The sequence below is a fragment of the Eumetopias jubatus genome, unplaced genomic scaffold, assembly GCF_037043125.1.
Source record: "Eumetopias jubatus isolate StellerSeaLion01/CBP00866 unplaced genomic scaffold, mEumJub1_p1.0 scaffold_11, whole genome shotgun sequence".
Lineage (NCBI taxonomy): Eukaryota > Metazoa > Chordata > Mammalia > Carnivora > Otariidae > Eumetopias > Eumetopias jubatus.
In genome coordinates, this window is record NW_028274817.1 from 107,209,695 (window position 1) to 107,319,332 (window position 109,638).

At 39.0% G+C, this 109,638-nt stretch overlaps 1 protein-coding gene, 2 non-coding genes and 1 pseudogene across 6 annotated transcripts; 3 read left to right on the top strand and 1 right to left on the bottom strand.

The window, feature by feature from the left end:
- Window positions 1–18,585: 18,585 nt before the first annotated feature.
- ZFX (zinc finger protein X-linked) lies at window positions 18,586–71,405 on the bottom strand. Of its 4 annotated transcripts, none has more exons than XM_028122562.2 (8): window positions 71,343–71,405; window positions 48,337–48,425; window positions 44,807–45,376; window positions 22,319–22,468; window positions 21,956–22,099; window positions 21,428–21,580; window positions 20,753–20,893; window positions 18,586–19,901 (listed from the first exon to the last, which is right to left on the bottom strand). In XM_028122562.2, the coding sequence occupies exons 2-8, from the start codon at window positions 48,395–48,397 to the stop codon at window positions 18,718–18,720; spliced, it is 2,403 nt and encodes an 800-aa protein (XP_027978363.1). In that variant the 5' UTR covers window positions 48,398–48,425; window positions 71,343–71,405; the 3' UTR covers window positions 18,586–18,717. The 4 variants fall into 4 exon arrangements, with proteins under 4 accessions (XP_027978363.1, XP_027978362.1, XP_027978364.1 ...); XM_028122561.2 differs by lacking the exon at window positions 71,343–71,405 and adding an exon at window positions 70,784–70,888; XM_028122563.2 differs by lacking the exon at window positions 71,343–71,405 and adding an exon at window positions 70,411–70,489.
- Window positions 69,889–70,689, top strand: LOC148163130 (uncharacterized; annotated as a pseudogene).
- An 11,623-nt stretch (window positions 71,406–83,028) lies between the features above and the next one.
- Window positions 83,029–83,133, top strand: LOC114223643 (U6 spliceosomal RNA). The gene has a single exon (XR_015769529.1). It is a non-coding gene; the product is annotated as a U6 spliceosomal RNA (small nuclear RNA).
- Window positions 83,134–88,733: 5,600 nt separating this feature from the next.
- LOC114223641 (U6 spliceosomal RNA) lies at window positions 88,734–88,838 on the top strand. Its single transcript, XR_003612205.2, has one exon. It is a non-coding gene; the product is annotated as a U6 spliceosomal RNA (small nuclear RNA).
- The last annotated feature ends 20,800 nt before the right edge of the window (window positions 88,839–109,638 follow it).

A 109,638-nucleotide genomic window follows, 5' to 3' on the forward strand; every position in this document is an offset into this window, starting at 1 on the left:
ACACACACAAAAAAGGTTACTATGTGAGGCAATGGATATGTTAATTAGCCTGATTGTGATAATCATTTCACAATGGAGATGTAGATCAAAACATTACATTTTACACCTTAAATATGTACAATTTTTATCTGTCAGTTATACCTCAATAAGGCTGGGAGGGAACAACCAATGGATAGGATGAACAGAAAACTAGCAAAAGATGATAGACTTAAACCTAATCACGTCAATATTCACATTAAATGTAAGTGGTCTAACCATCCCATTAAAGAGGAAGAGATTGTCAATTTAGATTACCAATAAGGAAGACCTAACTATATGTTGCCTATAAGAAAGTGACCTTAAATATAAAGATACTTGGTTAAAAATAAAAGGATGAAAAAGATATACCATTCTAATACTAATAAGAAACCTGGAATGGCTATATTAATTTCAGACAAAGCCCATTTCACAGCAAAGACATAGCAATAAAGAAGAGCATTTCATAATGATAAAGGGGTGAGTTAATCAAAATGGCATAAAGGTCCTAAACATTTATGCATCTAGTAACAGAACTCCAAAATACATGAAACAAAAACTAAAAGAACTGCATGGAGAAAAAGACAAATCCACAACTGTGGTCAGAGATTTCAATTTTCCTCTCAAAAATTTATAGAAGTGGGCAGAAAATCAGGAAGGATATGGAAAATTTGAACAAAACTACCAACCACGTGGACCTAATTGACACTTACAGAACACTCCCCCAACAAAAGCAGAATACACGTTCTTTTCAAATATTTGGTAACTAAATCACACACTTCTATATAACTCAGGGTCAAAAAGGAAATTAGAAAGTAAACTGAATTAAATGAAAAAGAAAACAGCATTTCAAAATTTGTAAGATGACACTAGAGTAGTACTGAAAGAAGTACTACTTTAGGACTAAATTAGAAAAGAAGAAGGACTCAAATCAATGACTTCAGCTTCCACCTTAAGAAACTAGAAAAAGAAGAAAAAATTAAACCCAAATTAATCAGAAGAAAGGTGATACAAAGATCAGAGCAGAAATCAATGAAACAAACAAACAAAAAAACCCAAGAAAATAAATGAAACCACACGCTGCCCCTTGGAGAATTTTAATAAATCTGATAAGCCTCTAACCAGACTGATTAGGGAAAAGAAAAAGAAAAGAAATCATCACAAGATATGAAAACCACAAACCAGCATCCATCATGAGCAAAGATACACAAATTCTCACCATCCCTCAAACCAGCTTCTCCTCCCCATATCTCTGCCAATATTCGTGCATCACCATTCGAGTCATCCTCAAAACCCACTTTCTACTTCTCTTTTTCTCTGCTCCCACATGCGACCAATCAGCCTGTCTTCAATTGTCTTTCCCCACTCACTGGTTTCAAGGCTGCCCCTGCTTTCCCTTCCTGTCATCCCTGCTGTAGCTCAGGTCCTTCCTATCTCACAACAGGGCTCTTGCAGTAGCCCTCAAATGGCATCCTCCTCTGGATCCAGCCTATCCATACACTGGGACAAACCGTTTCGACCTCCCAGCAACACCATTTTTGTTACCACCTTGAACTAAGTGCCTTATGTCAACAAGCACTAACCACAGTGTGTTATACATAATCAGCATTCAAACATTATTTGCTGAATGAAATGAACAGTGAGTTCCTCAGGGCAGGGATCATGTTGTGTACCAATGGATACTCATGATCCAGCACAGTGTACATGGTAGCACTCAATAAATGTTTGACTGACTGAATAAACAAAAGGATGCCACTTGTTGACTCAAACATTTTCAAGGGCTCCCCCTCCCTATTGAGTATTGATTCAAACTGCTTAGTCTGGCATTCAATACACTTTATAAAATATTTCTGTGTTCATCAGGGCTCTTTATGTTTTGAGAGATTAAAAGTCCAATTCCGAAGAATTTATGCATAAAAGAGGACATTTATTGGCTTGTGTAACTAGAAAGTCTAAATATCAAGAACAGGATCAATTGAGCCAATGGGTTCGCAGTGGGCTGTGGCATCCCAAGGTGTCTGAGGCAAGATCTCAGGGGGAAGTATGCACAAAGTTAAGTAGAAGCTGAGGAATCAGAGATGATGGGGAGCAGTGGGGGAGTAAGTGATAGGTGCTTGAGGCAAACCCTGGAGTCTGCAATCCTCGGCCATGCATGTGACCAGAGCAGCTGCATTAAAAGCAGCTTCAGCGGGTAATTCCCCTGGTGGGTGTTAAGGACTAAAGGCCAGGACCGCTCCACCTGGGGTGCGGGTGGAGGGAGGAGCTCAATAATGCCACACATTCTACCGAGTAGGAAAGACATTTTCACCTGATAATACCTCCCTTCCCACCCAAGGGAAAATTCTATCCTTCCTGTCAAAGAAGAACATCAGGGTTGCTGATGGCCCTGAATAACTTACACATTCATATGCCTAATATCAGGGCCCTGCACCAGAGGACTGCTTCCTGTGCCTGTCACTGCTATGATTTCCTAGTTGTTTCCCTTTGTCAATAACATGGGCTTTCCCCAAATTTCAGAAAAGAGTAGTGATCTAGCGTTGATGAAAACAAGTCAGATTTTTGGGAAATGTGTGTGCCCCCAGGACCCAAAGCTAGAACCTGGGGTTACAAAGCCAAGGCAATAGAAGCACCACAAGATTGACGTTAACTGTAAATACTCCAGGAGTTTCTTTATGCATATGAAGGGGTACAGTAGTTCAAAAGAAAATTCTAAACAAAAATTTGGTAAATTGAATCCAACAATATATAAAAAGGAAAGGGTGTCTACAAAAAACTCCACATCTAAAATAATACTTATTACTGAAAGACTGAATGCTTTACCCCAAAGAGCAGAAAAAGGCAAGGATTTCCAATAAGGCCAGAAAAAGAAATTTCACAGGATGGGAATGTAACAAGTAAAAACATGTCACAGATGACATGATTGTCTATGTAGAAACTCCCAATGACTCAACAACAAAAGCTCCTAGAACTAATAAGCAAATTTATAAAGGTAGCAAGTTTCAAGGGTCAAGATACAAAAGTCAATTGTATTTCTATATGGTAATAATGAACAATTACTGGGAGCAGAAATTAAAAACACAATATCACCACAATAACTCCCAAATTAAGTACTTAGGTATAAATCTAACAAAACATGTATAGGATATGGGTGCTAAAAATTACAAAATGCTAATAAAAAAAATTTTAAATAAGTGGTGAGACATGCCATGTTCTTGGATCAGAAGACTTAATAAAACTAAGATGGCGATTCTTATCACATAGATCTACAGATCTAATGCAAACTCCACTCAAAATCCAGGGGGAAGTTTTTGAAGATAGATACAAGCTTTTTCTAAAATTTATAAGGAAATACAAAGGAACCGGAATAGTTAGAACAATTTTGAAATAAAGTTGGAGGACTAAGACTACCCAATTGTAGGACTTACTATAAAGCTACAGTAATCAAGACAATGTGGTATTGGAGAGGGATAGACACATAGATCAATGGAAGAGAAGTTGACAGTCCAGAAAGAGAACTATATTATATAAATATGGCAAATTGATTTTTGACAAAAGTACAAAATCAATTCAATGAAGAAAAGATAGTGTTTTCAACCAATGGTGTTGGAACAAATGGATATCCATATGCCAAAAAAAAAATTAAAAAAGCACCTCAACTTAAACATCACACCTTGTACAAAAATTAACTCAAAATATATCATAAATCTAAATCTAAACTGTAAAACTATACATAAAATAGGAGAAAAATCTTCTTGACCTAGGGTTAGACAGAATTCTTGGGTATGATATCAAAAGCATAATCTGTAAAAAGAAAAAAAATGAAATATTGGACTTTGTAAAAAATTTAAAACTTCTGATCTGCAAAATATGATGTTAATACAGCAAATAAAAAGATAAGCTACAGACCAGAAGAAAATACTTGAAAGTCACATGCCCAACAAAGGCCTATATCCAGAATATATAAAGAAACTCAGAACTCAACAGAAAAAAAATAACAACTCCATTAAAAATGGGCAAAATGCATTAACTGACACTAAAACAAAAAGGATATATGGATAGTAGACATATTGTAAAATTCCATTTCTTTGAAATGACAAGAATAGCAAACTAAGGGAGAATGAAAGGAGATTACTGGTTGCCAGAGGCTGGGAGGAGAGCAGGGACTATGGAGTGACTGCTAATAAGTATGGGATTTCTTTTGAAGTGATGAAATACTCTAAACTTAGATCTTGGTAATGGTTGCACAACTCTTTGATGATACTGAATGTATTGACTTGTATACTTTAAATGGGTAGATCTTATAGTATGTGAATTATATCTCCATAAAGATGTTTTTAAAAAAAAACAGTCAAACAGTGTGGTATATTTACAGAAAAAGACAAATGACAAATGGAACAAAACAGAGAAACAGGCCCACATCTGTAGGAATATTATACATATTACAGAGCTGGCTCCGCAAATCAGTGGAGAGAGTATTGGTTTTTTGATGGAATTCAAACTGTACCAGTTTGAAATTGAAAAAACCTAAATTGGATGCCTAACTCATTTATTTCCTAAAACCAACTGTGGATTAAAGACTTCAGTAAGGAAAGTCAAACTATAGAGCTTTTAGAAGATGATCTTAGAGAATATCTTCTTTATTGTAGGGAAGGGAAGCCTTTCCTAGGACACATAAAGCACTAATCATAATGAAAATACTTCAATTTTACTGCTTTATTTTTCAAAAAGATTTTATTTAAAAAAATTTTTTAAGATTTTATTTATTTATTTGACAGAGAGAGACATCAAGAGAGGGAACACAAGCAAGGGGAGTGTGAGAGGGAGAAGTAGGCTTCCCCCTGAGCAGGGAGCCCGACGCGGGGCTCGATCCCAGGACCCTGGGACCATGACCTGAGCCGAAGGCAGATGCTTAAGGACTGAGCCACCCAGGTGCCCCTGTGAACCCTCTTTTTTTAAAAAAGATTTTATTTATTTATTTATTTTAGAGATAGAGAGAGCAAGAGAGTGCAAGCGGGGGGAAGAGCAGAGGGAGAGAGACAAGCAGACTCCTTGCTGAGTGTGGAGCCGGACACAGGGTTCAATTCCATGACCCTGAGATCATGACCTGAGCTGAAATCCAATGTCAGCCACTTAACCGACTGAGCCACCCTGATGCCCCTGTGAACCCTCCTACAACAAAGTGTATATAGTACGACTTGAAGTTTTCTTTTTAAAAATTTTTTTTAACAATTTTATTTATTCATTTAACACACACACATACAATGAGCATGAGCAAGGGGAATGGAAAGCAGAGGGAGAGAGAGAAGCAGGCTCTGCACTGAGCAGGGAGCCCGATGCGGGACTCAATCCCAGGACCCTGAGACCATGACCTGAGCTGAAGGCAGATGCTTAATGACCTAAAAAGATTTTATTTTTAAGTAATCTCTACACCCAACGTGGGGCTCAAACTCAACCCCGAGATCAAGAGTCACATGCCCCACCGACTGAGCCAGCCAGGTGCCCCTCAAGTTTACTACTTTAAAATGAAGAACTGGGGGCGATTTTGCTGGTGGGAGTGTCAATCGGTCAGGTTTGAAACAGAGCTTGTCATTGCATGTGCAATTTGAATAAGGTGAGATAAAATAACGGGGGACAATGGCGCTATAATAGTGCTCGAATTCTTGCCAGCTCAACAAGACTTACAGCATTCTGGAAGAGAAAGATGGGGCAACTCTGACCCAGCACTACCTATATACTAAGCATTAAGTTAAGACTTTTTCACATGCTTCTTTAAAGTTGAGGCAAAAGGGGTGCCCGGAATGCTGTTATTCTTTGACAGGAAACTTCCAGCTAAAGTTCCTTCTACTAAAGAAAAGTATCTCCAGAACACTCTTACCCCATCAGGACAAGCTACACATTTATAAATATTACCATCCTCTGGCTTCTTTCTTCAAGAGACATTGGTTTCAAACATTTCAATTTTTCGAACAATAGCAATCACACACTGGGGTGTGGGAATAAAGGGATTTTTCTCGTCGGTGCCATTTTATGATGATGAGACAAATCCAGGAGATCTTATACGTGAATTATAGGAATGCCCAAAGAAGCAAAATCCCGATCAGAGAAGTAATAAATACAAACAGAAAATTTCCTTCAGCTGAATGAATAGAGATTTGACTCATCAGGAAGAAAGGGCTCAACAAACAAATCCCAGACATGATTAGAACATACACACATACAGGATACATCCTGGTGAACTTTCTGAATTCCAAAGATAAAGAAAAAAAATATAACCTTCAGGCAACAAATGAACAGGCAACATATACAAAAACAAACAAAACCCCCCAAAAACCAAAACACCACACTAGCATCAGACTTCTCAGAACATTGACGTTGGAAAACAGTGAAACATCTATGAACTGTCAAAGAAAAGGGACTGTGACCTGAAGTTGTGACCTCCCCACAAAGATATCGTTTGTCAAAGCAAAGGAGATATTTTGGGGTAGTCAAGGCCTCAGGAAGAATATACACTCACACAGCAGACATGAGGGAACAAACATGAGGTATACATCAATCAAACCACAATTTCTTCAGCACACAGATGTCAAATGGGGAAAGATAAAATGACTAAGAAACAGCAATAACAATAAATCCTGCAGGGCACACTTACATCTAAATAGATTATGATAACATGACTGAGATTTGTAATATAAGAGATAAGAAAAGATTATTGAAATAGAAAACATATCAGACAAAGCAGAATTCAAGATCCAATATGTTGAAAAGGACAGAAATGATGCCCTGTAAAAGGCACAATCATGAAGAAGTCACACATCTATGTAACAAAAATCTATATAGACACCAAATACATAAAGCAAAACTTGAAATACAAGGAAACTGCATAAAATACCCCTATGGGGGAAGATTTTCATATTTTTTCAAAAATTAAGTAGTCAAAAATTAGCAAGGACATAGAGGATTTGAAAATATAATCAACAAGCTCAATTGTATTTATAAATTTATACCAGATATGGAAAAGTAAACACTATACCAATATGTCTGTGTTATATTTCCAAAAAAACCTTATTGTGCCTCTCCCAAAAAGAGAACTTTAAACATTCCCCCAAAATGTAGAGGTTATACAGGCCATACTTTGAACCCAAACCAATAAAACTAGAGATCACTAGAGAAATTAATAAAAATTTCCACTATTTAGAAGTTAAACACCATTGTAAAGAAGAAATCAAAACTGACACGTAGAGCTATCTAGAAAATTATGAAAAAGAACAATTAATATGCAATGGGGCACAGCTAAAGTCATATACCAAATAAAGTGCATAGTTTTCAAGGAGTTCATTTAATAAGAAATGAAAATAAATGAAATATGAAACATTAGACATTTCAACTAGATAACAAAATAAACCAGAAGAAAATAGGAAAAGAAAACTAATAATAATGCAAGAGGAAATTAAATAGAAAACCAAAACATATAAAAAATAAACAAAATTAAGAGCCATTTCTTTGATAATATCTATAAATAGCTAAACCTCTGAAAGCCTGCTTAAAGAAAAACAGATGGACGCCTGGGTGGCTCAGTCAGTTAAGCATCTGCCTTTGGCTCAGGTCATGATCCCAGGGTCCTGGGATCCAGTCCCGCATCGGGCTCCCTGCTCAGTGGGGAGTCTGCTTCTCCCTCTGCCTGGCACTCTGCCTGCCATTACTCCCTGCTTATGCTCTCTCTCTGACAAATAAATAAAATCTTAAAAAAAAGAAAAACAGAGAAGGGTCGCCTGGCTGGCTCAGTCAATGGAGCTTGTGACTCTTGATCTCGAGGTTGTGGGTTCAAGCCCCAAGTTGGGTGTAAAAATTACTTAAAAATAAAATCTTTTAAAAAATAGAGAAAACAAAATATACAACATTCAGGATGCAAAAGGAGATAAAACCTTTAGTGCAATAGAATAAAATAATCATAAGAATACTGTGTACATTGGGCGCCTGGGTGGCTCAGTCGGTTAAGCATCTGCCTTTGGCTCAGGTCATGATCCCAGGGTCCTGGGATTGAGCCTCACGTTGGGTTCCCTGCTCAGCAGGGAGCCTACTTCTCCCTTTACCCCTCCCCACTGCTCTCTATCAAATAAATAAATAAAATCTTTAAAAAAAGAATACTGTGTATAACTTTAGGGCAATAAATTGAAAATCTAGAAGACTAGCTTTTTATTTAATTTTATTATGTTATGTTAGTCACCATACATCATTAGTTTTTGATGTAGTGTTCCATGATTCATTGTTTGCGTATAACACCCAGTACTCCATGCAGTACGTGCCCTCCTTAATACCCATCACCAGGCTAACCCATGTCCCCAACCCCCTCCCCTCTAAAACCTTCAGTTTGTTTCTCAGAGTCCATAGTCTCTCATGGTTCGTCTCCCCCTCCGATTCCACCCCCTTCATTTTTCCCTTCCTACTATCTTTTTTTTTTGTTCTTAACATATAATGTATTATTTGTTTCAGAAGTACAGGTCTGTGATTCATCAGTCTTAGACAATTCACAGCGCTCACCATGACTAGCTCTCAATCTTAGCTACACATTATAATCACCTGACAAGCTTGCAAAATTACTGATGCCTGAGCCCCATTCCCAGAGGTTCTAATTTAATTGGTCTGGGCATGAGGAAGACAAAGCCTGGGCCACATGATTCTCATGTTCAACCAAAATCTAGAACCATTAAATCCTTACAATGGGCTTGAGCCATGCGGCCCATGAACCAGCAGCATCAGCATCTCCAGGGAGCTTGTAAGAAATGCAGAATCTCCAGCCCCAGACCTACACAACCAGGATGAGCATTTTCATGGCGTCCCCCAGGTGATGTGTGTGCACATTAACATATGAGATGTACTGATCAAGAAAATGGACAATTTCTAAGGGAAATGTAGACACGAAAATTTATTTAAGAAGAAAACCTGATGGATTAATTAATTAATGTAGAAGAGATCGGAAAGTAAAGACTTACCATTTATAAAGAGGCATCAGACCCAGGGCACCTGGGTGGCTCAGTCGGTTGAGCGTCCAACTCTTGATTTCGGCTCAGGTCCTGATCCCAGCATTGTGAGGTTGAGAGCCCCGTGTCAGGCTCCATGCTCAGTGGGGAGTCTACTTGAGATTCTCTCTCCCTCTCCCTCCCCCTCTGCCCCTCCACCTGCTCTCTCTCTCTCTCTCTCTCAAATAAATAAAATCTTTTTTTTAAAATGATGAACATTAAAAAAAAAAAGAGGCATCAGACCCAAAGGCTTTTACAATTGAGTTCTACCTAATCCTTAAAAATCAGATAATGCCTCCGTTTTTAAACCATTCCTGACCATAGAAAAGTTTCCAAGTTTATCTTATGCAGCTAGTGTTACATTAACATTCAAACCTGATGACAATAGTACAAAAGAAGAAAATACCACAATTATGAACACAGATACAAAAATTCTAAATAAAATACTAGCCAATTTAATCAACAGTATAAAGAACAATAAAAATTGCCTAAGCAGGGTACTTTTACCCTAGAAATTTGAGTACAGCTTAATTTTAAAAAATCTCTTAATGTATTTCAGTATACTTCATGACATTGACAAATAAAAAGACAAAAATCAAGTGATTATATCAATAGTTGGCTAAAAGGTATGTGATACTAGCCTTTCCTAATAAAATCTCTAAGTCAAATAATAATGGAAAGAAACTATCTAACCTTGGTAAATGCTACTTTCCAAAACAAACATTATACTAAGTGGTTAAATATGGAAGTATGGCCATCCAAAGAAGTAACACAGAAATGCCTGTTGTAATCTATATTCTTCAGCATTGTTTTAGAAGTTCTAGCTAAGATAAGATGCAAAAAGGAAATAATTGACATCTTTTTGTGGCGACTACACACACAGAAATTCAAGAGATGACTAAAGCACAACTGGAATTGGGAAGATAATGTGGTAAATTAGCTGGGTACATAAAAATATATATAAAAACCAATAGCTTTTCTCTTTACTGTTCCTATGGAAGAATAAATGTCGAGAAAACAGTGAAAAAGAAAAGGACTTGCCTTTTGATATTAAAGTTCAGCACAGCGTACTGTGAGGAAAACAATATGGCTTTGGCACAAGAATAGCAAATAGATCACTAAAACAGAAAGCACTTCATAAACGAATCCAAGGTTAAGTTATGAACTTAGCACATAAAGTATACTTTCAGTTCATCGGGGTCAAGGATGACTTACTATAATAACTGGCTATCTATCCAAGAGAAAAGGGAAACTAGGCCCTTTAGCCAAATAACATATACCAAAATAACTTGAACTGTATACAAATCCAAACAAAATGAAAACATCACAAGAAAATCTACGTGTGTACTTGTAGAGCCTTGGGGTAGAAAAGGCCTTTGTAAGTAGGACAAGAAACCCTAGGAATCACAAAGCGGGAAAATAAACATATCTGATTACACAAATATTACAGATTTTTATGTATCTAAAGATAACATAAACAATAACAAGATAAACCATAGACTGAAAAACTGTGCAGCAAGTGTATTAAAAAGCTACTAGGCCAGATGGCCAAAGGACTAAATAGGAAATGGGGCACAGCATTTGAACAGGTGATTCATAAAAGCAAACTCAAAGGGGTATTAGCTGTGTGAAAGTATTACTTAATCCCATCAGCAGGCAGGTCAAGGCAGACTGGAACAATGATGGCATACAGACAGAAATATATATAATTTTATCTGTGATAAGGGCCCAAACAGCCACTGTTTATAAGACTGAGGGGAGTGGCTACCACTCTGAAAACCTCAACATCCAACAAATATTTCTTTAGTATCCGATACACACCATATGTTCTAGGTGAACTGCAATGAGCAAAACAGACAAAAATCCCTGCGCTCCTGGAATTTACATTCTAACAAAAAATACTTTGCTAATATCGAGTGACATTTAAAAAAATAACACATATCCTCTCACTTAGCAATCACATCGTAGGGGAATCCATCCTACAGAAATCGAAGCACAAGTATGTAAGGATTATAGGCACAAGGACAATTATTTCAGCAGTCTTGCAGTGGCAGAAAACTGGAAACAACCTAAATGTCCATTAAAAGGGGAATGGTTGACCATATTACGGTGGGGTCATTCTCTGGAAAGTTATTCGGCTATTAGAGAGAATAAAACAGAGCTCGGTCTCCTGTCCCAGAGAGATGGACATGATATATTAAATGACTTGCAAAGATACCTAATCAGACTTTGGTCAAAAAATGTGAAATCTCTGCCTCCCCTGTTTTCCCAGCTTCCTCATACTCTCTTTCCATTATCTATCTTTATACAGGTTTGTATGAGTACAGAGGGAAGCAGGGAGGTGAGCTCAAGCTTGTCTTTGTATTTACTTTGTATTGTACAACACTTGTTACAATAACATGGATTTTGCAACTAAAAAATCTAATAAAATTAAAACTCAGCAAAGATTTTCTTTAAAAAGACAGTATGTTCATCTAGATATGTCTCCTGAGGAAAGGGAAACAAAGCAAAAATGAACTCTTGGGACTTCATCAAAATAAAAAGCTTCTGCACAGCGAAGGAAACAGTCTACAAAGCTAAAAGGTAGCCTACGGAATGGGAGAAGATATTTGCAAATCACATATCTGATAAAGGGGTAGTATCCAAAATCTATAAAGACTTATCAAACTCACACGAAAAACAAATAATCCAATTAAAAAATGGGCAGAAGACATGAACATTTTTCCAAAGAAGACATCCTGATGGCCAACAGACACATAAGAAGATGCTCACTATCAGTTATCATCAGGGAAATATAAATCAATACTACAATGAGCTATCACCTCACACCTGTCAGAATGGCTAAAATCCACAACACAAGAAACCAAAGGTGTTGGTGAGGATGTAGAGGAAGGGGAACCCTCTGGCACTGTTGGTGGGAATGCAAACTGGTACAGCCACTCTGGAAGAGTATGGAGAGTCCTCAGAAAGTTAGAAATAGAACTACCCTACTATCCAGCAATTGCACCACTAGGTATTTACTCAAAGAACACAAAAACACTAATTCAAAGGGATACATGCACTCCTATGTTTATAGCAGCATTTTTTACAATAGCCAAGGTATGGAAGTAACCCAAGTGTCCATCAATTGATGGATGGATGAAGATGTGGTGTGTGTGTGTGTATATAAAATGGAATATTATTCAGCCATAAAAGGATGAAATCTTGCCATTTGCAATGACAGGGATGGAGCTAGAGAGTATTACGCTGAGTGAAAGAAGCCAGTCAGAGAAAGACAAATACCATATCATTTCACCCATATGTGGAATTTAAGAAACAAGCAAATGAGCAAAGGGGGAAAAAGAGAGACAAACCAAGAAATACAGTGTTAACTCTAGAGAGCACACTGCTGGCTACCAGACGGGAGGTGGGTGGGGGATGGGGGAAACAGGTGATGGGGATTAAGGATGGCACCTTGTCATGTGATGAGCACGCGGTGAGGTATGGAAGTGTGGAATTACTGTATTGTACACCTGAAACTAGTATTACACTGTATGTTAACTAACTGGAATTTAAAAACTTTTTAAAAGAAAAGATAGTATGTTCTAGGTAATGGGATTGAAAAAAGAAAGCATTTTACTTTCTTCTCAGTACCATTCTTAATTTTCCATATTCTCTCCAAACCGAATGTGCATTAAAAAAGTCTTCAAGACAACCAATAGATATGGAAACAGTTGATGCTTGAAATGAAAATTCCTGAACATAGAATCAATTCTATGGTAACAAGACAGATAAAAGATTTACATGTACGGACTAAGACCGGAAGATGAACAAAGATGAACTCCTTGAATAAAGCAAGTAGCATTGTGGGTGATCATTTTTCTATATTTTGTTACAAAAATATGTAATAAAAAGGACTTGCAAAGTTATCAGGTTTAAATATAAATAAATTTGCCCTTGAAAAGTTATTTTTCTGAAAAAAACTAAAGCATACTGTACTAGAAGAAACAGGAACAAAACCTTTATTTTTTATTGTTTTTTAGAGATTTGAGAGAGAGAGCGGGGGGAGGGGGGAGGCGCAGAGGGAGAGGGAGAGTCTTAAGCAGACTCTGCACTTAACACAAAGCCTGACGCGGGGCTCAATATCATGACCTGGAGATCACGACCTGAGCCGAAACCAAAAGTCAGACGCTTTAACCGACTGCACCACCCTGGCACCCCAAGAACTAAACACTTAAAAGTCTGTCACAACAACCACCTCAAGAGGGGACAAACAGAAGTTATTTAGGGGAACACAGCAAATATTTAAGGGTAAAGGTAAAAACCTCACATTTTGCTAGTGAGCTAATGTCAGGCGGCTGCCTGGAATTGGACTAAGCCTTATTATTTTACGAAGATGGCAGGAGGGAAGTCTTCTCTGCCTTCCCTGAGTTCCCAGCCTGGGAGGCCTGGCGAGGATACTGCAGCCATTCTCTCCCACTTGCTCCATTTCTCTGGTGGGAGACCACGCGGTCTCAATAGCTCGGGGTGACTTTGAGTGACTGGCTGCATGAGTCAAGGCCTCGACTGGGGGGCAAGAGATTTGGCCTCTGGGCTTCCCAATTCAACTTTACTAGAAGTCTCACATTCAACTGGTGGTTTGTGTCTATTTCCCATGTGGTTAGAACCCAAAGAGGAGAATGGGTGTAATTAGAACCTCCAAAACCCCAACAGATGGCTCTGCAATACCTCTCCTTATCTCAAAGCAGCTCAGGCAAAAAGAAATGGCTTCTGAATTTAAAACCAAACACAGCCATTAAGGAAAAGCAGAAACTTGCCTCTCTTGGAAGGCAAAATAACATATTCTATTTTCATCAATGCATTTGGAATATTTCTGTGGTAATTCACATCATGAAAGAGGAAATGCCATCTTAATTTCCTTAGCAGGTTTTCTGTAGCAAAGTTATCATAGTGCCTTTACCGTAGCAGCAGATCACAACGCCAAATCCTTTGTGTTCACCAACACCAGCAATAGAAGTAACACGAGCCCAAAGTAACAGGAAAAACCAAGTAAAAGAAAGTAATTCTTGACGTTGACCTCAAACTTGGCAAACTAAGAATTTCCCTCAGAAGTCACAAAAATGATTTTAAAGTCAGAGTTAGGTGCAGATGCTAGTGATATTTTCATTGATGCTAGAAATGCTGAACGGAAGGGGTCACATCACTTCCAGTTTATACTTTGTTGGGGATTTAAACCTCTTCATTTCCATGTGTGTGTTTATGTGTGTTTGTATGTGTATGCCTTTTCTATAGCCAACACTCCACTAGGATAACTTAAAATAGGAATTTATTTACAATAGCAAAGATGTCCAAAATAACGGAAACAATATATAACAAATCCAAGAATTATTTTATGAAAAAGGCAAACAATATATACACGAAAGATAAAACAAAATCCAAAAGGGCAAACTTAATTTTGACTTGATCTAAACAGCTGCAGAATGTGGCAAAATGGTTTTTCAGATATGAATTAGTAAGTAATGATGGGCCAATTAAACACTCTTTCCAGCTTCTCTCTTTTACTTGCTGAATCTTCCTCTGAATTCTATTAACCTTTGAGGAGTCTCACTTCGGGGAGGCCATACGAGATTTATGAAATAAATGTGTACTAAAAAGGATACACTGTCTGGAGGGCTCACACTTTGAAAAAGGTAAACCAAAGGTGTCAACTAAGTCCCATTTCACTCTCACTGCTTATTGCTGGGGTGGTGTGAGAGAGAGAGAGATTTTCTTGTCTACTACACAAAATGTTGCACCAGTGATCTTTTCGGTTCCTCAGGTGCTCTGAAAGGGTTTCCCAAACTTGAGCATGCATCAGAATCACCTGGAGGACAGGTCAAGACACAGATCACCGGGTCTCGTGCTGTTTCCCGATTCGGTGGGTGTGACGTGCAACCATGAGATTTGATCTTTAACAAAGTTCCAGGTGGTTATGATGCTGCCACTGTTGCCAGACCACACTTTGAAAACCACTGCTCTAAAATATCACCCCTTTTAGATTTTGACCGGTCCTGCTTTTCCTTTATGAATCCTAGAACTGGTGGGCAACAAAATTCTTAATGCGGAGATTCCCAGAGAACAGAGCAGTACATTACCTGACTGCCTGGTCTCTGACCGGTAAGATGCTGTCTACCAGGCATTCTGGTACGACGAAGTGTTTCACACGCTACGGTTTTGTGCGGTTCGTGGCTCTGGACAGTGACACTCACCGTGTTCTCTTGACCACTGACCCCAAATTTTGATCCCTATTTACTGTTTCAACTATTAGGCAAACACTTGTTCCAACGCAGTTGAAGAGCTTGAAGGATCTCATCTTTAAAACTCAAAGATGGCTCAAATCAATCTGTTACTCTCTTGACTCCTGGTCACTTTCACCTAACTTCTGATTTTTCTAACGGTGGCCACTCTCCAGCATGTTAGCGTCTACGAATGAAAGCCTGGCACAAAGATGTCACTCTAGGGCAGGGCTTCTGCTGTGGAGGCGGGGACAACACCCAGTAATTAAGTGTGCTGTGCAGGGATACTGAAATGACCTTTAAGTGCTCTCATAAACCATTTATGCAGGGCAAATTCGTCTCAGGGGAACTGGAGAGGCTAATGAAACAAATCCCTTGTGAAGATAAAAGGAAAAAAAACGAACTTCAAGGACATGTTCATCAAAGGACTCACCAATCATCTCTTAAGTTCCCTGATATATTACTAGCAAGTTCGAGGGGCTGAACTATGAGGAGTATTTGCATCAAGTCACAAAATTCAAAGCAATCAAGCATTTTGCAATCCACTGCTGCATAAAAGGAATTAAGAAATGGGGAAATGAAAATAATCCACTGCTTTTGATGTTTATTAGGTTTACAAAAACTGTACATTTTTTTCCTTAAGAAAAAGCATTAACTTAGTACTGGTATCAAATAGACTAAACATCCATTAACAGGAAAATATTCTGATTTTTATTTTTGCACGTTATTCTCAAGTACACAATTACAATAATGTCACACATCCCTATATGATTTTCTTTTTATGTATTTTACTTTTTTTTTTACAAAGTGTACAGAGGGAGGGACATACAATATTTAATAGGATATTTCTACAGAACAATAACTTATATTATGTCCTTGTAAAAATCTGTACCTCTTTAAAACATTTAACTGAAACATCCATTTTTTTTAGCTTTGCTAATCAAAATTGTTTTAAGAATTAAAACTAGGTTGTAACTAATGTCAGTACATAACAGTGACTACAATTTCATTTTCTCTTTATACAGACAAATACATTTTATCATATTCACTTGACCAAACCCTTAAATACCTTTTAAAGGTTTCAATATTGTGCTTTAAAAAGAAAATAACTGTGTATGATTCCAGACTATGTAAGAGAAATATAAAGTGTGTAGAGTGTTGTGTTCTTTATCTTTCAGTTTATTTAAAAAAATATAGTTAAATGACCAATTATTTATATTTTCTGTACTAATTTTACAGCATGTTTTAAGGTTAATAAATTTCCACTTTCATTTAAGTGTCTTCTTTTACATGATTTCTGGGGAAAAAAATGGAGATTTTTAAAGGTTCTCACAAAAAAACAGACAGAGCTTTCAAGGATAGTACTGCGGGGCAATGAATCACACAATTGTAAGTTACTTTAAAAAAAAAAGCATGTATGTGAGCCAAGAGGGCACAGGAGCTCCCACTGGGATAGGCCCATGCCTTGGCTTTAACTGGCATTCAGGTTGGAGTTCATACCAGCCTAAAGCACTTGATTTACAACTGGACGAAATCAATCTAGCATTTCAGAGGCTTGCCAACCACCAAATATTTAGATTTCTAACCCTATAAATATAATTCTTGAATACAAATATCAATGGCAAAGGGAAAGATGAAAGGTCAAAACCTAACAGCACAAAGGGGATGGAGCACCATAATGAAGTGGCAAGGCAGCTATCCAGTGGGAAGAAAATTCCTAAATCTCCTACGACGTGCCAGATACTCATATGCTGACAGCCAATTTAAAGGACCCCAAAAACTGTTTTCCATTTTCCAAGATCCCTCTTAACATAATCAAATTCTAATTAACCGAGTTCATTTTATGCATTTCTGACTCTGATTCAGAACTGTTTGTTTAAAAAATGTCGGCTCTCAAAGACAGACAAAACTGTGAAAGACTTGGTGATGTTCCAAATAAGGCCTCAGATTTTCCTCATGCACTTAAACACACCTTTATCTTCTAACCAAAGCCAAGCTGAGCGTTCAGTTTTTTAATGTTTGCTAACTGTAACTAAGAAATAAAAGAGCAGGCTGGACCCGCCCAGTGTAAGTCATAATTAGCACCCAATCTCTGGGACATGGAGCTGTGGTTTCCTTAAGCCCCCTCACTGGGTGACGCAGAGTTCCCTCATGGGCTTCTCAGAGAGAACTGAAGGAGTTATGTCCGGATACTCATTAGCTTTTCAGAAAAATATAAAGGCATGGAGCTGAAGTTGTATGAAAACATTCTATCTAGAAACATCTTAACGTCTATTTTTTCAATTACCAAAGATATTTAAAAGAAAATACCTTTACTCTTTAAAAATACTAGTGTCCTTATTTTCCTTCTAATTCTTCACCTGAGTAGTCTCTCTGAAGAGCATGATTTACAAAATGCTCTCTCATGCATCCCTGCATCTTTCATGTTATTGTAAATTTAATACTTTTCATTATAGATCTTAACTACTACTGGGGTTGTGTGTATAAATATGTAAAATAAGCAATACACACAGATACATGTTCTCTATATATGTGCATATATATAATTCAGGGTACATTTACATATATAAAGTCGCAAAAGATCCTACGAGCCACGAATTACCTCTAGGAGATTCCAAAATGCAGTCCTCAATAATCGCATTTGTAGCACACAACCATTCCAAGACAAAGCAGCACAGACGGAATAATCAAAATACAACAGCATCAAGCAAAATTTGTCAAGGAAGTTTTCTAAAAGTTTGCTATGCTGACAAAAGATGTAAATACGCCAAAGAAAGCCCACAAAGAAGTATAGTTTGTCTGCTGAACAAAACGAAAAGTAAACACGAACCCAGCCACTGTTCTTTCCTCAGCGATGCCAGGGACGCAAAAGCTCAAATGGAAACCTTCATTGTCATGTGGTCTGAAAATAGTAAGCGAGACAAGTAAATGACTTCCATGTTAGGATAATTAGACCTGACTGTAAAATCTCCCATTTATGTTAGTAGATGTCTCTGACAATTTTATTGTGAGAATTTTATGGGAAAAAAAAAATGAGTCAACATGAATCTTTTCAGAGTTATCAATCTAAAGTTACCTTAACTTTAAGTTAAATGGTCTTAGAAGAGTACCATCAAGGTAAGCAAGGTAAATATTTAAATAAATATAAAACTTCTAAGATAGAAAAATTCAGTATAGAATCAGGGATTACTTTATTAAAAGCAACTTACTTGTTGCTGCTTTCCCCCATTTATTAAACAAACTGAATAGAATTCAGAACACACTATTAAACAAAATGTAAAAAAAAAACCCAACTCAACTAGAAGCAATAATTCTATTTGTACACAGCATAAATCAATATACAGTATTGTTATGTGAACGAGATGGATTGGCTTTAAAATGAAATTTCCGCTTCAAGGCCAACATCTCCACAAATGTCTGTAGCAGTATCGTCAGGGCAGGCCCACTTCTTTATGGTGTCGCATTATGTGCTGGTTCTTTTCGGAAGGTCTCCGGAAGCCTTTCTTGCAGTACTCGCACCGGTGAGGGTAGTCTTTCGTATGAATGGAGATAACGTGCCGTTTAAAGCCGGACGCATCTGTAGTGCTATACTCACAGTACTCACACTGATACACCTTCCTGCCACTGTGGGTCTTCATATGCTTTTTAAGCTCATTCTGTTGCCTAAATCCCTTTCTACATCTCTTACACCTAAACGGAAGATCTTTTGTGTGAACGGAGAGGATATGGCGACTCAGAACAAATGGATCTGCGATCTTAAAGTCACAATGTCGACACTGGTGCATTTTTTTACCCTTGTGGGCAGCCACGTGTTTCTTGAGTTCGGAAGGCCTGTGAAAGCCCTTCTCACACATGTCACACTTATGAGGGTAGTCCTTCGTGTGAACCGAAATTATGTGTCGTTTCAAATCGCTTGAGTTCGAGCTCTTGTGGTCGCAGTGCAAACACTGGTGTGTTTTGCTTTCTTGGTGGATAAGAGCATGTTGCTGCACCTCTTTGGTATCTGAGAAAGTCAGAAGACAGATGTCACACTTGAATGGCATCTCTTTACTATGCTTAGTTTTTACATGTGTTTTCAAGTTAGAAGAGTCTGCAGACCTATATTCGCAGTACTGGCACTGGTACGGCTTCTCCCCGGTATGGATGCGCATGTGCTTTTTGAGCTCTGACGGGTGACGAAAACCTTTCCCGCACTCCACACAAATGTGAGGAAAGTTCTTGCTGTGGACCGCCAAAAGGTGGCGATTCAATAACCCTTGTTCAGCTGTCTCGTATTCACAGAATTTACACTTGTGCATTTTGTTGGCTCCTTTTTCCTTATGCACCATTTTGTGAGTAAACAAAGCCCCAGCATGAGAGAAATGCTTCCCACACTCGTCGCATTCGATGGCCTTCTCTGCCTTGCTGGTCAGCTTGTGGCTCTCCAGGTGGTTGTGTAAACTTATCTTCTTGTTGGTAGTGTAATCACAGTCTGTACAGCGGTACTTCTTCTTGGTAAGGTGTTCAGGATGGTTTTTCATGTGCCTTTTCAAAAAACCTCTCGACTTAAATTTTTTCCCACAAATCATGCAAGGATAGACAGTCAAGGGATGTCCATCAGGGCCAATAATTATTGCTAGGAAAGGAAAAGAAAGGAGCATGAGTGATCAAACCAAGTTCCATTTTGGTTTCTGCAAGCATTTGAAGTGTGTGTTCTGAACATTATTAGGCAAGTATTCCCACGTTAAGCTATTTGCTACGTGACATTCCTTTTACCACTTTTCAGTATAAGAGATAGAGCAACCCTGTCATAAAAAGAACCCTGGTCTGAAAACTTCATTCAGTCTGATTGTACCAACCTCAGTCCCTCCAGTTTAAAAAATCAATCAATATGTAACTTCCACCAACTAGTGATCAAAGGTCTATCAGTTTAGAAATCGGTAGAAAATTCTTCATAAAAACAAAGTTTTGTAATCACAATTCCTGCTTTGGTTATTCTGAAAAACCTAATTTTGTGTCACTTTACAGTAAAGCTTAAATCCACCTACAAAAATTTTAGTATGCAAATCACCATCCACAAATAGACAGGAACAGGGTCACGTAAACTGAAGTACTTGTCCTGCTGCTCTGGAAATTATGCCTGCCTTAAGGTAACATAATCTGATTCTTTGCATTAATTTAGTTTTTAAAACAGTTAATGCTTGTAATGTGTCTGAGGGATTTCTTTTCATTTCCACCTAAAAACCACCTGAGTTTTGAAATTTTTTTCCCCATCCACGTTTGATCCATTCCCTGTTTCTTTTTATCCCAGGAAATCATTCATGAATATCACTGAATTCTTAAAATTATATTTTCAAATTCCATACACAAAAGCTTACATGTGGTCTAGCAGCTAAAATGCCATCACAACACCTCCGTGGATACATACTAGAGTTCCATCTGAGAGCTTGCCAAGCACGCTGCGCTGTGGGACTCATGTGCCCTCACCTGTTTGGTACTGCCTGGAATCAGGTCTTCTCCTTTTCTTTGGTTTTTGTTTAGCCAGTCTGCCGAGCCCAGCAGACTCATCTATGTGCAAGAGGGCACTTGCAGTGCCATTCCGGGTTTCAATTCCATCAGAATTATTACCTAACAATGCGCATTAAAAAACAAAATTATACAGTATTATAAATTATAAAAAATTAGGGATTCTTTATTAACTATAACAACGAAAAGTAAGCCATGATACTCATGAATGACAGAAAGTCCCCATTCTAGGTAATGGGTTTTAGGACCACATTTATTATAGTGAGACGGTAGGAAATGCCTCGCTTCCAAATCTAAAAAACACATGTCAGCATTTTGCCCCTTGAACTCCCATGCTGTCTCCCCAAATTGTAAAGTCATGGGCCAGATACAATCAAGATGAAAAGTTTCAGCTTGAAAGCCTGCATACTTCTTGCGGTACTTCTTTCTACGTAATATACACATGAAGGAAATTCCTGTTATAAATAAAGACAAAAGGTAGACTTTATCATCTTCCTCTCTTCTTGTTCAAATCAAGTAACCCTTACAGGGTAGTGGTGTTTCCTATTTCGGAAACCTAAGGCCACAGACACCGTTTCCAGTCATGAATTCACGTGCGCGAGCCAACTCCGTTCGAAGAGCCGCCACGTGACTTACCGTAAGCTGCTGCCCATGCGATTGGCATGAAGGTTTTGATTTCATTGTCGTCAATCTGCTGATCGTGCGCCGCGGCGGCAGCCGCCGCCGCCGCCGCATCCTCCTCCCCTACGATCACCTCCATATAAACTTCATCAGCAATTTCCGCGACATCTAAGTAGGAAATTATGTCAAATTTTGTGACCAGGTTTACAGAGATCACAGGAAAGACGTTTTTATTTGAATTCAGTTAGCAGACAAGTAGAAGGAAGGTTCAAGTGTTACACACCTAGAACACAGCTTTCACAGAGTCCTAAGCAGGCAACGAATATTTGTTGAATGAATCATTCATTTCTTGGCTTTCATCTCAACTTGTTTTTAAAGCAACATTCTGTGCATCCATAACAGGTTACCGAGACTGCCCTTGGAACATGGCAGCATAATAATCTCTACAATAATGCTACTTGTTTTCCTTCAAATACTGACCATAGTTAAAAAGAGAGCTACAGAAACACAAAACTTTCTCCCACAAAAAGGCCACCTACTTACTTAAATCTTCATCTTCTTGCTGAGAGTCGTTGACAGTCATATAAACCATCTTTTCCCTTGGCACACGAATACTGCTATTCTGATCAAGTAATTCAACTCCATGGTCATTCTCAGGCTCACTCTCCACAATGTCTACGGTGCCACCTATCAGGGAAGATGACAGCTCCGAGAATTTATCTGAAAACTTCATTTCCACCCAACTGACTTAACACATGTCATATATTTTTCTACTGCTACATGGAAATCCTTGTTTAAAAGTTATCTTCAGAAAAGATTTCAAAGGTCCGCAATCTAAACCACCCAAAAGAAATCAGGTTGAAGTGTCTCATCAGGATGCATGCTATGCCGAAGCTTTCCTCTTACCTAAGTCATCCTCTCCAGGGTCAGCTTTAAAAATGTACACCTTGATGACTTCAGGGCAAGTGCCATCCACCTTACAAGGATCGATTTCCGACTCTGCATCCATGGTCATTCCAGAGGAACCATCGTGTTCTATTTTGCCAGCATCATCCACTGAAAAGGCAGGAAATACATTACAAATAACACTAGCAGATACTTAAATAAAATGTTACTGTTTTGCAAAGTCCTTTGTACAAATATCATCCCTAACAGGATTCGAACAAAATAGGATGATTTTACCTAGACCCGTGGACACGCAGAGCATGGTGGGAAATGTGGCTGACTGCTAGGCCAAAGCAGGGGTCATGGAGGGCCTTGTGCAACCAGGCAGAGGGGTTCAGACTTGAAAATGGTAGGTCAGAGGTTTCTCAATCTGGTCAGGTGTCAATAGCTCTTAGGGAACTAAAGAACACAGGCCCCAGCCCAGCGGCACTACAGAATTAGAATCTGTAGGGGTGAAGCCAGATATGTGGAGCGATTTAGAGATTCCAGAGCAGTGAGAATGGCAGATCACTGTGTTCGCTAACACCAGGCCTAAGAGTCAAAACTGAACATGACAAAGGAGCCAGGGATAACTATGGGGTTTCTGATTTAGGTGACCGAGTGACTGGGGGAAGAAATATTAATCAAGAGAAATGAGGAAAAGGCTCTCTCTTCCTGCATGGTCAATTAATTTAAGGTCTGAGAGGTAACATCCCTAAAAGCTCTCAGACTGGTGCCTGTCCCCATTCTTTTATATTCACAGCACCCTTTGCTTGTTTCTCTCCGAGTATACAATTCATTGTATTGTCACTATCAGGGACTTTCCCCCATCTTTCCCACTGATAGAGCAGAACCCGTCATTTTATTAGTCTTTTAAGACAAGAGTCTGGTGATGGTAGATGCTCAGAATATTGATGAGCCAATGACTCAATGAATGAGATGTAAGGACAGGTGCTGGATATTTGAGTCTAAAAGCTGAAGGCTGACACACAGATTTGGGAGCCAACAGCTCTGTGCTAACTAGCCCTGAGATCACACAGTGAGGACCTGCAGTGTGAGGTAAGAGTGTGCTATGGATATCTTGGGGAACATCACAGTTTAAGGGAGGGACAAGAAGAGTTCACAAAGGAACCCAAGAAGGGAAAGCTGGAGAGGCTGGTGGAGGATTGTGAAGGAAGCGAGGGAGTTATAAACTCTAAGAAGCCTGGTAAGGTCCACAGCAATAATTCAGCACACACCCTAGTCACGGGGGAATGTGTGTACGGACTATAATAACCTGGAAGTCACTGATGCTCCTGGTGAAAAGCAGTGTAGTAAAGGCTATATGGGGTCAGATTTAAGTGGGTTGAGGATTCAATGGAAGGTGTGCGTTTCTTCAAGAAGTCTAATTTTAAAATGGAGAACAAAGGGTCAGTAACTAGAATGGGATACAGGGTCAAAGACTTTTCTGTTTAACTGATAAGAACACTCAAGCATATTCAGTCTGTGGGAGCAAATACAACAGACGGGAAGAAGCTGAAGCCAGAGGACACGGGAAAACTTCTGGATCAAGATCTCAGAGGAAAAGGGGAAGATGAAATTTAGAGGCAAAGATGAAGAAATTCTCCTTAGACAGCGGGAGCAATATGCGATCCTTCTGAGACTTGAAGTGGTAAACATGGATGCAAACAGAGCTACATTGTATTAAGGAGGAAGGCTGTAATGCTGGGAGCTGGAGAAGTTCGTGGCTGGTGGCTTCAACCGTGGGTATGAAACCAGAGGCAAGGGCTTTGGTTACCAGGGAGAAAATGGCAAACTGGGTGAAGAGCTTAAGAAGCTGGAGAAAATGAGCTGATCCAGGACAAGCTTCATGAGGGTCCAAAGAGACCAGGTGGTTAAACTCTTTGCGGTCTGAGAAAACAGAGAGGTTCCCTGAACTCCGCACATAACTACCTAAATTCAAGGATCTTGACTATGCTTTTTATAAAAATGATTTGTAAGGGGAAAGAATTGGCATTAGGTCCTTATTTCTGGCCTGATGTGTACTTAACCCTTTTCAAAGCTAATATTTTTATGACATACAAAGCTGACTGAGCCAAGGCTATATTCTTAAAAATAGCTCTGCAATTTCCAAGTGAGGTAGTGATAACAAGAATGAAGAGCCCCCCAAACTAGCTGGAGAGACCTGACTAAACCTGCTACGTCTTCAGAACACTCATCTCTGAGCAGTTAGATCTTGTTGATGAAGCTTGCCCTTTTTTGGCAATGTTTGGCAAAACTGATTCTAACAGGTACTGGAAAATCAAATGTCCTCATGTTTACAAAGAACAAGGTCAGGCTAGCTGTTTTGGCATATTTTAGCTTGTTGGTACTCATAAGATAAAGCCTTTGATGACTGAAAAATCTAATCATTTTGGAGCTTGCAAAATGGCATGTATTTATCTATAATTTGGAGGAAAAGACCTTTCTGTTTGCTTTCATAAGTGTGTGGGGAAAACACATTTCAAATATACAGGCTCACCTGAGCCAAGCAAAGCTATTCTATTATTAGACAAAAGTAGAATTCACCTTGAGAATTTGCCCCACTAACTCAACTTATGAAATTACTCTGAATATGAAAAATTACAGAAGTGATTTAAAAAAAAAAAACCACTTTGATGGTCCTGTTAAGGACTCAAAATTTCTCTGTGATTTTAAAGCTACCATAAAAATGAATTTCTAAAAACAAAGAAGGCTTGGATAAAACTGAGTAATCATACGTATGATTTCCGCCTAAATGCCTTCTTCTAATGTAGTGATGAAGAGCTAGAGCTCTGGAACAAGGCCTCTCCAAAATAGAAGAGCATAATTTCTGGAAATTAAGACTACTTCTAATAATAACTACCATTTGCATGGCATTTTGCTATTTCCTTATCATTTCTATGTACTTTAAATTTTATTTGATCCTTACCTTTTCCAGATAAAGAAATAAAGGCTCTGAGATGGTATGTGCCTTGCCCAAAGTCAGTGAACTAATGAGTGAGGGATGGGAGAGAGAAGAGGTACCTGTCTTTAGAACCCAGACCTTTATTTTCATCTTCTGATTTTTTAAGAAATGTATGTTTACTGTATAAAATTTAGAATTAAAAAAAAAATCACCAATAGTCCCACCAACCAGAGATTCCATCATGTTAGGAAATTTTCTTCCCAGTTTTTTCTATTTGTGTTAAAGTAAAATTGGCATCACAGTTTCCTCAAGCCTTACGTAATAATAATCTTTGCAATTCATCCAGTATTTTATTTTTTTTTCAAAGATATTATTTATTTATTTAACAGTGAGAGAGAGAGAGAGTACAAACAGGGGGAGGAGAGGGAGAAGCAGGCTTCCCGCTGAGCAGAGAGCCCGGCATGGGGCTCGATCCCTGGGATCATGACCTGAGCTGAAGGCAGACGCTTTACCGAATGAGCCACCCAGGCGCCCCTCATCCAGTATTTTAAACTTCAAAACTGAGAAACATTTGACTTATATCGATGATCTCATTAGTAACAGCAAAACTATAGCAAAATATAGGCAATACTTTATACTGCTTGAAGGGAGCTTCAGTAAACTCTCCTAAAGACTAAAAATTGAGGGATACTTATTTGCAATGTTATAGATACCACGGTGTCTAAAAATATAGTTAAGATCTCAAAAAAAACCCAGTAGTTTCTGGAAAAGAAAAATTACTGGGGTGTGGGTGGGAAATACACCACTTCAAGTAAATTGGTTTTGGGTTTTTTTTTTTAAGAGAGAGAGGGAGAGCGTGCAAGCTCCTGCAGGGAGGGGCAGAGGGAGAGGGAAAGAGAGAATCTTAAATAGGCTCCACACCCAGCGTGGAGCCCAACGCAATGCCCAACACAGGGCTCCATCTCACAACCCTGAGAGCAGGAACTGAGCCAAAATCAAGAGTCAGTCGCCTGGGTGGCTCAGTTGGTTAAGCAACTGCCTTCGGCTCAGGTCATGATCCTGGAGTCCCGGGATCGAGTCCTGCATCGGGCTCCCTGCTCGGCAGCGAGTCTGCTTCTCCCTCTGACCCTCCCCCCTCTCATGTGCTCTCTATCTCTCATTCTCTCTCTCTCAAATAAATAAAGTCTTTAAAAAAAAAAAGAAAAAAAAAGAAAAAAAAAAGAGTCAGTCGCCTAAATGACTGACCACCCAGGCACCCGTTTTTTTCTTTACGTAGGCTCCACACACAGCGTGGAGCCCAACGCAGGGCTTGAACTCACAACCCTGACATCAAGACCTGAGCTGAAATCAAGCGTTGGATGCTTAACTGAGCCACCCAGGTGCCCCTCAAGTAAACTGTTAAACGAATGCTGATCTAATTAAAAGATCAGTAAAACTAAGTTGATGGAGAATCTATATAACAAGGATGGTGGTCATGATGGATAATGGTAACATTTACTGACCACATACCTCATGCCAAGCATGATAAGCCCTTAAAATGTAACCTCACAAAAACCTTAAGACATAGGTAATATTGTTTTGTTATTCTCAATTAAGTTTCTAGAAAAATTTTTATAATTTTTACCAAGACAAAAAAATATGATATTGGATTGCAGTGGAATCGCATTTTGTACAAATTCACATCATAGGGGCACCTGGGTGGTTCAGTCGTTAGGCGTCTGCCTTCGGCTCAGGTCATGATCCCAGGGTCCTGGGATCAAGCCCCACATCAGGCTCCCTGCTCCGCAGGAACCCTGCTTCTCCCTCTCACACTCTCCCCCTGCTTGTGTTCCTTCTCTCGCTGTGTCTCTGTCTGCGTCTCTCGCTGTGTCTCTGTCAAATAAATAAATAAAATCTTTAAAAAAAAACAAAAACAAAAACAAATTAACATCATAGAAAGAAAAGATCTGTACCATTTGATCTCTCTCTTCCTACGTTTCCTACCAAATACCCCTAGACGTCAGCTTTCCTAAAACAAAGATCCAGTTGCCTTACTCTCTGGCTCAGAATGGTACCCCATTTCCTATCAAATAAAATACAAACTGCACAGTCTAGCAACCGACCTCTGACCAAAGTGCCTTCTGCCTTCAATCTTCTCTCCCCCATCAGGCCCTAGACTACCCTGTGTGCCCTGAACTTAAACAATACATTTTTATTTCTATTCCCTTATACTTCTTGTACTTGTATATAATTTGTTGTAGAAATTATACAGTTTACTGTTTAAGAAAAGTATTTTTTTAAGATTTTTATTTATTTGAGGGTGCCTTGGTGGCTCAGTTGGTTAAGCGACTGCCTTCGGCTCAGGTCATGATCCCGGAGTCCCGGGGTCGAGTCCCATATTGGGCTCCCTGCTCGGCGAGGAGCCTGTTTCTCCCTCTGACCCTCCCCCCCGCCATGTACTCTCTCTCTCTCATTCTCGCTCTCTCAAATAAATAAATAAATCTTTAAAAAAAAAAAAGATTTTTATTTATTTGAGAGAGTGTGAGCAAGAGAGCACAAGCAGGTGGAGCAGCCCCTGACATGGGGGCTCAATCTCAGGACCCTGGGATCATGCCCTGAGCTGAAGGTAGCTGCTTAACTGAATGAGCCACCCAGGTCCCCCCAAAAAAAGTATTTAAAAAAAATTAAAATGTGATCAAAATTCTACCACCTAGAACTATCAATTTACAGATCATTTTTCAGACATTTCCCTATGCATATTTATAAATAAAAGGACGAATGAACATATTTTAATGAAAACTGGATATTGTAATATGCCATTTTTAAACAAAAATTATTACATCATAATTTACTTGACCTCAAACAACTTGAATTCCACAGTCAATCTCATTCCCTTGCTCTCCAATCTCTTGCCTTCCCCCTCCTTTCATTCCATCATACTGGCTTGAGAGAACCACAGACTTGCCAGATTTCAATTTTCCTCCCTGCCTCTACACCAGGGCCTATGTCGCTAAATTTGACGGCAAACACACACACACAAGCACAGACACATGCACACACACTGATGGCTTCACTTTAAATCCATGACCCTGAACCTGAAACAAACCTTTTCTGCTACTTTCCCTCTCTCTTATTTTCTAGTATCCTCTCTCCTCAAATCTATAATTTCACCTCCCCATCCTCATTCTCAGTTGATGATCTTCTTTCTTATTTTACTGAGAACAAGTGAAACAATCGGAAGATTCACTATCAGATCTACTCACCTACCAGCAACTAAATCCAGCCTGTAAGCAAGACAAATCACCTCCATTCCTAGCTAAAGCCTGCCCCCTTCTTTACTGCTCTAGCATCTGCCGCCTCTACTGGATCACCTTCATCAGCACATAAACAATTCTTTTTCCCCCTTTAAAACAAAAACTCTTGATCCCATTTCTCCAATTCTTGTCATCCCATATCCTCTAAACTCACGTCAACTGGGCCCATGACTTCACCAAAACTGTTCTTCAAGGTCACCCGTTCTCAGCATTCATTTGACTCTGATTCACTTTCCTCACTTGGCTTCCAGGATGTAAGCTCTTGGTTTCCTCCTCCCTCACCTGCCATGCCTCCTCAGTCCTTTGCAGGAGCCGCCTCTTAGCCTCTTAATGTTGCAAACCTCAGGGCTTGTTTTTGGTCTTGGTTTATTTACAATCACTCCTTTGGCAATGTCATTCTGTTTTATTGCTTAAATTTCATCTATATGCCAATAACTCCCAGTTTTGCATCTCCATTCTAGTCCTATTTCCCCGAACTCAGATTTGTACATGTCTTTGATGTCTATCAGATATCTCAAAATTAAGCCTCTGCTCAAATGTCATCTCAGCAAACCCTGACCACATCTGCAACCCAAAATCTTTCTCATACCCCTGTTTTCTTCCCAAGGTTATCACTTATACTACATCACTTATTTATGTCTGTGTACCTCTGCTAGAACATAAGGGAGGGAAAAGCACTGGCATCTGTTTTGTTCAATGATGTATCCCAAGTGTCTACAGTACATTCTGATATACAGAAAAGATTTAACATTCATTTCTTAAATATATGAATGCTGATCTTCAAGTAAATGTTTAGACATTACGTTACTAGTTCTTAACCCTCTAAAGATGAAAAAATATATTACAAAAACATTTAGAGTCATACTTTGCTTATAATACATGAATCAATTTTTTTAAGGAGAGTGAAAATGCATGCACAAGAGTGAGGGGGGAGGGGGCAGAGGGAGAGGGACAGAGAGAATCTCAAGCAGGCTCCATGCACAGCGCGGTGCCTGATGTGGGGCTTGAACTCACGACCCCGAGACCATGACCTGAGCTGAATCTAAGAGTCAGACCCTTAACAAACTGAGTCACCCAGGTGCACCATGAATCAATTTTAAAGCCAGTATCTACTGTCATCCTACTATGAAAGATATGGAAATGAACACATCAATATACTCCCCGAGCCTCCTTTCATTTTTTTTTGAGAGAAAGAGAGAATGCACCTGCAGGGGATGGGGTTCAGCAGAGGGAGAGGGAGAATCTTAGACAGGCTCCACGCTTAGCATGAAGCCCAATGCTGGGCTCAGTCTCACGACCATGAGATCATGACCTGAGCCAAAATCAAGAGTGGGGCTCTCCCAGGTGCCCCTCCCTGTCCCAAATATTTTATAGTTACTTAAATATTAAAGGAATGCCAATGCTCACTACCAATTCTTTTATCACAGTTTCTCCATTCTAGAGTTCTTTATACTGAATGATCCTTTGGTTTGCTAGATTCATTACCAAACAGGGCTGACATGAAAATGTCAGTCTGTGGCCTTCACTTGAAGAATAAATTGGCTGGGTATAAAATTCTCAAGTTCCATTTTCTCAGAACTTTGAAGAGTTGTTCCACTGTCTTCAAACACTGAGTATTTCTGTGCAGATGTCCTCATAACTCTTTATCCTTAAATTTCACTAAACATCACTATGATTATGACTTGCTGGTTTTATCATGCTGTCAATTTCTTGAAACAAGAAAGATTTGATCTTTATTTCAGGAAAATTCACTGGAAGATTCCAATCTTTATTTTAGGAAAAATTTCTTCCACTATAAATATTTTTGTAGTTCATTGGTTGTTCCCTTCTTTGAGAATTCTCCTTACATGTTTGCCTCCTCTGTCTCCTGTGTCTAGCCATCTCCTCCATATTCATTTCTGTACCTTTTTTAAACCATTTCTGTGATTTCCTAAAGCTGGATCCTCTGCCCATGCTTATTTACTCAGGCAGATTTATTCTTATAGTTGCTTCTATGGTAGCTTTTATCTTGATCATATTTTTATTTTTCTCTTCAGCTTCTTTCTGAATTTTGTTAAGTTTACTTTCTATCTGCCTCTATTGTCTTGTAATATATTCTTTGAACTTCTGCATCTCCTCTTTGCCTTTTAAAAAAGATCACATTGGAAATGTTCCATAGCCATATCTGCAGTTACATGTGGTTATTCAGCACTTGAAATGTGGTTGGTGCAACTTAGACACTATATACCTAATTTCATTTAATTTTCATTTAATTAAACTTAACTTTAATTAGCCACATGTGGTTAATGACTACCATATTGGAACACAGAGGTTCAGACAATTGTTGGGATACACTTACTCTGTTTCTTTCAGAGATTCTTCTTGCAATTAATATATTGTATTAATAAATAAAAATATTTCAGAGTTGAAGATTCTTTAGATTCAAAGAGCTCATCATGCATGAAAACACAATGCAAGAAAAAGACCTACACCTAACTAAGCACCACTGTATGATATTTCAGACCAGGAGGGATAAAAAGATCTTTAAAGCTTTCAGAATAAAATGAAACAACTACAAAGGAATGAGAGTCAAGATGACATCAGGCTCCTAAACTGTTAACACTAGATGCTAGGTGACAGTGAAACATGGCATCACAAGTTCTCAGGGAAAATTCTCTTTAACCTAGAATTCTGTACCTAACCAAATTATCAATCACATTTAAGGGTAGAATAAAAATATTTTTAGTACACAATCTATACTCCTTAGGAAGTTATTTCATATGTGGTCCAGTACAATAAGGGAGTAAATCAAGAAAGAGGGTGGCATGGGAATCCATAAAACAGTGGATTAATCTCAGGAAACGAGAGAAGGAAAATTTCAGAAAAATGTCTGTATTGCATTAAGCCTAGAAAGCAACTACTTCAGAAAGGAGCAGAAACATAAAAAGCTTCAAAAGGGGGCGCCTGGGTGGCTCAGTCGTTAAGCGTCTGCCTTCGGCTCAGCTCATGATCCCAGGGTCCTGGGATCCAGTCCCACATTGGACTCCCCGCTCAGCGGGGAGTCTGCTTCTCCCTCTGCCTGCCGTTCCCCCATGCTCGTTCGCGCGTGTGTGCTCTCTCTCTCTCTCACAAATAAATAAAATCTTTTAAAAAAGAAAAAAGCTTCAGGAGGGGAGTCACTGGGAAAAGGAGGACTCAAAGAAAAACCTAAGTGGACAGAGAAGTAAGTCAAACTTAAGGATAGATTTCTCAGAAAGCACAATTAAGAAGGAAAACCCATGCTACGAGGATGGAATCAGTTTCAAACACAAAGTTTAATTAAGCTTCAAGTCTATAAACTGTGACCAGTACCCACAAGGAGGACATAGATTAAGTCACTAAATCCCTGCCTTCCAGAACCAGAAGCTATCTACCTGATAGATCTTAAAACAGGTTAATTTTGAAAGAAAAATAAAGATGATTTTACATCCTAAATAATTTATTTCAAGGGACAGTCTGAATACACAAATCTTTTCTAAAGTTTTAACAAGATCCCTAGGTGTGAATGTTAGGATTAACATCAAGGAGGGAAATCAGGCTTTTCAGAAGACCCTACAGTAGGTACTGCTATCGAAGAAAGAATTTGGTTCTCTGAACCAAGAGCCTGTTCTAACTTACTCTCTGGTAAGTCCAATAGTCTTACTACTTAAATCACTTCAATTTTTAAACTTCTAAACCCAAAACCCAATCAAAAGAAAAAAACTACACAGTAAAAACTTGGTATTATTCAGTGTCTTATTAGATTTCCTGTGTGGGCAGGTGGCTACTTAATAGTAAAAATACCTAGGGACGCCTGGGTGGCTCAGTGGGTTAAGCGTCTGCCTTCAGTTCAGATCACGGTCCCAGGGTCCTGGGATCAAGCCCTGCATTGGGCTCCCTGCTCGGTGGGGAGTCTGCTTCTCCCTCTGCCTGCTGTTGCCCCTGCTTGTGTGCTCTCTGACAAGTAAATAAAATCTTAAAAAAAAAAAAAAACACAGATGGGCAGGTCCCCTTAAAAGGATACCTGAGCTCATGAGCAACTGTTATGTCCTAGACACTGTGGTCAGTGGTGTCCCTCTATTTTATCATGAAATCAATGACAACAGCTCCATGACTTAAGGTGTTTTATCTCCACTTTACAGATGTGAAACCAGAGCACCTAAGACTAAGTTAACTTGCAGGAAGCATTCTGCTGAGTAAGCAGATGTTCTAGTAGATAAATAAACTTATAAATTCACTTTTGGGCCTCCCTTTCTTAGCTTCCTCCTTAGGAACCCTCTTTCTGTGGTTAAAATTCCATCTTATTTTTATTATATAGCCTATAAAAGATTTCAGAGAATTAGTGATAACCTGATCTCCTTTACTTCTTGAAACTTTCCTGGAGACATTCAAAGATTTAATGAAATTAGCCTATTCTACAGAAGGGGAATTAAAGGATCAGAGCCATTGAAGTGTCTGTCCTAAGTTATAGTGATCTCTAACATGATGTCAGAGAGAACTTACGAAAAATATTTGCCAAATTGTACTGAACTGGTCTAAAATATAGCTAACTAAATCTAGTTAACCAAGAACTGATTTCTTAATACTATAAATTCAGGGGGAAAAGAAAGGAATGACTACTATAATTCCACCTTGTGCCTGCCTTCAGCCAAGGATTCCCTGATCAGACAACAGGAAGGTCTTAAGTGAAGCCAGTCCAGAGTTAGTCCTGCTTGCCCAGTTGATGCCATCAACAGAGAGGCTCTGTGTGGACAACAATGATCAGCCATTACTGACAGGCAGGCTCTGTGCTGGGTGCCTGCTCCGTATGATCTCTAATTCTCCCAACCAGCCCACAGGTCAGGTGGTAGGACTGCCATCTTACAAATAAAAAAACAAAGGCCAAAGAGAAGTCAGTAATTTGCTCAAAATCATACAGCTAATGAGCAGCTGGGCTGGCATCCAAATGGAAAGCTGGCTGACTCTAAACTGCAGGCACTGATACACTTAAGAATTTCTCGAAGATCTCTTAGAGATCTTTGCATGTTCTTTCTTTCCCTCTCTCCTCCTCTCTCCCCTGCCCAACGCCCATTATCCCACAAAGTAATCATAGATCTGTTCAAAGGGCAAGCTGTTGGACAATTCTGTCTAGGTCACAAGCAGATAAACAGTAAATATGAGTCACAAGGCTAATCTGAAGCTCCAATTGCTTCTAAGGCTTTCAAGATACAGACTTTTTACCCAATCTTATTTTTGGTGGGGAGAGGGGAGGACAACAATAAATGTGCCTTACCTGAGTGCTTCCAAATAAGTTTCAGAGTGCCCACAGTAAAGACAATAATTTTAGATGGATTAACAGACATCTTTGTGAATTTTATCAGAACAAGCTTAAAGCTTATTCAATATGTCTTCTCTAAGACTTTTCTCACATTTCAGAAACATTCCCATGAGGATATGTATTTTTAAAACTCTAAAATTTCATTCTGTGGTTTACCAAATGGTTAAGAAACAAAACTGATAGAGTGCATATATAAAAATAATGGTAAGATATAGAAACATCCAACAATCTGCCCACAGAACAAAGGAATAAACAAATATTTTACCATGTCTCCTGTGCTAATAGCCCTGAGAATCAATAAATTGTAAGACTGTATTAACCCTCCGAGTTTATGCATTAAACATAGAAGTTTGGACTTATTTCTTCATTCCCAGAACCATATTTTTTTGGGGGGGAGGTACAGAGGGAGAGGGAAAGGGAGAATCTTAAGCCCCAACATGTGGCTCAATCTCACAACCGTGAGATCATGCCCAGGGCCAGAACTGAGTCGGACACTTAACTGACTGAGCCACCGAGGCATCCTCCTCCCCCAGAACCATTTTTTTATTAGATATCTACTATGACCAAAAATTGTGCTTAACTAGGAGACCAACTGGGCAGAACACCTCAACCAGAAGGCCAGGGCACCACGTGGACAGCCGCAGGCAGCAACCCTGTGGACAGATCTTCAGTGTATCCCAACATGCTCCTCCTCTGGTAATGGTTTCGCCATCTGCCCAGCTCCACAAGCCAGAAACCAGGAAGGGAGCTTTGAACTCTCCCTCTTCCTCAAACCTAAATTTAATCCAAATTCTACTTCCTAAATATGTCATGAAGCAGTTCTCTGCCAAACTCTACCGATAGAACCTTATTTCAAACTATCATCATGTTTCTTACCTGAACTACTATAATCTCCCATAGCACACTTTTTGTTTCTGATTTTACTCTTACCTTGTATGCTCTCAACATTGCCATGAGGATGATCTTTTCAAACTACCAGCCTAACCGTGTTATTATTATCTGCATACAACCCTTTAACAGCTCCCCACATCGACAAGGTAAAATGCGCTTCTTAGTGCATTCAAGGGCCTTTATGATTTGGGCCCTGCCTATCTTGTCAATCTTATTTCTCACCATTTCTTCCATTTTCTTCACCAAAGATATTATTTGCACTACAAAGAGTAAGTCTCCGAACACTCCAAGATCTTTCACATCTCCTTGCCTTTAAATTAGGCCCTCCTCCCTCCTCTCTGCCATTCCTCCTGCCTTACCCACCCACTCATCCTTCAAACTGAGTTCACCCCAAATTATTTTTTTAAATATGTGACCATGATATTGTTTCTTTTTTTTTAAAAATCCTTGTCCTTCACATATATATATATACTGAAATACCTACGAATGAAATGTGTGGAATTTGCTTCAAAACAATATGAGAGAGAGGGAAATGGTTAAGAGTAGAGATGAAATACAGAGACTCAGGTCTTCAACCAAGTTTCCACAGAACTCTGGTTTATAGTGCTTTCATAGCATGTAGCTCATAGAAGTATACCAACCCCCCCATTTCCTCCCTTAGTGCTTCCAAAACACTTTGTATTTTCAGTTATGTATCTTTTCACAATCAACTGTAATGATCTGTTTCTGTTTGTCTTCCCTCCAGGACTGTGGACTCTAAAAAGCCAGAGACTTGCACTGTTTATCTCTAACAGCTAACAAGGTTCCTAGCTTATCGTGGCTGGTCAAGAAATGTTTTTGAATGAATGAAGACACAAGGAAAGTAAACATCGGCAAAAGTAAAAATAACAGTTTATGTACGATTTCCTTTTCTCATTTAAACCTAAGTTTGAAAAAAAATCTATTTTTTAGGTAGAAAAACAATGGAATAGGGTTTGGAGGCTGTCTGGGTGGCTTCTGCTATGAGTTAACTAAGAAAATGTTTAAGCCCCTTAAATTATTTCCTAACACTGCTGAAACTGGGTATTCAATAATATTGTAAATTTTTTAAATAATATATTATAAGTTTTAAGAATCACTGAATTCTAGTTGCCTCCTCCATCCACCAATAAGCAGTATTTAAGCCAAACTCTACTGCTTTGTAGTATGAGCTTTATACACATATGTATATAAATACACACACACGAAGAAAGGCAGTATGAGAGTGGAGGGTAGATACTTTGGAATAAAACACACTTGATTTCACATCCTCAACCTAATGCTAGCTGGATGTGTAACTTTGGTCAAGTTACTTAAACTGATTCTGTTACCCAATATGTAAAGAAGAGTGATAACACCAACATTATAAGGTGTTAAGAAAATAATGTATAATAAGTTCTGGCACACAGATACTATTTATTGAAGGTTTACTATTACCTATTTTTATTGTTACCAACTTGTTACAAATCTACAATCTTTCCTGAGATAAAAAAGCTTAAGTCAAAAAATTTTTTCTTAAAGTTGTCCATTTTGACTTGGTAACAGTCAAACCACAAATATAGTCATAAACATTTTCCCCCTGAAAAGTGAGCTTTATTAACAACAAACCTCACTACACAAACTTAATTCCATCTCCTGACGGAAATGCAAATTGACTCAAAGGTCATTTAGAAAATAGGTCTGATGAGTCTGAAAGCATTTTCCACACATGAGCACCAAGCTCTTCTTGAAATACTAATTCAAATGGACTTAAATCATATAAATGCCACCAGACCAAAAGAGCTTTAATAAGCATTAGTTAAGAACTAACCAATCTAATAATTTATTAACATTCAGCTTTTATACAAGCAGTTGCATACTGTAGAAAATAGTATTTTGAAATCAACTTTATCTTAGTGAAAACGTCTTTAGCCTTAGTATATAAAAACAACTAAATGGAGAGAAGACAGCTATATTATTACTCCACACTCACTGTCATAAAATACTTTTATTAAACTTATGGTCTGCACAAAGTAAAATTTCCAATTTTATAATCAACATGTTAAAAATTATGACATACTTTCATTTAACCAAACTAGTTTAAAGGGCTCTAAGTTTAAATTATTTGCTACAATTTTTCTTAATTTATCTATTTTAAAACTACTTAAAATAACTTAAGTAACTTAAATAACGTATTTTATTAAAATATATATTAGAAATGAAGTATCATGTAGGTTTACATTAGAAAACAGACTCTATGGCTAAGTGTTCAGTTTTTTTTTTTTAATTCTTTTTTTAATTTTATTTGAGAGAGAGAGAATGAAAGAGAGAGAGAGAGAGCATGAGAGGGGGGAGGGTCAGAGGGAGAAGGAGACTCCAGGATCGCCTGAACTGAAGGCAGTCGCTTAACCAACTGAGCCACCCAGGTGCCCCAAGTGTTCAGTTTTTGACAGGAAGGATCCCATGCTCCAGAGGCCTATTAGTTGTTTCCTCTGATGTTACTGTAAGATAGGCAAACATACCTGACGTACCCGTGTTTTCCATAACAACATACAATGTCGCCATCACTTACTGTGTTACACCTTTTAAAACTGAATTATGCATTTTTGCCTGGACTTAAAAATTTAAACTTTAATATTTAGGGTAGTAAATTTTGCAAATTCACTACGCACTCTGACAGCATGGAACTAGTATAAGGATAGACGATTAATGGAACAGAGTTAGGAGTCCAAAAAATAAACCCCTCACATTGACAGGCAATTATTTTCAACAAGAGTACCAAGAACATTCAGTGGGGGAAAGAATTGTTTTTTCAACAAATGGTGCTGGGACAACTGAATATCCACATGCCAAAGAATGAAGTTAGCTCCTTATCTACCTCACATCAGACACAAAAATAAACTCAAAATGGATCAAAGGCCTAAATGCAAGAACCAAAGCTGTTTTAAAACTCTTAAAAGGAACACAGGTGTAAATCTTCATTACCTTGGATGAGGCAACAGTTTCTTAAATATGACACCAAAAGTACAGCAACGGAAAAATATATAAATTGGACTTCATCAAGATTTAAAACTTTTGTACATCAAAGGACACTACCAAGGAAGGAGACTACTGACAGAACGGGACAAAGTATTTATAAGTCATTTATCTTGTAAGAGACTTATAACTAGAATATACAAAGAATTCTTTCAACTCAATAATAAAAAGGCAAATAATTCCATTTAAAAATGAGCAAGGCATCTGAAAAGACAATTCTCCAAAGAATATATACAAATGGCCAATAGGCACATGAAAAACTGCTTGACATCATTAACTATCTGGGAACTGTAAATCAAAAACCACAACAGGATATTGCTTCACATCCACTAGGATGGCTATGATAAAAAAAAAAAAACAGACAGTATTAACAAGTGCCACAAAGGGTGTGGAGACACTGGAACCCTCATACACCACTGGTAGGAATGTAAAATAGTGCAGCTGCTTTGGAAAACAGTCTGGCAGTTCCTTAAAAGGTTAAACCATATGACCCAACAATTCCACATATGAAATGGATGTCCACAAAAACTTGAATACAAATGTTAATATCCAAATGTTAATATCATAGATACAACAGCCAAAAAGAAAACAACTTACAAATAGACTAAAATGTACACCCTGTACACCCAGAAAATGGAACAGTCTTCAGTAATAAAAAGGAATGAAGCACTGACACCTGCTACAACATGGATGAACTTTGAAAACATTCTGCTAAGTGAAAAGAGCCAGTCATAAATCATGTATTTCAGGATTCCGTTTATAGTAAATATCCCTAACAGGCAAATCTATCCAGGCAGAAAGTAGATTAGGGGTGGCTTAGACTTGGACGGGACAGAGAGGGTTGACGGGAGTGATAGCCACAAGGTATGAAGTTTCTCCTCGGGCTAACTAAAATTACCTAAAGTCTGACAATGGTTGCCCAAGTTAGTGAATACACTAAAAACCACTGATTTGCACACTTCAAATGGGCAAACGGTATGGCATATGTTACATGCTGTTACATGTGCTAAAGCTGTTACCAAAAAAAGTTTATTTCAACACAAGTTGAATCTAGGATTAGAATGGAATACCTAGCTCCTGCTCATCTTCTATCTAACTGTTCTAACTAAAAGAGTGACTTCTTGTTGATCATGTTAATATCAGAGGCACCCAGAGAATATTCTGCTTCATGCAGCTGTTGTAAGGCAGTGCCTGACTCATCATCACCAGATCTTCTCCAACTTTCCCTATTGTACAAACTGATGTTTGACAAAATAGCATCTTGACTATGCAGCTGCAAAGTCAAACTCCAGGAGGCTGAAGACCACTGCAAAGAAATTAGGGATGTCTGGCAGCTGTCTCGGATTAAAGGAGAACTAAAAAACAACTTGGTCAACACATGGATGACTCAAACATTCCACTTCTCAGAGACCCAGAAAACTCTTCAGTGCCATAAAGCAGTACCACCATATCTAGCCTAACCAGAAGCAAGTGAGAACCAATAGCTTTTGGTAGGGAAGAAATGTATTATTAATACGTTCGATGTGGCATGATGCCCACAGACTTGCAGCTATAGTCTTCATATACTCAACAAATATTTATTTCACACCTAATAGGCACAGGGTTTGATGAAGAAGATACTCAATGGCTAAGAAGCAGTGGATAGTTCCTATTTTCAAGAAACAGACCATCAAATTCAGAAGCAATCATAACATCTAGACTGCAAAGATGAGATAAAGAGGTCATCCTGGCCTCAAAGGCAGCTCTACTGTGACAAAGAACATTTGTGTCTATGTACACTATCAGGGCACTATAAAGAATGAGGATTGCTACTTCGTCATTTTAAATGAGACCTTCAGAGGGAAAAAATCTGCCAAGATAGACACTAAAGACTTTATAAAAGCTGTTTATTAGGCTCTTAGATCCAATGACTTACCGAAATTTTTGAAGACTATTTAGGTGTCTGTTCATATTCTCTGACCAGTGAGGTGAATAAGTATCATAGGAATTCAGAGATAATACTACCATCGCTCATCATGTTACGAAAAGCATTAAAGTTGACTGCTAATAATGGCATCTCTGCATTCTCTATCATGGAGAAAATCAGACCATAGTTCCTCTATATGCTTACCACAAAGCCTTTGTCAATCCTAAACTTCTGAAATCAATTTAGGTTTTAAGTTGAAATGCAGCACTGGGAGGCAGAAACAAGAGAAATGCTAATTAATTCCAAAGCATTCAACTGGTTTGATTCCAAAGCCAGTAGTAAATTAAATTTTTTAACATGACTATACTTTGAAAGGAAAAGGGATGATGGTGTGGAATGGAGGAAAAATGAAGAAGTACCTGCAAAAGAACAATAGATACTACCAAAAGTCACCATACTCCCCCCAAAAAGTCACCATCCCTAAACCCAACTTAAAAGCAATCAGGGGCGCCTGGATGGTGCAGCCGGCTAAGAACCGGACTCTTGGTTTCAGCTCAGGTCATTAGCTCAAGGTTGTGAGATCAAGCCCTGTGTCGGGCTCCGTGCTTGGCATGGAGTCTGCTTGGGATTCTCTCTCCCTCTGCCCCTCCACTCACGTTTTCTCTTTTTCTCCCTCTCTCTCAAAGATAAATAAAGCTTTAAAAAATAAAAAAAAATAAAAGCAATCAAACCATCTCATTATAGTAAAAAAGGGGTATTAGGTAACTTGTGTATGTGTGTTCTTTGTATTCTTTGAGCTTGGATGTGACATTCTATTTTAAAAGGAAGGAAGAGGGGCACCTGGGTGACTCAGTCAGTTAAGTGACCAACTCTTGATTTCAGCTCAGGTCATGATCTCAGGGTCCTGGGATCGAGCCCCCATCAGGCTCCATGCTCATAGGGGAGTCTGCTTCAGGATTCTCTCTCTCCCTCTGCCCACCCACCACTCGCACACACTTTCTCTAAAATGAATCTTTAAAAAAAAAAAAAGGAATAAACTATCACTGTATTGTTAAAATACATACTTATATACATATATAAAATATACAAAAATACACAACAATAGCAGTTTGTGTCCATCCTTATTTACTACTTTAGGAACATTAAAATCTATATAAATTAGCAGAAACCCAGAGCCTAAAAGAAAGATGACTATAAGATTTTGAATGAAAATCTTACAAGACTGGACTCTAATACAGTGTAAAAATTTAGTATACTCGGGGGGGGGGGGTCTCTGGGTGGCTCAGGTCGTGATCCCAGGGTCCTGGGATGAGCCCTGTGTCCGGCTCCCTGCTCAGCAGGGAGTCTGCTTCTCCCTCTACCCCTACCCCTGCTCATGTGTGCGCTCTCTCAATAAATAAAATCTTAAAAAAAAAATCTAGTATACCATGTCAACCGTTACTAAATCAACTTTTACTGTTTTGGTTTTTTTTTTTATGACATTCTTGGAGGGCTGAACTTCCTAAAAGAATAATAAAGGCAAGAGATAGTATGCAGCTAAAGGTCAAACCAATGCTATGCATTTTACTCCTTAGCAAACAAGTTTAAGTGAAAAGAGAAGTCAAGGAGAACCAAGAGTGCTTTCGCCTAAATATTTCACCAGATCCTCTTGCCCTCATAAAGCACGATGAACCCAACTCCTTACTTTCTCCAGCCTTGCCTCTGGGTTGCCTGGTCCTGCAAAAGAAAATCTGGCAGTGGTATTTCAAAATGGTATTTTCATACTGAACGGCACATCTGACATACAAACTGAAGACTCCCAATCTCAGCTGGCCCCTCAATGCAGCTAAATAATCCATCCTGTAAATTCTTAAGCTTCCTGCCCTGGTCCCTCCTTTTAAGACTAAGTAAGGTTTTTCAACTCTTTACCTCTATTCTTCAGCTTTCCACCCACAACCTCTATACATCCTATATTGGCAGAGGAATTTGCTGCACAAAGAAAATAGCTCTCAACATTTTTTTTTTAATTTTTATTATTTTTTTAAATATTTTATTTATTTGTCAGAGAGAGAGAGGGAGAAGCAGGGAAAGTGGCAGGCAGAGGGAGAACCAGGCTCCCCTCTGAGCAAAGAGTCCGACGCAGGACTCAGTCCCAGGACCCTGGGATCATTACCTGAGCAGAAGGCAGACACCTAACTGACTGAGGCACCCAGGTGTCCCTTTATTTATTTTTAAAGATTTTATTTTTAAGTAATCTCTACACCCACTGTGGAGCTCAAACTCACAACCCTGAGATTAAGAGTTACATGCTTTACCAACTAAGCCAGCCAGGCGCCTGCTGCTCCCAATATTCTAAAGCTCCTTTTACTGCCTCTGTCTCAGAGAAGGTACTCACTCTTCCTCTCTAGGCCTCACCCAACAGTCCTCCACTGCTGCCCTGGACCTCATTCCTTCCCCCTTCTCTGGAACTGCTCCATCTGGTAACCCTTCCCTTATCTTTAGTCTCTCTATCCAATGGTTTGTGTCCTGCACCTATAAGACTATAAGTATGCTCAACACATTTTCACCATCCAGCCAAACATCAAAGCTATACTCCCGCCTCTTTTGTCCCTTCTCTGACCAAAATGGCCATTTATACAAATTGCTTCACCTACTTCACTTCCACCTACTTCTCAATCCATTATGGTTCATCTCTTCTATCTCCTCTCCATTGGCCCTTGCTTTATTGAAACTATTTTAATTAAGATACAAATGACCTCCTAATTGCTCGATGGAACAGCTCCATTCTCTCTTTTCAGTGATGACACTTCTAGAAATTCTTTCTCCTCCACTTCCCAAAACCTCCTGATTTTCATGGGCTCTTCTCCTCCACGTATTTTTTTTTTTTTTTAGAGATTTTATTTGAGAGAGAGAGAATGAGAGAGAGAACACATGAGAGGGGTTAGGGTCAGAGGGAGAAGCAGACTCCCCATTGAGCAGGGAGCCCGATGCGGGACTCGATCCTGGGACTCCAGGATCATGACCTGAGCCAAAGGCAGTCGCTTAACCAACTGAGCCACCCAGGCGCCCTCCTCTGTGTACCTCTTAAATATCTAAAGGATCCATACTCATTATTCTACAAGTACTCTCTAAGGAACCACCACCCATTTCCACATAGGATACTATCTATATTTTGTTGTCCCAAATTTCTTCCTCTAGCCACAAACTCTCTCAAAAGCGCCAAATTCATATTATCACCTGTCTAGAAAAAACATCCATCAGATTGTCCCCAGCAAGCAACTCAAACTTCTAACATGTCCTAAATCATGTTCTTTGCACCAAATCTCCACCTCTCAGGTAACAGCATGACCAGGCACCCAATCCCCCAAGGTAGAAACCTTAGGGTCCTCCATGAATTCTTTCTCCCTCAGATCCCCACCCCTATTCTGTCACCAAGTCTCATTCATTTTACTTCCTAAACTCTCTTGAATCTAGTTCCCTCTTTCTGTCCCCATTCCTGTGAAGGTACTTAGGATCTTCCTTATCTCATGAATGAACCATTTCAACTAACCTCTACCACTAGTCTCTCCCTCATCTACTCTTATTCTGTATCACTACCAAAATTATCTTGCTAAAATAAATTCAAACTTCAAATGGCTATCTATTTTCCCCTGTGAGACTGGCAAAAACTAAAAAGGAAAATAATACCCTCGTTGGTTAGCTGTGTAGGGAAATGGACCTTCTCATAAACCTGGTGGGGGAGTTATTATTAGGCAAAATATTGAGGCACTATCACCAGACTTATAAATGTGTACACCCTCTGATCTAGCAATTCTATTTCAAGAAATTTGTTCTAATGAATTAACCAGGAAGTACACAAAGATATACAAGTACATCCTAAAGTTACCATCATTCCCAGCAAAGGCCAGACTTTTTTTTTTTTTTTTTTTTTAACATACTATACAATTTGCCTGGAATGTCTCCCTCCCAACTCAAGCCCTTCTTCACCTGGTAAAACTAGAACTCATCCTTGAGTTCAAAGGTCAGCAACTCCATCTTGTCTCCACAGCAACTTGGTCCCGCCTCTGCATCACAGTGCAACCTCTCTTTCTCTCCTGCAGTAGACCGTAAGCTCTCTAAAGACAATGGTTTTATGTATTTTTTATTTATCACCTATCCATATCTGCACTACTTACAACAATGTCTAACACATAGTAGGGAGCCCAAACACATGTGCTGAATGAAGGCATTTTCTTCCTCTTCACACAAAGAATTCTCAGATTTCCAAAATCTGGAACTTTTAAAAGGTATTTCCTAAAATGCTGGTGGACTCCAATATACGCTATGTGAAATTCCTCTATTATAACAGGTTTTCAAGCAAAGCAAATAGTCTTGTGAATTTATATAAGCAAATAGTCTGTGAGTCTTTGTTTAAAGTTTAGTTCCTAAAGGTACAAGAATCCCCATACTGGGTCAGAACTGTGGTCTATCCAATTGAGGATTCTATCTCTGAAAGTGGTACCAAGAAATATGTTTTAAGAAGATACAGTTATCCTTCCAGACGTTAAGTTAAAAATGTTCAAGTTGTTCCAAAACACCTTACTTTTCTTCAATAAACTACTATGAGTCCATCATACTTGAAAATCATGTTCTGGAATCATTTAAACTTTCAATACTATGCCAGAGCTCTTTTCCATGCTATCTGTTATATAAACAGCATTTTACGTGTAAGCAGAGTAAGTACATAAGTAGTACATAAGTAGCACCGTACATCCATATACAAGAATATAAGTAGTTCGGTTATACATTTTTTTCCAAGTTGAACTCCTTTTTAGTTTTAAGAGGATTCCTAATTCTAATAAAGGCTTGTAACAGCCTAGTCACATCCTTCATGATTTCAAAAGTTCAGTTCTACTCCTTTTCGTCTTTGTCTTTCTAGACTGAAGAAATCTCATCTTTCTATTGTGTCCTTATAGAGAAATTACTCTGCACCATTTCACTTTTCTTAATTTTGAGTTATCTTACAGGCTTCAAACTGAAACAATAATGCAGGGAGGTCTACGAGATTTACTTTAATTTTATAGAAGTCAAGAAAATTTCACCCCTGATGTAAGTTAGGAAAGACAGCCTTCAAAAATACCTCTGACAATCACGGTACCCCAAGACTTACAGGAAATCATAAGGTAGTCCTCACAGTTGCTTTTGTCATCATCTTGCTGGTCCACGGGGATCCCATTGGCATCTATGACTGCTTCAGAGGCACAATCTGCTACCAATACTTCTTCTGAAACGACGTCCGTTGTCAGAGGGTCAGTGACGATTTCTGCTTCTACTACACTGTCATGAACCACGTGTTCAACATGTCCAACATCAGATACATGTATGGATTCACTCGTCAAGACGTGTTCTGGCATAGACATTGAGGCTGAAGTAATGTCGGAAGCTAAAACATCATCTGGGACTGTGCAATGTGCTAAAGAAACTTCTTCAGTTACATCTGAGTCCAGAACTTGCTCAGGAATGATGACCGTTTCAGATACATCTGCTTCTTCCATGATATCGGGGCACTGAACATCTTCTATAACAACATCCTCAATAACATCCTGGATTACAACTGAGTCTGGGTCATCAGGAACAAAGTTATGCACAGTTATGTCTGAATCCACAACATCTGAAACAAAAACAGTTTCTTGTACTTCCACAACAATTTGATCACCGTCCATGTGTGTAGCATCAGCTCCTTAAAAAAAAAAATTAAAATCACAAATTTCAGGTAGGTGTGCATGACTACCTCAAATAATGTAAATGTTATTTAATTCCTACCAGTAAAACAGACTAGCTCCTCAGTTTTCTCAAACACTAACACAGATTAAAGAGGGAAACTATTTTTGAATCATATCAGAAACAGAAATTTTTAATACAAGAACTTTTATTCTCATTCCAAATCAAGTGATATGGAAATACAGAAAACCAAGGCAATTGAGCCAGTCTCTCTCTCTCTCTCTCTCTCTCTCTCTCTCTCACACACACACACACACACACACACACACACACACACTCATGAAAGTAAAATTCTAGGCTCACTGAAGTTAATCCCATATGCAAAGGTACTTAAGGGAAGTTTATAAAAGTAAGTAATGCCAGTTCAGGTGACAAATACACCATTTTCCTTCATTGTATGTGTTTTCATTCCTTTTTCCTTCTTGTTCCATATCTTTCTCCTCAATTCTTATTTTTTCTTCTTTCCACCTCTCCCATATATCTCTTCTATTTTTACCCCTTCCATCTTTACCCCTTTCTCCCCCTTTGTTCTAGAAAATATCTCACCAATATCCTCCATTTATGACTACAGAAATTTAGAAATTATCCTCTGAATCTAGGATATAAAAGGATCAGGGCATAAATGAAAAGAGGGCTAGAAGGCCACAGTTACGGAGAAAAGACAACTGGCTAGGGAGTCTCTGTGGATAGATGAGATGCATAAAAGTGCAGCTGCTCTGGAGTGGTGGAGGCCAAGGTTAGTTGGAATGGGGCCTGACGCAACTTCACCAGGGTATTCCGTCTCCAGCCAGCCTCCTCCTGTCCCCCCATATCCCAATCCCCCAGGCAGCTTCTCAGAATATAAGACCCTTACTCTAGTCCACTCTGCAATTAAGGAATAAAGGTAGAAGGCTGAATCAGTTGAAGCCCCGTTGAGATTAAATGACTTCACCAAGATCACACAGTTTGCACAGATTATGGTGCTCCATAAATATTAATCTGAATGAATGCCACAAATGGGAATCAAAATCAAATGTCCTTGCCAAAAACATAGGATAAAAGAAAACAAATCCAGTATCTTGGATCCTGGTCTAGAGAAAAGCAAAGTTTTATAAAAGTCTTAACCTAAAATGCTATTCTGTTGATGAGTGCTTCTGGATGTGACTCAAACCAGATTGAGTCCAAGCAGCTGCCTAACTCAATGACTGTGTGTCACTGGCCAGGTCCTCAGAGACATTTGGCTTTGCTTAACAAACACGAATGACCAAGGGCCAAAAATATCATTAAAAAATGTAGGAAATCTTACAGCCAGTTAATATCCATTTTAATTACATCTAGAAATAATAAAGAGTATGTTTGCTTTAATTTCTATAGGACTTCTACAAAATGCTTTATACTCATTTATTTTCCATATTCTCAATATTAACATCAGCAACAGATCACCGTAATCTCCACTTTGCAGACATGAAAATGAAAGCATTTGGTAGCAAGAAGACTGGTTATAAAATCTAAATCAGAGAGTACAGTTTGGACACTTATTCGTTTTGTGACCTTGGGCAAGTCATTTAACCTCTGAGTTTCGGTTTCCTCATCAGTAAAATGAGGACAGTAGTATCTGCCATGCATACCTCACAGGACTGTTGTGATGATCAAATGGGAATGTATGGGAAGTGTTCTGAAAAACTGTAATGAGAGGTTTCATTATTATTAGGACATGAAAACGGAGGCCCTGACAGATTAAGTGACTTGCTCAAAGATAAACAAACACCATAAGTGTTAACATCAGGGCTAAAATGCAATAGCCCTTCAATCCACCACTTAGTCCATGACCCAGGCTCACTTGTGGCAAGATTAAGCTACTAAATAGTGTGTGTTTTTCTCCAAAGAGCTTAGTCTCTTTTTCAAGCACATCAATTATATTTCATGTTCTAATGAAGAGAGAATTATACCTTTGCATTTATCATTATCAAACTGAAGTTACCGAATGTAAATTAAAAGACTATTCCAAGTTAAGTAAAATACATATACCCCCACTGGATTAAGAGACTGAAGGAAAAGTTAAAATTTAAAATCATTAATATTTAATTTCCTGATAAAGTTAATCACTATTTCTTTAATATACTGCAACATGATCATTTCAAGTCCAATGGAAAACTAGTCAACATTTTATTTATAAGGGTAGCTAGCTAGTGTGATAAAAAACCATTTTACATTATAAAACCTAGCATAATCACTTTACAATGCTACACAACTAGAATCACAGGTAATGTGAAATTGTGAATACATTTTTTTTCTATTTTTAGAATTTCATGAATTTAATAGTCCTTGTAGTTTGGAGAGTGAGATAAGACTGTCTTCCTGAAGCAGAGGGCTCCTTTTGTCACCTTGTGAGAGACAGCATTATAAAAGTAGGATGGGATCAGAAGGTGGAGGGCCTGAGGCTTTTACTTTACCTGCTGGGTAATGGAAAACAGACAAATGACATAATCTACATGTTATTTTTTGATGTATTCTAATTGGTGGGCTGGACAAAAGAGACTAAGGGTAAGGAAAAGAATTTAAAAGTTACTGCAGACTAAGAATGAGACGAAAGAGAATGTCTATGTGGGAGGAAGTAGAATGAAGGGATACGTAAGCAAGGAACATTTTCAAAGGGAGAAGTAACCGGACTTAGCACCGTAACTGGGCAAGATGCAAATAACTGAAGAGAGCACTGGTGTTTTGATACCGCTGCTCTTATGGAGAAGAACATGAATACTGGTTGTGAGCGAAACACATTTTTAAGGACAGGAATAATAATGTGCTCATTTTAACAAACATAGGCGTGACAGGATAAAAAGATACCTAAGTGTGAGTATCAATGTCAGAGTCTAGCAATTCATCCACTTGATAGCCAACTCCAAATTTGGTAGTTGGGAAGCAGAACGACCCAAGTTATACCTGTTGCATCAAAAAATGAGTTTGGCTCTTGTGGTTGTAATTGAAGTCCATCTTCATCCATGGCCTTTAATTCTCATCAGTCACAGCTCCTAAATCAGAAAAAAGTAAACCAAGCATTACTTTTTTAATATCATGTTATTAAAAATCTCATCATGATATCTACATTTCTGAAACACTCAAAATTATGTGAGAGATGAACACCTATCAAAAATTTATCTATCTAAAATGAAAGAGAACTTAACTGATGTCCAACGATATGTGGGCATCTAGATGACAGGAAAGGCAGATAAACCAAACAAGTCAGTTGTGCCATTTTTTTTTTAAGATTTTATTTATTGGGGGGGGAGCAGGGGGAGTGGCAGGCAGAGGGAGAGAGGGAGAAGCAGACTCCCCACTGAACAGGGAGCCCGATGTGGAGCTTGCTCCCAGGACCCGGAGATCACGACCTGAGCTGAAGGCAGCCACTTAACTGAGCCACCCAGGAGCCCCTGTACCTAGCTTTTTAATTGAGATACTGCTTTCACACATCAAGTATACACATCCTGACGAATTTTTTTTTTAAAGATTTATTTATTTTAGAGAGAGAAAGAGACAATGCAGAGTGGGGGGTGGGCAGAGCGAGAATCTCAAACAGACTCCCCCGCTGAGCGCGGAGCCCAAAGCAGGGCTCGATCTTACAACCCAGAGATCATGACCTGAGCTGAAATCAAGAGTCGGACACTTAACCGACTAAGCCACCCAGGCGCCCCACATCTTGATGAATCTTGATGAATTCTGACACAGGCATAAACCTGTACAATCACTAAACTACCCAGATCAGGATCTAGAACATTTCCAGCACCCTAGCACTCTCGTCTCCTCTCAGTCTGTATAACCCACATTCCCAGAATGGTAACCAGTTTTATTAAAGTTCAATTTAAACATACTCTACAGCTTACTGGGGGGAAATTTCTGCACAATTTCCCTATAACTTCTCTAAATTTAATGTAGTCTGTCTTTCAACCAATACATTAAACAACTGTAAAAATTCAAAATGTATAACTGTAGTAAACACCCTTTGGGAATTCTGCCTAACTTACATTGACCCCTCCTAACTGACCCTCCAATCTAGAGAAGTAAATTCCCACAGTGTATTTACGCTCTCCAGGACACAGCTGACTGGCACTAGGTATAAAAAAGTAAAAACAAGTTCATCTGTGAGCATAACAAAATCAAAGTCCTATCCCTGAGAATCTGAAACCATGAACAAGGGTCAGTCTTCTCCCCACCACTACCACCACTGGCTTTAACACAGGAGATGAGGAAGGACATTTTCCAACTTTAGGTTAGACTAGTGAGGTAAGGTTTACAAATAAAAAATAGAAAGAATCCAGAGAATGCCCGGAGAAATAAAGTAGAGGGAGCAGGGAGGGGAGGTTTACCAACAGGTTCTAGACCTTTCTGAAGTCCAGCTATAGAACCTTATCTGCCTTAGCTTTTTACAAGACAACCCAATGACCTTAATGCTCCCTTTTCTACTTAAGCCCAAACTTACAAAAACCAAAAAAACCTGGGGCGCCTAGGTGGCTCAGTCGGTTGAGGAGCTGACTCTCTGGTTTCTACTCAGGTCATGATCTTGGGGTTGTGGGATCAAGCCCTGCATCGGGCTCCTGTGCACTCAGTGGGGAGTTAGCTTGAGGATTCTCTCTCCCTCTGCCCCTCCCCCTGCTCACGTACATGCGCTCTCGCTCTCTCTCTAAAATGAGTAAATCTTTAAAAAACCGACCAAAAACTTAACCAATTAAATAATACACTATTTAATACTAATCACTAATCAGGGATTGTGGTTTACTCATGTTGTAAATACAGCATAAACCGCCTCCCTCATTGGTTTCCTTATCTACTTTCTCACTTTCTAATCCAGCCTAAATGGTACTATTCAGATGCATTTTTCTTTGAATCATTTTTTGCTGATGATATAAGTACTGAATGCTTCTTACTAAAATTTCAAATAACAGAAAGTGCAATTTTTTTAAAGTTTATTATTTCAGTAATCTCTACACCCAACATGGGGCTCAAACTCACAACCCCCAGATTAAAAGTCCCATGCTCCGACTGAGCCAGTCAGGTGCCCCAAGAGTCATTTTTCTAAAGCATCAGCTAGATGGTGTCATTTTTCTGTTGAAAAATGTTTAACGGCTCCCTGCTGCTTCCAAATAAAGTTCACACTCCTGCCTTCTAAATTCTGGCCCCAAATTATCTTTCCATCATTCTCTCCCCTACCTTCCCTTCAAGCACCTCCCCCCACCACTGCATGCACACACTTCAGCCAAACAAAAATGTCCCATGTCCCTAATAAGACCCCAGCTCTACACTGAGCTCAGGGTTTCTTCTACCTGGAACACCTTTCCCTTATCAACTCTGCTTAGACCTTTTCCCCAAGTCTCCTTCCCCACCAAAAAAGAAAAAGCTGAAAATAATCTCTCCTTCCTCTGAATTTCTACAGCACTTTTATCCTTTCACTCTGATTTTACTTGTTTGCAATAAATATTTATTTATACGTATCTTATTTTCAGATGTTAAACTTACATATAAATAGTTCTTAAATATCCATGAAAAACTCAAATAACATTAATGTAATAAATGGATTTTCAACATGTCATCTCTGAGACATATTCTATTCATTTTCAAGGAAGGACATGTTTTGTGTTATTTATTCAAACTGCTTCAAATTAAAAGGAACAAAAAATTTTTCAACTGTGAAAAACGGAAACTATACATGCTCTGAATAAGTTGTCAACTTCTCTCTCCCCATTAAAATCACCTCTGGCGGGGCACCTGGGTGGCTCCGTCAGTTAAAGGTCTGCCTTCGGTTCGGGTCATGATCTCGGGGTCCTGGGATCAAGCCCTTCGTGTGGCTCCCAGTTCACCAGGGAGTCTGCTTCTCCCTCTCCCTCATGTTCTCTCTCGCAAATAAATAAAATCTTTAAAAAATAAAAAATAGGGGCACCTGGGTGGTTCAGTTGTCAAGCGTCTGCCTTTGGCTCAGGTCATGATCCCAGGGTGGTGGGATCGAGCCCCGCATCGGGCTCCCTGCTCAGCGGGAGGCCTGCTTCTCCCTCTCCCACTCCCCCTGCTTGCGTTCCCTCTCTCACTGTGTCTCTATCAAATAAATAAATAAAAATCTTAAAAAATAAATAAAATCACCTCTAACCATAATGCTTTCTCTTCTCCCCACTTTAAAAATGTAATTATAAAATGATAAATAGTAAATTAATCTTCTAAACATAATGCCATACTACTACCTGAAATTAAGCCAATTAAGAGAGCAATCAGGATCCGTTAAGGTATTAAGGCCCCCTCTCCAGTTTCCCTACATAAACCCAATCCCATCAGCTCTAAGAATTCTCAACCTACACACTAACTCTTTTGCTGGGTATTCATCCTCCTTGGCTTTTCTATTAGAGTTTGACAGATAATCACTCCCCTGGATTCCAAAATTCTCTCCTTCCCTCATTTCTCTTCCCACCTTCCCAACGGCTGGTTACTCTGCCTCCCCAACTCCTTACTGCAGCCTTGCTCCAGAAGGTACACTCAGCCCTCTTCTCTTCTGCTTTTTATTCCACGGTTTCAACTACCATTTACACAAAGATGAGTCCCCAAATTCACATACTCAGGGTAGCACCTAACACTTCCACCAGACTGCCCTTGGAATATTTCCATCAGGATAGAACCCTGCTTTCTCCTGACATGACCACTATGGCCTTTTCCTTCTTCCTGCTTAAATTCAGTCAGGTTGTCAGACCTTCTCCGTTTCTTCTCCACAACTTCTCAGGAATCTGTCCCTCTCTTTTTATTCCCAGCGTCACTGCTTACTCTCAGCTTCCTATTTCCCCATTCCCGCCTCCCCCCACCCCCAACCCAGCACCAGGGGATGAAAATAGCCTCGCCACTGGCCTTTCTGCCACTCCCACAACAAACGACGAGGAAGCCTGTTAACACGTGAGGGCTGGGGCCAAGTCCTGAGCAGGCATTCCTGCAATCTGCATCTGCTGCACACTGATCCTCTGAAGCACCGCTCTGATCATAGCACTCCCGCTTGCAGTTCCCCTATATGCAAGCTGCTCTAAAATGTTAACCCCAGCTATCACAAGGCTTATCTGCCATTATTCCCATCATTTTACATCCTATCCGTTTATTTTCTAACAGATATTCTGGCCCAAATGGTGGGTATCCACTCACCTTATTTTTGACATAGGTGAGCAGTAATTATTAAACAGTTTTGACTGATTATTTTTCATTCTATTTTGTCATTACAAAATTCTAATCAGGAAAAAACACGTTTTGTACTCCTAAGGGGAGATGACTATCCTTCAACTTTGTAACCCCTGTGGGGTTAGAATTTAAAAGTAATTCTCTATGTCAGAATGAAACCAATGTTCTTAGAACAGAAGCTACTTAGAAGAATTCTCAGGATTGTGAAAAACTTAAGAGTGGGGAATGTGCACTAATAACATAACTGAAATTGCCCCTGCCTTTGCTGCAAGAACCAAGCCCAGAGCTGAATCTGGAGAGAAATAAGCAGAATGATTCAGAGAACCAATACTCTAACAATTTAGGTGAACACATACTAAAGTTTTGTCTGATTACCAAATGTCCTCAAAAATACTTCTGGGACGCCACTCTCACCTCAAGGTCAGTAAAATAGTCTCTTCCCAGTTGCAAAAATCATGATCCTAAACATGGTGTGGAAGAATTCACAAGAGAAAAACATACAGTTTTAAGGGAAATAATGGGTTGAGAGAAACTCAAAAAATTCACAAAAACTTTCTTCCATTCTTTATAATAAAGCAATAAAAACACCATACCAAGTTAATAGGTATAGCAAGGGCATTTATCTATCTTAAATTAGGGATAGCGAATATATTTCCATCTTGGATCTCTTGATGCCTAGACACTGTAATGATCCCCCTTCTTGAGCAAGTTAACAGGGTGCTTACATATTTACTTTGCTTTTTGCAGCTATTATGCATACAAGAATTACTTTTCTGCTTCTGGCCTCCCAAAAACTCACTGCTTTTTAATTTTATGACTCAATCCTAGTTCCTCTCCCTAAGTCAAACTCAGAGAATTAAACTGTGCTATACACAGTAAATGGAATTGCTCAAGCTGCAAGAAAGGCAAAAAGCAGATCTAAGAGAATTCTTTTTCCTTTTTCTTAAGTAAACTCTACCTCCGACACGGGGCTCGAACTTGCAACCCTGAGATCATGTTGCATTCTCTACTGACTGAGATTTTTCTTAGAGCAAAAGTGGAACTGGTGAAAATTTACGTTTAAATCCTAATTAACATCTTCCCTCTTAAGCTACATTTCTTTCCAATTTTTTCCCCACGTTGTTCGATGCTGGCCATTATTTCTTCAGATACCTAATTTTCAAGTATGGAATTATATTTCACTTCTTTTACCAATTCAGCCCTTAAATTAAATTTGCCTCTAAGCTAGCCACTTTTAAATTCGTCAACTCTTTACTTTCACTGCTACCTCTCTAAAAAAACTCTGGTTGTCTTACATCCAGAACTCAATGGGGCCTTTCCAATTAAAAGACTTGAGCCCTAGGACGCCTGGGTGGCTCAGTAGGTTAAGCATCTGCCTTCGGCTCAGGTCATGATCCTAGAGTCCTGGGATCAAGTTCCGCATCAGGCTCTTTGCTCAGTGGGGAGCCTGCTTCTCCCTCTGCTGCTGCGCCCTCTGCTTGTGCGCTCTCAAAAATAAATAAAATCTTTAAAAAACAAGAAAAGACTTGAGCCATCCTAGGGGAAGCCGAGCTGGCTCAGTCTTAAGAACATGTGACTTGGTCTCAGGGTCATGAGTTCGGGCCCCATGTTGGGCAGAGAGATCACTTAAAAAGAAAAAAAAAAAAGACCTGAGCCCTTCTTGAACTCAAGGAATTTTCTTCTGTTGTTTCTGTATTTCCTTCCATTTTCTCTGTTCATTCATATTAGAATTTCTACTATATGATGTAAGGACTCCTAAATCTACCCTCCATGTTTCTTTAAATTTTCTTTCATATTTTCTTTCTACATTCTCAAAACCCCTAAACTCTTTTTTCTAAGCTAGCTAATTTGATCTTCATCTACTGAATTTTTATCTAAAAGGTCATATTTTAATATCAAAATAAACTTAGTTTCTTTTCCACAGCAATCTTTTCTCCTTTTTTGGGTAGATACAGTATCTTCCCAAATATCTCTGAAGATTTGAAGTTAACTGTGTATTCTAAATTAAACCATCTCCTCTGCTGTCTCATTATTAAATCGGTTAGATTTGGTGGCCCTTTTGAACTGCTGATTTTCCTCAAAAGCATGATTTTTCTAGGTTGTCAATATCTGTAGATGAAGGTCAAGACCAAAGTTACATTCTGATAGCTGGATTGTATTTCCTCAGCTCAAGTTGAGAATCTCTGTTTGCCTAAAAATAAACCTAAATTATGACCACATTGAGAGCTCTAGAGTCTGGAAGAATGAGGCCAAGGGAGAGAAAAGAACCATGTAAACAGCCAGGCTTTCCTTCAATGATGGACAAGCATCCCATCTTTCCACTACTAGAAGTCCAATAACCCTCAGGTTGGCTACAAGCTACCTAAAGCACTGCCCCTTTCTCCCCACAGTACCCACTCTGGAATTTCCTATGGACAATTTGTAAATCAGAGCACTGAATTTCTGGCATTATCTCAGGAGGAAAACCACAGGAGAAGACATCTATACTAATAGGTAAATGACTTAGCTTTTCATACCTTTAATTAACTGGCTGTGACCACAGCTTGCTCTTTCTCCTAGGACATCCCTGCTTCTGAGATCAGGAATAATGCAGAATGAAATTTCTGGATGGTCCTTCTGACTTTTTGAATAAGGCTACAGGTTCACTAAGCTCCCTAGGGTTTTGCCATTAATTGATTCCCAATTGCTTTATTCAACCAGAAACTCGCCATATTCTGGTTTGCAAGTGGCATACCTCTCAGGTTTTTTTGTTTCTCTGGATTTCTCTACTTCTTCCTCAATATGATTTTCAAAGGAAAAAAAAAAGTGAATGTGTGTGTTCTCTAGTCTATCTTGAATCTGAAATCATTATGAATTTGTATGTGTCAAATAAAACATGGAAATATATAAAAACAAAAAAACTATGAGAGAAATAAAAAGAAATCAATAGTAGTGACAAGTTACAACTCTTATCAACACTTGACAGATCAATTACTCAAAAACTAAGGAAAGAGGGGTGCCTGGGTGGCTCAGTCAGTTAACCATCTGACTCTTGATTTCAGCTCAGGTCATGATCTCAGGGTCATGACATCAAGCCAGCCCCGCCTTGGGCTCCAAGCTCAGCTCAGAGTCTGCTTGGGATTCTCTCTCCCCATCTCCCTCTGCCTCTCACCCTGCTCTTGTGCGAGTGCGTGTTCTCTCTCTCAAATAAATAAAATCTTAAAAAAAAAAACTAAGGAAAAACATGTACATAATTAACATTATTAATCTAATAGCTTTATTTCAAATTCCATTCCTGAAGAATAGTATATTTTGTTTTCAAACAACCCTGCCCCCCCTCTGTGACAATAAGAGGAAGAAAAAAATGCTTGCTGCTGAAAATGTCAGAGCCCTGTCCTTCCTTGCCCTGTCCTACTTGGAACTTCTGTACACTTGCTCAAAATTTCAATGCCAAGTTTTTATTACAGATTAGTTTTTTCCATAAAACCATTCTGAACCAATCAATAACTTCACAGTTTTGGTTAAAGTCTAACAGTCTGAACTTTCAAAATCTATTAAAATTTGGTCCTAAAATGACATCTTCTTAATGCCTTATTTTTCCAAAGCCCTTATTCATGCTCAGACTAAGAGTTGCCAAAGTACCCTCTGAACCTAGTTGCACTGATGTGCTATCAACACCAAGCACTAGAGTTTTTATTTTTATTTTTTTTAAAGATTTTATTTATTTGCCAGAGGGAGGGAACACAAGCAGGGAGAGTGAGAGAGGGAGAAGCAGGCTTCCCGCGGAGTAGGGAGCCCGGTGTGGGGCTCGATCCCAGGACGCTGGGATCATGACCTGAGATGAAGGCAGATGCTTAATGACTGAGCCACCCAGGCACCCCTGTTTTTGGTAGTATTTTCTCCAGATTTGAGCAGGAATATAATTTAACAGTGAGTTAGGATGTCTCCTTTTTTGTCCCCTTTTCATTTCCCATACTCTAGAACATCTACTTTTTATTTAAAACAAACTACCCAGGGTGCACCTGGGTGGCTCAGTTAGGTGTCTGCCTTCTGCTCAAGTCCTGATCTCTGGGTCCTGGGATCGGGCCTCATGTCCCCACGTCCCATCAGGCTCCCTGTTCAGCGGGCAGTCTGCTTCTCCTTCTCCCTCTGCCCCTCCCCCTGCTCCTGCTCTCTTGCGGAATAAATAAAATCTCTAAAAAATTAAAAAAAACTACTCAGTTACATTATAATATAAAGGTATTTTTTTAAAGATTTTATTTTTAAATAATCTCTGCACCCAACATGGTGCTCAAACTCACAATCCCAAGATCAAAAGTCACATGCTGTACCTACTAAGCCAGCCAGGTGCCCCAGAAAGGTATTTTCTTAACAGTTAAAAAATACAACAGGGGGATGCCTGGGTGGCTCAGTGGGTCACGTGTCTGCCTTTGGCTCAGGTCATGATCCCAGGGTCCTGGGATCGAGTCCTGCATGGGGCTCCTTGCTCAGCAGGTAGCCTGCTTCTCCCTCTGCCTACTGCTCCCCCTGCTTGTGCTCTCTCTGGCATATAAATAAATAAAAAATCTTAAAAAAAAAAACAAACAAAAAACAGGAATGAAGTGCCTGGATGGCTCAGTCAGTTAAGCATCTGACTTCGGCTCAGGTCATAATCTCAGGGTCCTGGGACTGAGCCGTGGAAGAGAGCCCCACAGCGCTCCACCTCAGGCTCCAGGTTCCATGCACAGCAGAGTTGGCTTGTCCCTCTGCACCTCCCCCAGCTCATGCTCACTTGTGCACGTGCGCTCTCTCGCTCTCAAATAAATAAAATCTTTTTAAAAAAATACAATAGGAATGAAATACAAATACATGCTCCAACATGGATGATCCTCGGAAAGAATATGCTAAGTGAAACAAGCCAGACATGAAAGACCACGTATTAAATGTCAAGAATAGGCAAATACATACAGAGAGAAAGTAGATTAGTGGTTGTGAGGGGTGGGAGTTGGTGACAGTGATTGCTAATGGACACAGGATTTCTTTTGGGGGTGATAAAATGTCTGAAAATTAGTGGTGATGGTTGCACAACTCTGAATTTACTAAAAACCACTGAATTGTATATTTTTAAAGGGTGAATTCTATAACAATTTTATAAATTATAAACACACAAGTATAAGCAAATCTTAAACTAGTGCATGTTAAAACATGTTTTTGGATAGGAGAATGATGCATCAACTTATAAAAAAAGACACAGATTAAATTAAGGTAAAACACTAAAAGTATTCCTTCTAAAGTCAAATTAAGACAAGGACACCCCCTGGTGCCTGGGTGGGTCAGTCGGTTAAGCAACCAACTCTTAATTTTGGCTCAGGTCATGATCTCAGGGTCATGAGTCTGAGCCCAGCACAGAGCTCTGCACTGGGCGTGGAGCCTGCTTAAGATTCTCCCTCTCCCTCTCCCTCTGTCCCTCCCCCCCAACTCGCTCTCTCTCCCTCAAAAAAGAAACAAGGACACCCATTAACACTATCATTAAGATTACATGAGAATTTATAGCCAATGCAATTAGGTAAGATAATAAAATGTAAAATACAATTATTATTTTAAAAAAATTATACTTATTTATATATGATCTAACTATGAAATCCAAAGGAATCAACTGAAAAACTACCATCAGTATGAGTTTTATAAAGCGTGCTGGTACAAAATTAATAGACTTGAAGACAAAAGCTTTCTTAAATCCCATTGATAAAAATACTTGAAAACTCTTAAGTGTGATTAAAAAAACACAAATATATAGATAAATCAATCTTGCTCTTCAAACCCACAACTACACTGTCAATTAATCTTTGACAAAGCAGGAAAGAATACGCAACGGGAAAAAGATAGTCTCTCCAACAAATGGTGTTGGGAAAACTGGACAGTTACATGCAAAAGAATGAAACTGGACCACTTTCTTACACCACACACAAAAATAAATTCAAAATGGATGAAAGACCTAAATGTGAGGTATGAAACCATTAAAATCCTAGAAGAAAACATAGGCAAAAGCAACTTCTTTCTAGATATGTCTCCCGAGGCAAGGGAAACAAAAGCAAAAAACAAACTGTTGGGACATGATCAAAATAAAAAGTTCCTGCACAGCAAAGGAAACAGTCAACAAAGCTAAAAGGTAACCTACAAAATGGGAGAAGATATTTGCAAATAACATATTTGATAGAGTTAGTATCCAAAATATATAAAATAATCTCAACACCCAAAACAGAAATAATCCAATTAAAAAATGGGTAGAAGACAGGAAGAAACACTTTTCCAAAAAAACCACAGATGGCTTGGGACGCCTGGGTGGCTCAGTCGTTAAGCGTCTGCCTTCAGCTCAGGTCATGATTCCAGGGTCCTGGGATCGAGTCCCACATCGGGCTCTTTGCTCAGTGAGGAGCCTGCTTCTCCCTCTCCCTCTGCTGCTCCCCCTGCTTATGCTCTCTCTCTGCTTCTGACAAATAAATAAATAAAAATCTTAAAAAAAAACAAACCCAAAAAACACAGATGGCCAATAGACACATGAAAAGATCCTCAACATCTCTGATCATCAGGGAAAACACAAATCAACACTACAATGAGATTATCACCTCACATCCAACAGAATGGCTAAAATCAACGACACAAGAAACAACCGGTGTTGGGGAGGATGTGGATAAAGGGGAACCCTTTTGCACTCTACGTGGGAATACAAACTGGTACAGCCATAGTGGAAAACTATATGGAGGTTCCCCAAAAAATTAAAAATAGAACTACCCTATGATCTAGCAATTGCACTACTAGGTATTTACCCAAATACAAAAATACTAATTCAAAGGGATACATGCATTTCAGTGTTTATAGCAGCGTTATCTAAACAGTCAAATTATGGACACAGCCCAAGTGTCCATCAACTGATGAATGGATAAAGATGTGGTATATCTACACAACAGAATATTACTCAGCCATTAAAAAAGAATGACATCTTGTCACTTACAATGACATGGATGGAGCTAGAGTATTATGTTAAGCGAAATAGGTCAGAGAAAGACAAATACTATTTCACTCATATGTGGAATTTAAGAAATAAAACAAACCAGCAAAGGGGAAAAAGAGAGGCAAACAAACAGACTCCAAAAAAAAAAAGATGTATGTATGTATTTTGAGAGAGAGTGCAAGCGAGAATGAGTGTGGGGGGTGGGGATGGGTTGCGACACAGAGGGAGAGGGAGAGAGAGAATCCCAAGCAGACTCCCTACTGAGTGTAGAGCCTGACACAGGTCTCAATCTCACAACCCTAAGATCATGACCTGAGCCAAAACCAAGAGTCGGATGCCCAACCGACTCAGCCACCCAGGTGCCTCAAGAAACAGACTTGTAGGAGAGAAAACTGATGGTTACCAGAGGGGAGGTGGGTGGGGGGATGGGTTAAATAAGTTGTATGGAAGTGCTGAATCACTGTATTGTAGATGTGAAACTAATATTACACTGTACGTTAACTAAATGGAATTTAAATAAAAACTTAAAAAAAAGTCTTGTTCTTCATATGTTGAATAGTATCAATTCTCCCTTAATTAACCTCTACATTCAATTGAAATCCCAATACACTTTTGTTGTAAATCAGCTGACCTTATATATGTAGGTCTTCTTTCAGACTGTTCTATTCCACTGATCAATCTGGCTTTGTGCCCACTGTTTTAATCACTGTAACTTTATAATAAGCTTTGATATATAGTAGTGTAAGTCTTCCAACTTCTTTTCCAAGATCGCCTTTGCTATTCCAGACCCTATGCATTTCCCTATAAATTTGAGAACTGATCAAAAAAAAAAAAAAAAAAAGTCCTGTTGGGGTTTTGTTTGGCATTGCATCAAATCTTTACATATCACAACTGACCTGTTTGTAATATTGATACTTCTGATCCAGGGATGTTGTATCTCTCCCCACCACTTCTTAGTAAAGCTTTTACTAAAGGTCTTAGTATGTTTTTATTTAATTTCTGGTCAACACAAAGTGCAATATTAGTTTCAGGTACACAATACAGTGATTCAACACTTCCATACGATACCCGGTGCTCATCACAAGTGCACACCTTGATCCCCATCACCTGTTTAGTCCGTCCCCTCATCCACCTCCACTCTGGTAACCCATCAGTTTATTCTCTATAGTTAAGACTCTGCTTCTTGGTTTGCCTCTTTTTCCTCCTCTGCTCCTTTGTTTTGTTTCTTAAATTATACATATGAGTGAAATCATATGGTATTTGTCTCTGACTTATTTCGCTTAGCTTAATACTCTCTAGCTCCATCCATGTTGTTGCAAATGGCAAGATGTCATTCTTTCTTTATGGTTGAGTAATAGGTACTGGCTTTTAAATTTGACTTTCAAATTGTTTATTGTTAGTATAGAGAAATATGATTAATTTTTGCATATCAATGCTAACCAACTGTAATGCAAGAGTATTAGAAATAAATGTCACAGAAACAACAGAAAAAAAAATCCCACAGATTTAAAAACAAAGTTCTAAGTAATTCAATGGGCAATAGGAAAATTATGAAAATCACAATATATTTAGAACTAAACAGGGGTGCCTGGGTGGCTCAGTCAGTTAAGCATCTGCCTTCGGTTCAGGTCATTATCTCCAAGTCCTGGGATCGAGCCCTGCATTGGGCTCCCTGCTTAGCGGGGAGCCTGCTTCTCCCTCTGCCTGCAGCTCCCCCTGCTTGTGCTCTCTCTCTCACCCTCATATAAAAAAAAAAAAAAAAGAACTAAATAATAAAAATGAATTCATGTCAAAATCATAGCATCTAGTTATAGTTCAGAGAAAAATTATAGTTTTAAACGCATATTAAGAGCAGAGGTTAAATATTAATGAGCTAAACCTTCAACTTAAATTTTTTAAATATCAGAATAAATGCAAATAAAGTAGAAGGAAAGAAATATTAATATCACTAGGAACAGAAAGGATCAATAAAAGAACTATTTGGAAAGCCTTAATAATATAGGCAAGTTACTGGTAGTACTGGTCAGAAAAAAAAATTAATGAAATTAATATTTTGAAGTCATTATCAAAGCCTATACTTTATACCAGTATATTTGAAAATTTATATATTTCTAAAATATTGTTCCTTTTGTACAAATAAAAAACAAGAAAAGCCAAAAAGACTTATAATCATGAAACTATTACTGTGTCAAAAACCAAATCAGAAAAAAATACCAGTTTCACAGATGAATTCTACCTGACTTTCAGGAAACAGAGCATCTCTATTAAATACAACTTGTTTAAAATATAACTCATCCTATGAAGTTAGCATAAGCTTGTTATCGAAACAAAACAAAGACTACACCAAAAAGGAAAAGCATTTGGTAATAACAAAGCGATGCAAATATCCAGGACATCCAAAGACAGTCTAAAATAGAAAACCTAGGGATGCCTGGGTAGCTTAGTTGGTTACGGGTCTGACTTTTTTTTTTTTTAAGATTTTATTTATTTATTTGAGAGAGAGAGAGAGAATGAGAGAGAGAGAGCGCGCGCGCGCACATGAGAGGGGGGAGGGTCAGAGGGCGAAGCAGACTCCCTGCCGAGCAGGGAGCCAGACGCAGGACTCGATCCAGGGACTCCAGGATCATGACCTGAGCTGAGGGCAGTCGCTTAACCAACTGAGCCACCCAGGCGCCCAAGGGTCTGACTCTTGATCTCAGCTCAGGTCTTGATCTCAGGGTCATGAATCCAAGCCCCAGGTTGGGCTCCACACTGGGCATGGAGCCTACATTTAAAAAAAAAAAAAAAGGGCGCCTGGGTGGCTCAGTTGGTTAAGCAACTGCCTTTGGCTCAGGTCATGATCCTGGAGTCCCAGGGTCGAGTCCCGCATCAGGCTCCCTGCTCAGCGGGGAGTCTGCTTCTCCCTCTGACCCTCCCCTCTCTCATACTCTCTCTCTCTCTCTCTCATTCTCTCTCTCAAATAAAATCTTAAAAAAAAGTTTAAAAAAAAACTATCAGTGCAATTCATCGCACCAACAGATGCAGCAAAAGCACTAAAAAAAAAAAAACTGTTCAAGACGAAAACTCTAAAATGATAAGCAGAAAATAAACTAACATCTATCCCCTCAAAAAAAAAACCCACTACAGCATGATATTTAATGTTAAAATATTAGAAGCACTCCATTAAAGTGTCTAGAGAAGGATGCCTGATACCAACGCTTCCATTCAACACTGTGCTAAATGCATTAGTCAATGCAGATCCAAAAAAAAATAATAAAAAAGAAACAGGAGGCAAAATCTAATGGAAAAGAAGAAATAAAACCTTCATTATTCACACTCAGCTACTTAGAAAATGCAAAAGAATTATAAACTATCACTTGCACGTTTCATTCAATCTAAAGATACTACCAACTATAAGATGCACCCTTGTTTTCCATACAACTAAGAAAAAACACTGCCAATTAAAAACTGATGCCACACTTTTTTATCTAAAATTTTCATTTTAGATTGAGACCATTCTTTTAGACTTATATTTTATCACATCTTGCACATATATAGAAGGAAAAATAAAAGCAAAAAGAAATTGGTATGATTTTCCTAAAACTTCACATTCAGGGTCCTACCATGGATTGCTTTTCTACTCAAAGCTATCCAATCTTTCTTACAATATTGTCTTCTGCCAACAGGAGTGTTGGTGACACAGCATTTCTTAAAATGCTCCATTATTATCTATAGGATTTTCTTTCCAGTCAGATATCCACTTCACAATTTCTGCCTTCAGCTGTAGTGTTTGGCATGAAATAACAACACAACAATGCACATGCTCATTTAAGTGATGACAAAATGAAGAGTGTTGACCAAGTGTGTGCATGTGTATGCAATGAGAACTGTATCATGACTGCTGCCTGAATGACAGTGATTATAAGGTGACCTACCGAAAACCTATTTTGATTTTATAAATTCTAAAATATAGGGGAGAAAAGTGCATCTCAGAATCTATGAAATACAGCAAGAGCAAAAATCAGCAAGGTTACATGATGAATACACCTAAGGCCGTAGTATTCCCTATACATTAGCAATAACTAAATAAAAATAATAACTAGCAACAAAATCCTATTCACAACAAAAACTGCATAGTATCTAGCAAAAAAATCTAACAAAAGTTGTGCAAGAGCTTTATGAAAAGCACCAGAGCATGCTCAGATTCAAATCCCAGCTCCACTACTTAGTATGTATACACCCTATATGTGTCTATATATTTATTCTATAAATTTGACACAAATACAATAAAAATCCAAGTTTTTCATAGACATTGACAAACTGACCCAAAAATAAAAATAGCTTTAAAAGTTTTGAAGAAAAACAACATAATATAAAGCAAAAAAAAAAAAATTTTAGTTATAAAGCTATCATTATTAAATCAGAGTGATACAGATATAGAAACAGACTAATGAAAGCAGAAGAGAGAAACTAGAAACAGATGTGTATATATGAGAATATAATAAACCTCAGGAGTTTCATTATAAATCAGTGGGGAGAAAGGCAGAATTACTCAATGAATCCATATTAAAAAAATAAAGTTAGATCCCTACATCACACAATAGAAAAAAAATTCCAGATGAATTAATGACCTAAATATGAAAAAGTACGGTATCAGTATGACCTTGGGGTAAGGGAAGAACTTCTTGCAGATACAAAACAACATAAGCCATCAATGGAAAAAAAAAATTGAGAAAAATGACTACCTTCACATTAAGAAGTCCTACACAAACAAGCTAAAAGATAAGCCACAGACTAGGAAATGGTATTTTCAGTATTTATAATTACAAATCATTAGTATTCAGAATATAGAAAGAATATCCATCAATCAATGAGAAAAAGGAAACAACCCAACAGAAAAATGGACCCAAAGATAAAATAAGCAAATCACAGAAAATACAAATGGTCAATAAATACGTGAGGAAAAAAGCTCAACCTCAATAGTAATCTAAGAAATGCAAAGTGAAAACAGCAATGAGATACAATTTATACTCAACAGATTGGAAAAAATTGCAAAGGCTAATCTTTTGGCAGTAGTCTCCAGAAATAGAGGCTGATATGCAGCTGGTGGGAGTGTCAAATGGAACACAATTTGATGATTCCACAATTCCCAGTAAAGTTGACAAATGCACACTCCTGAATTCTACATCTATAATCTCAAGAGAGAAGAACCCTGTGTAAGGATGTTCACAGCAGCATTGTTTGAAACTGCACAAAACTACAAACAACATAATGGCTGCTCCATAAGAACAGATAATAAACCACAGTATATGTATACATTGAAATACAAGTATAATGACTTAGATCAGTAGTTTTTCAAACTTCTTGGTCTCAGGACCCCCTTACATTCTTATAAATTGAGGACCCCAAAGAATTTTTCTTTATGTGGGTTCTATTGACAGATATTTATATTAGAAATCAAATCTGAGACATTTAAAAATATTTATTAATTCGTTAAAAACAAGCCAACTGTACATAAACACTTATTTTAAAATAATTATTTTTCAAAACAAAAAAATAAGTGAAAAGAATAGTATTATTTTACATTTCTGCAAATCTCTTTAAAGACAGGCTTAATAGAGAACAGCTGGATTCCCATAAGTGCTTCTGTGTTCAACCTATTATGACATCATGTATCACGCAGCCTCTGTACAGCACTCATGCAGTGCACACAAGAATGCAGCCAGAAGAATCTTATGGATCCCTGGGAATTCCTAGAGCACACTCTGAGAACTCCTGAACTAGACCCACACACAAAATGGATAAACCTCAAAAACACAATGTTAAGTGGAAAAAAAAACAAAACATGAACCGACATACACAGTATGATACCATTTATGTAAAGTTAAAAACACAAAAACCAATACCTGATAATGGTTTTGGTACATACATATCAGGACAATTGTTTCTTCTTGCAAAGAAAAGACAGGAATGGGATGGGAGGGGCACTCTTTAAATGGATCTGTGAGATTTTCTTTAAACAAAAAAAGTTATGAAGCAAATATATAATAAACTATTAAGTTCTGTTAAAAATCTGGGTGATGCTTGCTTTTCAGGAGTTCTGAAATATTCCACAATGGGCGCCTGGGTGGCTCAGTTGGTTGAGCGACTGCCTTCGGCTCAGGTCATGATCCTGGAGTCCCGGGATCGAGTCCCACATCGGGCTCCCTGCTAGGCAGGGAGTCTGCTTCTCCCTCTGACCCTCTTCCCTCTCGTGCTCTCTCTCTCATTCTCTCTCTCTCAAAAAATAAATAAAATCTTTAAAAAAAAATAAAAAATAAAAATCTTAAATATATTTTAAAAAATCCTATACTTCTCACTGAATTTTCCTAAAAATAACTAGCAACAAAATCCTATTCACAACAAAAACTGCATAGTATCTAGCAAAAAAATCTAACAAAAGTTGTGCAAGAGCTTTATGAAAAGCTCTTGTGCCTCCTCTGAATAAAATATAGTTATGAGATACCTGGATTTTTTTTTTTAAGATTTATTTATTTAGGGGCACCTGGATGGCTCAGTAGGTTGAGCATCTGCCTTCGGCTCAGGTCATGATCTGGGGGTCCTGGGATCAGCCCCACATCAGGCTCCTCTGCTTCTCCCTTTCCCTCTGTCCTTCCCCCTACTCATGCTCCCCTTCTCTCTCAAATAAATAAAAATACTTTTTAAAAAGATTTTTTATTTTAGAGAGAGAGCACATCCTAGTGGGAGGGCCAGAGGGAGAGGGAGAGAGAATCTCAAGCAGACTCCACACTGAGTGTGGAGCCCAATGCAAGGACTGATCCTAAGCCAAAACCAAGAGTCGAGCACTTAACTGATTATGCCACCCAGGCACCCCAAGAAACCTAGGTTTTTATTTAAAAAGTTGTTTGGAAAAATAATTTGACAGGAATAAGAACAGATTGGCCATATTAACCCCAAAAAGTTAAGCAGTGGGGGCAGGGGTTACCTAGTTCATGTATTATGCCTTAATATGTATATTTCTTGGTCAAAGGACACACAGATTAGATGCCTTACTACCTGAAAACTAACCACCTACAAAAAGTTTTCTATAACCAATAACTGAGATCATTGTTTTTAGAGATAATGACCATATGCCAAGTACTGCTCAAGGATAATAAAGGAGAACCTGCCTCTACATTCAGGTTCAGAAAAGATGACAAAAATATAAGCACACTGTTAAAATTTAATAGGTTAAATGCCAAATTAAAGTTGCCCACACTGATATGAGACAAAGAATGAGCCTGGAAAAACAATAGTGCCAATAAGAAAAAGAAAGTGAGACAGCAAGACTTGTTTGAGGAACTCTGGGTTAAAAAACAAGTAAGAAAAAAGACTCTCTATAAATAGTACTGGACATCTACAATATACCAGATAAATTTGGTTTCAGCCAAATGTTGAGATAGTAACACACCTGGGTAGAGATGGTCAGTAGGCAACTGGAAATGCTAGATGAGAAATTAGAAAAGAGGGTAGGCATGGTAAAGGGACATTAAAACCAAGGGAGAAGACTCAAGAAAAAGGACACAGCACTGACCTTGAGGGAAATACCATGACAGAAGACAGAGAAAGCACAGAAAGTTTCTGAAACAAAGAACACTTTTATTTGATACACCCAATGACATGTTGTGAAAGTTTCCCAATTTCGGAAATAGTGGATTCAGGAATATAAGTGCAATGAAAAGAAATAAAAGTACTGGTGAAGGGAATGAGAAGACAAGTGAGGTTTTTCTAGGATAAGCAAACCTAGGAATGTTTCTAAGGAGAGGGAAAGGCACCGAGAGGGCAATGATGCAAGCAGAAGAATCACTGAAAGAGCCCCGTCCCGGACGGACGGGTGGAGCAGATGGGCAGAGGGGTTGTGGGCCTGAAGGAGACCAATTCTTCCTGCAGCGAAAAGAACAGGAGGAAAGCCTAGGTAGAGACAGAGGAAGAGTATGCAGTGGAAAGGAAGGAAACTCAAATGCTTAGATCAGATTGTTGTCTATCTTTCTGGTTTAAGTAAGAGATTAGGTAATCTTCGTGGGGCTGAGGGGTTTCAAGGACGGGTGGAAGAGTCTGAGAGTAGAAAAATAGTCTGGAATCACCAGTGTACACAAACACAACACAAGCAAGGTCATTGATGATAATTACGAGTCCGGATGGGGTTAGAGAGGAAGCATTTACAAAGAGCAGTGTGGAAAAAAAATTATTTTTTAATGCTCTGTGGGCATGTTTTTTAAAAAAGGAAACTTGAACCTATCTGAAACATACACATAAATTAAGAACTAACACCTCACTTATCCAGAATGGTTGGGTAATAAGGTGTTACACCAGTTTCCCAGATCATCAAGGTCTACCCTTTCAGGCAAAAACATTTTATACTTAATGGTTTCCGACAGAAATCCTTCTAAACTACACATGATCTGTCTTCTTAACTATACAACTTGAGTCTCAATCTTAACCACCTACTCCTGCTGTACTGCGTGTGCAGCTAGACAGTTCTTTACAGCTCTCCTATGTCTTTCCCAGCTGTCAAGATAGAAAGCAACTGGTTCTTCTAAGTTTATGTTTATCCTTACCACCTCAACAACCACAGCCCACTTGCTTAGCAACCTACTTGTAGTCAGCCTCCTACAATGCAGTGTTTCTCCAACTTTCCTAAACCATGGCCCCTTCCTTATGTTAAACATGAGAATCTTCAGTTCCCTTCCTTCCTCTCCCAGAGCATCAGTGCTCTGACCTCTTGCGGTCCAGGAAAATGGAAAAACTGAAACAACTTTCTAGTCAATACTGATGCTACCCTATAGATTTAGATCATAAAATTCGAGGAAACACATTCCCCACACGTCCATCTAGGACAGTCAAATATTAATCAAAACATGAGAAGGTTTGGCTTAGCAAACAGCCTTAGTTCCCTCTCAAACAAAAGGGTAGTTACTCTCACCGGGGGAAGAACAGGGATTGCAAAAGGCCATCTGAAGGCTGCTGCCTTTTGAGTAATCTTTCTTCTAACTTTTCAAACTGACTTCTTAAAAAAAATCACCATGAGAATACTTTCAGGTTCATTGCTCATTTTCATAAGTAATCCAGAGCACTAGTGCTGCAATTTTCAACCACGGTAAATGAAAAGTTAGAAACCTCTCCCTCTTTGTTTACTACAGAAATTATAACTCAGAACTAAACGTTATTTGGAGTGAAGTTAGGACAGAAAAGAGCAGCTCTCTAGTACAAACGGATCACTGAAGTAGCAGCAAAACTGGCTTAACTTCTGAACATTTTTGATAATCAGTCAGGTAGTGAAAACACTGATCCACTTGCTACTCTCGTTATTTCTCAACTCTGAAACCTTTCCTAGTCCAATGGAACTAAGTAAATATGAAGCCCAGCTCAAGTGTATCGTCATCCTTCTACGTGAGGGCTTCCCGGGGCAGCCCGATCATATAAGCCCCTCCACCTGGCAAGCAAGTTCTTCCACCTTTTCTAGCCAGGATTCCCACCACCCTCCCACCTTCACCATCGACTCCTGCCAAACTACAAATACTTGCTGCTTTTAGTTTTGTTTTTTTCCAAATACTATTTTGTGAATAAACTTCACCCTTGAAGTGCCCTTTCCCCAGCCCCCACCTCTGCTTAACAAAGTCCTACCCATTCTTAAGTAACCTCAAAATGTCACCTACTTCAGAAATCTTTTCCTCATGCTCCAAATAGAAACTCTGCCTTCCTCTGAAACCCCAGTAATTGGTTGTACCTTTCCCGCAGCACTTGAGTGCAATTCACCACGTCTCCTCCGCCTCTGAGCAACGAACTTCTTGCAGCCAGCGTATGCATTACAAGAACCTTTCTAATCTTTCTTATCAGCCAGCCCAGTGCATCGCTAACACTGAGTTCCAAGTTTACTGGGGAGTTGTGCAGTATGCAATCAAAAGTCCTTTAAGGGACAGAATGCTACCTAAGCATTTTTCAAATCAAATAAACTAAAAAACATGGCAAGCAGATGAATAAATACTGCAGCACTAAGAAAATAAAAAACTTTCTGCCCTTCTTACTCCTCAAAAATAAGTTAATACCAACAGATCATTAATAGCTTAAATGGACCTTTTCAAGAAAGTTTTCAAATAAATGAATTGAAAAGACTCCTTTAAAAATGTATTCGTTTTCGTGCTGTGCAAATTACACTTTGCCCCCTGTTGGATAAAAGAGTGATGAGAACTTCTTTCCTATCGAATTTATTTTTATTTCTTTATTTAGGTACTAGAAAAAGCAGTGAGTGTTGGAAAACCGCATCTAGGGCAGCACCATAATAGCCACGTACGACCCTGAGTAAAAATAAAATGTCGTGGGGTTCCATTTGCCGTAGTGAGCCCAGATGCCTGGGCTGCCACCCGTCCCGACAGCCCCCGGGTTGCTACAGGAGCGGGAGAAAGGCGCGGGGCCAGGGACGGTGAGGGACGAGATGGCCGCCTGCGGCAGCTCAGTTAAAATGCAGCGGAAGCAGCAGCCAGTCACGGGGCTGCGAGAGGGAGGGCAGCAAGGTGGCGCTGCCGCCAAGCGCCTAGAGCCTGAGCGCCCATCATGGCGGCAAGGGCAATGGCCGCTTTGGGGAGCGAGCACGCCCCCTCCGCGCGCACACGCTGCCGTGCCGGGCCTCGGGGGCCCGTCACCGGAGCCGCCGCCGCCGCCGCCGCCACCCGCTCTCCGACCCCCCCTCACGGGCTGTAGCGGAATTTTCTCCTCAGACGCCGCCTTCAAGATGGCGGCTCCCCCTCCCGACAACCCCCTCAATCGTCCCCTGCAGCAGGCGCCGAGCCGCCGCCATCTTGTCCCCCGTCCCTCCCCCCCTCGCCGATATTTACATAGCGAAAATCGGCCCGGCCGGCCTGCGGCCTTCACCTCACGCCTGCAGCCTTCGCCTCCTTGCCAGGCCTCGCCCCCGCGCGGTGCCCCGGGCAGGCCGCGGCGCCGACCCGACGCCCCTCCGCCGCCTCCCGGGCCACCGGGCGACCTTCCCCCAACCCCCGCCCGTTCACGGAGCGCGCCTCCGCCGCCGCTCGGGGCAGCCGGGCTCCTCCCCGGGCCTAACTGCGGCCTCCTCGGGGCCTGCTCGGCGCCACGCGCCGCACCGCCCGGCCTAGCGCGGAAGGGCGCCTCGCGGGCCGCCGACCAGGCCGGGACCAGGCCGCTGCGCGCGCGCTAGGCCCCACGGCCGCGGCGGCGCCCGGAACTCACCGGACGGGCGTGCGGGCGGTCGGCGACGGTGGCGGGTGCTGCAGGCCGGCCTTTCTCTGGAGCACTGGGCCGGGCTCCGGCTGGTGGGGCGGGCGGAGGGAGGGAGGAGGGGCCGAGCTCGGAGCTGACAAAAAGCGGCCCAGCTCCCCGGCACGGGCCCGCCGTCAGCACGTCACGTCACCGCCCGGGAGAGAGACCCAGGAAAATGCGGAAGGGTAGATAGGCCCCCTCCTCCGCCCGGTGTGTCCCCTCGGCGCCCCGGGTCGGCGCCGCTCACGCTCCGCGACCGGGGAGCCCAGTGGCCTCGCTGCGGCGGGGTCTCCGGCGGCCGGAGTCTCCGTGACAGCGCCCCCCCTTCTTTCCACCTCCTCCGCGCTCCCGCCCGCCGCCGCCGCCGCTACACACGCGCCGCTGCCGCCGCCTCGGCCGTAAAGCCCGCGCGGGGCCGCGGTCCGCCGACCCCGTGGAGAGGCGGGCGGCCCGCACCCGTCCCGGCCTGGCCGCCCCCACCATCTCCCGTGGGCCTCGGCCACCCCCCGGGCCCTCCCCGGAGACCTACCGCCTCTCCGCGCCTGTCTCGGCCGAGGCGCCTGCTCGAGTTGTTTGCAGGCCCTCAGACCCCCGCCCGCAGTAAATGTGTTTTCTTCATCCCTGTGGCTGGAGAAGATAAATTTAGCAGTCCCCGGCGTCCCCTGCCTTGGCTTAAAAAAAAAAAAAAAAAAAAAACTTTGAAATAAAATGAAAATAGGCTTGCCAGTCTAAATGGGTGTGTGGGCACGAGGAGGGGGAGAAGGGTTATCTTACAGCTACTACCAAACTGTTTAATTTTTTTTTTTAACAAGCATTCAGTCAGAGGACCTAAATGATTTTATTAGTTTGTAGGATACAAAGATGAGAAAAAGGGTTACCTTTTCAGACTGGTTTCGCACATTGCAATGAACAGAAATTTTTAATGTATATTTTCTATATATCTATTTCAGAGTTTGGGAGCCTATGAAATTTAAGTCTTGTGTAATTGTTTCATAAGTAATGAGTTTTTCACAGTCTTTAATATAGAGAGGTAGCAGAATTGAGTATGGATGTTTTTTACAAACTACTTAAACAAGCCTTTTAAAGTTTAAAAAGACTTAGGAGAAAAAGAAAAATATGTATTTGATAAACAAGCATTTATCAACTCCAAAAATGCGTATTTGCGTTTCCATTAAATTTTTATGCTCTTTCCATACTGAACTTGGGACCCAAACTATGTTTACAACTTACTAGTTAAACGTTAAGCATTGTAATCCTTACATTAATCCAGAATCTGACATGTTTTATTTCTTTAATTCACTAAATGTTAAAGAGATTTTTAAACAGTAAAGAACACAAAGGTTATAAAGCAAATAGCATATCGGGCTTTACGGCCGATATTTGAAGTCTCTTCAAATACAGAGGCCATGTATTTAGGGTCCTGTCATAACTTTTTAAAACTCCCAGAATGCAAGTTGTCCATTCCCTCAGACATTTTACAGTTATAAAATGCTTTCAAGAAGGAAAGACTAAGGTATAATAACAAATCTCTGAGGACATAGTAATTCTCCTCTCCAGGCTTTACCTTTGGTTTTTTTGCAAGAGATTAAATTTCCTTTCAAAAATGATGAATGACAGCATGTCTTCAACATTTCTAGAAAATTGCATTAGGTTGTGATACAGGCTATTCACAGAAAGGTAAATAAAACTAGTATTTGTTCAAGTAAAATATGGGAAATAGCTTGTGTGTGCACACTACTATAATTTCAAAAAAATGATAACCAGTGTTTTAAGTACTTTCCAAGGGCCTCCATTTAATGCTATGGTATGTCAAGAATGGGGCCTCGTCACCATGTAGCTATAAGCAGCATGAATACAAAAACCTAATGTCAGCATTCTTGTTAGTTCTTCCACAATTACCATCAAATACTTCTAAGTACACCAGTATAATGCACTTCAGAAAAGAGTATCAAGGATCATAAATGAAAAAGATGTTTCCTCAATTTAAAAGTCCAGAAGTAGTTTAGGTCTTCAGACTTTTCAAGAGCCCTTTGCCATTACGTTTCATACATAAGAGACTATTAACTTTGTTAGGAAACAATGCCCTAGTTCTATTCATTATATCAGATAAAACTTTATTGCAGTACAACAAATATTCTATAGATGATTGTACAGATGAGCTCAACTATAAGTTGTCAAAAAAGGGAAAGTAATTTGTACTTTAAATCCATTTATGGAAGGCCATAAACAACAGTGTATGATAAAAATCATTTCACTAGAAGTACACTCAATATAAAATACTCATGATAAAGGAACAAAGAAAGTATAAGCAGAGATCAGAAATTGTTCAATGTTACAATAACATACAAAACATAGTTTATGAAAATATTCACAGTAGGACCTGGAGGACACCTAAGATCAATGAAAGCATTTGTAACCAAGCAGTGAGTGATGAAGGACCTGACACCTTACACTTGAAGGACAGCCTATCTTGCATTGATACTTGTGTTCAATGTTTTGGTATCTGGGACCTATAGAATTCTGGGCACAGAGAGTAAAAAGATGTGGTGCTTGCCCTTGGGGAACTGCAAATGAGGCTGTGTGTGGCAGAATAAAAACATTCTTAAGTGCTTTCATTTTCTCGCTTAAATAAGCACACAATAAAAGGAAATTTTATTTAGGTACATGGAGAGCAGAATATTTCAAAGGCATATGCTGTGAATACAAAATAGATGGTTTCAATGCAGTCAAATGGATTTTGGTTATGTGCTAAAATTTATTTGTTCCTTCAGAGATGTTAATGTATATCAGATAGTTAAAAGCATCTACTGAAGGTTTTGACAGTGTTTTAATAACTTAACTAAAATCCCTGACATGTTTATAGGTCCTTGAGCCAGAAATAATACAAGACCTTTCAATCACTTTTGCAGAGAAAGATTAGTCAGAAAAGAAGCTGTTAAAATTAAAAAAAAGAAAAGAACAAGAAGAAGAAAGAAGCTGTTGATTTTCACTCCACATCACTGACTGATGGAAATCCAAATGGGAAACGGTAAATTACTGCCTTAGAAAATAGAGACCTTCTTGAATAAAGTTGTGGTAATTCATTATTTTATATCCCAAAGGTTGAAAAATATTCACTTTCCCCTAGAAAGGCCCTAGTTCTATTGAACTAAGCATGCCCTATAAAAATGAACCATTTATCTGATACTTGATACTTAAGTTATACTTATCTTAACATGAGCAAGTTGCATCATGTTGGAATTCAGCTGGCTATAATTAATGTCAAGAATTTTTAATCTGAGCCTTTAAGCCACACACCCTCCCCAAGGGAAATAATTTTAAAATAAACAGTGACTGACAATTAGGTGATTTTCAAACTATTTTTTTCACACAAGTCATTAGTTGAATAAGACATTGTTTAGTTCCTGAAAGTCACCAATAGCCAAATTCTCATGGATTATAAATCACAGAACACAGCAAACAAATTAGCTCCACTAAAAAGGTGAAAATCAATATGTGAGGCCTAGAAACAATGACCTGTCGGTGCCCAGCCTGGGGCCTCTATATACAATTTTCCACTAAAGGAACCAGGGTTTCTGGAAGAAATGACTGATTCCTGGGCTGGAGCAGAAAAGTACATAGCAAACCAGGAATATCTCCTCATAACAGAAAGCAAGAAAAGAAAATGTCAAAGCTTACTAGGGGTGTGTCGAAAGGTCTCAGGGACCAGTTTAAAGGCTCTAGTTGGCTAAAGATGAAAAAATTTGAATGTCGAAAGAATAACTGCTGTGGAATGAAACACATCAAGTATGTTTGTTGAGTTTATAATGAGACTTTTAAAAATGATTGATTGCACACCTTTGTGAATATACCAGAGACTAGCGAATTGTACAATTTAAAAGAGTGAATTTTATGGCATGTGTATGATATTTTGAATTTTAAAAAATGATCACCTTTGCAGAATGGTAGAGAACCAACTCATTGTTCTGAAAACCAGTAAAGGGAAAGGTGAAGCACTGATCCTTTATGAACTGTTCCTCAGACTAAACAAATAGCTGATGAAGGAAATTTTCTTTTAATAATTCTACAAACACATGAAAAAGACTTGATGGAATTAGAATAGAACCATTTTGCAACCCCAGGTGAATTAATGGATCTAAGCAATGATCAGCAATGGCTGCTAACCAGAGCGACAACTACACATATACCTCATGACAAAAGTACACAGAGCCATCAACTAAAAAAATCAAACCTTGGGATGCCTGGGTGGCTCAGTTGGTTAAGCTGCTGCCTTCGGCTCAGGTCATGATCCCAGGGTCCTGGGATCAAGTACTGTGTCGGGCTCCTTGCTCAGCCGGGAGCCTGCTTCTCCCCCTGCTTGTGCTGTCTCTCTGTCTCTCTCTGTCTAATAAATAAATAAAATCTTTAAAAAAAAATCAAACTTGAACCTGATCAACTCAGCTCTAACTGCCAATTTACAGGAAACACAGGGAACAGAGAAACATATCAATGAAATCACAGGGATGCAATCAACAAAACTCAGATGGTGGTAAATACTATAGGACCTGCTTTCTTCAACAAATAAACTATAGCAAAAAATTTGAGGGGAAATCAATAAATAAGAAAAGACTTAAAAGATATTATTAATCAAATGCACTGTATGAACGTTATTTCCATCTTGATTCAAACAAGTGTAAAAAAAATGAGATAGAGAAATGTGAACATTGGATTGTTGTCAACATGAACTGGATATATACTGATATAAACAATTTATTGTTAATTTGGTTTAGGTGTAATGATGATTTGATTATATCTTAAAAAGAGTTTTATCTTTTAGAGATACATTATCAAAATATTTACAGATAAAATGATATGCTACTGATGAAAGACCTATACTCTGAAAACTATAAAACACTGATAAAAGAAACTGAAGATGACACAAATGGAAAGATATATTGTACTTATCGATTGGAAGAATTAATATTGTTAAAATGTTGATACTACCCAAAGCAATCTACAGATTCAATGCACTCTCTATCAAAATACCAATAGCATTTTTCACAGAACTAGAACAAATAATCCTAAAATTTGTATGGAACCACCAAAGATCCTGAGTAGCCAAACCAGTTCTGAGAAAGAAGAACAAAGCTGGAGGTATCATAATCCCAGATTTCAAACTGTACTACAAAGCTATAGTAATCAAAACAGTATGGTACTGGCACCAAAAAAAGACACATAGATCAATGCAACAGGTTAGAGAGCCCAGAAATAAACCTGGGCTTATACGGTCAATTAATCAAAGACAAAGGAGGCAAGCATATAAAATGGGGAAAAGACAATCTTTTCAATAAATGGTGTTGGGAAAACTGGAAAGCTACATGCGAAAGAATGAAACTGGACCACTTTTTTATGCCATACACAAAAATAAACTCAAAATGGACCAAAGACCTAAATGTAAGACCTAAAACAATAAAACTCTTAAAAGAATATATAGGCAATAATCCCTTCAACATCAGCCTTAGCAACATATTTGTAAATATATCTTCTGAGGCAAGGGAAACAAAAAATAAACTATTGGGACTACAACAAAATAAAAAGATTTTGCACAGCAAAGGAAACCTTCAACAAAACAAAAAGGCATCCAAATGAATGGAAGAAGATATTTTCAAATGACATATCTGATAAAGGGTTAATATCCAAAATATATAAAGAACTTATATAACTCAACACCAAAAAAACAAACAATCCAGCTAAAAACAGACAGAGGACCTGAACAGACATTTTCCCAAAGAAGACATATAGATAGCCAACAGCCACATGAAAAGATGCTCCACATCTCTAACCGTCAGGGAAATGCAAAACAAAACCACAGTGAGATACCTTATATCTATTCAGCATGGCTAGTATCAAAAAGACAAAAAACAACAAATGTTGGCAAGTACGTGGAGAAAAGGGAACCCTTTTGTGCCCTGTTGGTGGGAATGTGAATTAGTGCAACCACTGTGACAAACAGTTATGGAGGTTTCTCAAAAAATTAAAAATAGAAATGCCAAATGATCCAGTAATACCACTTCTGGATATTTACCTAAAGGAAACAAAAACACTAATTTGAAAAGATACATGCACCTCTATATTTATTACAGCATTATTTATTTATTTAATTTTTTTTAACATTGTACTTATTTATTTAAAGTAAGCTCTACACCCAATATGCGACTCGAACTCCTGACCCCAAGATCAAGAGTCTCATGCTCCACTGACTGAGCCAGCCAGGAGCTCCTGCAACATTATTTATAATAGTCAAGATAGGGAAGCAACCTAAGTGTCTATTGATAGATCAAAGTATAAAGAAAATTCAGGATATATATATCATCTATATATAGATGTAGGACGTAGGAGATAAATATATATATAATGGACTATTACTCAGCCATAAAAAAGAATGCGATCTTACCATTGTAGCAACATGGATGGGACCTAGAGGGTATTGTGTTAAGTGAAATAAGTCAGAGAAAAATAAATACCACATGATTTCACTTATAGGTGGAATCTAAAAAACAAAACAAATGAACAAACAAAAAACATAAAGAGACTCCTAAATAACAGAGAACAAACTGGTAGTTGCCAGAGAGGAATTGGGCAGGGGCATGGGCATAATAAGTGAAGGGGATTAAGAGGTAAAACTTCCAGTTATAAAATAAATAAGTCACAGAGATGAAAAGTATAACACAGGGAATATAGTCAATAATACTATAATAACATGGTAAGGAGACAGGTGGTGACTACACTTACTGTGGTGAGCATTTCATAATGTATAGAATTGTTGAATCACTATGTTGTACACCTAAAACTAATGTAATACTGTATGTCAACTATACTTCAATAAAGAGAATGATATGCTATCAGAGATGGCCTTCAAAATAATAAGGGAGGTTGAGGGAAGTATAGGGGTTGAGGGTGAAGTGGGTAGGGGATATAAATGAACCATAATTGGCCATGAAAGGACAAATGTTGACTCTGGATGATGGGCACATTGGGGTTTGATGCATTATTCTCATTGTGTATATATCTGAAATTTTCCATAGCAAGTTTAAAAAACAAACAAAAATAAACATACAAAGAAAAAATCACCTTCACATTTCACATAATCTTTGGAGTGGGGCAAGCATTACAGATATTCAATTGCCTCCCTTCTCACTTTTCTGTGGACCATATAACAGCACTTATTTTCAAAAGAATTAGCATAATTAAAAAATGAAATAAATAAAACTAGACCACTTATGATTAAGAAAACAGCAATGGTTTTCAAATTTGCAAGGGAATATCTTGCTAAAGATGCAGCTTGCTGGCTCTCACTTCCTAGAAATTTTAATTTTTTTTACACTTAAAATATGCATTTAATGTAAATATTAGTAAGATTGATTAAAATTAAAACATACACAGGAAAATTATTAATGTGGGTATGAAAGAAATGGTGATTAGTTTTTCACCAAAAAGAACTGGTGATTTTCCACTGTAAACTTTAAGAGAACTTGACTAAACTCTAGAAAATAACTATGGATAGTCGGAGATTTACCTATGTTCCTGGTTACTAGCTACTCTTTTTTACGTCCTTTTTTTAAATTTTATTATGTTATTAATCACCATACATTACATCATTAGTTTTTGATGTAGTGTTCCATGATTCATTGTTTGCGTATAACACCCAGTGCTCCATTCAATACGTGCCCTCTTTAATACCCATCACCAGGCTAACCCATCCCCCCACCCCCTCCCCTCTAGAACCCTCAGTTTGTTTCTCAGAGTCCAAAGTCTCCCATGGTTCGTCTCCCCCTCCGATTTCTCCCCCATCATTTTACCCTTCCTACTATCTTCTTCTTTTTTTTAACATATAATGTATTATTTGTTTCAGAAGTACAGGTCTGTGATTCATCAGTCTCACACAATTCACAGCGCTCACCATAGCACATACCCTCCCCAATGTCTATCACCCAGCCACCCCATCCCTCCCACCCCCCACCACTCCAGCAACCCTCAGTTTGTTTCCTGAGATTAAGAATTCTTCATATCAGTGACATCATGTGATACATGTCTTTCTCTGATTGACTTATTTCACTCAGCATAATACCCTCCAGTTCCATCCACATTGTTGCAAATGGCAAGATCTCATTCCTTTTGATGACTGCATAATATTCCATTGTGTATATATACCACCTCTTCTTTATCCATTCATCTGTCGATGGACATCTTGCCTCTTTCCATAGTTTGGCTATTCTGGACATTGCTGCTATAAACATCTGGGTGCACGTACCCCTTCAGATCCCTACATTTGTATCTTTGGGGTAAATACCCAGTAGTGAAATTGCTGGGTTGTAGGGTAGCTCTATTTTCAACTTTTTGAGGAACCTCCATACTGTTTTCCAGGGTGGCTGCACCAGCTTGTATTCCCACCAACAGTGTAGGAGGGTTCCCCTTTCTCTGCAATCCCGCCAACATATGTTGTTTCCTGACTTGTTAATTTTAGCCATTCTGACTAGTGTTAGGTGGTATCTCATTGAGGTTTTGATTTGGATTTCCCTGATGCTGAGCAATGTTGAGCACTTTTTCATGTGTCTGTTGGCCATTTGGATGTCTTCTTTGCAAAAATGTCTGTTTGTGTCTTCTGCCCATTTCTTGATTGGATTATTTGTTCTTTGGGTGTTGAGTTTGATAAGTTCTTTATAGACTTCGGATACTAGCCCTTTATCTGATATGTCATTTGCAAATATCTTCCCCCATTCTGTCGGTTGTCTTTTGGTTTTGTGGACTGTTTTTTTTTTTGCTGTGCAAAAGCTTTTTATCTTGATGAAATCCCAATAGTTCATTTTTGCCCTTGCTTCCCTTGCCTTTGGCGATGTTTCTAGGAAGAAGTTGCTGCGGCTGAGGTCGAAGAGGTTGCTGCCTGTGTTCTCCTTTAGGATTTTGATGGACTCCTGTCTCACATTTAGGTCTTTCAACCATTTTGAGTCTATCTTTGTGTGTGGTGTAAGGAAATGGTCCAGTTTCATTCTTCTGCATGTGGCTGTCCAATTTTCCCAACACCATTTGTTGAAGAGACTTTCTTTTTTCCATTGGACATTCTTTCCTGCTTTGTCGAAGATTAGTTGACCATAATCTTTAGTAGGTATGGGATAGAGCTAAGGGATCTACAGTTTAACCAGGAGCCCAGGTGATACATAGACAACTGGGCCACACACCAATATACTTTAAGAAACATTAGTATATCCTGGTAAATGCCTCTTTGCCCACATTTATAACAGTCTCTCTTGGAGTATAAAGAAGTAAAATTGCTGGATATGGCACATTTTCAATATTACTCTCCAAAATGACTATACGAATATATATTCCTTCCAGCAGAAGAAGAGAATTCCCAAATCCCCATTTCTTGGCTAACTTTTGATGTGCTCATACTTTTTAATTTTTGCCAAGAACATAACTACCTTACAGAATGATCTTTCAGTTAGCAACATTTGCTAAAACAGCTTTTGAAAAATCTGTCACATTTTGAACAAAGACTCCTTTTTAATGACATAACTTTTCACCCCAAAATACATTAAATAAATATGCCAAAAGAAGTGATAATTCAACATTACAGTTTAAAAGCAAAAATATCCTCACCAATTACAGAACGTAAGAATTCCTCATCAGAGAATCTCATATGGAACAAATTTGAATTGTGCTCTATGTTTACATGAACCACAAATGTTTTTTGCTTATTTTTGCACACAGACATAAAGCAAACAGAAACAAACACCCCAGATTGAGAACAGGAAGGAGCAGCTGGCAGAAATGTGGAACGTTTCGTAATTCTCTCAAAGGTGAAGGAAGCCGAGGACACAGCAGGAATCTGAGTGAAATTAAGGTTTCGGTAAAGTGTGAATTGTGCGTGTAAGACTCCAGTGGCCGGCAGTGGAGTCCCCACTTTACGGTAATGACACTACGTTGAGGGCAAATTCACATGAAAATGAAGTCAGGGGAAGCCTGGGTGGCTCAGTCGGTTAAGCGACTGCCTTTAGCTCAGATCATGATCCCGGGGTCCTGGGATCGAGCCCCGAGTCAGGCTCCCTGCTCAGCGGGGAGCCGGCTTCTCCCTCTGCCCCTCCCCCGCTCATGCTCTCTCTCTCTCGCTCTCTCTCTCTCTGACAAATAAATAAACAGAATCTTGAAAAGAAAAGAAAACGAAGTCAGAAGTCGAGTCAGAGCATGCCATGATGCGGTCTGGGGAGGAGTCTGGGACGGTCTTCGCTGTAAAGAGTGACCCCGCGCGTAGCCAGAACCGCTGGATTCGGAATAAAAGGGTTACAGAGCCGTAACCTGGGCTCTGGAGCAGAGCTTCTGGAACTTAACGGGCACACAACGCCCCCCGCCCCCACCCACCCACTCCCGGGGCAGGGTGTGTGTGTGTGTGTGTGTGTGTGTGTGTGTGTGTGTGCCGTGAACCTGCTCTTCTGCTGCGGCGGGGGCCAGGACGGCCCGAGACTCTGCATTTCCAACCAGCTCCCGGGCCAGGTCTCTGCGCGGAGCAGCAGGGGTTCCCGGGCTCCGTGGGCAGCGCGGCGGCTCCGCCCGCTGACTTTGCTCCCAGCCGGTGGCCGAGAAGCCACGCCTCACACGCACGCAGCTGCGCTAGAAGGACGGTGGGGCCGGGAAGGGGCAGGAACCCATTGCCCGCGCCGCCGGGCTGGGGGCAGCCAGTGGTTCAGAGTCCTTCGCGGGGCCTCACGTGGCCCAGGAAGGTTGCGGGAAGAGCAGGGGGGCAACCACTGTGGAGCTTAATACGGTCACCCGCGTCCACGCCCCCGGGGACTCAGCCTTCACAGGTGGAGGAGAGAGACGGCAGACACGGAGATCTGACGACCAACGCCGAGACGGACAGGTGCTCGCTGTTGCTAGCCAAGAGATGCAGTCGTGCAAGATCTTCTGGGAAAAGGTTTTCCTGAGCTCGAGGAACATCTCCATCTGCAGACTGAAAGAACTCACCCCACCTCGGGGAAAATTACCTCCCTATACACCGGCACAGCTGGGCAACAGTTTTTAACGCCAACTTTTCACCACAGAAACCCCTGCAGTCCTTAAGACAGGAGGAAACTCACCATTTATTGAGGGCTGCCCTTGTGTTCTGCACGCTCCTTGGTGCTTTCCATGAATTCTCTCATCTGAAGCTCACGGCATTCCAGTAAAGCCGTGGTGCCGGCCTTCAGGTTGTTGACTGGATTCAAGAACTCCATCGATTTGGTCAGGACGCCTTTGCTCTCCAGCTGCCTCAGCTCTCTTCCATCCCAGGCTGTAGCAGACAGGCTCCTTCCACGTGGGCACACGCAGCTCCGGGCTCAGGTCATCGCAGCCCAGTCCCTCTGGAAGAAGGAGAGAGTCTCTCTTCTGGGGATAGCGGCCCCCAGCCTTGTCCTGCTCCTCAGGATATGGAACCTCTGCCCTGTGAGCAAGCTGGAGCGGTAGTGATCGGGTCCCAGTAGTACAGCCTGCTGCACGTGCAGGAGAACTTCTGTCCCACAGTGGAGGCTGGACAGGGATGGGACCGCCAATCCTCTGCCTTGAACCTGCCTGGATATGGCTTCTGCAACACAGAGTTGGGGTGATGAGAGATGCTGATGGCCTGCCCTTCCTGGAGTGAAACCATAGCCCTAGACTGGGAGCTGGGAGGAAATGGAGTCCCATCTCTTTGGCTGCATCTTAAAAAAGTAGAGATTCCATCAGACTGAGCTGGGAAGTGGGAAGCAGTTTGTGGCTCAAATGTCACAGACTCCCATTTAAGTAACAAGTTCATTACTCTTACTAAGGTTTACCAGTAGATTTTCTTGGATAAATGTTTCTCTATTTGCTGCATGTTCTTAGGACAATCCCAGAGACTTTAAATGGTTGGGTTTTTAAAATAATTTTCACCAGTTAAATGGTTGTTTCACTAGGGAAAGTGTCTTCCGACCTCACCCCACCATTTTGGAAGTTAATACTTCAAGTTTTTTTTTTTTAAAGGTGAAAAATAAGTTTGTTTGATAGTATTATAAACTCATGATTCAAACATATTCCATGTGTTTCAATCCACTGCAATTATTCTTATTGATGCTCAAATTATCCCAACTGTGACTAGGGGAAACTTCTTTAGGTTGGCTCCTAAGTCCTTTTGACATGATCCTAACAGTTGTTGACAGCTTTCTTGCTATTAAAATACTGTGTACATTCTACTTGCTTTGGCAGTTACAAATACTGAAATTGGAATGATACAGAGATTAGCATGGTCCCTGTGCAAGGATGACACACAGATTTGTGAAGCGTTCCATATTTTTACATACCATAGATTTCACTCATGTGTAAAACTTAAGAAACGAAACAAATGAACAAGGAGAAAAAAGAGACAAGGCAAAAAAAACAGCCTTTTAACTACAGAGAACACACTGATGGTTACTAGAGGGGAGGTGGGTAGGGAGATGGGTAAAATAGGTGAAGGGGATTAAGAGTATGCTTATCTTGATGAGTACTCAGTAATGTACAGAATTGAATCACTATATTGTACACCTGAAACTAATATAACACTATGTTAACTACACTGGAATTAAAATAATACATACACATATACATACTGTATACATTACCCACAGAATGCTTTTGAAAAACAGAAAGGTCACACTTACCAGTACCAAAAGGAGTATATATGGCTTCCAAAGAAATGAAGATAAAAGCAAACACTCAAAAGGGAAAAACAGATTAAAAAATCATAAAACAAATTTTAAAAACAAGGAAACATTAAAGATAGAATAAAAAGGGATGCCTGGGTGGCACAGCCAGTTAAGCATCTGACTCTTGGTTTTGGCTCAGGTGGTGATCTCAGGGTCATGAGATCGAGCTCCAAGTTGGCTTTGCGCTCAGCATGGAGTCTGCTTGGGGTTCTCTCTGCCCCTTCTGCTCACACTCTCTTTTTCTCTCAAATAAATAAATCTTTTTTTAAAAAAGATAGCATAAAAAATATGACATGAATAATAAAAAAAGTATTAGTCACCATAATAAATATATTGGAATCGATCCCCCTATTAAAAATTAAGATTCAAAAAGAAAACAAGATTCACAGGGGTGCCTGTCTGGCTCAGTTGGTAGAGCATGTGACTCTTGATCTCAGGGTTGTAAGTTCAAGCCCCACATGGGTTGTAGAGATTACTTAAAAATAAAATCTTAAAAAAAAGATAAAAATAAATAAAAATTAGGATTCCCAAATTGGATTAAAAAATTCTATTTTATGTTATTTAAATGAAACAGAATGAAACAAAAAGATTAATGTAAAGGACAGGGAAATATATAAAAGAAATGCAAATGAAGAGAAATCAAAGATGAAAATACTTACATTAGTACAATTTGACATTTAAAAAATGACACTGGAATTTATAAAGCCAAAATATGAAGAAAGATAGAATATCACTTAATAATATGATTAATAAGTGTTGTTTAATAGCTTCCTGGAAAGAAACATGTATTGAATACTAGATAATATACTGTTTTTTTTTTCCTAGTGTCATGTAGCATTTACAAAAACTGAATATATAGCTGTACTAACAGTGGCATGTAAGCAGGGTTCAAATCCTAAAGAAGACTCACAGGACCCAAAATGACATGGCTTACAAATGTACAGTTTCTTATAGGGAAAGGACATGCGATAGCAACAGCACAAAAGTCAGAATATACATCACAGTATATGATTCATCACAGGGGTCTGGAGAGGCCAGGTGCAGGCTCCTATTGTCCTCTTCTTCTGGTCCTAGTGATGTTCTGTACTCATATCTTCCCTGCCCTAAGCCTAGAATCAGCCATTTCCTTAAGGAGCACTGGTTCCATTTATTGGAAAATGATATTTAGGAACAAAGATCTGGGTGCTAGGTGTGCTCATTGCTGCTGGGGTAGCACTGCTTCTAGAACATTTCAGAAGCCAGAGCCAGAAAATATATCTAAGTATACTACCCTATATGTACATATCTATATTTCTGTATGTATCTACCAACTAGAGTACATTTATGTACAGTTCTTTTTATTGTTAGCCTTATAATATGTAGTCAAAACACCAGTTTTTCTTTTTTTAAATTGAAGTATAATGACATACATTTTATTAGTTACAGGTATACAACATAATGATTCAATATTTGTATATACTGCAAAATGATCACCCCATTAAGTCCAGTTAACATCTGCTACCATACACACATTACACATTTCTTGTAATGAGAACTTTAAAGACTTCCTCTCTTAGCAACATTCAAATATGCAATATAGTATTATTAACTATAGTCACCATGCTGTACATTACATGCCCATGACTTATTTATTTTATAACTGGAAGTTTGCACCTTTTTATTTAAGATTGTATTTATTTAAAAGAGAGAGAGAGAGCACAAGTGGGGGAATGGCAGAGGGAAAGGAGAAGTAGGCTCCCCGTTGACCAGGGAGCCCGACACAGGGCCGGATCTCAGGGCCCCGAGATCATGACCTGAGCCGAAGGCAGACGCTTTAACCAACTGAGCCACCCAGGCGCCCGGAATTTTGCACCTTTTGACTCCCTTCATCCATTTTGCCCACACCTCACCCCTCTCCTCTGGCAACCACCAATCTATTCTCTGTGTCCATAAACTTAAAAACAGTTTTTCAAAGTTATTTAACATTCCCCCCTACCCTCTTCAACAAAGTTATACCATACAGTTTTGATATCATTAGATTCTTTTGTCACATGCTGCATTCCATCCCAGAATCACTGACAATCAGATGGGTTTTTAAAAATTTGCAAACAGTAAAGTTCATTCTTGGTGGTGTAACATTCTATGTTGTTGTTTTTTTTTTAAGATTTTATTTATTTATTTGACAGAGAGACACAGCAAGAGAGGGAGCACAAATGGGGAGCGGAAGAGGGAGAAGCAGGCTTCCCGCTGAGCAGGGAGCCCAATGCAGGGCTCGACTCCAGCACCCCGGGACCATGACTCGAGCCGAAGGAAGATGCCCAACCACTGAGCCACCCAGGTGCCCCCATTCTATGGGTTTTTAACAACTGTAGAGTCATATATATCTACCCCACCCTTGTACAGCCCATTATATACTCAACCTTTCCCTCTCCCACAATCCCTGGCAACCACTGCTCTGCTTTCCATCCTGTGGTAGACTGAATAACAACCTGAAAAAATATGCAAGTCCTAATCCCTCCAACCTGTGAATGTTACATCACATGGTAAAAGAGACTTTGCAGATGTGATTAAGAATTTCGCCATGGGGAGATTATCCTGGATTATCCAGGTGAGTCCTAAATGTAATTACAAAGGTCCTTAAAGGAGAGCAGCAAGACAGTCAAAGGAGGTAGTAGGAGACATGAGGATGGAAGCAAGAGGTTGGAGTGATGTGAGGAAGGAGTCACAAGCTATGTAATACAGACAGCCTCCAGAAGCCAGAAAAGTTATGGAAATGAATCTTCCCTTGGAGCCTCCAGAAGGAACCAGTCCTACAGCCCCTTGACTTTAGCCTAGTGAAACCGATTTTTTACTTCTGGCCTCCAGAACTGTAAGAGACTAAATTTGTGTGGTTGTAAGCAACCAAGTTTGTGGTAACTTTTTATAGCAGCAGTGGGAAACTAATACATTTCCCTATAGTTTTGCCTTTTGCACAATGCCTTATGAATGGCACTATACAATACTTCGGGGTCTTAGAATCTGGCTTCCTTCACTTGGCAAAATGCATTTACAATTCATCCATGTTTGTATTATATATATTGTACCACTAAGAAAAAAGATTCATTCGTGTCAAGTGAATAGTAGATCTTTCCTTCTTATCACTGACTAAGTACTCCACTGTATGCATGTGCCAGTTTGTTACCCATTCACATGTTGAAGGACATCTGGTAGTTTCTGATGAATAAAGCTGCTATAAACATTTGCATACAAGTTTGTGTGTGCACATAAATTTTCCTTAGCTATTAAAGAAAACTCATAGGTATTCATAGCTTTTAGGACATGGGGATGGCAATTTAAATATCATTACCAGGGAAACACATTATTAAGTAATACAAACAAAAAGAATTACAGGCTTATTAAGGCCAAAGTTATGTTCACAGAACAAGCCAGAAGTTTTGAGTTCCAGATGTCTTACAAGACCCCTTTGTTAGTAATAACATTTTCAAGGACATATTAAGAAACCAGAAAATCATCTTATTCTGTTGCTGGGATTTCTTACACCGGCAGTTAGGACAGCCTGTGGTTTCCCAGACCAAATGCTGAAATTCCATTATTTAGAACCAAAAGAAATAAAGACAGATCTCAGAAGATTAAAACTTACTATGGAAAGGAAAAGGGCAAAATGGAACTATAAACAATTGGAATATTACCATGGAATGTTATCCATCCTACAGTGTGAACAGCAAAAACTGGTAATATCTGAATTTCTGATTTATTATATTGGCAACCCATTTACCTCTAGTCCTTAGTACTGTTGCCACGAAACTTTTCAAATAATTTCATGAAGTCATTGAAACTTACCTGTTTTTTCCAGCAGATGTGCAGTGACACCTCTGTCAGTGGAGTATGCCTGAACAAAACAAAAAATAAGTCATTCAAACATAAAAGTGGCAAAAATTTTCCCTAAGGGACCCAAACTACAGAGGAACAATTCTGAGTTGCATCCCTCAATGCAAAATCAGGTATAAGTCACATACCTATCGAAAAGGCTTATAAAACTAATTGCAAAGTGTCTAATAAATATTCATTGGGGTTTGAGATTTTTCTCCTACTTACAAGCTAATGAAGTAGCCTGTTTCCATTTACTGGATGCCAGCAGCATGGTAAGCAGTCTGAGCATCATCAGCATATTTGTATGGGTTCCCCACTCCCCACGTCCCACAGGGGCCATGCCGAGGGGCCCAGTGGACACACTGTGTATATATTTTGCATTGCAGCTGAGTAATACTGGCCTTGGGGGAATTCACATCTTCTAGAGCAAGCCTCTAATTTGTTGAGAAGGAGATATCACCTCATCCCTCAAGGCAGCTCCCTACAAACAAAGCCCTGGGAAAGGACTCAAGTAGAGTGGTCTGGATTTTACGTTCCAGGCCTATGAAATAACAAGCTGTGTGGCTCTGGGCTGTGACAGCATCTTCCAACAATAGCATGCCCAGAGAGAAAGCAGACTATCTATCCTTCCACATGAAGCAGGCAATAAGAGGTCCTGCCCAAAGTTTTGCTCCCAGGAATATTTTGCTTCACCACCATCTTTCAGGGGCTAGAATACATCCATTTTTAAGCTGGTGCCAGCAAACCATGTGTAAACCAGGCCTGTGCTTTTTCTCTGTTAATCAGTCATAGAGAACTCTCTGGGAAGTCATAAACTTAGGTTAGGGGAGAAGTAAATCAGTAGAAGCAAGTACCATGGGAGTTTAAAATATCGCGTCATGCACTTTACTTGTGCCTTCTGACAGCTTGGACTCAATCACGTATATACAGCGTTACCATTTTCTACTGGAATACTGTTGTCACTTCCTATTTTAGTGTTTCCATGGATCAGACGACACTCACTTCCTGATGGTCATTTCAAGTGGCACACCTCACTCTCCTTTCAACTTCCAGATTTCCTGCCCATGCTTTTCATTGAGTGAACCTATCCAGAAGCTGAAGGGCAAAGAAACCTATTGATACTGCCCCCTCCTATGACACAGAGCAGGTAGAGAGGATGGAGTGAATCTGGAAGGGCAAATGGAAGATATCTAGCACAGCCCATAAATGGCATTGATGTCACTGGCATGATTTTCTAAAACATTAAGCCATTCTTGGGAAAGTTCCAAACAAAACAACACACGCTCCTTTCAATTTACACAGTAGTTCCGTTCCTGGAAAATTCCAGGATATTAAAACCATGCAAAAAATACTTTGAGTTATGCTCACTTCAGCAGCAATATACTAAAATTGGAATTATACAGAGAAGATAAGCATGGCCCCTGCACTAGAATGACATGCAAATTTGTAAAAAGCATCCCATATTTTTAAAAATAAATTTTAGAGAGAGAAAAAAGTACATTGAGTTTACATGCAAAATGAGGTCAGGTTTAGGTTCAGATGATTACAACTAAGTTTTTCATACACATGAATGCCTAGGGGGATGTTTGAAATTACATAAGATGTAGGAAAATTCATCCTTGTAAGAAAGTCACATGCATTGAAGGACATATGACATTCTTGGCTTCTGCCCAACTAACTAATCCCCAGCCAGGGGGTTCCCGTCAATCACTGCAACAACCATAGTAACCCCACATGTTTTCAAAGCATACTCTCGGACGGTACTGCCCCTAGTGATAGTCTCCTAAGGTGAAACATTCATCCTTGCAGAATTTGAGTTTGATATTTCATCCACTTAGCGTCTGGAGGCAACACTCGATGGAAGAAATTACTTCTCAATTTATGGATGGAAGAAATTACTTCTCAATTTATGGATTCTTATTCAATCCAACATACAAAAGTCTCTGACCCAGTTACCAAACACTTGCTGCCATTTCTGGCGATGTTTGTGAATGTGAATTTTCTGATTTGGTATAAATACAAAGTGAGAAAATAACTGAATGTGAAGCTCAAACTTCACACGGAGCCAAATTAAAGTTTATAAATAACCACATTTCATATCACCTGATATTAAACTATAACACTTTTCTATTTTTAACTAATATATTTTAAGTAATACATCCACATTATATAAAAATACAAAGTATATAAACAAAAATAAAGAAAAAAACATAACATTCTATGGTAGACAGAATAATGGCTCCCCTCAAAGATGTCCACGATCTGATTTCCTGGAACCTGTGAATGTTACCTTACATGGCAAAAGGGACTTTGCAGATGTGACTAGTGAAGGATCTTGAAATGGGTAGATAGCCTGGATTGTCCAAGTGGGCCCAAGGTAATCACAAGGGTCCTTAGGAAAGGGAGCCAGGAGGGTCAGAAGACAGAGCAAGTGATGTGACAATAAGAGCATGTATTGGAGTGTTGTAACGAGAGTCAAGGAATGCAGGCAGCCTCAGCCTCAAGAAACTGGAAGACACAAGCAATGGATTCTCTCCTAGAACTTCCAAAAGGAACCAACCCTGCAGACACCTTGATTTTAGTCCCAAAAGCCTCTTCATATTTCTGACCTCCAAAACTGTAAGAGAATAAATTTGTGTTGTTTTAGGGCACTAAATTTGTGGTAATTCATTACAACAACAATAAGAAACTCATAAACATTCCTGCCCCCCCCCAGAGATCCAGCATTGTTAACACCTTGGTACCTGTACTTCCAGATCTTTTCCTATACCATTATATGTATCTGTGCATCTGTGTGTACTTCTTACAAAAATGAATCACAGTTGAATCACATGCTGTTTTATAACCTGCTTTTTTAAAAAGATTTTATTTATTTATTTGAGAGAGAGAGAATGAGAGAGAGAGAGCACATGAGAGGGGGGAGGGTCAGAGGGAGAAGCAGACTCCCTGCCGAGCAGGGAGCCTGATGCGGGACTCGATCCAGGGACTCCAGGATCATAACCTGAGCTGAAGGCAGTCGCTTAACCAACTGAGCCACCCAGGTGCCCTATAACCTGCTTTTTTAAGTCTACAAACTCCTTATGTCCATTTCATCAAATATCTAGACTACATTAAAAATTTCCCAAATGACACAAAAATGCCCTTAACAGTTGTTTGGTCCATAACAGGATCTATTTGAGGACCACCCATGGCATCTGATTATTAGGTCCCTTTTGTTATGATGTTGACTATTAAAGAGACAGTTCTACAGTTGCTTTGAAGAATATGTCACCTTTTGGTTCACTTAGTTTCTACCTCTGGTGCTATTTAGTTTGTCCTTTTTTTTTTTTTTTAAGATTTTATTTATTTACTTGACAGAGAGAGAGACATAGCGAGAGAGGGAACACAAGCAGGGGGAGTGGGAGAGGGAGAAGCAGGCTTCTCACGGAACAGGGAGCCCGATGAGGGGCTCGATCCCAGGACCCTGGGATCATGACCCGAGCCAAAGGCAGACGCTTAATGACTAAGCCACGCAGGTGTCCCTTAGTTTGTCCTTTTATCCCTGTATTTGCTGTAACATTTTTACTAAACATTTTTGGCTAGAATTCTTTATAGGTGATGGGCATTCAGGTTGAATCACATCAGAAAACACGGAATATATGGTTAATCCATTAATGATGTTGAGACTGACCACTGGATTAAGGTGATGATTGCCTAATCACTCCATTTTACAGTTATATTTTTGCCCTGAAACTAGGAAGTGACCATTGTTCTTTTTGCATTTTAAAAATATCCAGTTCGAGGGTGCTTGGCTGGTTCAGTTGGTAGAGCATGTGACTCTTGATGTAAGGTATGTGAGTTCAAGTCCTATTTGGGTATAAAGATTAATTAAAAATAAAATCTTTTTTAAAAAATCCAGTTCCCATTAACCATTTTAACACCTGTAGATATGGTGTTTTGATCATTATAATTATGGTAATTTCATTCAAGATTGTGATGTTTTTCAGAATCTATCATCTCTTCTGCATTTACTAATTAGCATTCACCTGTGAAGTAGAGCATTCCTTCATCTGGGGGGATATTTGGTTACATGAAATACAAATTCTACCGGAAAGGCAGGATAAAATGCTTAATTTTTTTACCATTATAATTATGAATTTTCATAGTAAGTAGTTAATTCAACAGCTTCCTCAAACAGTGAATTTTCAGAGTCCATCTGTTTGAACTCATTGCCACCGTTGGTCTTTATAATGCTCTAAATGTCATGACAATAGCCAGTGGAACATAACCCCAGTAATCTTTAAGAACTTTATTTATTTATAGCACAAAAAAATATCCCTGGCTTTTCTTGTATTTTCCCTGTTCCAGCCTTGGAATAAGCTATTTCTCCAAAAGGTCCAGTTGTACTTTAGTGGGGAATAGTTTTCAGAGACCACAACCTGAGCACTTAGGGGTGTTCATTACTGGGGTAACATTGCTTTTAGGCCATTTCACTGGATACAGTTAGAAAAATATACATATTGAGGCAGATAGACTCTAGGGTGGTTCCCATGATCCCTACCTCCTGGTGTTCATGTTCCTGTGTGCTCCCCTCCTGAAAGTGGAAGGAATCATGACTTACTTCTAGCCAGTAGTGTATGGCAAAGATGGCAGGATGCACATGATTACATATATATGGTTATATATGTATGACTGATGGCAGTCTTAGAAGGAGAATTTCTCCCTTGCTAGCTCTAAAGAAGCCAGCTGCAGGCTGTGAACCACTTACGGAGAGAGCCACTTGACAAAGAACTGAGGGCAGCCTCTGGCTAACAGCCAGCAAGAAACGGAGACCCTCAGTCCAGCAGCCTGCAAGGAATGAAAAACTGCCAATAACCACAAAGCTTGGGAGCAGATGCAAGCACAACCTTGACTGACACCTTGATTGAACCTCTGTGAGTCCCTAAAGCAGAGCATTTAGCTAAGCCATGCCCAGACTCCTGACCCACAGAAAGTGTGAAATAATAAATGTGTCCTGTGTTAAGCCTCTAACTTTGTGGTAATATTGTGTAGCAATAGATAACTAATACACTATTTAATCATGGGCGTATATGAATTTTTTAAATTCAGTTTTAACATTTCAGTGTTTTTCTTAATTTCTCAGATTTTTATATTAATATTCTTACAAATAATGGGACTACTGGTCCTATCCCCTGGAGGACTGCACACCAAATGGTGAACAAAAAAACTGAAAATGAGGGATCTCTTCTATCTTCCCATTCTTCCTCTCTTTGAAGGAGAACATTTATTATTCATATTTTCTCATTCACAGCCTTGCTCATTTAAGCAAACTAAGTCTATGAAATCACTTTATAATAATTTTAGCCCTAAAATTCCTTTAAATTGTTATTGTGAGGTATAACATTTCCTATTAATATAGTCCTTCATGGCTTAAAACTAATTTTTTTCAAGTTAAAGTTTCTCTAATAAGTTTTATTTTTTTTTTTAAGATTTTATTTATTTGACACAGAGAGCGCAAGCAGAGGGAGAGAGAGGGAGAAGCAGGCTCCCCGCTGAGCAAGGAGCCCAATGTTGGGACTCGATCCCAGGACCCTGGCTGGGATCATGACCTGAGCTGAAGGCAGCCGCTCATCTGACTGAGCCACCCAGGTGTCCCTCTCTAGTAAATTTTAGAATGGCATTCAATTAACAGAAGTTTAGGCAAAATTATCATACAAATTATTTGCTTTTCACTAACAATGCTTTTTTCCCCAAACAAGGAACATCATGCTTTTTAAATGTTCTTTGAAAAGAATACATAGTTTCATTCTTCATATTTTTAAGAAACATATGAAATAGAAATTCAAAGTCCAAGCTTTGGACAACCACTTATGGTGAACAAAGAAGTCCCTAATTAAAACAACCACTTTCACTTTCTTCTTTTAATATTTAGTAACAAACATTTATTTAATTTTTTAAATTATACAAATAAATCTATATTTCCATTATTTATGATAAAAAGTTAAATGTTTTCAAATGTCCATAGGAAGTAATGCCATTAATATTGATAAAAGAAAAAAAATATTCAGATTCACTTTGAATACTTGTCTATTACTTTCAGGTTTAGCACAAGATGTTATAGAACAAATAACTTAGCCTGACAAAAACCATTTCCCAAAAGTACTACTTCCAGTAACAATTTCTCTTCTGAATGAGACCTGACAATAAATATTGTGATGTTTCTCACAACTACCCTGCTCATGAGTCAGTAAATATTACTCTAATGTATTTTATAGAAGGTAGCAGGGCTGGCCTTACAGAAGCTTGAGGAACAATGGGTAGGTTCTCTTGACCAAAATTATCATATCCACTAAAAAAGAAATTAAGTTATTTAAGTCAAAGACTTTTCTGGCACAGCTTTACACATTCTTTAAAACTCTGTTCCATGTCATGAAACTCTTTGTTCTAGATTAGAAACATACTGAAGATGTTGAAGGAATCTTGAGAAATTGGGTCTAGGTTTTATTTATTTCTCTGTCCTCACGTCTAGTATAAAACCAGCATATTAACTCAATTAATGTTAAATAAATGAATAATTGGAGGAAGGAAGGAAGGGGTGTAAAGGATCCAATGAGATGGTCTTAAGTGCCTTTAAATTACCGTGAAATATATTTAAATGTTTTTTAAATGAAGAAATATAAAATAATGAAAAACTGTAAGAAGTTAACCAAAACCTTAGTAAAAGCTGCAGATTTCCATGAATCAATGAAAGAAATAGGTATTAATAGGAGGATCCCAGAAAGATGGGAGAGTAGGAGGATTCTGAGCTCACCTCTTCCCACAGACAAAACAAAGCTATAAATGCATATAATGCAACTCACTCTGAAAATGACCTGAAGGCTGGCAGAACAGATCTTCCATAGCTAAAGACAAAAAGAGAAGACCACATCAAGAAGAGTAGGAGGCACAGAGACACAGCTGAGAACCAGACCTCTGACATGGTGACCCACAAGAGGGAGGGACATTACAGACACAGAAGTCATCTCTGAGGAGCAAGGGACCACACCCCACATTGGGCACCCCCAGCCCTGGAGACCTGCACTGGGAAGATGAGCCCCCATAATGTCTGACTTTGAAAATCAGCAGGGCTTAACTCTGTGAGAGTTAGAAGGCTATAGGAAACTGAGTCTCCACTCTCAAAGAGCCAGCACACTAATACTTGGTCAGGACCCAGCACAGATGAAGCAGTTTAAAAAGCACATGGGTTATATATAAATATTTATTGACTAACTTTAGCGAATGTTCTGGAGGGGAAAGGATCTTTAGGAGCTTTCTCTGGAAATGGAAGTTTGGGGAGGCACTATTTATCTTACCCTCCTTCAGTGTAGCTAGCCAGATACTTGTGGAAGCCAGTTGTGATACTCTCCACCCACCTTGCAAGCACCTATTACCCCACCATGGCATTCACCTGCAGACCTGCCATGACAGGTGCCTCTCCAAGGCAACTCCTGCCCTGCCATACCTGGTGGGCAGTCCCAGCTGGGACTGGCATTCCCCCAAAGCAGCTACCACCCAACTACACCAGGCAGGCAGCCCCAGTGGTACTGCACCCCTCCAAAGTGACTCCTGCCCTGGGAAATCAGAGAGGGGGGAATCAGTCCTGCCCACCAGCACAGCCTTAGCAGTTGTAGCCTGGTTCTGGTAACCAGGGGAGACTGGACTACTGGGCCCCACAAGATACCTTCTAAATAAGGCCACTACCTTCAAGACTAGGAGATGTAGCTGACCTATTTAATACAAAGAAACAAACACAAAGAGTCAGACAAAAATGAGGAAACAGAGGAGTATGTTCCAAACAAAAGAACAAGACAAAAATCTCAGAAAAAGAACTAAACAAAATAGAGATAAACAATCTACCTGATAAAGCGTTCAAAGTAATGGTCATAAAGATACTCACTGAACTTGACAGAAGAGTGAGAACTTCAAAAGAGATAGAAAATATAAAATAGAACCAATCAAAGCTGAAGAATACAATAACTGAAATGAAAAACACACTAGAGGGAATCAACAGCAGTTTATAGTATGCAGAGGAACAAATCAGTCATCTGGAAGATAAGGCAATGGAAAGCATCCAAGCTGAATAGCAAAAAGAAAAAGCAATTTTTAAAAATGATGCCACCTGGGTGGCTCAGTCAGCTAAGCATCTGACTTCAGCTCAGGTCATGATCTCAGGGTCCTGGGATGGAGTCAGGCTCCGCACTCAGCAGGGAGTCTGCTTGTCCCTCTCCCTCCACCCCTCCCCCCACTTGTGCTCTCAATCTCTTTCTCTCTGTCTCAAATAAAAAAGTAAAATCTTTTTAAAAAATAATGATAGATTAAAGGGTGTGTACAACACCATCAAGTGTACTAACATTCATATTACAGAGGTCCCAGAAAAAGAGAGAAAAAGGGGCAAAAAAATTATTTGAAGAAATAATAGCTGAGGGGTGCCTGGGTGGCTCAGTTGTTAAGCATCTGCCTTCGGCTCAGGTCATGATCCCAGGGTCCTGGGATTGAGCCCTGTATCAGGCTCCCTGCTCGGCGGGAAGCCTGCTTCTCCCTCTCCCACTCCCCCTGCTTGTGTTCCCTCTCTTACTGTGTCTCTCTCTGTCAAATAAATAAAAATTTTAAAAAAATTTAAATTAAAAAAAAAGAAATAATAGCTGAAAAATTCCCTAACCTGGGAAAGGAAACAGACATCCAGGTCCAGGAAGCACAGAAAACCCCAAACAAGATGAACCCAAGGAGGTCCATACGAAGACACATAATTAATATATCAAAAATTAAAGATAATCTTAAAAGCAGCAAGAAAAAAGCAAACAGTTATGTACAAGAAAGACCCTATAGGGTTATCAGCTGATTTTTTTTCAGCAGAAACTTTGTAGACCAAGAGGGAGGGGCATGATACAGTCAAAGCCCTAAAAGGCAAAAAACATACAACCAGCAAGGTTATCATTCAGAATTGAAGGAAAGATCAAGAGTTTCCTAGATAAACAAAAGTTAAAGGAGTTCATCACTACTCAACGGGCCTTACAAGAAACGTTAAAGCAGAAAAAAGGCCAGGGATGCCGGGGTGGCTCAGTTGGTTAAGCGACTGCCTTCAGCTCAGATCATGATCTTGGGGTCCTGGGATCAAGCCCTGCAATGGGCTCCCTGATCAACGGTGAGGCTGTTTCTCTCTCTCCCTCTGCCGCTTCCCTGCGTATGCTCTCTTGCTCACTTTCTCTCAAATAAATAAATAAAATCTTTAAAAAATAAAAAGAAAAGAAAAGGTCATAACTAGAAGTGATAGACTAATGAAAGGACAAAATTTCACCAGTAAAAGCAAATATATAGTAAAGGTAGTAAGTAGATCAATCAGTTACAAAGCTAATATAAAGGTTAAAAGATAAAATAACTACAATCAATTCTATCTACAAAAATTAGTTAAGAGATAGATAAAATATAAAGATGTGTAATATAACATCATATACCTAAAATGTGGATGGGTGAGTAAAAATGCAGTGCTTTTAGAATGTGTTCAAACTTAAGCAGCCATCCACTTAATATAGACTGCTATATACATAGGATGTTATATATGAACCTCATAGAGCCACAAATAAAAAACCAATAATACACAAAAAATAGAAAGGAATCCAAGCATAACACTAAAGAAAGTCACATAATCACAAGGGAAGTGAACAAGAGAAGAAGAAAAGAATAGAGAAGAGCTACGAAACAACCAGACAATTAACAAAAGGGCAGTAAGTACATTCCTATCAGTAATTACTTTAAATGTAAGTGGACTAAATGCTGCAATCAAAAGACAGAGGGTGACTGAATGGATAAAAACAATAATAATAGCAACAACAACAACAACAAGACCCACATATATGCTGTCTACAAGAAACTCACTTCAGACCTAAAGAGATATACAGACTGAAAGTGAAGGGATGGAAAAACATATTCCATACAAATGAAGGCAAAAAAAAATGGGGCAGAAATACTTAAATCAGGCAAAATGGACATTAAAACAGAGTGTAACAAGAGACAAAGAAGGGCGTTACATACTGATAAAGGGATCAATCCAACCAGAAGATATAACAATTGTAAATATCTATACACCCAACATAGGACCACCTAAATACATAAAGCAAATATTAACAGACACAAAGGAGAAACTGACAGTAATACAATAGTGGGGACTTTAACACCCCACTTACACCAATGGATAGATCATCCAGTGAGAAAATCAGTAAGTAAACAGTGGCTTTGAATGACATATTAGACCAGATGGACTTAAGAAATATATTACAGCACATTCCATCCCAAAACAGCAGAATTTACATTCTTTTCAAGTGCACATGGAACATTTTCCAGGATAGGTCACATGTTAGGCCACAAAACAAGTTTCAATAAATTTAAGAAAAATGAAATCATATCAAGCATCTTTTCCAACTACAATGCTATGAAATTAGAAATCAATTACAAGAAAACTGGAAAAAACACAAACATATGGAGGCAACACAGTATGGTACTAAACAACCAATAGGATCAATGAAAGAAATAAAATAATACCTGGAGAAAAATGAAAATAATAACACAATGGTATAAAATCTTTGGGACATAGCGAAAGCAGCTCTTTTTTTTTTTTAAGATTATTTATTTATTTATTTGACAGAGAGAGACACAGTGAGAGAGGGAACACAACCAGGGGGAGAGGGAGAAGCAGGCTTCCCATGGAGCAGAGAGCCCGATGCGGGGCTCGATCCCAGGACCCTTGCGGGGCTCGATCCCAAGACCCTGGGATCATGACCTGAGCCGAAGGCAGACACTTAATGACTGAGCCACCCAGGCACCCCAGCAAAAGCAGTTCTAACAGAGTTTATAGCCATAAGTAAGAAACAAGAAAAATCTTAAATACACAATCTAACCTAACACCTAAAGGAACTAGAAAAAGAACAAAGCCTAAAGTTAATAGAAGGAAGAAAAAATAATAAAGATCATAGTGGAAATAAATGAAATAGAGATTAAAAAAACAAAGATCAATGAAATTAAGACCTGATTCTTTGAAAAGATAAACAAACTTGATAAACCCTTAGCCAGACTCAAGAAAAAAGAGAGGGGACTCAAATAAATTAAACCAGAAAAGAAATAGAAGTTACAACTGATACTACAGAAATACAAAGGATTATAACAGACTACTATGAAAAATTATATACTAACAAATTGAACAACCTAGAAGAAATGGATGAATGCCTAGAAACATACAATCTTCCAAGACTGAGTCAGGAATAAATAGAAAATCTAAACAGACTGATTATTAGTAACAAAATTGAATTAATAATCAGAGAACTCCCAATAAACAAAAGTTCAGGACCAGATAGATTCACAGGTGAATTCTACCAAACGTTTAAAGAAGAGCTAAGGGGTGCCTGGGTGGCTCAGTCGTTAAGCATCTGCCTTCGTCTCAGGTCATGATCCCGGGGTTCTGGGATCAAGCCCCACATCAGGCTCCCTGCTCAGTGGGAAGCCTGCTTCTTCCTCTCCCACTCCCCCTTCTTGTGTTCCCTCTTTTGCTGTATCCTTCTCTGTCAAATAAATAAATAAAATCTTAAAAAAAAAGAAAAATAAAGAAGAGTTAATATCTATCCTTCTCAAACTATTCTAAAAAACAGAAGAAGAAGGAATACTTCCAAATTCATTCTATGAGGCCACTATTACCCTGATAGCCTAACCAAAGACAATACCAAAAAGAAGAGAAAAATATAGAAGAATATCCCCGATGAACATAGATGCAAAAATCTTCAACAAAATATTAGCAAATCAAATTCAACAATACATTATAAGAATCATTCACCATGATCAAGTGGGATTTATCCCAGGATGCAAGGATGGATCAATATCTACAAATCAATCCACATGATACACCACATTAACAAAATGAAGGATAAAAATCATAATCAACCCAATAGAGCAGAAAAAGCATTTGACAAAATTTAATATCCATGCACAATAAAAAGTCTCAACAAAGTAGGTATAGAAGGAATATACCTAAACAAAATAAAGGCCATATATGACAAATCCACAGCTAACATCATACTCAATGATGAAAAGCCAAAAGCTTTACCTCTAAAATCAGGAAAAAGACAAGGTTGTCCATTCTCCCCACTTTTATTTAACATAGTACTGGAAATTCTAGCCACAGAAAGCAGACAAGAAAAAGAAATAAAAGGCATCCAAACTGGTAAGGAAGAAGTAAAATTGTCACTATTTGAAGATGACATGATACTATCTATAGAAAATCCTAAAGACTCCACCAAAAAAATATTAAAACTCATTAAATGAATTCAATGAAGTTGCAGGATATAAAATTAACATATAGAAATCTGTTGCATTTCTATACACTTGCTAACAATCTAGCAGAAAGAAATTAATAAAACTATTCCATTTACAATTGCATCAAAAAGAATAAAATACCTAGGAATGAATTTAACCAAAGAGGTGGAAGACCACCATTACTATTTAACATAGTACTGGAAGTCTTAGCCTCAGCAATCAGACAACAAAAAGAAATAAAAGGCATCCAAACTGGCAAGAAAGAAGTCAAACTTTCACTCTTTGCAGACCACCTGTTACTCTATGTAGAAAACCCTAAAGACTCCACCAAAAAATTGGTAGAACTAATACATGAATTCAGCAAAGACAAAGGATATAAAATCAACATACAGAAATCTGTTGCATTTCTATACACCAATACTGAAACAACTGAAAAAGAAATCAAGGAATCAGTCCCATTTACAATTGCACCAAAAACTGTAAGATACCTAGGAATAAACCTAACTAAAGAGGTAAATAATCTGTACCCTGTAAACTATAGAATACTTATGAAAGGAACTGAAAGAGGAAACAAAGAAATGGAAAAACATTCCATGCTCATGGGTTGGAAAGAAAAACATTGTTAAAATATCTATACTACCCAAAGCAATCTACATATTTAATGCAATCCCTATCAAAATACCAATAGCATTGTTCACAACATTGTTCATAACAAACAATCCTAAAATTTGTGTGGAACCACAAAAGACCCCAAATAGCCAAAACATCCCTAAAAAAGAGAAGTGAAGCTGAAAGCATCACTATTCCAGACTTCGAGCTATATTACAAAGCTGTAGTCATCAAGACAGTATGGTATGGGCACAAAAACAGACACAGATCAATGGAACAGAATAGAAAACCCAGAAATGGACCCAACTATATGGTCAACTAATCTTCAACAAAGCAGGAAAGAATATCCAATGGAAAAAAGACAGTCTCTTCAACAAATGGTGTTGGGAAAACCGGACAGCCACATGCTAACTAGACCACTTTCTTACACCATACACAAAAATAAATTCAAAATGGATGAAAGACCTAAATGTGAGACAGGAAACCATCAAAATCCTGAGGAGGGCAGAGGCAGCAACCTCTTTGACCTCAGCCATAGCAACTTCTTACTCAACGTGGCTCTGGAGGCAAGGGAAACAGAAGCAAAAATGAACTATTGGGACTTCATCAAGATAAAAAGCTTCTGCATAGTGAAGGAAACAATCAACACAACTAAAAGGCAGCCTACGGAATGGGAGAAGATATTTGCAAATGACAGAACTGATAAAGGGTTAGTATCCAAAACTTATATATAACTTATCAAACTCAACACCCAAAAAACAAACAATCTAGTTAAGGAATGGCAGAAGACATGAATAGACATTTTTCCAAAGAAGACTTTCAGATGGCTAAAAGACATGAAAAGATGCTCAACATCACTTATCATCAGGGAAATTACAAAGCAAAACCATGATGAGACACCACCTCACAACTGTCAGAACAGCTAAAATTAACAACACAAGAAACAACAGGTGTTGTCAAGGATGTGATGAAAGGGGAATGCAAACTGGTGCAGCCACTCTGAAAAACAGTATGGAGCTTTCTCAAAAAGTTAAAAATAGAACTACCCTACAACCCAGCAATTGTACTACTAGGTATTTACCCAAAGGATACAAAAATATAGATTCGAAGTGGTACATGCACCCTGATGTTTATAGCAGCATGATCAACAACAGCCAAACTATGGAAAGAGCCCAAATGTCCACTGACTGATGAATAAAGAAGATGTGGTGTGTACACACACACACACACACACACACACACACACACACTATGGAATATTAGTCAGCCATCAAAAAGAATGAAATCTTGCCATTTGCAATGACATGGATGGAACTAGAGTGTATTATGCTAAGTGAAATAAGTCAGTCAGAGAAAGACAAATACCACATGATTTCTTCATATGTGTAATTTAAGAAACAGAACAGATGAACTTATGGGAGGGGGCGAAAGGGGGAAACAAACCATAAGAGACTTAATAGATGACAAATTGAGGGTGATGGAGGGAGGAGGGTGGGGGATGGGTTAGATGGGGGATGGGTATTAAGGAGGGCACTTACGATGAGCACTGGGTGTTGTAAGTGATGAACCACTGAATTCTACTCCTGAAACCAATATTGCACTGTATGTAAACTAACTAGAATTTAAATAAAAATTTGAAAAAACAAAACAAAACAAAAACAGAGAGGCAGAAGACCTGTGCAGTGAAAACTATAAGATACTGATGAAAGGAAGAGAAGATGACAGAAACAAATGTAAAGCTATATCATGCTCACGGGTTAGAAGAATTAATATTATTAACATGTCCATACTACCCAAAGCAATCTATAGATTCAATGCAATCCCTACCAAAATACCATAGCATTTTTCATAGAACTAGGACAAATAATCCTAAAATTTGAATGGAACCACCAAAGACTGCGGATAACCAAAGAAATCTTGAGAAAGAATAACAAAGCTGGAGGTATCACAATCTCAGGATCAAACTATACTACAAAGATATAGTAATCAAGATGGTATGGTACTGGCACAAAAATAGACACACAGATCAATAGAACAGGATAGAGAGCCCAGAAGTAAACTCACACTCATACGGTTAATTAATTTATTACAAAGGAAGCAAGCATATAAAACGGGGAAAAGACAATCTCTTTAATAAATGGTATGGAAAACTGTATAGCTACTTGCAAAAGAATGAACATGGACCACTCTTTTACACCCTACACAAAATAAACTCAAAATGGATTGAAGACCTAAATTTGAGCCCTGAAACCATAAAATTCCTAAAGAAAATATAGGCAGGAAACTCTTCAATATCAGCCTTAGCAATATATTTATTTATTTATTTATTTTTATTTTTTTTAACTTTTGAGTTTTATTTTTTGAGAGCCTCTCTTCTTTTTCTTTCTTTCTTTTTTTTTTTTTTAAAGATTTTATTTATTTATTTGACAGAGAGAGACAGGGACAGCAGGAACACAAGCAGGGGGAGTGGGAGAGGGAGAAGCAGGCTTCCCGCTGAGCAGGGAGCCCGATGTGGGACTCGATCCCAGGACCCCGGGATCATGACCTGAGCCGAAGGCAGATGCTTAACGACTGAGCCACCCAGGCACCCAGCAATATATTTTTTTAAATCTATCTCTGTAAGCAAGGGAAACAACAGCAAAAATAAACCACTGGGTTCATTTTTTTAAAATATTTTTTTTACTTTTTTAACTAATCTCTACACTCAGTGTGGAGCTCAAACTCACAACCTTACAAACTTACAAACTTACAAATGGATCAAGAGTTGCATGCTCTACCGACTGAGCCAGTCAGGCGCCCCAAACTAAAAAACTTTTGCACAGTGAGAGAAACCATCAACAAAATGAAAAGGCAACCTACTGAATGGGATAAGATATTTGTAAATGATATATCTGATAAGGGGTTAATTTCCAAAATATATAAAGAACTTATACAACTCAACACCAACCCCCCCAATCCAATAAAAAATGGGCAGAGCACGTGAATAGACACTTTCCCAAAGAAGATATACAGAGAGCCAAGACACATGAAAACATGTTCGAGATCACTAATCATCAGGGAAATGCAAATCAAAACCAAAATGAGATATCACCTCACACCACTCAAAATTGCTAGAATCAAAAAGAAAAGAAATAAGTGTTGGTGAAAATGTGGAGAGAAGGGAAGCCTCATGCACTGTTGGTGGGAATGTAAATTGGTGCAACCACTGTGGCAAACATTGTGGAGGTTCCTCAAAACATTAAAAATAGAAATACCATACAATTCAGTAATTCCACTTGTGGGTATTTACCCAAAGAAAAAGAAAACACTAACTGCAATAGCCAATATATGGAAGCAACCTTTGTGTCCATCAATAGATGAATGGATCAAGATGTAGTATACATATGCAATGGAATATTACCCAGCCATAACAAGGAATGAAAACTTGCCATTCACCACAACATGAATGGACCTAGAAGGTATTATGCTAAGTGAAATAAGTCATACAGAGAAAGACAAATGCTATGATTTCACCTATATCTGAAATGTAAAAAACAAAACCAGAAAGAGATTCATTAATATAGAAAACAAACTGGTGGTTACCAAAGGGGAGGGCTGGAAGGGTGGGTTAATTAGTGTAGGGGATTAAGAGTTATAAACTTCCAATTATAAAATAAATAAATCATGGAGATGAAAAGTACAGCATGAGAAACATAGTCAATAATAGTGTAATAACTTAGTATGGCAATAGATGATAACTATAGTTATTGTGGTGAGCATTTTGTAATGTACATAAGTGTTAAATCAGGATATGGTACACTTGAAACGTTAATATATTGTATGTCAACTGTACTTCTATTAATAATAGTAATAATTTTTTAAAAAATCCAATAAATGCATATTAATGGATTATAAACCCAGAAATGAGGATTATGTGGACTGCAGGTACAACCCCTACTTTAAATTTTGGAATCCATGTCATTTGGTCTATAAAAGGGGGATTAGGGGCACCTGGGTGGCTCAGTTGGTTAAGCATCTGCCTTCGGCTTAGGTCATGATCTTGGGGTTCCGGGATCAAGCCTGAATTGGGCTCCCTGCTCGGGAGTCGGCTTCTCCCTCTCCCTCTGCCCCTCCTCCCACTCGTCCGTACATGAACACTCTCTTTCTCTCTCTCTCAAATAAATAAAATCTTTTTATAACAAGGGTGGAGGGGAATAGTCTACCCTTAGAGAGCTATGGGACAGACCTCACAATCCGCCAGGCTTTGGCCAAAACTTCAACACCATCCCGATCAAAATTCCAATGACATTTTTCAAAGTGCTGGAACAAACAATCCTAAAATTTGTATGGAATCAGAAAAGACCCCGAATCGCCAAGGAAATGTTGAAAAAGAAAAACAAAGCTGGGGGCATCACGTTGCCCGATTTCAAGCTATATTACAAAGCAGTGATCACCCAGACAGTATGGTACTGGCACAAAAACAGACATATAGACCAATGGAACAGAACAGAGACCTCAGATATGGACCCTCAACTCTATGGTCAAATAATCTTCCACAAAGCAGGAAAATATATGCAATGGAAAAAAGACAGTCTCTTCAATAAACGGTGCTGGGAAAATTGGACAGCTATATACAGAAGAATGAAACTTGACCATTCTCTAACACCATACACAAAGATAAACTCAAAATGTATGAAAGACCTCAATGTGAGACAGGAATCCATCAAAATCCTAGAGAAGAACACAGGTAGTAACCTCTTCGACATCAGCCACAGCAACTTCTTTCAAGATACATCTCCCAAGGCTAGTGAAGCAAAAGCAAAAGGAACTTTTGGGACTTCATTAAGATAAAAAGCTTCTGCACAGCAAAGGAAACAGTCAACAAAACAAAGAGGCAACCCAAAGAATGGGAGAAGATATTTGCAAATGACACTACAGACAAAGCGCTGATTTCCAAGATCTATAAAGAACTTCTCAAACTCAACACCCAAAAAACAAATAATCAAGTCAAAAAATGGCCAGAAGACATGAACAGACACTTCTCCAAAGAAGACATACAAATGGCTAACAGACACATGAAAAAATGTTCATCATCATTAGCCATCAGGGAAATTCAAATCAAAACCACATTGAGATACCACCTTACACCAGTTAGAATGGCTAAAATGGACAAGGCAAGAAACAACAAATGTTGGAGAGGTTGTGGAGAAAGGGGAACCCTCTTACACTGTTGGTGGGAATGCAAGTTGGTACAGCCACTTTGGAAAACAGTGTGGAGGTGCCTCAAAAAATTAAAAATAGAGCTACCGTATGACCCAGCAATTGCACTACTGGGTATTTAACACAAAGACATAGATGTAGTGAAAAGAAGGGCCATATGCACCCCAATGTTCATAGCAGCAACGTCCGCAATAGCCAAACTGTGGAAAGAACTGAGATGCGCTTCAACAGATGAATGGATAAAGAAGATGTGGTCCATATATACAATGGAATATTACTCAGCCATCAGAAAGGAGGAGTACCCAACTTTTACATCAACATGGATGGAACTGGAGGAGATTATGCTAAGTGAAATAAGTCAAGCAGAGAAAGTCAATTATCATATGGTTTCACTTATTTGTGGAACATAAGGGATAGCATGGAGGACATTAGGAGAAGGAAGGGAAAAATGAAGCGGGGGAATCAGAGGGGGAGACGAACCATGAGAGACTATGGACTCCGAGAAACAAACTGAGGGTTTTAGAGGGGAGGGGGTGGGGGGATGGATTAGCCCAGTGATGGGTATTAAGGAGGGCACGTACTGCATGGAGCACTGGGTGTTATGTGAAAACAATGAATCATGGAACCTACATCAAAAACTAATCATGTATTGTATGGTGACTAACATAATAAAATAAAATAAAATTTAAAAAAATAGACAGCAATTGTCTCTGAAGTAATAGGGACAATACTGCCCTCTAGGGAGCACTTTGGAAGTTTGTGCGTACTTTTCTGGACACGCTGGAGTGAAACTGCAAAACATCAATGATAAAGGGAATTGTTAAGGCCATGAGAGAAAAAAGGCACTACCACTAAAAAATGAAAATTATACTGTCATCAGACTTTGCATCAGTCAACAACTGATACCATAAGACAGTGGAATAATATTTTCAAAGTGAAAAAGGGAAATTATTAGCAACATAGGATTTTATACCTAGGTTAAATTACCATTCTAGAGTAAAACAAAATAGGGACATTCACAGAAAGAAAAGTAGTTTGCCACTCACAGACTCTTACGAAAAGAAATACTGTGTTTTTAATGCCAGTATAGTTAACATACAGTGTTATATTAGTTTCAGGTGTACATTATAGTGATTCCACAATTCTATGCATTGCCCAGTGCTCATCATAAGTTTAGTCTTAATCCCCATCACCTATTTCACCCATCCCCCAACCACCACCCCTCTGGTAAACATCAGTTTGTTCTCTATAGTTAAGAGTCTGCTTTTGGGGTTGTCTTTTTTCTTTACTCCTTTGTTTTGTTTCTTAAGTTTGACATATGATTGAAATCATATAGTATTTGTCTTTCTCTGACTTATTTCACTTAGTGTTATACTCTCTAGAAAAGAAATGTTATTATCCAGAAGGATACCACCCCTATTTCCCAGCCTCGGTGAAAGAGTTGAAGCCTAACTTTGATAAGCACCAATTAGCAAGTAGAGCTGGCCTAATCACATAGACAAACCTTCCCCTAAGGTCCTCCAGTACTTTTGCACTAGCTCACCTCAATGCTTAAATTTTAGAGGTGAGTTCAATCTCTCTCCCCCATTGCAATAGTTTTTTTTTTTTAAAGATTTATTTGTTTGAGAGAGAGCGAGCAAGCCAGTGGGGGGAGGGGCAGAGGGAGAGAAAGAATCTCAAGCCGACTCCCTACTGAGCACAGAGCAGGGCTGTTTCACAACCCTGAGTTCATGACCTGAGCTGAAATCAAGAGTTGGATGCTCAACTGACTGAGCTACCCAGGTGCCCCTGCAATAGTTTTGAAGTCTTTCTTGACTTTTCAACAGGTCAGGTACAAAAATCTTTCAAAATGTTGCTGTTAGAATGAGTACATTTAAAGAAGAGGAGAGAGGTGGAGAAGAGGATCCTTTAATTCTGTATATGAACAAATCCCAAGCTCACCTCTGAACTGAGCAGGCATGGGACAGACCCAAAGCAATGTAGCAAACAAAGACTTTGAGAACTGAACTGTGATATAAAACACCACTCAAACTAGCCCCTGAGTAGACAATATGTAGGATAAGCCCGAAGTATCAGAGCAAAGGCTTTGAAAACTGAACGGATATTGGGACCAATGCATACAGAAGGTGAGCTAGGAATTTGGAGTCTGAACCCAACCAGGTTGATGGCCTGCCTGCTTTGAAACACATCACATCCACCAGAGGACTTTATAACAGGACCCAGATTCTTACAACATAAGATTCAAAATATCCAGTATACAATCCAAAATTACTTGACATACAAAGTATCAAGAAAATGTGACTAATTCCCAAGGGAAAAGACATTCAACAGATGCCAAACCCAAGATGACTCAGCTACTGAAATTTATAGACAAAGACTTCAAGGCTGTTATAATTATGCCCTGTGAGGTAAACATATCCTTTAAATAAGTGAAAAGATAGTTCTCAGCAGAGTAAAAAGAAACTATAAAAAACAACCAAATGGAGATTTTAGAGGATAAAACTATAATATATAAAATAAAAAATTCACTAGATGAGCTCAATAGCAGAAGTATATATGTAATATGTATGTATAATGTACCAAAAACCATCATTTTATATGATATATAACTGTATATGATAGGTAAATATGAGGATTATGAGGACTGCAGGCACAACTCCTACTTTAAAATTTTGGAATCCAGGTCATTTTGTCTCTAAAAAGGGGATTAGTCTAGCCTTGAAGATCATGAGAAGCTGGAGATCTACAGCCTAGGTCGCACAACCCAGCCAGTCTCTGGCCAAAGAGCAACCTTACTCAAGAGATGGCAATAGTCTGAAGTGTTATGGGTGTAAAAGAAACAACACTGCCCTCTAGGGAGCATTTTGGAAGTTTGTGTGTACTTTTTTGGGACACACTGGAATGAAACTGCAAAATATCAATGATAAAGAGAATATACATACAAAGGGAGGCAGGGAGAATTGGAGAGATTCTAAGGATTTGGCTAATGTGACTGTAGGGGCTGGAAAGTTTAAAATCCTCAAGGGCAGGCCAGCGGGCTGGAAACCCAGGGAAAAACTGATGTTGCAGTCTTGAGTCTAAAGGCAGTCTGGAAACAGAATTCTTTCCTCCTCACAGCAGGTCAATCTTTGTTTTGTTTTGTTTTGGTTTTTATTTATTTTTGTTTATTTATTTTTAAAAATTTATTTTATTATGTTATGTTAGTCACCATACATTACATCATTAGTTTTTGATGTAGTGTTCCATGATTCATTGTTTGCATATAACACCCAGTGCTCCATGCAATACTTGCCCTCCTTAATAGCCATCACTGGGCTAGCACACCCCCCCAACCCCCCGTCCCCTCTAAAACCCTCAGTTTGTTTCTCAGAGTCCGTAGTCTCTCATGGTTCGTCTCCGCCTCCGATTTCCCCCCCTTCATTTTTTCCTTCCTACTATCTTTTTTCTTAAGCCCTATAACGATTGGATAAGGCACACCCACATTATAGAAGATAATCCACTTTACTCAAAGTCTACTGATTTAAATGTTAATCACATCTAAAAAAGTACCTTCACAGCAATACATAAACCACTGTTTGATAAAACACTAGGTATTATATCCTAGCCAAGTTGACACATAAAATTAACCATCACAGATGACAGAGAAAAGAGACTGTGAGCTTGAAGACAGATCAATGAAAATTATCCAATCTAAAGAACAGAAAGAAAGAAGAGTGAATAAATTTAACAGAACCTCAGGCCTGTGAAAAAATACCAAAAGGTCAACTCTTTGTGCCACTAGAGTCCCAGGAAAGCAGAAAGAGATTAGTGCAGAAAAAAAATATTTGAAGAAATCATGGCTGAAAATTTCCCAAATCTGGAGAAAGGCATGTCTCTATAGTCAAGATCAGCAAATTCAAAACAAGATAAACTCACCAACAAGAAAAATTTGTTCATTCTTCTCGATTACATATGATGCAATAATAAAAAATGACCAGATATAAGTGACAGTCTCAACAAATATTAAACAACAATATTAAACAGACCTCACTCTCTGATAGAAGATTAAAAAGATATCTTTTTTTAATGTTTAGTCAATTATACTTGACTAAAGCTGAAAAAATGTTTAGAACAGGGGTGCCTGAGTGGCTTAGTCGGTTAATC

What these genes read in the sequence shown, in the direction of transcription:
- ZFX (XM_028122562.2), bottom strand. Translation starts at nt 48,397, where the DNA reads ATGGATGAAGATGGACTTCAATTACAACCACAAGAGCCAAACTCATTT. An exon ending in GGACTACCTTATGATTTCCT is followed by an intron (nt 22,469 to 44,806) that starts GTAAGTCTTGGG and finishes CTGCCTTTTCAG; the next exon opens with TGGATGATGCTGGCAAAATA. An exon ending in CGCATGGGCAGCAGCTTACG is followed by an intron (nt 20,894 to 21,427) that starts GTAAGTCACGTG and finishes GCGCATTGTTAG; the next exon opens with GTAATAATTCTGATGGAATT.